This window comes from Choloepus didactylus, chromosome 1 (genome assembly GCF_015220235.1).
Source record: "Choloepus didactylus isolate mChoDid1 chromosome 1, mChoDid1.pri, whole genome shotgun sequence".
Classification (NCBI taxonomy): Eukaryota; Metazoa; Chordata; class Mammalia; order Pilosa; family Megalonychidae; genus Choloepus; species Choloepus didactylus.
The window spans coordinates 123659881-123804059 of NC_051307.1; the positions used below are offsets into that span (position 1 = coordinate 123659881).

The 144179-nt window shown below is 38.3% G+C and overlaps 2 protein-coding genes and 3 pseudogenes across 3 annotated transcripts; 1 reads left to right on the forward strand and 4 right to left on the reverse strand.

Annotated features, from left to right (window-relative positions):
- Window positions 1-2312: 2312 nt before the first annotated feature.
- On the reverse strand, window positions 2313-2674 carry LOC119522588 (annotated as a pseudogene).
- Window positions 2675-10302: 7628 nt separating this feature from the next.
- On the reverse strand, window positions 10303-62915 carry SEC62 (SEC62 homolog, preprotein translocation factor). Of its 2 annotated transcripts, none has more exons than XM_037841079.1 (8): window positions 62714-62915; window positions 35819-35927; window positions 31197-31302; window positions 25478-25682; window positions 25173-25265; window positions 15544-15604; window positions 13176-13295; window positions 10303-12089 (listed from the first exon to the last, which is right to left on the reverse strand). In XM_037841079.1, the coding sequence occupies exons 2-8, from the start codon at window positions 35847-35849 to the stop codon at window positions 11617-11619; spliced, it is 1089 nt and encodes a 362-aa protein (XP_037697007.1). In that variant the 5' UTR covers window positions 35850-35927; window positions 62714-62915; the 3' UTR covers window positions 10303-11616. The 2 variants fall into 2 exon arrangements, with proteins under 2 accessions (XP_037697007.1, XP_037696998.1); XM_037841070.1 differs by lacking the exon at window positions 62714-62915 and adding an exon at window positions 46513-46605.
- A 13005-nt stretch (window positions 62916-75920) lies between these two features.
- SAMD7 (sterile alpha motif domain containing 7) lies at window positions 75921-93547 on the reverse strand. Its single transcript, XM_037841061.1, has 7 exons — window positions 93447-93547; window positions 91809-91933; window positions 87946-88024; window positions 86439-87052; window positions 85325-85446; window positions 79152-79262; window positions 75921-76127 (listed from the first exon to the last, which is right to left on the reverse strand). The coding sequence occupies exons 1-7, from the start codon at window positions 93545-93547 to the stop codon at window positions 75924-75926; spliced, it is 1356 nt and encodes a 451-aa protein (XP_037696989.1). The 3' UTR covers window positions 75921-75923.
- A 7423-nt stretch (window positions 93548-100970) lies between these two features.
- LOC119522641 lies at window positions 100971-106333 on the reverse strand (annotated as a pseudogene).
- Window positions 106334-112169: 5836 nt separating this feature from the next.
- On the forward strand, window positions 112170-112937 carry LOC119522694 (annotated as a pseudogene).
- The last annotated feature ends 31242 nt before the right edge of the window (window positions 112938-144179 follow it).

The following is a 144179-nucleotide window of genomic DNA, read 5'->3' on the forward strand; positions in this document are numbered from 1 at the left end:
GTCCCCACACTTTCCTCACTTTGACATTTAAGGTCTTCTGCATATGATATCCTTTCTGGCCTTCTAGACTTAATTTCCAATACACAAATAAGACAACTCACAGCACTTACTATTTCCACAAAATGCCCTCTTCTGTTTTGTTTGTGTTTTCGGATTCATGATACAGCTTTGGCCTTCAATATTTCCAGAAATCATCCTGTTTATCCCACAAGTCCTCCAAGGCTCAAATACTATTTTGAAACTTTTTTCTAATCCCACAAGTGGTTGTGATCTCCTCCGACTTTAAAATTCCCAAAATCCTTTGTATCTCTCTTATCATCTTTAATCAGATGCTTTGAATTATATTTATTTGCCTACCGTCTTATCTTTCTTTTTAATGTGAGCTCCTTGAAGATAAGGACTCTTTACCCTACAGCACTCAGCACAATGATTTACACACAGGAGGTGATCAGCAAATAGTAGTTGCATTCACAGTGAAGGGAAAAGAAAAAAATCTTAGTCAGGATTGAGTACAATGGTCAGAATGTTGGAAAATTCTGCTTCACATATTGGCCTTCCACAAAGAGCACTTTAGGCAAGCCATTTTTGCGCAAAACTTCCTGGTGGCCAGAATAACACACTACGGTCACTGCATCCTGCCCCAAAGCCCCCTTTCCCAACTATATACATTTCAGTCCTTAAAAGGGCATAAAACCCACTACTCACTTCTCCATTGGCTCAACACTATTCCTTCCCAAATCCCTGGGACCAATCACCACTTGCCCCATCAGTGAAACCCCTGTCCATCTTTACCGTCACCACCCCGGAAAGCAAAGCATAAATACAGCTCTCCCTTTGTCTCAGGAGGCCTGAAGCTTTACTTCAGACCCCTGCCATGCCGATGGTGCCTTTCTTTCCGACAACAACCATGCTGCTGCGTGAATAAAGCCTGAAAGTTGACTGGACTCCAAGCCCTCTGTGACCTTGCACCCCGAAATTTCTAACACAGAAGAGTTCTCTAGAAATTATTCTTCTAACCAGGAATTGCCCTCAGCAGACAATGGCGGCTCTGTTCATCCAATGTTAGACTGAGGAGATGAGGAAATGGAGTTCCATCTGTGGGTCATCTCTTGCTCATCTGTGTAGTTCTCTCCCCAATCCAGTTTGTGATTAATCATTTGTACAAAGAAAATGAACTGCTGCTATACACAACATGGGATCTCCCAATGTTGAGAGAAAGAAGTCAGACACCAAAGAGTACATAATGTGATTCCATTTACATGAAGTTCAAAACCAGCAAAACTAATCTGTGGTGTGACAAGTGAGGACAGTGGGGAGGGGAGAGGGCAGGTGACTGGGAGGGGCCCCGGAGGAGCTTCTAGGCACTGATGTTCTACTTCTCAGTCTGAGGGATGGTTACATGGGTATGTACACTTTGTGAAAATTCACTGAGCCAAATACTTGTGATTTGTGAACCTTTTTTGCCAGTATGTTGCACTTTATTAAAAAGTTGATTTTAAAAAATTAGCTGTGCGTATGTCATGCCCTAAACAGATTGTGGTGGAAGATAGAAATCAATTAGGTGTTTCATGTTCTTCACTTTGATGAAACAAAATCAGCACCACTTATATTTCTAATTATCCAATCAAGCTGTACTTGTAGCACAACATTAAAAGGCAACAGGAAGTTGTCAGGCACAATATTAAAGCAAACACTGGCTGCTGTGTTTGCACAGGCAACCTTACTATTGCTACAGGAGTGACTGAGCTTTATAGCACAGGTCTGTTTGAAATTAAGGAAAACATTCCCATAATTACATGTTGTATCAAGAAAAGACAGCCAATAGGAAGGAAATGGGTTTGTTCTCAGCAGCATGGAACAATGTCTTGCTGATTCCTCTTTGTAATGTGGGGGTAGGGAAAATAAAATGAGCCCTGGTGAATTTTATTTTAAGCAGGTTTAACTTTAACCATGCTAAGCATAAGACATATTAAAAGATAAATGGATTACTGATCTGATATTGTTTCAGATGTTAGAAGTTCTGTGTTGGAAGCCTTTAAACCAGAGAGGCCCAAAGAGTTATTCTTTTGTTCTGTTCCTTTCCACTCCAACAGTTAGGGGTTATTTGTAGACTCCTGGGGGGCAATATTCCTAGTTATGAAAAGCATCTGTCAATGACAAAAAGGACACGTGGGAAATATGGAGTGATGATGGCTGTAAAAAGCTTGCTTGTTGGGCAGAGCTAACTCATCAGTTTTTTCTTTTTTTGATAGGAACAAACATATTTATACAAATTTACATCCCAGAATACCAGAGTAAACAGGAGATATTAGTCAAAGATGAACAAGAAAGTTCCATTCTTTTTTGGCATCTGTGTGACCAGGTTGCAAAGGACATGCTTTTCTCTTTGCTTTTTCTAAGCCACTGCTTCCTGCCTCTTCAAGAATCTGATTCTCTTTTTTTGGAATCTTTAGGGGACAGCCTAAAGAATTCTCCAATTCCTTTTTGCCATTTGGGGGTTGGGCACACACAAACTGGATTCCCTCCGGCATATTTATTTGTTTTTGGCTTTCCGCAACAAAAGTGACGTGGAGTTAGTGGCAGAGGTGGAGGAACAAAGCACCTTCCAGGGGGCTCGAGAAGCCACCACTTTGCGATAGGCACCTGGGACATTGTCTGCTTTAGTCCGCACCATGTTCAAACCAGAGATGAAACCAATGAACTGACTTCCCAGCCGTTGGTATTTCACAGGACAAGGCCCTGTCATTGTCTCTCTTTTTTTTTTAAACCTTCATTTTATTGAGATATATTCACATACCACGCAGTCATACAAAACAAATCGTACATTCAATTGTTCACAGTACCATTACATAGTTGTACATTCATCACCTAAATCAATCCCTGACACCTTCATTAGCACACACCCCAAAAAATAACAAGAATAATAATTAAAGTGAAAAAGAGCAATTAAAGTAAAAAAGAACACTGGGTACCTTTGTTTGTTTGTTTCCTTCCCCTATTTTTCTACTCATCCATCCATAAACTAGGCAAAGTGGAGTGTGGTCCTTATGGCTTCCCAATCCCATTGTCATCCCTCATAAACTACATTTTTATACAATTGTCTTCGAGATTCATGGGTTCTGGGTTGTAGTTTGATAGTTTCAGGTATCCACCACCAGCTACCCCAATTCTTTAGAACCTAAAAAGGGTTGTCTAAATTGTGTGTAAGAGTGCCCACCAGAGTGAACTCTCAGCTCCTTTTGGAATCTCTCTGCCACTGAAGCTTATTTCATTTCCTTTCACATCCCCCTTTTGGTCAGGAAGATGTTCTCCGTCCCACGATGCCATGTCTACATTCCTTCCCGGGAGTCATATTCCACGTTGCCAGGGAGGTTCACTCCCCTGGGTGTTCATCAGTCTTCTTTTGCCTTTCCAATCCCTCCTTCGATATCTCTTTCTCAAAGCCTTACAGCTCTTTGTTTCCATCTTTATCTCGTGTTCTGCTTTGTACTTGTCTTATCCCCTGCCAGGCTGGAAGCTTTTAGATGACAGAGATTACATCCCTTAGGGTAGAAAGATCTTCTCCTGCTTCATGTTTAGCAAGAGCAGATGGTGGTTGCTTGCTCCTTCCCTGGGCTGTGAGCTGCTGAGGGCAGGACTAGGTTCTTCATCTTTGTAGTCTCATTGTATGGCACATAGTAGGGGCTCAGTAAATGTTGGGTTGAGTGAAGGAAGGAAGGGAAGGTGGATCCAGTCTCCCAGTTTCAAGATGCTTCAGGTGGTCCACCTCCTTAATGGCTGCAGAAAAATGTAACTGCATCCTGAAAAAGTAGTCCGTGGTCTATATTGGGAGTCTAAACAGCATTCCTCCTGCCTTAAAGGAAGAATAAAGAATATTAGGTGGCAATGAGGCTGAAAAGTTGAGCTTATTTCCCAGGCATTAGTTCCCCTGCTATAGGAAAATTATCTGTATATACTTGTGGCTTGGCATTCCATGCTCTCCTCCAATACTGTAACTTTGGCTAGAGGCTAAGGGAAGCACTAGATGCCTTCAGATTCCTTGCAGATGTTTGTTATTAATAAATAAATTTGCAATCAGTCCTTTGGAAGGAGACTAAGTTGAAGCTGGGGTGGAAGGGGAAATAGAAGAAAGTGTATGGGAATTTGAGAAGTGGAGAAGAGATGAAAGCCTTGAGGGATTCTTTTATTGAAGGTCAATGCGAAAAAAAAGGTTAAGAGTAAAGGTTTCAGCTTTGTAAACCCTGCAGAGGATATGCAACTAGAGAGCAGGGATGTTGACACCCTTTATCTTCCTTATTTTGTATGGCACACAACAGGTCTTTATTGTAGACTTGGAGAATAACTCTGAGTATAATATGTGAATCCAAACAATCTTGTTGTTCAGTGGGTGACTTAAGGCCTGTGTTCCTGAATCTTCGGGACTCCTCAAGTTCTCTTTCTCAGAGTAGGGTGGGGCATACTGTGAATGATTTCCACGGAAGTATGCCTCAAATTTCTGTAAGGTGCTGAGAGAACAGAAGCAAATATTAACGATTACAGACCTGTGGACGTGTTCCTACTCTCCCTCTATGCAAGCAAGTCTATCTTGCTTCAGGGTACATTTTATATACTTTACGAAACTTATTGTGACCATTTAAACTCACAGAATACTGCTTATACCACTCACTCGAGGCATAATCAAATACTATTTGGTGACAGCCTTTGCATTTTTGCATGCTATTGATATTTAAATTTTTCATTGTGCTTAGCTAGTAAATTCATATTGTAAAATACCTCTTTGGTGTCAACCACAAGCAAAATTTTGGTCTTACAGAGACTCTATATAAATGCAGACCTGTTTCTACATACTTCATTGTTCTTGTCCTCTGTTGTAGACTAATTTGCTTGTTACTGAACTTTACTTTTTCTTTGCAAAGTGCCAATAGTTCTGTTTGAAGATACAGAAAAGTTAATCATGGTATCTTCCTCTTCCCCCCCCTTATGTTGATACATCGAACACATTATAATGTAAAATACGTGGTGGGCAACATGAATTTGGCATACATTTAGTCTATGAGAACATGAGTTATCATTTCAAACCCTGAAGTTGGGCAGAAATACAACTTAAAATCATGAGATGGTTTCACAACATGTTCCTTTTTCAGATCATCAATTTCTGCACAGTCTACGTGCAAAGTACATATGTACGAGTCCGTTTATTTAAAACCTGTTCCCACCTCTGTTAACACATGTAAAAGCTTGAAACATGTATGTTTTAACAGTGGTTGTCTCTGGAGGATAGGTTTGAGGGATGTATTATTTAGAGTACTCCAGAGATAGAGAACCAACATATTTAATAGGAATTGACTCTCATGACTGGGGCTGGCAAACCTCTACTCTGTAGGGCAGGTCGTAAGCTGGAAACACTGATAAAATTGATGTTGAAATCTTTAGTCCAAATTCCCCAGAGGAGACTGGCTGGCTGGAAATTCCAGCAAGAGGCACGGTTGAAGTTGAGGCAGAAATTTTATTTCTGACCTCTGAAATCCTCAGTTCTGGCTTTTAAACTTCCAACTGATTGGGTGAGGAAACCCCACACTGCAAGGGTAATCTTTGCTGATTGTAAATGCAATCAACTTATTACAGATGCAAATCCCATCTATGAAATACTGTTGCAGTAACAAGCAGGCCAGTGTTTGACCCAACAATTGGATGCCATAACCTAGCCAAGTTAACACATGAAAATTAATCATCACACCCAAACAACGTTAAGTATGCTTATTTTCTTACTTTGGCTTTTTAAGTATTTTCTGATTTTTCTGTAATAAGAAAATAATTTAGTTATTTTAAAAACAAGGGTGGAGTTGCGGTTATTAAGCGTAAATCTATTAGAAATATTCAGAAAAATTTGGTGATTACTCCCATAGCCAGATCATTCTCACTCCCTCTAGATTTGCCCTTCACCAACTCATTTTCCATGTAGCTAGTATGGTCTAAGATTGATTTTCACTTCCCTGATTTATGTTAATATCCTCCATAAGTAATTCAGTGCCACTGTTCACATTTTTTGGTGTGTGCAAGTCAGTCATATTTCATTCCAAGTGACAAAACCTACTCAAGATAACTTAAGCAAAAATAAGGAATTTGTTGGCTCATGTAACTTAAAAATCCAGGGGTAGCTTCAGGTTTCCTGATCTGTTGGGGACAATTAAGGTAGCATATATAATATTCATCTTCAGCGATACCGGTAACATGCAACATGGCCGCCAGGGCTGATGCAAGAACAGCCTAAGCTATAATTAGCCTTCTTCAAGGAAGTAACGGTAGTTCCCGCCTAAGCAGTAGCTAGTTTGCGCCTAAACAGTAGCCGCCCATTGGCCATCCACTCCAGCAACAGCTAAATATAAAAAACTCAGTTTAAAATATTTAGAAAAATTAAAAAAGGCAGAAGTACGGTTAGAGCTTTTGGCGTGAACTACCGTTACTTCCTTGAAGAAGGCTAATTATAGCTTAGGTTGTTCTTGCATCAGCCCTGGCGGCCATGTTGCATGTTACCGGTATCGCTGAAGGTGAATATTATATATGCTACCTTAATTGTCCCCAACACTGATCCACCCCCTTGGCTCTGCTTTCTTCCTGTTGTCTTTATCTGTAGGCAGGTTCTGTCCATGTGGCGGCAACATAGCCATCAGCACCCCCACACCCACATGGTCCTTAGAACTCTAGATCCCTAAGGAAGTGAGAGGACTTCTATTGGCCTGAACTGGGTCATGTGCCCTTCCTAGGGCCTAGAAAGGAATGAAGAGTAGGAATGAAGAGTACTGCAGAAGGGGAAGTGGTATTTCCCAAAGGAAAGGATTCTAGGCAAACACTGCCCTGCCTCTTGCATTCCTTTCCAGAGTCATCTGTTTAAGCTGTACCTGAACTATTTTCAGTTTCAAAAACATTACATGCTCACTCTACTGTCTCTTATTTTGCACATCTTACTCCATTGGCTCAGAATAGCCTTCATTATTCTTTGCCTAATTAATGCCAACCCATCCTTCAAGATCTATCTAGTTCCTGATACTTACACAGTATGCCTTTCCTGACCCTTCCAATCTAGGCTGGGTATTCATTTCTGTAACCCCAGAAGTACATCACAGATACTTTTGACATCATACTTAACACACTGTTGCAAATGTTTGCACAATTAACTTGTCTCTCCCTCACTATACTATAGCTCCCTGAGTTCATTTATTGTACAATGATTGGCACATAGTAATCAACCACAAATATTTGTTGAATGACTGAACGGTAAACCTCAATATGCATAAGATCCCTCTCTTCTCCCATTTAAAAAGTTGCTACAAAAAGTTCTGGATTTTTGTAGGACTAATATATAAACTATCTTAAATAAAGCCTCAAGCAATAAATGCAACTTGCTAAATTTGTGCTAATGAAGTAGACTTGAGATGTAACTACAAAACTAAAAGATGTCCTCACTCAGGTTTAAAATGTCATCAAATGGAAAAGTCATGTAATTAAAATTTCAACGGGTTGCTGGGGGTAGGTTGGAAAACTGTAGTGAATGCATTTGGACCTACTCAAAAACTCACAACTAAATGCTGCAGACAATGTAAAAGGGCTTGCCAAAGAAAAATCTAAATTCATCTTGTGTAGTTACTTGCATATATATCCACTAGAATGGGATTTTGGTTATCAAAACTCTTAGGACATGTTTTGTAAGATTGTAGGATCCTTTCTAATGTTTGGTGACAAGGAACCGTCAAAGGAACGGGTTAAGATCCTCATTGGAATACTGTTATAGAGGAATTTCTCCTTGGTTTATCAGTCTGGGTTCCAACAGGAAACAGATGGTTCTTAAATTAAGATATTTTGAGGAGATACTATACAAAGGTGTGGGTGCAGAGGAACCACAAAAGGAAGCATGGTAGATTAAGTAACTCGAGGCTAGTAGCAGCAGAGCAGACATCACCCCTTGGCCAGCAGCAAAGAAAGGAAGGAGTAGTAAATTCGAAAGAGTGGTGAAGGGCAGTTTGGGAAAAGTGATAACCTTTGGCTGCTAAGGCAACCTCACTGGGAGATAGCCAAGAGAATAAATACCCTGAGTGTCCCCAGATTTCTGGCCAGGGTACTCCTTGGCCACGCCCACCCAGAAACAAAGAGACATGAGCCCACTGCTATTGTCCATTCAAGTCAGTCTTGTAAAGCAGAGAGCAGAATGGAGAGTGCAGCTGGAGGGGTAAATGAGAGATATTTAGCACGTTTGGCAAATTCCTATCACAGCAATTATCATACAATATATTTGATGCTCTAAAAGGGTAGAACTGTTCATTTATGGCTAACCTTAGTAAAATTTTGGCACGTTTTAGTTTCCTTGTTGTTAAAGCAAAGGGTTAGCTTAAACAATATGAATTTATCGACTCACGGTTTTGAGGCTAGGAGAAATCCGTATCAAGGAGAATCATCATTGAGGTGCTATTTTCTTTCCGAAGACTGGCGTTCTGGGGCTAGTTGCTGGTGCTCCGTTGACTTTCAGCTTCTGGTTGCTCCCTGTCTTTTTCTCTCCCTATGACCTTCCTTTAAAAAGGCCCTTAGCAATAGGATTGAGACCCATCCTGGGCCACACCTTATCTGAAGTAACCTCATCAAAAGGTCTTATTCACAAGGGTTCACACCCAGAAGAATGGATTATGTTTAAGAACAAGGTTTTCTAAGCACGTATTTCCAAGCCACCAAGTACATGTTAAGTGCTCAGTATTAATGAATGAATGAACAAAGAGCTGAAATACTGCCAAAGCAAAGTAAAAGCAAATTATCTAGCATACACAGTTAGGAACTAAGTATTTATTTTCAGACAGGCAGTGACGATATTTAAAATGTTACTCAAATACTGGAGCATCATTCAGCAATTCTATTCTATAGATAGGGTAGATACAGTATGATAGCTTTGTAATATAAGTTAAGTACTTGCTGTTTCCATTTCCTAATAATGATTCAAAAAGCAAAGTTCAAAATTTATAAAAGACACAAGATAATTTTTTCTATAATCACCAGTTAATTAATTCTCAGTGTTAAATTAGAAAGAGGAAAACACTAAAACCCATTACTACTGCACAATTCCAACGTAATTCTGTTTAAACTTGTAACTGAGAAATATTCTACTAAATCTGAATTATTTCAATTAAAGTTGTCTAGAGAAGGCCTTGACGTCTGAAACTTAAAGTAAAAATTCAGTGGGCAAGAAAAGGAAAAAAAAAACACATCTATTTAATACATTTTAAAGAACAATCACATGTGCATTATTTTTATGATCTGGACTCAGCCTCTGGTTGAATTCAGTCTTGCTCAGTAGGCCAATTTATACGCACTCCGCAGTAAATCCTACATTGTCCAAAAGCTTCAGGCTTCTCACAAGCAGCAGGGCAAAACTGAAGTTCCTTTTTTTTTAAAAAAAATTACCATTCCATTGACTAATGTAAACAATTTTCCATGCTCTGGCACAAGAATATTTAATGTTAGTGAACCAGGATAACCATCTATTCTCTTGAGGGCTGTAATGGTGGTAGACTTTTGATTTTTATATATTTGTACACAATCTTGAATAATAAAGTAGACACTGAGCTTAAATTTCTAACTCCTACTTTCTAACCATAGTAAGAAATAACATTTCCCACCAAGGGATCACCAAATATTTATAAAAATTGGTACCAACATTCTATAAGAATCCACAAACATCAATAAGAAGCTGTCTTTCCTGACTACCATGCTCCAAATAGCTTTTGAAGACTAGACAGTACACATAAAAAGCAGTAGGAGAAATAGTAAGTGCCTGGGTATTATCATAGTAGTCAAGGTTAATCAAGTAATTTTTATTTCTGAAAAGTACTTTTGTCACCATTTTCATACCCTAGAATAGGTCTTAATGTGGCTGATGATTAAGAAGCTTATAAGCTATAATTATATGTGTTCTTAGTGTGAAAACAAGCAGCAGAGCTCTGCAAATGAGGGGAAAATACCCAGGCACTTAAATCAATAGACATTTGCTAAATGGAAATTCTTAAAATGGTTGATTGCAGCCTTGACAGAGTTGTATTAACATCAGCCATATTTCTGTCCACTTATAAGGAGTACTATCAAGAAGTAATCAAGCCACATTTAACAAAACATCTGTCAATATACAGAAAATGTATTTTTTTTTTCACAACTAGAAAAACTTAACATCTTTAGTCAAAACACTTCATGGGAAATTGCCTAAGAAAAATAAAGACCTATACATACCACTTATTTCAACTAAAAGCAATATGTTCTCACTGTGACTGATGGAAGAAAATAATTTAATATTTATTATATCAGTTCCTAAGAGTATTAACTCCAAGGAATGATTTTAAAATTCTCATAAGTAAACACAAAAATTTTCCAACAGAATTGTAACTGAGGTATGCAAGGCTTAAGATCAAACTGCACTAGTTCAAAGCAATTAGAGCCCAATGGTTCCTCTTAATTTTTCTTTTATGTTCTTTATTTTAAATTGATATTGTAGGACAGTAAATTATCTTTCACAGCAGTGCCTTCTAGTCTAATACAGTACTTCATTTCTCAATGTAGAGATTTAAAATAAATCAAAATGAACATTAAGGCGTACAAACAGCTACAGCAAGTCTGCTTTTATTTGATAAGGATTAGTTTTTACTCATATTCAACTACATGGAATATTGGCACAAAACTGAAGCTGCTGTAGAAAGATCAATCACAGATGTTCTGTGGATTACTGAAACTTGCATTTCTCTGAAAACACCCTTAAATGGTCTTAATTTTACAAATTTAAGTTTTGAGAAAATGTCTAAATAATAAGTAACAATTAAAATAAAATGTTTTATTTGTAAATTATGTACAGAATACATTTTATGTTATGAGAAGGAACTGGGGAGGAATGAGAAGAGGCATCCCCTTTCAACCAATGCCGTTTGTTTTTTTTTGTTGGAGATGAACATCTTTCTATTGAATCAGATGTACAAACCAGTTTGGATTTCCTTAGTTGGAAAAGGAGAATTTGTAGCTAAACTAGAAGTGTTGCTGCATTATTACTAGTTGACATGTTTTCACAAAATGCTTTTGAACCCCATTAACTGAGAATCTTAAAAAAGAAATGTCCTGGTATAATTTTATAAAATTAAAAAGAAAAGCTTAACTATCAAAAGAACAAGTTTAAGCATTTCATCTTAAAGAAACTTAGAGATGGCTACATAACTATGCATAATCGGAAACGTTGGTCTTTCTCTTTTAATCCCTTTTATTCTGATTAGTCTAACAGTAAAAAGCCATATAACTATCAAAAATGCCATTAATCTAAATGTTACTGTGGAAAGTGCATCTTTGATAACTATCAAAAGGAATGAAATCTATTTATTGTAAAATTATTATCAATGGATAAAACTTAAGTGTTAAATGGCTTTACACTGTACCAATAATATTAGTCTATAAAATGAAGGACTGATTGTAACTAATTTGATGTCAAATACATTTCAGCAAATGGATTTAAAGAATGCTACAAATGCCATGTGTACATTTTGATGATTGGCCAACATAGAAAATCCAACCTCTTGCACTTATTCAGTCCCAGAATTAGTCAGTTTATGATTTTTCATGTGAAGGTTTAGTTTTTTCTCCATCATTTTCTACCTCTTCCTCCTCTTCCTCACAATCCCCATCTGTTTGCTGCTCCAGTTCCTCTTTTGTGATCATTTCAAAATCATTCCCATTTCCACTACTGTGTTGGGATCGGTCATCTTCCCTCCTGTCACTGTCTGTGTCTGAATGTCGTTCTCCACCGGAACCTTCTGTTCCATTATTTCCTGGTCCTACTTTTCCCTCTTCATCTTCTTTTTTCTCACTGTCTGATTTTTCCTCACTGTCAGACTTCTGCTGCTTTTTGGCTTCAGCTTTCTCATCTTTCTTTAAATCTGCTTTTGGTCCTTTGTATTCATGTGTGTACAGAGGCCTGAAGGAGTCAATGAAGCCCACGTCAGCAGTCAGATTTGGCAGGAACCAAAAGTGATGCCTTCCTCCAGTTATGAGCCAAATGATGAGAAACAGAATGCAACGAGCTGTGGGGAGAAAAATTTCTCTAAATGAATAATTCAAGCATTGGTCCAGATAGCTGGGAATAATCATTAATCAAAAATACTGGGAAGACATTTAAACAGTTTTATACTTACAAATTATATGCACATTAAACTAACATTTAAATCTTGTCTAGTTTAGCAGGTATCCCACTATTCTAGGTGCAGAGTAACCTGCTCTGAACTTGAGGGCACAATGCTATAATGCCACTCTCAAAAAAAATTACCCTTACATACTACTAATTTTTTTTTTTTTTAATTGACCTGGGTGCACCCAGGAGATAATTCTGAAAGACTCTTCTTGTACTCTCTACTAGAATTTTTTGTAGTAGAATACAGAAAAGGCAAGTATATTTAAAATTATGATTTAAGAATAATCTCCATCAAATTTATTAGCCTATTTGTTATCATTTACATTGCCTTTTAGCTATGAAAGACCTCAATATCTAGAAAGGTGAGAAAACATTCACTTCTTTTTTTGTTTGAGTTTTAAAAAACTTAAAACTCCTTAATCAATCTAGAATTTATTTTGGTACATGGGCACAAATTATTGATTTTTACCCCAAATGGCAAATCAATGTGTTCAGAAACATTTTTGAATATATACATAGCATTTAAATATTTAATACAAGGTTCATTAGCCTCAAGTCAAAATGTAAAGATGTTTCACTAAAACTATTATATATAATAAGTGACTAACCACTGAAAAAATATTTAGGGTTACCTTAAGTGACAACTTCTAAAAAAGCAACACAGCCAATGTTTTTAAGTCCTTGTCATAAATGAATTTTAAAGTACATTTATGTGCATCAGATTAATATAAATTAGATAGATCCTTTCCTCTCAGATTTGGTCAAATCAAATCAAGCATAGCACACTCTTTCAGTCTGGGTCAGTTTTGGGATTTGTCCAAAAAACAAGGCCCCTATACTTAGCATAACTTCTTGATTTGCCTACAATAATTTTGCTATCAAGTTTTACTGAAGCTCCAGATTACAATCTGAATTTAAGAATTCTAAACTGCTCAATACCTACCTTACTGAGGTCAATTTTACTAATAACAATACTTACCAACAGCAAGGAGGAGAATGCTGGCTACAAAACAGCCTGCGCCAACACTGAGGTAATAAACACCTACTCTCATTTCTGCTGGCCAAAGTGGGAAAAGGGTTGCTGCTATCACTGCAATCACTGGAACAACAAATGAGAAGGTTACATAGATAACTTTTAAATTGCTTGGTTATAATACCATCCAACATATTCCCAGGGCAAAAATTTTTAATTAGATTAAATCATATAAAATTGCCATTTTTATAGGTTAAAAAATGGTCAATTAGTGTTTTATAGTTCAATCTAATATTTTAAATACTGTTTTTAAATTAGGTTAGGATTTTGTGCTATAAATTACATATAGTTAGGAAAAAGTGCTGTCTATAATATCACCTGAAATTGTTAGCTGCTTAAATTACCAACTGCTACCATTTTTAACTATAGCTCTAACTTATTTTTTGAATATTAAGACATCTGATATTAATTGATTCAAAAGAGGGAACAGGGATTAAGGTAATTTCCTTTCATTCCAAAATTATATATTTTCTGTATTACTCAGGCTGCCACACATTACCCCAGGACATAGCAATGTCCTAATGTAAAAGCCAAACTATAAATACAACCAGTTAAACAAATTACTTATTAAAAGAACAGAACCAAAATATCAGAATGACAAATTACAAATACAGAAGAAAAAAGAACTTTTATTTTTTGATCAAAGACAGTCTTATGTCTTAAGATTCTTCCAATGTCTGAAGAATTAACTATAGAACTTTGAAATCAGAAAGAGACCTGAGACCATATTTTGTACACAGATCTAAATGAGTAAAGAAGAATTATAACTAGAATGCCTCAATGGTAATAAGTGGGGAAACTGTATATAAATATCCTCCAGTTTTTTCCAAACAAGGTGAGGCACATGTTAGGGTAACTATTGCCAACAATTCATAAAAAGGAGAAAAAATGCACAGAAATTATAAGCCTGGTTATTAGGTCTTTGGAGTAAAAGACCAGGAGTCAAATTCTAGCTTTATCATTTAAAAGGTGAGTAATGCTGGGCAAGTTACTTAACTCTTTGAGGCCAAGTTACCTTTTATTTAGTAAGTAGGTAATAAAAATACCTGTTTCTATTTTTTTAAAGGTTGTTATGAAAATGAAATGAGACAATTCATGTAAAATACTTAATTAGCAAAGTGACAATACATAGTAAGTGATCAAAAGATTAGCTATTTGGATTGGGTAGTTTCAGCTCAGAGTTATTTTGAATCCTGTAACATCATATGACTCAAGCTTATTTAACAGCTATCTGTTTTTTTCTATTTGTTAAATCAATCCCAACCAATTCTTGGTCTATTCCTAGATGTCAACTACTGTTAAGTTTCTTATTTGTACCAACAGAGACTGCCTACATATAATTATAACTAGCTACAAAGGATTTTTTCTCTATGTAAATAAGGTCATGATATTCTTATTCTTTTGCAACTTTTTAATTTATTCTAGATATCTTTTCATCAGTACATACTAATTCTTTAAAACCTGCATGGTGTTCCACTGTATGGTTACACTGTAATCATTTCAACATTCTCCTATTGAGGGACTTGACTTGTTTCCAGTTTTATCCTAGATAATACTGCAACAAACATTCCAGTACTGGTACATTTGTCTATGTGATTTGTCTAACTATGTGATTACAGCACAGAATAAATTACTTGAAATGGAATTATTAGGTCAAAGGGTAAGGGCTTTTAAAATTTGGAAGATATTTGCTAAAGTACCCTCCTAAATACAGCCTACTGAGGGATATGGATTCTTTCCAACCAATTTTACTGTAGACAAAGTATCAATGCATACTCCTTAAAAGACACTTTGTGCAACTGTATGTGTATGAGAAAAAACATGGGATAAATTCCTAGATGCAGAATTGCTGTATCAAAAAGCATATGCATTTGAAATTTGAAAGACACTGCCAAACTGCCCTCCATTAACCAAACAATGGATGTACATATAAATTGTTAGTGAGTGTTGGTTTTTCCTAAGACTTTCACTAAGCCTGGTTACTATCAAACTTTGTAATGCTCTTAACCATTATTGTTTTAATTTGGATTTATTATGAGTGAGATTAGATATCATTCATAATTTTGGTGATTGTATTTCTTTACCTGTGAGCTACCTTTATCATCTTTCTACCAGGTTGTTAAGTTCTTTGTTTTAATGTATTACAAATATTTTCCTCAGTCTGTTATTTATCTCCTGGCTTTATTTATGGTCAGAAACCATCAGTATTTTGTATCAAATTTTTCAAGATTTTCCATTGTGACTTCTGATTTTTTATTTTCTTTTCTAAATTTTAGAGACTGTAGTTTAAAGTTATTCACATCCTGTTACTTACCAAGAATCAAACCCATGACAAACGTTTTAAAGTGAACTGGGTCATAGATCCACACAAATACCTAGAAGAATCAAGAAATCTTAGTGCTTAAAAGTTCTAAGATAAAATTAGAAAGCTAAGCTTTATTTTGTATTTTGTATCTTCAAACCAGTCACTTTCAACTTCTTAAAGTACAAAAACCTTTTTCTAAAGTAAACAAATTCCAGAGACCTTTCCTTCAGTAGTAGTGGTTCTTTTGGTATCCATTCAGTTAGAAAATTCAAAATTAAAAGAACACTATAAATTTTGTAATACATTTAATAAGTAAATTTGTATGCAGTTCCATGCATTTAAAAATTTGTTCATGCACACACATCATTATTTATTCAATCTAAAGACCAGCAATAATCAACTTTTTTGTCCAAATTCTGTAAACTGTCAAGAGCAGAACGAGAATACAGATAACGCAGATTTCAGCAAGGTCCTATTACAGCTCTACCAGCTCTTAACTCCAACTTTTTCTTTCCCTATATTTAAGATAATGCTTGGTAAATATAAAAATTCTAGGACCCCTTGCAATAATTTCATCGCATACTTCCCCAACCTGAGGGTCTGTAACCCCTAAGCTGGGAATTACTGCTTAAAAGTTCACTTTAATTTTACCAGTCAACTCTTTTACTTCATCACTGAGAGCAATCAGAATTCTGTGCTCAATCATGATTCTTTTCTTACTTCCTTAAAATTTGTAGTTTCCATAAATAAAAGGACCTTTACATTTCCTGGTTCTATTTTTACCACAACACTATTTTATTGTGCTTATAATCTAGTTCTTCTGTTTCTAAACCCCTGGGTTCCACTTCAACCCTATTTTTTCTCCTTTTCCACTGGACATTTTCCCTGGGAATCAGATCCACAGACATCATTTCTGCCAGTTAGCATTCTTAAAAACAGACATGATCCTGAAATTTTCCACCTTTAAAAGTACTGAAAAGGAGACTTCAGCGGATGATGGCAGAGTAGGGAGCTCCAGGGCTCAATCCTTCCAACAAAACAGCTACTAAATAGGCAGGAACTGTCTGAAACAACTATTTTGAAATTCCAGAGGCCAGAATAATACTGTACAGCATCCAGGGAAGAGTGGGAGAAAGAGGCTGATAAATTATGGTAAAGAACTATAAAATGCTGTCTTCATGTGGCAGCTACTGGCACTCATCTCCAACTCTTGTGGCAGGCTGGCACACGGCCCAGTCTCTGGTTAGCTGCTGGTGACAGCAAGGGACATAAAAATCCTCTTCCCAAAGAACAGAGGTGTGCATGGGCAGATCACTGATCACGGCTTTTGATTAGCAAATTTGGGATCCGAGCTCTGAGAGCAGCTATTGTTTCAACCTGCTCCAGACAAAGGCAGCAGCAGCCTTTGTTTCAACTCTCCCTGGACAGGTGCAGAGGCGGTAGAGATTTAAAGATGCAGGGCTTCCTCAGGGCTGTGGGGGAAAGTTAGCTGAAGGGGTGCATTTCTTGGGCAAGCCAGAAAAGCTCAGCTTTAGGGAACCATCAGAAATTTTTTGGTGCCCTTCCTGACCCCGATCCACAAGGCATTTTGGAACTGGTCTGCAAGCCCTTTGTGGGTCCCCAGTTCTGTTTTGGCTGGGAAAGACTGAATTGGGAAAGTCCCCCCCAGGGTGACCCTCTTCCCAGAATTTGCACTCCAGGCAAAAGCAGCACGAGACAATGAAAAGAGTGTAAAAAACTACAGAGGCAGGCAGTCTGGGACAAAGTACTGCTGGCTTCAGATAATTGGAAGGGGTAGGTTTGTCTCTGGGAAACAGAAGGGACAACCAAATTCCTGTAAACAGGGGAACTCCAAAATAACTAACAAGCAAAAGCCCAAGACAAGACCAAAAGACACTGATCAACAGAATTGAACTGAGAGTTCAGAAATATACCCTCACATCTAAGGTCAAATGATTTTTGACAAGGCTGCCAAGCCCACTCAACTGGGACAGAACACACTCTTCAGCAAATGGAGAACTAGATACCCAGAAGAATGAACGAGGACCCCAATCTTGCACCTTATACAAAAATTAACTCCAAATGGACCAAAGACCTAAAAATAAGAGCTAGGACCATAAAATTCCTGCGAAAAAAATGTAGGGAACTATCTTCTAGATCTTGTGGTAGCAATGTTCCTAGAACTTACACCCAAAGCACAAGCAACACAAGAAAAAATTGATGAGACCTCTTCAATACTGAATACTTTCTGTCAAGGAGGTGAAAAGGCAGCCTACCCAATGGGAGAAAATATTTGGAAACCATATATCCAATAGGATTTAATATCAAGAATATATAATGAAATACTGACCCAACAATAAAAAGACAAACCACCCAATTTAAAAATGGGCAGAAATCATGAACAGACATTTTTTCAAAGAAATACAAACGGCTAAAAAGCACATGAAAAGATGCTCATCTTCACTAGCTATTAAGGAAATGCAAATCAAAACCACAATGAGATATCACTTCACAACTATTAGAATGGCTACTATTAAACAAACAGAACACCTACTGCTGGTGGGAATGTAAAATGCTGCGGCTGCTGTGGACAGTTTCTAAGGTTCCTTAGGAAGTTAAGTATAGAACTACCATATGATATGGCAATCTCGCTACAACGTATATACTAAGAAGGACTGAAACCAGGAATACAAACAGACATTTGCACACTGATGTTCATAGAGACATTATTCACAATTGCCAAAAGATGGAAGCAACCCAAGTGTTCATCAACGGATGAATGAACAGACAAAATGTGGTACATACATATGATGGAAGGAATGAAGTCCTGATGTATGGAACAACATGGATGAACCTTGAGGACAGCAGGTTAAGTAAAGTAAGCCAGACAAAAGGACAAATATGGTTATGATCTCACGAATATGAACTAAATATAATGAGCAAACTCATGGAGTTCATGTGTGTAAATAACAGTGCTAATTGGGTGTGCGATTGTGGTGGAAAGGGGAAGTTTAGAGTTGTGTGTGTCACTAGAAGGAAAACTAGAGGATGAAACAAGAGACTGAATAACATAGTGAACCTTGTTTTAGATGACGAAGGTGGTTAATTATACAAACGTTAAGAATGTCTTTCAAGAATTAGAACAAACGTATGTCACGATTACAAGGTAATAATAGGGAGGTAGAGGGGAAAAAATAAAACTAATGCAAACTATGGATTATAGTTAACAGAAATATCTTAATGTTCCTCCATCAATTGTAACAAAAGTATCACACCAAAGCTAAGCATCTGTAACAGGGGGTATAAGGAACATGGGATTTTCCTTTTTGGAGCTACGAAAATGTTCTAAAATTGACTGTGGTGATGAAAGCACAGCTCTGTGATAATACTGAGAGACACTGATTGCACATTTTGGATGGATTGTACAATGTGTTAATAAAACTGTTTTGGTGGGAAAAAACCACAGGCAGCTGTGATGGCAATAAACCAGATGGAGTCAATAATAATAATAAAAAAGAAGTTAAATGACTCTCATGACAGTTTTGCATCCCAGGAATGTCTTTCTTGGAGGCCCTAAAGCCATCTCTTTGAAATGCACAAGTCAAGGAGGATTGTACCGTGTTTCTCTGTCTAGACAGAAGTTTTATTTTTCCTTTAGATAAAGGCAATTAAATGCATGCAATGGGTTGTATTTGCTGGCTATATAAAAGGGTCCAATTTATTTCTCTCTTTACAAACTGCCTGTGGTGCATACTGCAGTCTGGGTTAATGATTAATCAATAATAAAACTCTTTTCTTCCTCTCAGTAAAAAACAAACAAACAAAAAAAAACTATACAATGAGAGAAAGTATTTGGAAACTACATATCTGATAAAGGATTAATATCCAGTATATATAAAGAAAACCTTCAACTTAACAACAAAGAAGACAAACAATCCAATTAAAAAATGGGCAAAAGAACTGAACAGACATCTCTCCAAAGAAGATACACAAATGGCTAGAAAGCACATGAAAAGATGCTCAACATCATTAACCATCAGGGAAATGCGTATCAAAACCACAATGAGATACCATTTCACACCCATTAGAATGGTTGCTACTAAAAAAATGGAAAATAACAAGTGTAGGAGAGGATGTGGAGAAATAGGAACACTCATTCATTGCCGGTGGCAATGTAAAATGGTGCAGCCACTGTGGAAGACAATTTGGCGGTTCCTCAAAAAGCTAACTATAGAACTACCATATGACCTGGCAATCCCACTACTCAGTATATACCCAGAAGAAGTGAAAGCAGGTGCTCAAACAGATGCAAGGCACACTGATGTTCATAGCAGCATTATTTACAATTGCCAAAAGATGGAAGCCACCCAAGTGTCCAACTGATGAATGGATAAATAAAATGTGATATACACATAAAATAGAGTATTATTCAGTCATAAACAGGAATGAAGTCCTGATATATGCGAGAAATAGGTGAAACTTAAAGACATCACGTTGAGTGAAATAAGTGAGACACAAAAGGACAAATATTGTATGTTGTCACTGATTTCAAACAATTAGAATAAGCAAACTCAAAGAGTCAGAATCTAGAATACAGGATACCAGGAGATGGGGTGGAGATAGGAAATGAAAAATTAAGGCTTAAAATGTACAAGGGTCCTAATGGAATGATGGAAATGTTTTGGTTCTGGATGGTAGTGATGGCAGAACAATACTCTGAATGCAATTAATAGCACTGAAATATGTATCTGAATATGATTAAAAGGGGGGACAGTTTGTATACACAGCAACAGAATAAAAAAAAATCCATGGAACTACACTACACAAAAACTGAACCCTATGGTAAACCATGGAGCTTAATTAACAGTACATTTTTATAATATTTTTATAATATGCTATCATCAATTGTAATGAATGTTCCATACCAATGCAAGGTATTGGTGGTGGTGTGATATATGGGAATCCTGTATTTTATGCATGATTGTTCTGTAAATCCACAAGTTCTCTAATAAAGCCGGGAGAAGTATTGAAGAGCAGGGCTGCTTTGTACAGAATAAAATAGAGCCTTTTAAGGATGGCAAAAAAAAATACCATGAAATGTCAAGCCTCTATATACAATTGTTCCAGTTGCTTCCTTTGTTTTTCTAAGTTCTTCCTGGTATACCAAGCATTCTGCCAGTCATCCTTAAAGGCTCAGCTCGAGTGTCCAGGGGTCTCCAGCTTCACCTTATCCTTCCATGATTAAATTAATTAGTGAAGTGGCATTCTCATACCATGGCATCCATCACACTGTAATACTGTAACATGTATAAATGCCTGTATCTTTGCTAGACAGTAAGAGCTACCAAGCAGAGAATTTCATCTCATTTATCATGCTATTCCTAGCATCTATAAAAATGTCTGGCCTACAGCTGATGCTCAATGGTTAACCGAAGGTATTTGAACTTTCATGTTATGAAAGAGCTGTTGTCTTTTATTATAGTGGTTCTTTTTTTTTTCCTTTTTCTTATTTTATTTTATTTTGAAATAAATTCAAAGTTATAGTAACAGTTGCAAAAACAATACTAACCCCACACACAGAATTCCATCATACCCTGACCCCCCTCCCCCGATAGCTCAATCCACAAACTTTAACATGCTGTCACATCGCTATTTCTTTCCCTCCCTCCCTCTCTCCCTCCCTATCTATCATCCATCATCTATTGCTCTGTCTTCTGAACATATGAGAGCTAGCTGCATACACCCTTAAACAAACACTATAATTCACATATACACTTCCCATGAGTAAGAACATTCTTTTATGCAATCCCATTAAGCACAGCTAAGAAGTACACGAGATTCAACAATGATACAAAGCTTACATTCTATTATTTCCTTTTCCTTATGTCTCAACTGTGTCCATTTGAGACTCCTGAACTCCATCCTCCAATCCCACCCAGGTTCATCCTTGCCATTCAATTGTCATCTATTTAGACTTTTTTTTTCTTTTTCAATTGTGGAAACATATATACAGCCTAAATCTTCACATTCCACCCCCTCCCTAGCCTTCCATTAGTGGGATTAATCGTATTTAGAGTGTTGTAATGCTCTTTCCCACCATCCATTACTAGAAATTTCCCTTCACCTCAAACAGCAACCCTACACTCATTTCTTAACTCCCCATTGCCCCTTCCCCCATTTCTCTTAACCCATACTCTACTTTTTATCTCTATGGTTATATTCTCTGATAATTTCTTTGTGTTTACTGTGGGGCTTAAAATTAACCTCTTAAAGCCATAACAATCTTGTTTTTCTTTGATACCACCTTCATTTCAATAGGACACATAAACTATGTTCCTATACTCCTCCATTCCCCCCCACCTTTACAGTTGTCTAAAATTACATATTTTACGTTGAGTTCAAAACCACTGATTTGTCATTAGAGTTTGTATATTCTCTATCATGTAGGAAGGAAATAGTGGAGTTACAGTTCAAAAATTATTGACTTCTATTTGTATTCCACTGTGGTTGGAGAATGTGCTTTGAGTATATTCAATTTTTTTTTTTTTTTTTTTTTTTAATTTATTGAGGCTTGTTTTATGTCCCAGCTTATGGTCCCTTCTGGAGAAAGATCCATGATCACTAGAGAAAAATGAGTGTCCTGGTGATTTGGGATGTAAGGTTCTATATATGTCTGTTAAAATTCTCTATATCTCTTTCTCCTTTCTTTGTTTCTCTGTTGGTAGGGCTCCCTTTAGAATCTGAAGTAGGGCAGGTCTTTTATTGGCAAAGTCTCTCAGCATTTGTTTGTCTGTGAAAAATTTAAGCTCTCCCTCAAATTTGAAAGAGAGTTTTGCTGGATAAAGTATTCTTGGTTGGAAATTTTTCTCTCTCAGAATTTTAAGTATGTCATGCCACTGCCTTCTCGCCTCCATGGTGGCCACCGAGTAGTCACAACTTAGTCTTATGCTGTTTCCTTTGTATGTGGTGAATTTCTTTTCTCTTGCTGCTTTCAGAACTTGCTCCTTCTCTTCAGTATTTGAGAGTCTGATCAGAATATGTCTTGGAGTGGGTTTATTTGGATTTATTCTATTTGGAGTTTGCTGGGCATTTATGCTTTGTGTATTTATATTGTGTAGAAGGTTGGGGAAGTTTTCCCCAACAATTTCTTTGAATACTCTTTCTAGACCTTTACCCTTCTCTTCCCCTTCTGGGACACCAATGAGTCTTAAGTTTGGACGTTTTATTTTATCTATCATATCCCTGAGATCCATTTCGATTTTTTTCTTCATTCTTTCTTTTGTTCTTTCATTTTCTGTTCTGTGGACTTCTGGAACACTGAGACGTTGTTCAACTTCCTCTGATCTTGTATTGTGAATATCCAGAGTCTTTTTAATTTGGCCAACAGTTTCTTTTATTTCCATAAGATCTTCTATTTTTTTATTTACTCTTGCAATGTCTTCTTTATGCTCTTCTAGGGTCTTCTTTATGTCGTTTATATCCTGGGCCATGGTCTTCTTGATGTCCTTTAAATCCTTTGCCATGTTTTCATTCCTCGATTGTAGTTCTTTGATTAACTCTGCCAAGTACTGAGTCTCTTCTGATATCTTGATTTGTGTGTTTGGAGTTGGATTCTCCATATCGTCTGGTTTTATCACATGCATTAAGATTGTCTGTTGTTTTTGGCCTCTTGGCATTTGCTTTGCTTGGTAGGGTTCTTTCAAGTTGTAAAAAAAAAAAAAAAAAGATACCAATCTAATTTTTCAGAAACACAGTTTGGTGATGTACACTTTCTCTAACTAACCAGCAGATGGCATCTGTGAGTCACCTATACTCCTCAAGTCAGTTGTCAACCTTGTTCCCGCAGTGTGTGGGGAAATGATTCTTGTGGGGTTCAGCTGGAGAACTCAGTTTGGGTGTGTTGCTGGAGCCGTCTGCCCTGAATGTGGGGTGTGTGTACGGGTGGCCAGGGAAGAAGGGCAGTTTTAATATTCAAATCCCCCAGGTTCCTGGAGATTCAAGGCCGCCGCAAGAGTCTAAGCCTTCATTTCATTTCAGCCCCAGACCCTCTCTCTCGCTGTCCCACAAACCACCAGACTTGGCGTAGTGTCCCTGGGTTCTCCGAGCAGGTCCCCCCTCCCAGCTGCGATCTGTGCTATGTCACAAGTACGCACCGTCCCTTAAGGGAAGCCCCGGGCCCCCGGGCTGTGCAGCGGAGCTCTCAGCCTGATGCAAAGATGGCCAAACGCGGGTCTCAACACCCCCCTCCTTGCACAGTTCCTCCTTCCCAGCTCCAGGACAACTGGCAGGGCTCTGGGCTGTAGGCACGGCCTCGGGCAGGAGTTTATCCAGCCCTCCGGGGAGCCAGCTGTGAGCCGCGGGGTTTCTTTCAGCTCCCAGCTCTCCCCTCCGTTCCCCCGGCCCCGAGGTATCTGCAGCAGACTATCCTCCAGGCCAGACACTGAGAGGCCGGCCCAGCCCCCTCTTGCTGTGTTTTACTGTGTGGTTCCCACTCCCGCAACTGCAGCCGCTCCTGGGTTTTTCCCTTTTTTTTTTTTTTTTAAAAGAGCTAGTCGGTCTCCAAACACCAAGTCCTGGCTTCCCCACAACGCCGCGCAGCTGTGGGTCTTCCAGCCAGCTTACTCACTCGTTTCAGAATGCAGACTCCCAGTTTCACCAAGTATACAGCCCCTGTGATACTAGCAGACCTCATCCAGCTGGCACATTGCTGTAACCAGTATCCTGGGTCACTTTCTGGTTTTTATCTAGTGTTTTTCACGGAGGTGTTTTTTTTTGCCCTGTCTCACCTAGCCGCCATCTTAGTTTCTCCTTATAGTGGTTCTTAAAGAGGGGATCAACCAGAATCATCTGAGGAAACTTCACACACACACACACACACACACACACACACACACACACACACACACCTAGATTCCACCCTAGAGATTCTCAATCAAGTATGCCTGGAATGAGCCTAGAGCACATTTCTTTCCCAACTTTTAAACATATAACCCTAAGAACCACAAGTTTATTTATGCTACTTAAGTATCAGGTATAGCAAGAAGTCTTGAAATTCACAACAATTCAAAGGTCAGTACCTAATTACTTTTTTTATTGTTTAAGTGACTGAATTAAGCAGTCCTCACTTAAGGCTATGACAACACAACTCTCCTGTTACAAAAGAAATAATAAAACTACTGAGCGCAGCATCAAGTAATGTTGAAAATTTTAGGCTCCTTGGGTAAGTATGTTTAACTATCCATTGTTCAAGAAGCAGAGATTGGTAAATGTTCCTCATCAACCATTCTGCCCTTGTTTTTCTTCGATTCACAGAATCTCTGTATTTCAGCTGGGAGACTAACCAGTATAACTTCATTGGTGAGAGAAATAAGTATTTTGTTTACACCATTGCTTCTGCAGGTTTCCTATCCCTTACAGTTGAGTCTATTTCTGACCAATGCAGAATTATATTTAAAAAATAAAAAAATAAAAAAAATCTAAATTTAGACATTGCATTTAAAAAGAGTAGCTTCTACATATTTAAGGGCATAATTAGATGTATCTAAATTAATTCTTATTTTCTCAGTGAAAGCATCAAACATAATCTTTAAGTCTCCTATTGAAAACAGAATTTATAATTATAAGCTAGATAATCTCACCTCATTTCCATCCAGAAAAATCTGATCATCATGTGGTTCAAGTTTAAATTTTTTCTTCGTTTCCTTCTTTTTGGGAGTTCCTGGAGTTTCATCCTATGAAAACACAAGGTTGAATAGAAGGGAAAACATTTATAAAAATCAAACAATATGACATTCAAACACTCAAAAAAGTTTCACTATTTGTGAAACAGAAATCAAAATCCTTAAGTGGTTGTTAGAAAATATTTTCAAATGTGCTCATATGCCAATAGTGCTCAGATGCACATAATGATTTTTTATTTTTACTTAATTTTAGTTGAACTCACCTTTTTGGAGTCTTCCTTTTCACCATCTTTTTTTTTCTCTTTTTCCTTCTTTATCTTTTCATCCTTTATATTTTCTTTCTTGCTCTTTTTATCGTCTTCTTTTCCACTTTCAGCTTTTCCTTTCTCTTTTTCTTTCTTTATGTCTTTATCATATTTCACTTTCATTACTTTTAGTGCTCGGTGAAAGAACTGCTTCTTTAAAAGCCTATGAAACAAAAAGTATATGACCTTAGATTCCCTGTCAATTGTACAGATAATTGGAAAATACTGAGATAAAATGAGAGCTAAGGAGGACACGAATTTGGCAACTCACAAGAGAAACTATAATTAGTAAACCCATGGAAAAACAGTCATTCTCACTAATAATCAAAAAACTTCTATATAAGGCCATATACTTTCTCCCTGAAAAAAAGTAAAACACACACACACTAACCAATTGCTAATTAAGTTGGCATGAAAATGACTCTTCTATACATTGCTGCTACCAACATACATATGTCACTTCCTTACGGGAAAGCAATTTGGCAACATGCTTAAGGCTTAAAAACGTTTACAGTTAACTTTACTTAACTCTAGTTTTGTAAATCTATTAGAAGGAAAAAATTCAAAATACAAGAAAAATTCTATGTATGAACATGCCATTTATAACAGCATATGACTAAAGATAATGAATGTCTAAAAATAGGGAATAGTTAACTAAATGATGGTTCTCAATTCAGCTATTAAAATTAACAGTTGTTTAAAATAAACTAACAAAAATTATTATTAAATGTTGGTTTAAAGGATATGAAATTACAGGAACATGAACAATTAAAACTATATTAAAATATGCTTAAGAAAAGAATGGAAGGAAATTTTAAGAGTGATTATATAGTAGGAAATCAGCATCAAATCTGTTAGGGTAATGGCATATAGATTCTTTTCTCTGCATTCAAACAATTTGCATAATAGTTATATTTATTTTATAAATTGAAAAATAAGTTAAAACACAAACCTATAATCTAAACTATAAAATTTAATACACAATTTATTTACCCATATTTATACTAACTCCTGGCTTTCAGAAGTATTTTGAATTTATTTCCAATTTTTATAGAAATATTATTTCACAGTATACAATGGGGCTTTTGTCAATATCAATATGTATAAATTATATTTCCAGATTCTTTCATCATCACCTCTCAAATTTAGTTTCATCAGATTTAACAAAGAATAGGGGATGGAGAAGAGATCAAGCTTCTTACTACTCAAATTTCAAAGCTCGTATCATATGTCTTATTCTTTCCTTCTGCTTCTTTCAGAGGTAGAAAAAGCAACATTTCATCATCATAAGCATCCTCAAGACCTGTGTCCCCTTGTCCTTCAGTTTCACCCTGTCTTATACTTTGGGAGAATGGGGTAGAGGCAGTCCATGATCCCTGGAGAAGGTACAATCTCAGCTGGGTTTTGAAAGACAAATAGAAGACACCAAACAAGAGAAGAAGGCAGGAGATGACAGAGTAGTAAATTCATGACATGATAGTACTGAGGCGTAATTAGCGTATGGTATTGTTAAATTAGGAGACAGTGGTATTATTAAAGCCAAAGGAATAGTATTTTAAGTAGGAAACAGTCTATTATGGTGCCTGGTTTGTGGTAGGTATAAAATACAAGATTAAATAAAAAGTAAAAGTCTGAGCACATGAATGGAAGTTGAGAATAGCCTACTAACTAGTCACTGAACATAACACAAGACATAAGCAAAGGCAGACTCAAAACTTTCCCAAACCCTCTAAAAGCTTATCATACAGAGAGTAGTCAGGTGTTCAGGGTGCTAACAGTTCTCTCTTTACAGACATCTAGGACCATGAAGTGAGGATGCAAAGAAATGCATCTTGCCATCTCTGTCACTTAAAAAGATGTTACTTCCTCTTCTTTTAAAGGCACCTTTAAAGCCAATTTGCTTATATAAAAGTTTCTCAACTACTGATATTCAATGTGTCATTGTTAACTACATAATTTAGGTCCATATCAAGCTTCTCTTTCTGTTCATTAAGAATAATCAAGATTTAGCTTGATTTACTGTTAAGTCTCAAATGCAAGAGCAAACAACTAAAATAAAAAGGAAAATAAATATAACAGTTTAAAAAATGTTAGCTGACTAGAAGTATGTCCATGATTTGACTGATTCAAATAATTTCTTTTTAGCTCTTTTTCTATGTTATCTTTCTTCTGGATGTATTTTACCATCCAGCCTATCACTATCACGAAAATATCTTCTTCCATTAAATAATGAATAATTAAATATGCAAAGGTGAAATTTCTGGATTCTGTAAAGGACTCTCACAGGATCAACCTGGAAAACATACATTATATTTGACAAGAGAAACACTATGTATTACTCATTTCACCAATTTCTCCCTAAATACACTGTTCTTATCCATTTAGCAATAAGCTGATTTTACATTCCCACTTCAGGGCTTTCACACTGGCTGTTCCCTTTACCTGTAATGCTGTTCCCCCAGACAAGCATATCTCCTTTTGGTTCACTCCCTCTTCTGCTTCAAGTCTCCCCTCAAATGTACATTCTTAACAAGCCTACCCTGTTTAAAGCTGCAAATCCACCTCCAATCCTCTCTCCTGTTTTCTGTTAAACCATATAGTACTTATTTTCTAACTTCCTATACAATTTACTTATCATTTCTGATGAGTTTAGAAGCTCAGCCATTCCAAAATCAAGTTAACCTTGTTGCTGTATCCTCTCTAGAATTTAATCCTATTCAGACTGGGTAACCCTTACTTTGTCACCTAAAAATCACCTTTTCAAATCTCATGTTCTAGTTTTAGAGCCCCTGACTTGTTTCTTCATTACTGCCTTGATAAAGTCCAACTACCAAAATACAACCAGGAAGCTAGGTCTCAGTACCATCATCTATGCCAACTAATGGTGACCCACCTTTCTACTTAGGTCTCCACTAGTGCCTGCTCCAGCACATCATGCCACTTGTTAACTAGCTGCTGCTTTCCTGCCTGGAGACCACTTATTTCTGGTCACTATACTGTGCCCTTTGTAGCCTGTGTTCCACCTGCCTGTCTGGGCTTCTTTCTGCTGCCCAATCAGGTCCACCCTATGAGCATTTGCACAAAGCTAATTTGTAGGTCTCTCCATTTGGACCCATTCTATTTATGCAAAGCTATTAACATATAATCAAGCAACTGTCCAAACTGCCCTAAAAAGAATGTACCATTAGTATTTGCTACAAGTACATATACATATATAAACACATAAAAATATGAAAAGAGACCTTAATTATTAACTACCTATGAATAGGAAGTGGGATTTAACAGTAGTGGTGGGATGTTGAAATAAGAAAGAGGATTTTTTATTTTTCACTTTACTCTAGAATGCTTTGAAAATTTGTTTTATAATAAACATATATTCTAATTATTTTTCTTTTTCCTTTCTTTCTTTTTTTATCCATGTACTATTGTAACCTCCATAATTTTATTCAGGACATTTATTACCACTGCAATATGAAAACAAAAATACATTCTGTTCATTGTAGATTAACTGAAAACCAATACTTCACACTATATTTCATACTATATACATATCTATATATAAAAAGTACTTGTGTACAGATGAAGATACTTGAAATGTATAGTCTCAATTGGTAATCTGGTTATCTATGAGAAAACATTATTAGTAGTTTGGATTTTCTCGTATCATTTCCTACATTTTCAAAGTTTTCTCTAGACTACTCTAGTGGAAAAAAGATTGTTTATCTTTTTGTTTTTACTAAAGAAATGAATAATTTAAAAAATAAATCACAGAACTTTTTAGAGAGGACTGTATCTTTCCCCTTATGAGTAGACTGAGATACAGAATGGCCAGGAACCAACCAGAAGGACCATCTGCTTCTGTTATCTCTTGCACAACAGCCCCACTCTCATGAAAAGGTAGACTATTAATTATCTAGTCAAATGGATATTGAAAATAATGTCACATTCAGATAGACAGGTTCAAATACCATCTCTACTACTTAACCAGTTGTGTGATGCTGGGTATGTTATTTAATTTTAGTTTATTTCTAAAATGGGGTTAACTAAAAGTATTTTATTTCATAGGGGTTGTTTCTAGGATTAAATGAGAAACATGTAAAGCTGTTTAACATAGTTCCTAGTATGTAGGTACTCAATAAATGTTAGCCATTATTACTATTGCTATATGCCAAAATCTTCTGAATTTCATTGAATAGTTGCAGAATTTAGACACAAATGCAACTGATTTCATAAATCATTACATTAAAGCATCAATCCATTCTGGTAGTAAACAGAATTACTGGTTTACTCCTGGGTCTTTAGAGACTCTAATGTCTAGTTTGCCTCACTCTATGTCTACAAAAGTGAGATTGGCATTATTTAATAGTTGTAATAAAATCAGAGCCTCCATTTATTTGACATTTAATATCCGAAAAACAGTATTGGCAAACAAACCTATCATCTCAATTTTAATTTTTATCTCCATTAAAATCATGTGCTATGGAGCCAGACTGCTGGATTTAGTGTACTGGCTATTCCATTTATTAGATGTGACCCTGGGCAAGTTACCTAACTTCTCTGAATCCTAGTTTCTGCATTTGTAGCCAACTCTTAATTTTTACATCACCCATAAAAATAACTGTATTTTAAGGCAGGCAAGGACTAGGAGGAAATCTGCACTTTAAAATTAATTCTAATAATACAATTGCAGTCATTGAAAGGTAAAACAGACCGCAACACTCTTAGCTCAACAATGAAATGTTTCTGAAAGGTCCGTTAGTGACTTTAGTCTTTGGCAACTAAGAATTTTATGAAATATTTGATAATTGTTTAACTTCAGACCTTAAGAAACTAGGTTGTAAAATAGTGGTTTTCAGTGGGTTCTGTAAGTCTCCAGAGGCCAGGGAGGTTGGGCTGATATGATATTTCTCAAAGCCTCAACCCCCTAACCACATGGTTGGTCTTTCTGGGGTGGCCAGTGCCCTACCCTAAGACTACAGATGTGGCTGGCCCCACCCTGACCATCTGGTTCCAGGCTCACTATGAATAAAAAACATACCCAACAGGGAATTCCAAGGATTAGATGTTAGCCCCCTCCAAAAAGAACATCTTTTGGAGGACAAATTCATTGCTATAGATACTGAAGTACATATATTTCATCTTGGAGTATTCAAGAGAAATAGATGTTGCAGATATCTTGATTTTACAAAGAGGTACTGCATTAGCAACCACTAAACAAAGCAAATAGAGAAAGATATCTGGCTTATGATGCAGAGTGTGGGTACTAAAAAATCAGGGACAATGGGGTTAGTAGGAATCCCTGCCAAAGTTTTGGGAAAAACACACCCCAACCATCTACTCCAGAAAATAAAGAACTTTTTGTTCACTGTAGGCACTGGTATATGATTTTTATTGCTGACTCTTCAGTTCAGAGTTTTGATCGTGAGCCTGGCAAATACATAAATGTAATAGAAGACAAAAATAAGAATTATATACAGTTAAAAAATGCAATATTCTTAACACCCAAATAAAAACACATCCAGAGGTTTCAAAGAAATCCAAGTTACATGTAAAGTCAAGTTTGAACTATGTTACAATACCATTGTACTTAATGATGAAAATAGTTAAGTTTCAGGAATATGGAAAATGCACTTTAAAATTACTACTAGTCACATTATTCTTAAGAAATAAACACTACCTGTTGCAATAGTCAACCACAGACTCCCTGGTTGTAAATAAAGCTTCTTCTCCTTTCTTGGCCCTTGCCCACTTCGAATCCAAAAGGCAATCCACTGCTTTTGAAGCTAAAAGAAGAAAATTATTATTTTTAGCTTAGTATACATGGTACTTCATGTCTATCAAATTTAAGTTTAATAAAGCAAATTTCAACATTCTGGCAACAGAAAACAAAACTAATCCAACTTCATATAACAAAGATAACATTACTAAAGCAAAAGCTTTTTAATGGAATGAGCTTATAAACAAAGTCGAAAATTGACAAACCTTTAGCTAGGCTGATGAATAAAAGAGAAAAAATGCAAATCATGAAAATCAGAAAGGAAAATGATCCTATCACTACTGACCTCCCAGAAATAAAAAGAATTGTAAGAGAATACTTTGAACAATTGTACACCAACAAATTAGGTAATCTAGAAGAAATGGAAAAATTCCCATAAATTCACAAATTACCTAAATTGACTCAAGAAGGAATTAAAAAAAAACAAAACTATTACAAGTATTACAAGTACCAAGTCCTAGATTGAATCAACAATCAAAACCCTTCCACCAAAGAAAACTCCAGGACCAGATGGATTTACTGGTGAATTCTACCAAATATTTAAAGAAGGATCAACACCAATCCTTCTCAAACACTTTGAAGAATTCACGAGGAGGGAACGCTTCCTAATTCAGTTTATGAAGCCAGCATTATTCTGATTCCAAAGCCTGGTAAAGATATCACAAGAAAATTATAGACCAATTTCCATTATGACTATTGATTCAAAAATCCTTAATAAAATTCAGCAAACCAAATCCAACAGCATTATTAAAAAGATTATATACCATGAGCCAAGTGAAATTTACCCCAGGAATATAAGGGTGGTTTAACATATGAAAATCAATCAATGTAATACACTACATAAATAGACTGAAAGGAAAAAAACACATCATTATCTCAACAGATGAAGAAAAAGCATTTAACAAATCCAGCACCCTTTCCTTGATAGCACTGAGAAACAGGAATACAGAGGAAGTTTCTCAACATAATAAGGGTATTTATGAAAAACCACAGCTCATATCATACTCAATAATGAAAGACTTAAAGCTTTCCCCCTAAGATCAAGAACAAGATGCCCACTTTCACCACTGCTATTCAATACTGGACTAGAAGATCTAGCCAGAGCAATTAAGCAAGAAAAAAGAAATAAAAGACATCCAAGTCAAAAAAGAAGTAAAACTGTATTTATTTGTAGATGACATGATCTCATATATAGAAAATCCAAAGGAATTAATAAGAAAACTATCAGAGCCAATAAATGAGTTCAGCAAATGGCAGCATACAAAATCAACATACAAAAATTGGTTGTTTTCCTAAACACTAGCAAGGAACAATCTGAAAAGGAAATTAAGAAAACAATTCTATTTATAAGAGAATCTAAAAAACTAAAATATCTAGTAATACATTTAACCAAGGCTATAAAAGACAGTGTACACTGCAAACTATAAAATATTGCTGAAGAAAATTAAAGAAGACATAAATAAGTGGCAAGATATCCCATGCTCATGGACTGGAAGAACACTATTAGGACATCAATATTACCTATAGCAATATACAAATTCAAAGCAATCCCTATCAAAATTACAGCAGTCTTTTTTTTGCAGAAATGAAAAAACAAATCCTCAAAGTCATATGGAATTGCAAGAGGCCCCAAATAGCTAAAACAATTTGAAAATGATGAACAAAGGTGGAGGACTCATACTTACCAATTTCAAATTGAACTACAAAGTTACAGTGAACAAAAAAGTGTGTTACTGGCATAAAGATAGACAAATGAATCAATGGAACAGAACTGAAAGGCCAGAAATAGACCCACACACCTACAGCTAACTGATTTTTGACAAGGGTGCTAAGTACATGCAATGGGGAGAAAACAGTCTCTTCAACAAATGGTGCTGGGAAAACTGGATGTCCACATGCAGAAGAATAAAGTTAGACCCCTACGTCACACTATATACAAAATCATCTCAAAATGGGCCTAAATTTAAGAGCTAAAACTACAAAACTCTCAGAAGATAACACAGGGTTAAATCTTCATTACCCAGGATTCAGTAACAGATTCATAGATATGACACCAAAAGAAACAATACATAAATTTGATTTCAAAAAAATTAAAAACTTTTGTGCAAATGATATTATCAAGAAAGTTAAAAGACAACCTATAGAATGGGAGAAAAGAGTGGCAAAACATTTATCAGATAATAGCTTAACATCCAGAATATATAAAGAACTTTCACAATGCAACAAGAAAAAGACAACCCAATTGAAAAAAAATGGACAAAGGACATACATAGACATTTCTCCAAAGATAGAGATATTATACCCCCCAGAAAAGCCACGTTCTTTAATGCAATCTTGTGGGGGCAGACCTATTAGTCTTTTGATTAGGTTGGAACATTTTGATTGAATATTTCCATGGAGATGTTTCCCACTCAACTGTGGATGAGAATTCTGATTAAATTATTTCCATGGAGGTGTGGCCCTGTCCATTCAGGGTAGGTCTTGATTAGTTCACTGGAGTATTTAAGAGAGCTAAGAGCCGACACAGACACTGATGCTTAGAGATGCGTAAAGAATATTTGGAGATGCTAAGCTAAGAGATGAAGCCCACAGTTTGCTCCAGAGAAGTTAAGAGATGACTCCCAGATGTGTAAGGAGAAATGTCCTGGGAGAAAGAAGCAAGGATGCACAGGGGCTAAGAGAGAGAGGGGCTAAGACAGAAGCCCAGAGACATTTTAGAGAAAGCCATTTTGAAACACAACCCAGGAACAAAGGACCAGCAGAAGTCAGCCAGGTGCCTTCCCAGCTAAGTGTTCCCGATGCCATCAGCCTTTTCACTGAAGGTATCTTCTTGTTGATGCTTTAGTTTGGATACTTTTACAGCCTTAGGACTGTAAATTTGTAACCAAATTAACCCCCTTTATAAAAGCCAATCCATTTCTGGTATTTTGCATAATGGCAGCATTAGCAAACTGGAACAATGACCAATAAGCATATGAAAAGATGCTCAACATTAGGGAAAGGCAAATCAAAACCATAATGAGATATCACTTCACACAAGGATAGGTATTATGACAATAATGGAAAATAACAAGTGTTAAAGAGAATGCAGAGAAACTGGAACTCTAACGCACTGTTGGTGATAATGCAAATCGGTGCTGCTACTGTGGAAAACCATACGGCAGTTCCTCAGAAAGTTGATTACAGAATTATCATATGACCAGGCAATTCCACTTCTAAGTATACAGCCTGAGAAAGTGAAAATAGGGTCTCAAATAGATACTTGTACACCAATGTTTATAGCAGGATTATTCACTATAGCCAAGAGGTGGAAAGAACAACAAAGTGTCTATCAACAAATGAATGGATAAACAAAAAATGGTACATAAACACAATGGAATATTACTCAGCCATAAGAAAGAATGAAGTTATGAGACATGCTCCAATATGGAAGAACCTTGAAAACATGATGCTCAGTGAAATAAGCAAGGCACATAAGGACTTAAGATTATATGATATAACTTATAAATGAGACGACTATAAATAGCAAATTTGCAGATAGAAAGATTAGAATTTACTGGGGAGAGGGAACAGGGGAATGAGGAGAGTGTCTGGAAAAACAAACAAAAAAACAATGCAGAAATTAAGTCTGACGTGATCATGACAAATAGTTCCTCAAAACCTCAATATTGTGACATACTGAAAAACATCTTTTTAAAGTAATGTTGGGAAATAAATGGCACTGAGAAATATTAAATAAAGCAAGATAAACTACTCTAATGAGAGAAATGCTCTAAACAGAAAAAAATTCAAAACACTTTTATGTAAGTATCACTCTTTCAACTAATCACAATCAAACATAGGGTAAACAAACAAAAAACCCTTTTCACCCCCCACCCCCACAGTAATGAAAATTCTGTCATCACGTTTTATAGTAACCCACTAAAGAATAAGCTCTGTGAACAATCTACTGCTGTTGCTAGAGGAAACTAAATATATTAGATCTGAAGAGACTGTTAGGTCTATTTTTGCCTAAAGTTTTAATGAATATCAAAATCATTAAAAAGAACACCAAGGAAAGAGAAGATAAGGGAATTTCTTCTCTGTAATGGGAATTCAATTTTAAGTGATGAGACAGACACAATCAACCACTACTTATAAGCTATGGGACTATATTACAGATGACATAATATTAAGAACCAAAGCTCCTAAATTGTTTCACACTGAGTTCTCCTCGAGTCTGAAGAAAAGATTAACCTTAAGACAATACATAACCTGAATAAAAGGTAGGATTAATAACACTGAAAATAAAATCTACTTTAAAAATTTCCAACAAATGCTAGTTATCAGAAAGAACTTTATATATATATATGTATTTTAGTAGACATTTTCAATCACAAAAGGAAAGAATAGGACAATGAACCTCAATATGCCCATTACTCAGCTTCATCAACCACACTTACAGAGAGCTTTAAAAAGGGCTATAAATCTGGGTATTTTCTTAAATTATGTACACTAAAATGATTTTACTGCAATAATCCTACCAATAAAATAATCAACACGGTGACCCATCATATTGGTGGACTTCGTTGGACAGTTGAATCGAAGATATTTGGCTACAGCCTTTTCTTCTTTAGATGGTTCACCAACTTCCTGCAAAGAAAGAATATAAATTTAGTGTAATTTTTTATTTAAGAAATTCATGCTCTAGAGAATAATTTACAGAGACCTGTTCTGTAAATTTTTTCAACTGGAATACAGGCCTTGCTTTCGAGCTTTCTCTGGAGCAGGTATGGTTAATGTACACAAAAGACAGAATGTAGATTTTTAAAATCACAGTTTTTTCAAGTACAAGTTAATAGGGTTGAAGCCTTGCCTGCCTCTTGGCCTCAGTTATAAGGCATTTATTTTGAATTGTGCCAGCATGATAACTAACTAAAGTTATCTCTTCCATATTGTGACTTTTCCCATTGCAGTTTTGATATATCGTGGGTTGGCATAAGAAATTAAACAGAAATGTGGGGGGAGCTTTGCAGAAGCCACAGCTGACATGTGAAGGCCAGTAGATGACACACAAAGGCTAGAAATGTGCAGGATTGTTATTAAAAAGGCATTCTGGTAGACTATGGCATCATATAAGAAAAGGCTAAGTCTTTATTTGATTCCCTAAAATTAAATGAAGGTGAAGAGTCTATCCCTAAGGATTTTCAGACCAGCAAAGGCTGGTTTGAAAAATTTCAAAAAAGGTTTAGCCTACACAATATTAAAGTAACGGGAGAGGCAGCTAGGGAGTTTCCTGAAACCCTGGAAAAAAAATTTTATGCAGATTTTCCAGATTGAGTGTGTGAGGTGTGTGTGTGTGTGTGTGCGCACGCATGCGCAGCCCTAACCACGGAGATGTGGGAGGGATAACTGTACTTTGTACAAATTCACCCTACTCTTGCCTGGTCTCTCTTTATAAACCACAAAGCAATAATTAAAATGACAAGAAGTTGCCAATGGTGAGTGTTCAAATGTCAAATTAAGAACAAACAAGTGCCGTAAGCGTTAAATAACAACAAAGCTTGACATTCTTAACAATGGAAAACACACCATAGGAGGAGTTCTCAAATTAACCAAAGACAACTATCCTAGTGTAGCAGCTATAAGAACTAGAATCTTAGATGCTGAAGATTTTTATTTCCTTTCCTTTCCCCTTGTGGTTGCAGATCCCAAATACTGTCTGGGACTCCTTTCTCACCTTACCTTTTTTTTTTCTTTCTGAGTGGCTGGTATGGCAAAAAGAAAAAAAGCAACAGGCACAGAAATTATAATCCCATTTGAAGAACTGACTGACATAACAGTATTTTTGGAAAGTCTATCACTTCTCCAATCTTCCTTCTTTTCTTTACCTTCATTTACTCCCTTTCATTCTGAACTTTGTAACCTGGTAATTCCTCCTGTGTACTTATTCTACTTACCCACATACTGAAAAAAATGAAATCCTCTATACATATACACTTTCAAGCTGTCTTACTGCTGTAAGATACTGAAACAAAAGTACTGTCTTTAATTACATGTTTTAGAACAATACATAGCAGAGCACTCAAAAAACATTTTCTAAATGTGAATGATTTCAGGAAGGCCTTTTTCTTTAAAAAACAAAGTGCCAAATAATAGCAAGGGATGATCTACCAAGAATCTAGTATACTGGGAACAATTAACAGTAAAGAAGACAGTTACGTTTCAAGCAAGACATTCTAGTAACTCAAGACAGAGAAAATAATCTAAGGAATTCATCTGTCTTTTTCACCTCCTCCTGCCCCCACCGATTTAATGGCAATAAAAAGGATTAGATTTCAGAAGAGATTTTGTGAAATAAGCAATTGAGAGCTTTATTTGTTAGCACATTTGTTTGGTTGGGAAGATTACAGATCTATGAGCCCCAGTAGGGCTGTCAGCTTTTCCATGCTTATAGATCCCAGTCTAAATCAATCAGCTATCTCCCTAAAGCATAAAGTTTGTTATACTACTTTACCTTCTTTTATCCATTAAATGTTGGGAACAAATTAGAGACAGTAGAGTCTTCCACAAAGGAATCAGCAGTCTTGGAAAAGTCTTGGAAATGCATTTCCTTGTAGGATATTTATGTATAGAGATAGAGTGGAGTTGGAAATTACACCAGAAGTCCCAGTCTTATGAAAGGAAAATGGAGTGTTCATTCTAACTGCATCTCATTTAACTTATTCATCACTACAAAGAGGAAAACCTCTTCCTTTGTGGATTAGGAAAGCAAGTGGAAAATGGCCTTTCACATAAACTGTGGAGCTTGTACTCCCAAAATATGGAGGGGGAGACTTCTTAGAGGTCTCCTCAAGGGCTTCCTTCCCCCAGTCAGGTTTAGTTTATTTTTGTTGCTCTAAATAAGTTTTCACAAGTTAATCTTTTCCCTTGTACCCTGCAACCCCCCATCAATTATATTCCACCTAATGGACAAGGATCATATTTATATTGTTAACTCTTTCAGTGTTCCTTACATTGTTTTTAAGCTGGAAATAACATAGAAAAAAATTGGAATTTAATCACAGTGAGGGAAAGAGCTAAAAGAGGACTCTTTTTCTAAGAATTTGCAGTCTTTCCATTTTTTCTAATATCCCCAAATGAAGGGTTCTTAATTCCATAAAAACTTATAGAATTCAAAAAGTAAGTCTTATCTTAAGCCCCAACATGAGTGCCCCAATTTCTCGAAGCATTTCCAATTTCCCTAAGCAAAAGATTCTTCTCTCTCCTTTGAGCCTACAGACATTTAAATATCCTATACCTACGTGGATCATTTGCATTTTGCACTGAACCAGAGTATTCTTGCTCCAACACTTCCAGTGCCAGAAAACTCAAATTTGAGGCAGTCTACTCCTTTGAGGGACAATTCCAAGTATTGGGAATTCTTCCTTATATGATAAAGAGTTGAAACACATCTCCTTATAACTTTCAAACAATGGTTCTAATTCTGTTCTTTGAAACACAAAAATAAATTTATTCCTTCTTCCAAATACAAACCCTTAAATATTTCAAGACAGCCTCCCCCCCTTACCTTTTTCTATAGTAGGCTAAATTTTCAGGTCCCTTATACTTTCCTAACTTAACATGGTTTCCAGTCCCCCATCATTCTGAACATGTTCCTCTGGGTACTCTCTTTGTCAAGCATCTTTTAAATAATAGTGCCTGTACCTGGATACCAAATACAGAGAGCATAAAGTACCTCCCTTGATCTAGCCAATATGCATATTTATGAATGCACTCTACAAGTACTTTTTTACACTGAGTCTTTTGCCAGCATTTTTCTTGTAAAAATCATGAAACTAGGATATATTGCTTTCTGTTAACATCAATTTCAATCTGTATACCACAGTTAAATACTTATCCTTTTTTCCTGAATACCCTCAAAAAATAAAAATAAAAACTGAAGCTGGCTCGATAGGGGAGATCTCCTTTGAAATCTTATCTTGCATGTCTCTACAAACTCAGATATATGTAATATCTTCTAAAGATCCTAAATGTGCTATGGGCTGATTTATATATTCAAAGATATGACTGCTGTCATTTAAGAACTCACATTTTATCAAAACAAGAAAGCCAGATAAATCTGGATTCAGTTATGTTTAATGAAAATAAGGAAAATTTCAGTGTTAACTTTATCCTGAAAGAGTAATTTGTTACATGAAGTGAAAGCTTGTGCCTTGGGTGAAGTACCTAGCAGTCGGTTCTCATATTTCCCCCTTAGCCTTTTTCCATTTCTTCTACTTTAGCCCAATTAACATCCGGCAGTGTATGATTCATTAAGTACTCTGCTGCTTCCTCATTTGTGGGCTATTATTTGTGGCAATAAAAATCAAAAGCTCAAACCACTCAACCCAAATGAAGGCTATAGTCTTCAAAAAATGCAGAAGGCAGGGAAACTAATTAGAAGACTACTCTAGTAGTTAAGAAGTGATATGCTAATGGACTAGGGTGTTAGTAACAGGAATGGGATGGAAATGTGGGCATTTCAAAGGTGAAAAGGATAGGTCTCAACGACAACGGATGAATGAAATGGATGAGAAAAGATGTCATATTTCTAATTTCACTGACTGACAGAATGTTTTTTTCAATAACAGAAAGGAAATGTGGGAGGAAGGTGACACTGGGAGGAAAAATCGTATCAACTTTAGGAATAACAATTCTACACTCATATTAACAATCAAACCATTTACTGTCTCCAGGCAAAAATGTACTAATCTACTGAGGTATCACATGCAAAATCTGATTAAATATTAGAATACATAAAAACCTGAAAGTGGATTCTATATCATACAATAGGGAATCTGATACCATATGAATCCAAAAGCTTTTAAAAAAATGATTTTAACAATCAACTTCAAACTCTTCACCACAACTGCAAAATAGACTCAAGTAATCGATTTTTATTTCTTTCCCTTCTTTGCTAAAGGTACTCCTACGCACCAAGGAACAGAAGAGACCCAGAAAACATGGACTTGGCTAATCTCTTTCAAATAGATAAAGATTTACTTATAGACTGGTACTTCCCAAAATTCCTTGTTCCTTCTTGAAATACAAATCCTTTAAAAAATTCATATTTTCCTTTGTGAAATATCAAGAAATATTCATTGTACCATATAAAATTAATATATAATTATCCATATTGTAGATGCTCTTGATGAAAATTACATAATTTGTGCCACCTGTTGGGGCTTTGGTGTCAGAAAGAAAGATTGCTGTAGAGTAGCAAGAGAAGATGACCACGGGAAGATGGTTATATAGGAAATTCTGCCACGGTGTCTGCACTCTTACTGCTCCACTTACAGATCAAGATGGTATGAAAGTCTTAACTTCATCCTGTTTATGTAACAGACCTCCCCTCTTCGTTCCCTTTTAATGCGTAGAAGTCTACAGGATATTTTCATAACTTTCAAAAATCTTTTAAATAGGAAATGAAGGTCTTCTGGGAATAGTAGCACCCACTAATAAAAGGGAAACCAGTTAATTAACCCTTAAACAAATGAAGATAACTTTTTAGCTCAATGAATGAGCCTAACTATCTCAGAAAGAGGAAACTTTAGAGTCAGTAAGTTTTGAGGCCTTTCTTTGCACCCAAATACTAAGATTCTGGATGCTTCAATTCACAATCCAAAATTATTTATAATGAATGTTCACTTATAAGACTCTTTTTAAAAATTGTTTAAAAATATTATTTTTACTCTAGAATATATTAACACTCACCTACTGTAATGAAATAGGGGTTATCATTTCTAACTACATATCATTTGAGCCAGTATTTTTTAAGCAGTTTTGAGATATACACACATACCATACAATCCATCCAAAGTGCACAATCAATGACTTTTAGTATAATCACAGAGTTGTATATTCATTATGATAGATTTTAGAACATTTTCATTACTACATAAAGAAAAACCCCATAATCCTCAGCAGTCACCTCTCAATCTCTCTATCCTTCCCCATCCATACAAAACCACTAATCTACTTCTATCTCTGTAGATTTACTTATATTTACATTTTATGTAAATGGAGTCATACAGTATGTAGTACTTTGTGTCTGGTTTCTTTCACCTGGCATAATTTTTTTGAAATCTTTTTTTTTTTAATTAGAGAATCTGCAGGTTTACAGAAGAGTCATGTAAAAAAAATAACATTCCCATAAACCCTTCTATTGTTGACACTTTTCATTAGTATGTCTTTGTTACAACTGATGAAAGAATATTGAAATAGTACTATTAACTATAGTCCATGATTTACATTAGGTGTATTTTTTTGAGCCAATATTTTAACCTTTTTGAGGAAAAATATTAGATCAAGAGTAAGGAAGCCATGGGCTTAAATCTACAGAATTTCTGATTTAGAAGAACTTTTTAAAATTACTTAAAGTAATCCCTTCATTTGCTCAATAACGCACAGCATGTAGTAAGTGTTACAAGAGTCTCTATTACCTTTTGTAATACCCTCCTGCTTCACTTCTACCACTTTCCCTTTCAATGGGTAAGCTAGGTAACCGTGAAGATCTCCATTTACCCTCTGAGGGAAATTCTCAGACTTAAGGACTGGCTTCTTAGGTTCCTTCTCTCTTCTTCAGAAGGTCCCAGAGTCAGGCCTGTATAGTCTGGCTGCATAATCCTAAACTTTCTCTTTTCTTCCCTTTCCTGAAATTAAGTATATAGGCCTATCATATACCAGAGTTTTATTGACAGGGAGACAGATGGGTACAACAAAAATAACTGAGATGAGATGATCAATATCATTAGGCATTAGAGAAATGCAAATCAAAACCAAAATGAGATACTACCTCATGCCCACAAGAATAGCTATTATTTTAAAAAATGGAAAATAACAAAGGAGATGAAGAGAAATAGGAACCCTCCTGCATTATTGGTGGGAATGTGAATCTGGTACAGCTATTGTGGAAAATAGTTTGGTGATTCCTAAGAAAGTTAAGTTTAGAATTACCATATGACCTGGCAATCTCAATTCTAGGTATATACCTAAAGAACTGCAAGCAGGGACTTGGACAAATATCTGTATATATTGTTCATAGTGACATTACTCACAAAAGCCAATAGATGGAAGTAACCAAAGTGTCTACCAATGGATGAATATATAAACAAGATGTGGAATATATATACAATGGAATATTATTCAGCCATAAAAAGGAGTGAAAATCTGAAACATGCTACGATATGGATGAACCTTGAAAACACCATGTTGAGGGAAATAAGTCAGACACAAAAGGATAAATATTGTATGATCTCAATTATATTAAAAAAAATACCACCACCACCACCACCAGAATATACAAATTGAGAGACAAAAAGAAGATTACATCTTACCATGGGTAGGGGTGGGGAGAGCGGATTGGGGATTCAGAGTTGCTGTTTGGAGTGAGGGAAACGTTTTGGTAATCGATAGTGGTAACAATAGCACAATACTGTGAATGTAAGTAACACCACTGAATGGGATACTTGAAAGTGGCTAAAATGGGAAATGTTATGTTGTTAAAAAATTAAAATTAAAAAAATAATAACTGAGATGGAGGTAATAAAAGTTCTAAAACCTAGTAAGCCATTTAAATGTCCCAAAACTCAACTGGATATTTTACACATAAGCAGAATACTAAATGGATGAGACTCTTTACCTGGAACAAGTCATGATTAAGTTATTTCCTTATGTTATACAAATATAGAGATTTCAGGGTTCAAGTATTTCAGAACTTATTTATATTTTATCAATTGTGATGTGGAAAGACCATTGAACAAGGAATTAGAAAACCTGTACTAAATATGGTTTCTTTCTTGAGTAATTCTGGCCAAGTCACATAACCACACTGTACCTCAGTTTCTTTATGTGTAAAATAAGGGTGTTAGATAACCCAGCAAATTTTACACATAGTAATACCTTATCATTCAACGTTCTAACAGTAGCTTAAAAGATCATGGTGGGGTTTGGGGATGTTGGTACAGAGTTTTAAGGAGGTGATGACAGGGCTCTGGGCCCACCACTCATTTACAGAAGGCTGCATTTGTGAAAAAGAATTACAAACAAATCCACTAGATTAGATATCTGAAGATCCTTTTCAATTCTAAAACTTCATGATACTAAATCAGAATGTCTGATTAACATGTTTGTTAACCTATATATAGTTACTGTATGTCCTTAAAAGTTACATAACTGCATTATTTAAATTAACTTAAAATTCTTTATTTTCAATACTTTAGATTGCGATTACTTTCATTTGAGAATCTCAACCATTAAAATTTTACAACATAATGTCAGTGAACATGTAGTTCACATCTGGTTTTCAGTGACCAACACAGTGAGTCCAAGATGGAAATGTGACAAAACATTCCTCTTGCTTTCAACTTTGATAGAATATCAGAATCAAAATTATGCTGCACTACAAAAAGCAAATGCATTATCTACTTTTTTTTTTTTTTTTACCCTGAACTTGTTTAGTTCAAACGTTTCCCCTCCCAATTCCAGGTCACAGAATCTAATAAACATAATCTTTTCTAATCATGAAACATCAAGTAATGACAGGAAATTCAGCGGATTTTTGCAGACGTTTCTGCCTAAAAGACAACAGAATCTTTTCTGTAACGTAAGAAACTCCTAACTTTGTCACAACATTTTATCTTTTTGTCTAAAGTGATGCCAATATTAGAGTTTCTGATTCTTGGGGGGAGAGGGAGAAAAGAGGACTTTTGTTGGACAGGTTTTGTTTTTTTTTTTCAATATATAAATTTGTTAGATAGCATGGAAGTAGAGTAAAAAGCTCTAGTTTTATTAATTCTCCAAGCGTTATATAACAAATTTGAAAATACTCACTACAACAGTAATTAATGTTTACTTCTCTCATTGAGCTCTTCTGATTTTCATAAATTTATAGGCATTATTCCTCAAAACTGCAATTGTGTACATTTGATTTTGTTTCTTTGCTTTTTACCCTTATTATGACTCCATCTTTAAAAACAGAAAATAGGCCCAGCACAATTAAAACTGTGCTCCAAATTCTCCAAAAACATTATTCTACATAGCTATGTAGAAAACGTCAAGGATGGGAAAATAAATGCCATACTTATTTTCATTTATTTAGCAGGGTGCCAAGCTTATTTTAAACAATCAGGTCCTCACACATTTATATTATCCTCAAATATCAGGAAATAATAGTAAATAGCTACACTTTACATAACACACACACAATCTAATGGTTTACTCACTGGACAGCTATTAATCTTCCAGCATTATCAGAGCATTGAAAACAACAATCCATCCTAAATCCCTCATTTTGGGGGGAGGCAGGGGGACAGATACAAAAGCATTATGCTAGAACCACAAACTTCTATCAATAATAACATAAAATGTTTAATAAATACTGCTAATGCAAAATGAGGCAATCCACTTAAGTTTTAGACTGTTTATTCAATAATTGATATTCACTAAGTACTACATGCCAAGCACTCTTCAGAGCTTTACATATCATTGAGTCAGATGTGGAAATGGGGTAAAAATTAAGCAATTTTCTCAAAGTTACACTGCTAATAATTGGTGGAGCTGGGATACAAACTGGTGCAGTCTGGCTAAAGTTTTAGCTCTCAGCCACTAACAGTACAGTACAATACAACCTCTTAATCTATCTTTCTGTTTACTGTAAAAGATCCCAACAGAAATAAAAGCAGCCAAAAAGTGAATTAATAATCCTAATTTTACAATAATATTAAAGAATGATTACAGTAGAAATTGGAAAACCATGAGTATTCAAGGGCACAAAATTGTACAGTAAGTGTAAATACAACTAGTACAGTAAGTACCAATTTGACAATTCAATACAAATTCAAATAATATTGTACATACATGTCTGACCTATATCACTAAGTTTGGAAATACTAGGAATAATATAATTAACTTCCTCCCATACTGACTTTAAACCCTGGCTTTATGACCTGGGAAAAACTTGGAGAAATCTGTTTCTTTCTGAATCCCTTCTATACTTTGTTGCAAAACTGGTTATTTCTCCCAAATTCCAAATTAACTGGTCATTGACATCTTTCTTTCAGTACTTCAAAGTTTTACACCGACAATTTTAACTTGCATAGCTCAAATCATCTGTGCTTTAAGCCAATAAATTAATAAACAAACTGAAAAATGGAGGAATAAGTTGTTAGAAAAAGTCATTCTAAGCAGTGAAACATTAAGGAACAGAAAAGCAATGATGAGCTTATCAAATAATTTATGATTGGTATATTATCAATTTACAAAATGCTATAAATTTATGCCATATGAAGGCTTCTAAAGCACATGAGCTGATGAGACGACTAATAAACACACTGAGTCTAAGTTGTTCCACATATTTAACCCTCTTGGTAAAGAACAATGACAAGAGGGGGGAAATTGCAGGGAGGAAATGCACAGATGACATGCATTTGGAACGAGGAAGGGATATTATGTAGGTTATGAGGATGACAGACTGCCATATGAGAGGTTTCTGGGTGCCACCAGTTCGTTGCAGCAACAACATGGTTGTGTTTATTTACACTGCGACGCCCGGAAGAAAGCCGGCAAGCTTAAAGTGTACTATTAAGTTAATACTGAGGAGAAAGGAGGCCAAACACAGCTGAACATCTGGATAGTCAGATCGACGCCAGGACCCCAGAGGCAGCTGACCAAGTCAGACCACTCCCACTTCCTACGGTCCGTTTTCAATTTACGTACAAAGGACAGGCAGTTTTAGGTCAGTCCTTTGCCTCCTCCTATCCCAATTACCTTGGCCTTAATTTAGGGCCAGCTAAGATAAGAGAATGGGATGGAAGGGAATTGAGGGAGCCTCAGCGTCTGCGCTTCCGAAGGGGCTGACCTCCCAGCGCAGGCCCCAGCCGGCGCGGCCACAAGAACCAGGGGACCAGGCGCCAAGCAGCCGCGCCTCCGAGGCCGGATTCCGAGCCCTGCTGCGCCTCCTTCCTTTCCCCGCTGCCCTACCACCATCTGTGCTAAGGTCTCCACGGCGCCAACATCGCCCCCCCCATCCCCCGCCGCTCTCAGGCCCCTCACAACGACGCATCCGTGAGCCGGCGGCCTTGCGGCGGAATCCCACCCCGACTCGCCCTCAGTTTCGCTCGCCGTCCCAAGGGGTTTTCCATGCCTCTTCCACTTCTGAACGCCCCGAAGCCCCCTACCCAGGGCTCGGCTTTGCTACCTGGACCCGCTTCTTGTGTCTCCTACGTTCCGCCATGTTGGCCGCTCCGCCCGGTCCCCTATGACGTGGAGCGAGGAGGGGGCGGTGTAAACCTCGCGAGAGCGCGCCTCACGGCCCGTTATGTAACTCCCAGGGACGCGGCAAGGCCGGGAGAGAGGCTGGGGTCAGGCTCCTCTTGTGTTTCTTGGTGGCAGTCTTCTCTCCCCTACTCTTTTGGCTTCTGTTGTTGGCAGGAACTGGGGAATACCTGGGACGGGAGATGGGGTGTATATGTGCGTGTGTGCGCGCAGAGAGGGAGTCGAGAAGTGAATCAGAGAACAAGACTACTGGAAGGAGTCCTGGTTCTCCACCTACTGAGCATCAGTCACCTGGGAAGCTACTAAAATACAGATAACCAGGCCCCACCCCCTTAGCCTTTAGAGTGGTGCCCATGGCAGTTTCTATGATTTTTTCAACGAGCCCCGCCCCACGCCCCACTCCCCACATGTAAATTTTTTTAATCTCATATTAAAGACCACTGAAGGCAGAGATATGAGCTGACTTGAACTCCACAGCTGGTAAGTGGTAGAGCCAAGCCCTAAGTCAGTTCTCTTTTCCCCTAGGAAGTACCGGTAGTAGTGTGGCTCATTTAAAACTAATTGGATTCTCCATTCCATTCCCCATTTTGCTTGTTAAAATTCACTTTAGAAACCAGGGAAGAACAAGTAAGACAAATAGGAGAAAGATTCTAAGAAGTTGGGAATGAACTGGCTGCAGGCTACTTCAAGTCGGGCAAACTGCTATTATAACTAATGTTATTTTAGAACCACTTAGGCCAAAGAGTTTAAATTAAATTCCCCGTAACTTTTATGGTGATTTTTAAAGGCATTTTTTAATTGTAGAAAACTGGGAGAATACAGAAAAGTAAGATGAAGAAAAGTAAAATTCATAGTTGTTCCTCCCAGCGATAATTAGCTACTGTTAATACTTCAGTTTTTCTTCTAGTATTTATTCCTACATATATATTTTATATTTATATATTTTCATCTTCCTCAAATTGAGATCATATTATATATGCAATATGTAGCTTGCTTTTTCTCACTTGTTATATTGTAAGCATTTCTTAAGTCATTCTTCTTTCCCATATATATTTAGCCTAAGAGCAATTAAATATGCAGCTAGGGCAACCAGTAGCATCTTGGTTCTTGATCTTTTATAGCCTAAGGTAGCTAATCTTCTTTCTTTGACTATGTAATTCCTGCCTCAGGGGACAAAATCAGCAAACCATTTGGTTCTTTTCCCCTCTACAATATAATTAGGTTGTGTGGGGGAGGGAAGGAGAGTAAAAAAGAAATGAAGATTCCTACCAATTAACCCCAAAAATAACCTTATCTTCTAATTTAGACACAAAATATCTTTATTTCCTTCAGTCTCTCTCCCCACCCAAAACGATAGTTTGTCTGTCTTGTGCTGTTTTATTTAGAGAACACTGGGCTGTTCTCAAGGGAAGCCGATCTATAAATAAAAATATTATTGCACATAATAGATATTGAATGCTTACAAGATGTAAAATGTTAGACAAGACTATGATGGGAAATGAAAATCCTTGTGGACAATGCCTCTCTCTTAAGCTACTTCCTTACGACCTTACTATCACCTCCAAATTTCTGGAGAAGAGTTTAAATTACTTCCCCCGTGATCTCACTGCCATTCACTCCTTAGCCTACAACTATTTGATTTATACCTCCACCATCTGCTGATAATTCTCTTGTCAAATCCAATGGCTTCTTTTCAGCTAGCATCTTATTTGACGTTTGGACAGCGTATTGACCATTCACTTCTTGACTTACCCTCCTTCTTTTGTTTTTATAAGAGGTTCTTCCTTCTGATTTGGCTCTTTGGCTCCTTTCCCTTTACCCCGCTCTTAAATTCTTCTAGCCTTCATGCTTCCATGCTGTTTCTTCTCTCTAGGGAATTTCATATATGTCCGTAGCTTGATTCATAAAATACTGCATAAATGTTTATTTACAGCTGTCTTCTGAAAGGATGTTTCTAATGGATGTCCAACTAGAAATCATCATATTCCCCAGAAAATCTGCCCATTTTCCTATACTTTTAAGTGCTGATAACTGCATCGTTCTTCACCCAGTTACTCACGGTACATACCTTGCAGAAACCTCAAATATGTCTCTCTGCCAATCAGTCAGCAAATCCTATCGATTGTACATTGAGATGTTTGGAATTTTTCCCTTCCTCATCATTCCTACTGCTATTCCCTTGATCAGGCCTTTATAATTACCTACCTGAGCTATTATTGCAAGTCTCTTGATTGTTCTCCCCAACTTGACACTTTCCACACTCCAAACCATCTTCCACTCCCTTTTTTAAAAATCCCAAATGACTAGCCATTGTGTATAGCACCATGAATGATGAGTAATGTTCCCAAGTCTAACCCAAGTGTCAGTGTCCCCCATCCATTTAATGTTTATATCAAAATAGCTCAAATCTTCTAAGCCCCCATTTATATAACTGATGGTCATAAGGGGGTGTTCTTCCAGTGATTTCTTTGTTTTAATTTCACATTGCATTTGCAAATTCACATATGACTGTTATCTTTTTCCAAATGAGGTACACTTTCCATCTTTCTTTCCTTTCCAAAAGCAAAACTTTTACAAATGAGAGACTTGACTGGAAGTTTTCGGGAAACAGAGGAGAATTATATTTATTCATTAATTAAACAAATAGTTATTGAAGGTGTACTGTGTGTGCCAGTTTGAAAGTATTGTGTCCCCCAAATGCCATTATCTTTGATGTAGTCTTGAGGGGCAGACTTTTTGGTGCTGATTAGATTTGCTTGGAATGTGCCCCACCCAACTGTGGGTGATGATTCTGATGAGATATTCCCATGGAGGCATGGCCCCACCTTTTCAGGGTGGGCCTTGATCAGTGGAGCCATATAAATGAGCCGACTCAAAGAGAAGGAACTCAGTGCAGCTGTGAGTGACGTTTTGAAGAGGAGCACGCTTGCTAGAGAGGAACATCTTGGGAGAAAGCCATTTTGAAACCAGAATTTTGGAGCAGATGCCAGCCACATGCCTTCCCAGCTAACAGAGGTTTTCCAGATGCCATTGGCCATCCTCCAGTGAAGGTACCCGATTACTGATGTGTTACCTTGGACACTTTATGGCCTTAAGACTGTAACTGTGTAGCCAAATAACCCCCCTTTTTATAAAAGCCAATCCATCTCTGGTGTTTTGCATTCCGCAGCATTAGCAAACTAGAACACTGTGTGCCAGTCCCTGTTCTAGGAACTGGGGATATGCGAGTGAGCAAGAGGCAAAATCCCTGACCTCGTGAAGCTTATATAAGGATAAACTCTAACATAGTGGAATTTAGGAGAAAAACAAAGCAAGTAAAGGGGTCCCTGGGGGTGAGAATGAGGGTTTAATTGTACATTAGATGGTGAGAATAGGCCTTTTTGTTTTGAAGAGAAATTGTTGTAGGTTTACAGAAAAATCGTACATAAAATACAGAGTTCTCATGTAACCCCCTATTATTAACACCTTGCATTAGTGTGGTGTACTTGTTACAATTCATGAAAGAACATTTTTAAATTGTACTATTAACTGTAGTCCATCACTAACAATAGAGTTCATTGTTCGTGTCATACAATCCTATGGTTTTTTTAAAATTGTATTCTAGTAATATATATACAACCTAAAATTTCCCCCTTTCAACCACATTCAAATATAAAATTCAGTGCTGTTAATTATGTTCATAATGTTGTGCTACCGTCACCACCATCCATTTCCAAAACCTCACTATCAACCCAAATAGAAACTCTGTACAATTTAAGCATTAAATCTTTCTTCCCCATCCGCACTCCATCCCCTGGTAACCTATATTCTAAATTCTGACTCTATGAATTTGCCTGTTCTAATTATTTTATATCAGTGAGGTCAAAGAATATTTGTCCTCTTGTGTCTGGCTTATTTCACTCAACCTGATGTCTTCAGGGTTCATCCATATTGTCACATGTATCAGAACTTCACTCCTTTTTATGGCTGAATAATATTCCATTGCATATATATACACCACATTTTGTTTATCTATTCATTGACTGATGAACACGTTGGTTGCTGCCATCTTTGGGCAATTGTGAATAGCACTGCTATGAACGTTGGTGTGCAAATAACTGTTCAAGTGCAAATAACTGTTCAAGTCTCTGCTTTCAGATCTTTTGGGTATATACCTAGAAGTTGTATTGCCAGGTGCTATGTTAACTCTATACTTAACTTTCTGAAGAACTGCAAATTCCACGGCATTTGCACCATTTTACATTCCCACCAACAATGAATGGGTGTTCCTATTTCTCTGCATCCTCTTCAACACTTAATAGTTTTCTATTTCTTTAATTCTGGTAGGTGTGAAATGGGATCACGTTGTGGTTTTGATTTGTATTTCCCTAATAGCTAGTGATATGGAATATTTTTTCATGTGCTTTTTGGCCATTTGTGTATCTTCTTTGGTGAGATGTCTGTTCAAATATTTTTCCCATTTTAAAATTGGGTTCTTAGTCTTATTATTGTCAAATTGTAGCTTTTTAAAAAATATGTTCTGGATATTAAACCATTTTTGGATATGTGGTCCCCAAATATTTTCTCCTATTGAGTAGGTTATCTTTTTACTTTCTTGTTAAAGTCCTTTGATGCACAAAAATTTGTAATTTTGATGAAGTCCCATTTATGTTCTTTTTTTCCTTTTGTTGCCTGTGCTTTGGATGTAAAGTCTAAGAAACCATTGCCTAACATAAGGTCCTGAAATGCATCCCTATGTTTTCTTCCAGGAATTTGATAGGACTATACTCCATTTGTCTCTCATAACATCCTTGCATTTAAAGTCTATTTTATCTGAGATTAATATTGCTACTCCTGCTTTGTTTTGGCTGTAGCTTGAATGAAATATTTTTTTCTATCATTTCACTTTCAATTTCTTTATGTCCCTGCGTCTAAGATGAGTCTCTTGTATACAACATATTGATGGTTCATTTTTTTTTTACCCATTCTGCAAATCTTTATCTTTTAATTGGGGAGTTTAATCCATTTACATTCAACATTATAACTGTGAAGGCATTTCTTCAATCAGCCATTTTATCCTTTGGTTTATGTTTGTAATATATATTTTTTCCCTCTCTCTATTAATATCCTTTAATGTACCCATACTGAATCTCTTTAGTACTGAACCTTTCTCCATGTCTCTCTCTCCTTTCTTTGTTTCTCTGTTGGTATGGCTCCCTTTACTATCTCCAGTAGGGCAGGTTTCTTGTTAGCAAATTCTCTCAGCATTTGTTTGTCTGTGAAAAATTTAAACCCTTCCCTCAAATTTGAAGGAGAGCTTTGCTGGATAAAGAATTCTTGGTTGGAAATTTTTCTCCCTCAGAATTTTAAACATGTCATTCCACTGCCTTCTCACCTCCATGGTGGCTGCTGAGTAGTCACTAAGTCTTGTGCTGTTTCCTTTGTATGTGGTGAATTGCTTTTCTCTTGCTGCTTTCAGAACTTGCTCCTTCTCTTCAGTATTTGACAGTGTGATCAGAATATGTCTCAGAGTGGGTTTATTTGGATTTATTCTATTTGGAGTTCACTGGGCATTTATGATTTGTCTATTTATGATGTTTAGAAGATTTGGGAAGTTTTCCCCAACAGTTTCTTTGAATACTCTTCCTAGACCTTTACCCTTCTCTTCCCCTTCTGGAACACCAATGAATCTTATATTTGGATGTTTTACATTATCTCTCATATCCCTGAGGTCCGTTTTGATTTTTTTAAATTTTTTTCCCCATTCTTTCTTTTGTTCTTTCATTTTCCGTTCTGTCATCTTCCAGGTCACTGATTCATTGTTCAGCTTCCTATAGTCTTGTACTATGAGTATCCAGAATCTTTTTAATTTGGTCAACAGTCTCTTTAATTTCCATAAGATCGTCTATTTTTTTTATTTACTCTTGCAATTTCTTCTTTATTGCTCTTCTAGGGTCTTCTTGATGTCAGTTATATCCTGTGCCATGGTCTTGTTGTTCATCTTTAGTTTTTTGATTAATTGCTTCAAGTACTGTGTCTCCTCTGATCTTTTGATTTGGGTGCTTGGGCTTGGGTTATCCATATTGTCTGTTTTTTTCATATGCTTTAAAATTTTCTGTTGTTTTTGGCCTCTTGGCATTTGCTTAACTTGATAGGGTTCTTTTAGGATTTGTAGACCAATTAAAACACTTATCTCTAATTTGTCAGATCTACAGCTTCTTGGAGTACACTTTCTCTAACTAACCAGCAGGTGGCATCCATGAGCCACCTATTCCCCTCAAGCCAGTTCCCCCACTCTTTGTCTTTGTGGTGAGTGGGGGTGTGAGTCTTGTGGGGTCCAACTGGTATACCAAGCTTGTGTGTGTAGTTGGTGTTGCCCGCCCTGTATATGGGGCGTGTGGCTGGGCGGTCAGGGAGTGGGGGCAGCTCTAACAATCAAATTTCCCTGGTGTTCCTGGAGATTTAAAGCTGCTGCAATAGTCTAATCCTTCAGTTCAGTCCTACCACAGTTTGTCTCTGCCACTGACCCACAAGTCCTTGGTATTGGTGTATGGCCCCTGAGACTTGCGAGTGGGACCCTCTTCAAGGCCGTACACCCCCAGGTCCTCTGTTGAAGGATGACTCTGCTCTGTCACAGGTGAGCGCCATCCCCTCAGGGCAGTTCTGGGCTGCAGGGCTGTGTAGGGAGGCTCCCTATGTTCTGTTTGGAGTTAATTGTTATATATGTTGTGAAGTCAGGGTCTACCTTTATTCTTTTGCAAATGGACATGCAGTTTTCCCAGCATCCTTTCTTGAGGAGAGTGTTCTTTCCCCAGTGAGTGGATTTGGCACCCTTGTCAAAAATCAATTGACCATAAATAGGAGGAATGATTTCTGAACTCTCAATTTGATTCCATTGATTTATATGTCTGTGCCAGTACCATGCTGTTTTGATTACTATGGCTTTGTAATAAGTTTTAAGATCAAGAAGTGTGATTCCTCAAACTTTGTTATTCTTTTTCAAGATGGCTTTAGTTATTCGGGGCCCCTTACTCTTCTATATAAAGTTGATGATTGGCTTTTCCATTTCTGCAAAGAGGGCTGTGGGAATTTTGATGGGAATTGTGTTGAATCTGTAAATTCATCTTAACAATATTAGTCTTCCACCATGAACATGAAATGTCTTTCCATTTATTTAAGTCTTCTTTGATTTCTTTTAGTAATGTTTGTAGTTTTATATGTACAAGTCCTTTACATCCTTGATTGGATTTATTCCTAAATATTTGATGGTTTTACTATCACAAATGGATTTTTTCCTTGATTTCTTCTTCAGATTGCTCATTACTAGTATATAGAAATACTACTAATTTTTGTGTGTTGATCTTGGACCCCACCACTTTGCTGACTTCATTTATTAGTTCCAGTAGCTTTGTTGTGATTTCTAGGATTTTCTGTGTATATGATGATGTCATCTGCAAAAAGGGAAAGTTTTACTTCTGCCTTTACAATTTGGATGGCTTTTATTTCTTTTTCTTACCTAATTTCTCTGGCAAGAACTTCCAGGACAATGTTGAATAACAGTGGTGATGGTGGGCATCCTTATCTTGTTCCTGATCTCAGAGGGAAGCTGTTAGTCTTTCACCATTAAGTATGATGTTAGCTGTGGGTATTTCATAGATGCCCTTTATCATGTTGAGTAAGTTTCCTTTTATTCCTAGTTTTGTGTTTTTATCAAAGAAGGGGTGCTGGATTTTGTCAAATGCTTTTTCTGCATCAATTGAGATGATCATGTGGTTTCTTTTTTCCTTTGTCTGTTAACGTGGTATATTACATTAATTGATTTCCTTATGTTGAACCACTCTTACATAACTGGGATGAATCCCACTTGATCATGATGAATAATTCTTTTGATGTGCTGTTGGATTTTGTTTGCTAGTACTTTACAGAGAAATTTTGCATCTATTAATAAGGGACATTGGCCTGTAATTTTCTTTACTTGTGTTATCTTTTTCTGACTTTGGTATGAGAGTGATGTTGGCTTCATAGAATGAGTAGTGAGTGTTCCCTCCTCTTCAATTTTTGGGAAGACTTTGAGCAAGACAGGTGTCAATTCTTCTTGGAATGTTTGGTATAATTCATTTGTGAAGATATTTGGTCCTAGGCTTTTCTTTTTTGGTGGTTTTTGATTACTGATTCAATCTCTTTACTAATTATTGTAATTAACTAGTATTGTTGACATCTTCTATTTCTTCTTGAGTCAGTGTGGGTGGTTTGTGTGTTTCTAGGAATTTGTCCATTTCAACTAGGTTATCCAATTAGTTGGCATACAGTTGTTCATAGTAACCTCTTATAGTCCTGTTTGTTTCTGTGGGGTGGGTAGTAATAGGACAAGCCTTTTTGAGATTCTCTTTGAGCCAAAATTTTTAAAAAAGGCTTGGAAGAGGGGAGGGAGTAGGCTTTGTGGCTATCTCAGGGAATAGTACTTTTAGTGGAATGAACACTAAATACAAAGATCCAGAGGTAGGAACTTGGCAGGTATGTTTGAGAAATAGTAAGAAGGTCAATGACTGAAGGATTAAAAAAGAGGGAGGGTAGCAGGAGATAAGGTCAGAGAGAAAATGGAGTTAGGTTGCTGTTCCGGTTTGCTAAAACTGCAGTAATGCAGTATACCAGAAATGGATTGGCTTTTACAATGAGGGGTTATTAGTTCACAAACTTACATGAAAATGTCCCAATTAAGGCATCAAGAGGTAGATACCTTCTCTGAGGAAAGGCCGATGGCCTCTGGGGTTCCTCTGTCACATGGGAAGGCACATGACCGGAGTCTGCTGCCCCTCTCCCAGGTTTAGCTTCTGTTTTCTGTGGCTTTCTCCAAAATGTCTCTGGGCTTCTGTCTTAGCTTGTCTCGGCTCCTGCGGGTCATTCTTGCTTCTCCTGGGGGCAGACTCTGCATTGCGTATCTGAGCTTCTTTCAAAATGTCTCTGCCTTTTACCCTCTTATAGAGGACTCCAGCAAGGGGACCAAGACCCACCTTTAATAGACAGGGTCACATCTCCATAGAAACAACCTTATCAAAAGGTCCCACCCACCGTAGGTCTGCCCCCAGAAGATTGGATTAAAAGAACATAATCTTTTCTAGGGTACATCAGCACAGTTGCATAGGGCTTTTGTAGGCCATTGTAAAAAGACTTTGGCCTTTGCTCCAAGTAAATAGGGCTATTGGAGGATGTATCAGGCAGGATTAAGGATGGCTTGATATAATTTCTATTTTAAAAGGGTCATTCTGTTTGCTATGTTGGAAATAGAATGTGGGAAGAGAGTATATGGAAAGAAATGGGGGAAGGGAGGATTAGTTAGTAGGTTTTTGCAGCTACCTGGTGAGAGATGAAGGAGGCTTGGACTCGGGTATTTGCTATAAAAGTGGTGGGAAATGCTTGGGTTCTGGATATGTTTTGAAGGTGGAGTCAATGGACTTCTAAATAAGAAGGAAAGATAGGAATAAAGGGTGACTCCACAATTTTTTGGCTTAACTAACTGCAAGTATAAAGATGACATTTACTAAAGTGGGGATGAAAAGAGATGAAGAGGTCGGTACGGGAGGATTAAGAATATGGTTTTTGGCATGTTTAATTTGAGAGGCCTAATTGATATCCAAATGGTGATGTGATAGATATATTAAAACTAGAGTTCAGGGGAGAGGTCCAGTTTGGAGATACAAATTTGGGAATCATAAGGATAAGAAAATGGCATTTAAGCCCAAGGATCTGAGGGATCGCATGGTCCCCAGGACACTTCACAACCTGCTGCTTTCCTTTGTACCTCTCTAACTCTTTCTTCTCAATCTCATATGCTGGAATCCCCTCTTTCACCCCTCCTACCACCGTTGAAGCTCCCCAAGCTTCTTTGGATTCTCTTTATATACTTTAAACCACAACATAGCAGAGTCCACAACTTAAAGAGTATCAGGCATTGCCATCCATGAATTTGCTGGCCATCTTCCATGCCCTTTTCCACTGCCTCTGCCTACCTGCCTACTTCCCATCACTTTCTCCAGAACATACCCTATCCTGCTGGATATCTTCTCTTTGTCCTTGGGCTTTGTCACTTCTTCTCCTTGGGCTACTCTAAAACTCAGACTTCCCTTGCTTTATGGAGAAGAGCAGTTCCGCTCTTTATTCTTTACTGGATTCCTTCAGGCCTCATTACCATGCACTACTAAACAAAGGGTTTTTCAATCTGGGTCCCCTCTTTTGAGCGTTGATGAATTGGTAGAAGCTTTGAAAATTCAGTTTTTCTGATCTACAACTTCAGTAAGTGGGAGGAAATAGTATGGAAATGTATTCCTATTGATCTGAATTATACAAACTGGAAACTGGTAAATGTTTTTGTTTTAAATGATGCTTTCCATGCCCTTGGGAAGTCAGGAGGCCACTGTGACAACAACTAAGTTTAGGCAACTAAGAGGGCAGCTGTGATCCAGTTGTCAGGAAGCTGTTGCCTACAGTGCAGCAACTTCCTCTTAACTCCCAAGAACCCAGAGACAGGACACTGGAACACTGTTGTAGAAAAAAATCCTGTCTCCATGACCTTGCTTGCCTGATGAGATACAGCCAACAGTAGCAGCAGGATGATGGTCTCCTCATCTCTTTTGTCCTTCAGATATCCTAGTAGTGCATGTAATTAGATCTAGAAAGCTGGCTGCCAGGGATTGTAGAAATGAAGGTTTTCGCTTTCCAGTCTCTGCTGAGTCCAGTTTACATAGCCAAAATATTTATCTTCTTTTTTAAAGTAACCTTGTCTACCCTTTCTGCCTTTATCGTTTACCACTCTCCTAAGGAACCATATGCTTTAGCACTGTGAGACCGCACTTTATCTCCATCTGCCTCCATCCACACCTCCCTCCCACCTGCAATTTAATACCCATAGCCTTTGCTTGCTATTTCCTCTTCTCTTCCTTCCTGTTGTATCCACCCTGAATAAACAGGAGGGAGCCCTATACAAAATGTGGTTCTGATGACGCCACATATAGCCCAAAAATGTATGAAAGGTTTGTTACTTACATGATGGAGGCTGCCTAGGGAGAGCAGGGCAGGCCTCTCAAGCAGGTTCAGAATAGCTTGAGAGAGCCAAGAAAGGAGAATGGCTTGGGTTTTTTATTGTGGTTATGGTTGGAACCAGAGTGAGGTTTCCTGTGCATGAGTAATAAGGGATTGCATAATTTACATCTCCCACTGGTGCCAAAGGAGGGAGCCACCTGGGCTTTTGTACTAGCTTGCCCAGATGTGGGGCACAAGGGAAAGAGTGAGGGGTGAGGCTTAAAAGCTGTCATCACTCAAATATCACAAAATGAAGCCAGAATCCTTACTATACTTCCCTTTTCCACCTGGCTTACCCTTTAAGTCTTAGGTAACATGTCACCTTCCCTGAATTCTTCCCTAAGCACACTCAATTGTTCTCTCTTCTGGGCTCCTATAACATTTTGTACAAATCATCATTGCTATAGTATATATAATTTCCATTATAGTTGTATTTCTATCAGTTGTTACCTTTCAAGGGAAGGTACTATGTCTTATTCTCTGTGCTCAGTAGCTAATCCAGTGCCTGGCTCAGAATAGATATTCCATAAATGGATTTTGACTGAGTGAATAATGAAGATGAGATGGCATAGTCCCTATCTTCTGAACTTTGGTAAGTGACAGAAATATACTTAAAACATAAGGGAGACAACCTTCAGTTAGAAAGCCTTCATTGCAGCTCAAGGCCTCTGTTATCTACCTAGTCCTCTATAAAATTTAGAGGAAACCAATTTAATAGCAGTTCCCCTAGATTTCGTTGAGAAAGAATTTCTCTATGCTAAGAAAGAGATTCTAGGAATCAATCATTTTGCCTGGTTTCCTGTAAGTGCCACCTTACTTAGGAATAGAGATGTATAAGAAGAATCTACCCTCTCAACCTACCTCCATCCCAGCAATTTGAGAGGAAATACAGAGTTTGACAAAGCTACATCTCCAAAATTCAAACCTCTTGGGCAAGGAAAAACAAATCTCATTGGTTATTAATATACTGAGAATTTGTTTTCTGTGCAAACCCAACATCTATTAAGATGGAAAATGGGTGGTGTCGGTGGGGGTGGTAGAGGTAGGGGTAAAGAATGAAGGCTAGATGGCACAGAATTCATGGAACTGAAGTCACAAGAGCCAAGGAAACCAGGGTTTCTAGACCTGTACTTCACATGAAAGTTGGAAGAAAAATCCTAACATTCTTTCCTTCTTACATTGGCTGAGATAATTTTCTGGCGGTTCTTATGCTCATGTATAGTTCAATAATGTGGATCCTCTGAAATGAAAAGAACAATAAACCAGTATACCTTATATATTAGATTATTTTAAGTTATATTTAAGTTATAGATAGTTGTCTAAATAATTTGTTGGCCACTGTAATTTTGGATTTATCCCTAAGTTAAAGCTGCTAGTATTCAATTATTTTTTCCCTGTATAGATATACATTCATATGTGAGATGTAAAATGTTCTGCTTCCCATGGCTTCAATTATTATGTTTTGCTGATATTTATTTTGCTGGGTTTTTTTCCTATGGTAAATGAACTTACTTCAGTCAAGATAGCATATTTCAGAGCAAACAGCAAAAAAGTATCAGGCTCCTCTCCTAAACTGTACTCACTAAGGAAGGGAATTTTGGAGTCCTTATTTTTCATCTGTCAAATGGAAAAATTTCCTCATTTATGCACATTTCACCAAGGACTTAATGATCTGAAGTTTTTAGTGCTCAACTATCATAATAAAAGGGTTCCCAGTAGAGGTCTATTCAAAGTGCTGCAAGAATAGACCAGGATTACTAAAGTATTTTCATATGCAATTGATATTTTGACCTTCAGCTTTGGGTAATAAAATAAAGGCTAAAAACTTAATGTGTGCTTTTAAGAAATGCTTGAATAATCCTTCACATGGCTAATCAAAGGAGAACTTCACTTGTCTAGGCTTATTGAAGAATAAAGACACTTCTTTTAATTAATATGTATTTTTACTCTCTCCACAAAACAATGTTGTAGTGAGTGAATTATTCTTAGGCACTATTTCTTGTTTGTTTTGTTTTGTTTTTGGCTTTTAACAATGGGGATTTATTAAATTACAAGTTTACAATTCTAAGGCCATGAAAATGTCCAAATTAAGGCATCAACAAGAGGATAACTTCTCTGAAGAAAGGCTGCTGGCATCTGGGGTTCCTCTGTCAGATAGTAGGGCACATGGTCAGCATCTGCTGGTCCTTTTCTCCTGGGGTTCATTGCTTTCAGCTTCTGATTCCAGTGGCTTTCTCTCTGAGCATCTGTGTGTTCTCTCCTAGCATCTTTGGGGCATTTTTCTCTCTAAGCCCTCTCCAAATGCCTCTGCCTTTCATTCTCTCATAAAAATAACCCCCCTTGAATGGACACTTGAATGGACTGGGTCACATCTCAGATGAAACAACCTAATCAAAAGGTTCCAGCCACAATAGGTCTGCACCCATAGGGATGAATTAAAAGAACATTAGCTGTTTTGTTTTTTTTAAACTTATCTTTACATTTTTGAACTTTTTATCTTGAAATATTTTCAGACTAATGAAAAAGTTGAAAAAAAATAGTACCCAAAATTCCCATGTACTCTTCACCCAGCTTCTACAAATATTAACATCTTATATAACTACCATGCAATGATCAAACCAGGAAATTAACATCAACACAGTACCATCAATCTATAGAATTTATTCAAACTTTGCTAATTGTCCTATTAATGTTCTTTTTCTGCCCATGATACATATAATCTATGATTACAACTTGCACTGTTTTCATGTTTCTTTAATCTCCTTGAATCTGGTACAGTTCCTCAGTTTTTCTGTGTCTTTCATGACTTTGATTCTTTGAAGAATACTAGCTTGCTATTTTGTAGAAAGTTGCTTAATTTGGGGTTGTCTGCTGTTTCTCACAATCAATTTAGTCTGTGCATTTTTGGCAAGCATATCACAGAGATGAGATTTTGCCCTCCTAACTGCATCTGTGGTATCTGCCAGGTTTCACCGCCATAAAATTACTATGTTTCCTTTGAAATTATTAAGTATCTTGTGGAGGAATACTTTGGAACTATGTAAATATTCTGTTTTTCATCATACTTTTGCCCACTAATTTTAGCATTCATTAATGATCCCTGCCTGATAAAATTATTAGTGTGGTGTTTGCCAAATGGTGGATTTCTATTTCCATCATTTCTTATACATTTATTAATTGCAATACTACTGTAGGAAGAGTTTATTTATTTTTATTTTTCTAAACAAACATATTCCCTTCCCCCTTTTATTTATAAATAAAGTTTATTTATTTATTCAATCATTTATTTAAATTAGTATCAACTCAGGGAATTTAAAAAATTCTGTGTGTTACAATTCATTACTATCATTACTCATTTGTTTAGCTGCATTTTTGAGTTCTTTAGCCTTAAGGACATTTATTGTCTTCAAGGCAATTTGGCACAGAGTAAGTAGTATTCCCATGCGATTTAGTGAAGTGTGCTAATTATTGATGCTATCCTGACATCAACATATTAGTTTGGCTTGACCCTCTAGGGACTGTCACTCAGGAATGGTTTCAGAATGAGAGTCAACATGGTGATTTCAGGATACTGCCTTCTCCACCCCATTTCACAAGAACTCTTTTGTGATGCCTGTGCAATGGAGTTTTTGTTGTTTCTGCTTTTTTGGGTCTAAATAGGAGCTTCTGTGGTTTTGTGGAGAGAACTGAGAATGTCTCTCCACTATGAATCTCTTTGCATCTCTGCTTTATACTGGGGCTGAACACTTTTCCAAGAAAAAGACTTATACAACATATCTGATGGACTGGAGTGATCCTCATGGAGGCCAGAGTTTTGGAAGGAACAATATGGGACTCAAGAGCAATGGGAGTACCTTTTAAGGGAAGAAAGAACCTGGCATAGCAAGTCAGACCTAGAAAGACAGACCCAGAAGCACAAACTTCAGAGGGAATGGAATTTTTAGATGGCTTATCTCAACACAGACCTCTGACAGTAGCTAACTCTTGGCAAAAGTTGCTTAGTAATTAATTAAAAGTGCTGCGAAACTAAATGCGCTAATATTTTGGGGCCAAACAGCCTTGTTGTGGGATGCTGTACTAATATCCACAAGGAGTTTCCTCATGGTCACTTTGAAAGATTGAATTTTTGGACCTGTAGTGTCAAGGACATTTCAATTCCATCTCCACCATCACAGCTGCATGGCTATAGCTCGGTGACTCTGGATGTACATTAGGTATTGCTCCCACTCCACCAGTACCCGGGACACAATCATAGGCTCAGGAACAGTTTCAGTTCTGAGCAATCCTGCTGCAGAACTATCAGCAGATGAAGCTTTGAAAGCCTAGTCCAGCTTACCAGAATGGCAAATAATGACATAACTGTCACATGTAAGATCCCTGAGAATTCTAGCAAATTTCTGTAAATGAGGATACTGTTAAAAACTGGACCAATTAAATACAGTGGAGCAAGTAAAAGTGAGTATTATTGAGAATTATTAATTTTTAAATTAACAAATGTTAATATCTCTGGAGTTTCATTTGTACCTGTTGTCTTGAGATAGTGAGATATCAGGTGTTTAAAGGTAAAACAATAATTCATCTTAGCCTACTTGTTCTCCAGAACACACACTTTAGCTATTTTCTACTTATAAAACAACCAGATCCTCATGTAACATTTTCTTCCTGTTGCAAATGAATAATAATGCCTCTTCCTTATTCAGGAATTTTTCTTCCACACAGTTCTAACTGTGCTAGTAGACTGTATTCAAGATCCAGATGATAAACTTTAAAAAATTTATAAGGAACCCAGAGGCAGTTGTGGCTATTATGCAGCTGAGTGCCCATCTACCAGAAAAATCTGGTAGATCTGTGAGGGGAAGCTTGGGTCGTCATGCCTGAAAACCTTAGGGTCCTTAGTCCAAGTCTTCTGGAAGCTTGGGAAATTCAAGATGCAAAGTTAAGAAGCTAAAGGAACAAGGGTCCAAAGGAACATGGTATTCACCATTCTGTGGGCAAGCCGAGATCTTCTTTCTGCCCTTCCATATCCCCTCTCCACCCTTCTCCACCTGCTTTCTCATTTGGAGGCTTACCTGTTGGGAACTGCATCAGTGAACTCCCTCACCCTCTGGTTTCTGGTTAGGTTCAGCCAATGGAGAGCCCTGGCAGGAGATTGGAGAGGGGGAGGAGAGGTCTGGTTATTCAGTCCACTTCCTTGCCCCTGCTGGGCCACAGTGGTCTCCTGAGTCCCTGGCTGAAGGTCACAACTCTTGCTAGGTGGCCCTCTCCACTCAGCTCCCTCTGTTAGGACCTGGAAATATTTCCATCTCCTGGCCCATTCAGACTCCAGCTGCTGTTAGTTTGGGGTTTCTCATCTTCAAACCTCTGTGTGTTCCAGCAGTAAACCCTCTTCCTGTTTTCTGCAGGGAAGAGGGATGACAAAGGAGGGGAAGTGGCAGATGTGGGGAGGGACACAGGCAAAGAGCTTTCTAGTAAGATGATCATGAGAAGCTGGTTGGGGTGTGCAGACACATTTAGTTTCTCAGATTTAGAGAGATTCCTAGCCAAACCCTTTGACAATGTGAGGTCCAAGGACTGCCTGTCTCATGAGGCAATGCTGGATGCCTGTGGGCAGGGCTGGCTTAATGAGGGAAACACTTTGGCATCAGTTCTCCCCTCTACCAGAGGTAAAGAATGAACAGGTAAATTGAGCAGACATTTTTGCTGCTTCCTACAGGGGGAATATTACAAATTAAAACTATACTGATACTATTTTCCCCCTAAGAGACTAGGAAAGATAAAAAGTTTTGATAAACTGTGCTGGGGAGAGTGAGGGGGTACCAGGTACTCACTCATATCACTGGTGAGTGTAAAGTGGTGCAATCTCTAAGGAATGCAATTTTGTAATGTCTGTTAAAATTAAAATTACCCAAGGCCTTTCGCCCAGAATTTCACTTCCAAGAATTTGTTCTGTAGGTATGCTTGTTGGTAGATATGCCCACACTTGTATGAATTTGTGTGTGTGTGTGTGTGTATATATATATTGTGCTGCATTTGTTTATAATACCAAAAAAATTGGCAATAGCCTGAAAAACTACCAGCAGGGGACTGGTTAAATAAACCACCATGGATACATACAATGGAATACCATACAGTTTTAAAAAGGAGCGATGACACTGTAGGTATTGCTGTGAAATAATCTCTAGACATTTGTTGTGTTAAAAAAAAAAAGCAAATGTAGTGTGGTACTATTTGCATAAAAAAAGAAAAAACTATACATTTTTTGCTTATTACAGAAGGGCAATTAATGACTGGAGGACATGGTTGCACAGAGGTTTTTCACTATATCCCCTTTTGAGCCATGTGACCATATTGCCTAATGCTTTTCTACTATAAAATTTAAATTTAAACAACAACAACAAAGCAAAGAGGAAGAGGAGCAGCAGCAACCTCTGCTGCTGAAGATGAGAGGATCCTTTCTGGCCTAGGAGAAAGCAGCAGTCACTCTCCACGGGTGCAGACCCAGAAGGGCCCAGGTGTGAAGGGCACATTCCTTCTGGCAGCCACAGCCGTGATAGCAGGGTTGGCAAGGCCTGGTCTAGACCCCAGGGGCGGAAGACAACACTTCCTGCAAGGCCAGCGCCATGGAAATGAGTAGGAATTGGGTGTGTTTCACCTGTATTTGGAATGAACAAACCTCCCCTGATTGATCATTTGGAAAAAAGCAGACACTGTAGGGGTGGTGAGGTCCAAAAGCCAGGGTGCACGGGAGTGGGAAACACTTCCTGGGAGCAGGCTTTTCAAAGCATGACTCTGTGCTCCCTTTCCACCCTTGGCTTAGGCAGAGTGAAGAAACAAGTGTGCAGGAAAGACACCTCAGCATAACCCAGATCATATTGGAAACATCCTCATTTCCCAAATGCTCTCAAGGAATTGGGCGTGGGGTGAAGAAATGGCTCCAAGCTTGATGGGAGAGGACGAGTAGGCAGTGATAGTTAATACTCCCTTTCCACCCAGGCACTTGTGTTACTAATTTTCCTTTTCTCAACCTGTTTTTATATTAGTATTTCTTTCCTTCGCTTGTTAAGTTCCCTTACCCAGCAAACTCATTGTTCACAGATGAGCAAAGAGCTGTTCTCTGCTTGTAACATTGGAAACAGGAGAGGGGGGCGGTATTTAGGAAATGACACACAAAAGTGTAAAGCCATGAACAAGAAATTCAGACAGAATTACAACAATCATCTGAGAATCTGATTGAGAACTAATACAAACCACACATACAAGAGTGTTTTCAATTATTTTCCTGTTGTTCGTTGCTGTGATTCCTGCTTTCAATTTTCCCAACTTGGCTGCAGAAAGTGTTTATATGGATGAAAAACATATTGGCTGGATTTCTTACAAGACTTTCAGTTTCTAGAAATCAAACAAAACCATTTTGTCATACCAGTGCCTCCAGGCATAATTCCTGACTCCTTTCTTCACTGTTAAAATGTATGTAATGTATGTGTATAGATTGACAGAGATATCACAGAATATTAACAGCTAGAGATCTTATAGGTCATGGGTCAGTGCCTTCATTTTACAGATTAGAAAATGGAGGCTTAGAGAAGTAAAATAACCCAGTTGGTATTCAAAGCTAGGCTTTCTAGCTCCAAGTTAAGGAGTCTTTTGCTTATGGAACTCTGCCAAAGGGCTTGTGAGGGCCAGCTCCTTTTAAGGAGGGGTTTTCCTGTGGAGTTAGTTAAGATACTGTGGTTTCTTCATGGTAGCAGATAAGTCCCTGAAAACTGAGTGATGCAGCAGTTGCTACATAGCAGATAAGTCCCTGAAAACTGAGTGATGCAGCAGTTGCTACATTATCTCATAAGCACATGAAACAAACAGACAAACTGGGTTGATATTCAACTATTCATCCTTTTCCTGAACACTACTCCATGCAGGATTGTGTTAGGTTCAGTGAGAAACAAAAGCTGGATAAAGTGTATGATGTGCAAAGTATGTACAATATGTTGAGAGAGAGAGGGAGGGAGAAGGAGGAGGAGGAGGAGGAGGAGGGAGCTTCAAAGATTATGCACCAAAATGTTAGCCATAGTCATTTTTTTTTTTTTAATACTAGGTTGCTTTTAATGTATTTGAAATAGGAAAACAAGCAGTCAACCACAGAAGGAAAGTTGAAACAACATTGAAAAGAAGATTAAATTTAAAATCAGAAAAGAAATAGGCTTAACTTTCTTTTCCATTGCTAACTTGCATTAACTTTTTTGAGTATGGGTTCTCTTACTTTTTTTTTTTTTTAATTCAGTTTTATTGAGATATATTCACATACCATACAATCATTCATGGTGTACAATCAGCTGTTCACAGTACCATCTTATAGTTGTGCCTTCATCACCCCAATCCAGTTTTGAACATTTTCTTTACACCAGAAAGAATAAAAATAAGAGTGAAAAACAAAAGTAAAAAAGATCATCCCCCCTATCCCACCCCAATCTTCATTTAGTCCCTGTCGCCATAGTCATTTTTAACTGGTGGAATTAAGGGCTCTTCTGTCTGCCCTTTTTGTTTCTGTTGTTAATCTTAAATTTCTATATTCTGCACAGTAAACATGTATTACTTTGGAATAAGAAAAAATATACTTTTGATTTTAAGAATTGCCTAAGATACTCTGTATTGGTTTGTTAGAGAGCCAGGTGGGCTGTGCTCAGGCATTCTCAAACTGGTGGCCCAACTGTTCTTGGTGGTCTCTGGTCTCCTCCAAAATTGTGGTTTACAGGAATCCTTGCTGGATGGGAGTATGTCCTTCAAGGGAATTGTTCCTATATTCACATGGCCCTATCTTATCCATCTACCACCTCTTGGCAACAGATGCTTTCACTAATTTCATGGTTGTACCATTCTTCTTGTTATACCCATTGTGCTGGTTTGTATATATTATGTCCCACAGAAAAAGCCATATTCTTTAATGCAATCTTTTAGGGGCAGAGATATTAGTGTTGATTAGGTTGGAAACTTCTGACTGAGTGTTTCCATGGAGATATGACCCACCCAACTGAGTGAGGGACACCTTTGATTAGGGTGTGACCTGCTGATTGAATGTTTCCATGGAAATGTGGCCCCACCCATTCAGAGTGGGTCTTGATTAGTTCACTGAAGTCCTATAAAAAGAGCTCACAAACAGAGAGACCTCAGAGCAACTGAGAGTGACATTTTGGAGAGGGGCTGCAACTTACAGAGAAATTCTGAAGATGGCCATTGAAAGCAGTTTTGCTGATGCTTTGGAGGTACTAGCCCAGAGTTTGCCCCTAGAAGCTGACACAGAGATATTTTGGAGAACACCATTTTGAAACACAACGTGGGAGCAAGCAGACGCTAGCCATGTGTTTTCCCAGCTAGCAGAGGTTTTCCAGATGCCAATGGCCTTTCTCCAGTGCAGGTACCCTATTGTTGATGCCTTACCTTGGACACTTTATGGCCTTAAGACTGTAACTCTGTAACCAAATAAACCCTCTTTATAAAAGCCAATCCATTACTGGTATTTTGCAAAATGGCAGCATTAGCAAACTGGAACACCTGTCCATGGTAAAATGAGGGACAAACTGCTCTCATTGGCCTTGCATGGAACAACAGAGATAAGCTCATCGGTTACCTAAAGAAAAGTGAGAGTGTCAAATACATTTAAAAATCTTTTTCTAACTTACAGAGTGTAAAAGAGAAATTTCTTTTTAGGGAAGGTCAGCTGTGTTTTAAATTGAATAAAGTATTTCAGGTTAATGGGGCAATTTGTCCATTGTTCACAGGGGAAAACAACTCAAAGTAACTGAAACAATGGAAAAATTTTAACCATTCATCATGTCACCTTGTTCTTTAACTGTGGCATTCTAGTGTCAATACAAACATTGTGTATATAGTAAATGTCTTTTAATTTAAAATAATTAAAACTGGTGTAGGTTTTCCTGTTCATGGTAACTGTAAATCACTTACTGCTGCTCCTTTGTCTTCTTCAGCCTTTCCATTTTACAAATTCAGCAATAGGAGCCAGCAAGCAGATGGGAACAGAGAGGGAGAACAGTTGCTATCTCATATCTAGTATCATATGAAAGAAAAGGGCTAATTTGGACTTTCCATCATCTATCCATTTACTGTGAACCTAACCTGTGTAGGACTGTACTAGGTATTGTGAGGAATAAAAGGTGAATAAAATTAATGATGTGTAAAGATGTAGATGATTAATGAATTATTTATTTTCTCCTTTACATTCCATATATTCCTGTGGAATTAGTTTTTGCTTTTTGCCTCTGAAATTTCTCGTTTATTTATTTCAAATATTTGCAGAGTGCTGAGTTAGAATTCTGGCACAACTGGGCCAGAAAACTACATTCCTCATTCTTTAGTGTTCTCACCTGCCAAATGGAGGCAAGAAAACTTTTCCATCCCCTCTTCACATGGGTTTGGTATTTATATTCGAGATAACAATTTGATTAACAACACCCCTTACAGTTCTAATAGCCTTGATGGTATCATTTGAGCCGTTGCACTTAGTGTGGCCTCAAGCCATCTATACTTTTCAGTTACATAATTCAGTAAATTCCATTTATGATTTAAGACACTTTGAGTTGGGTTTTCAAATAGTCTGTGTTTATGGGTCAAGGTCCAGGCAGGACACAAATAGGTCAAGGACACAAAAAGTATTTGAAGAAGGACCATTTACACAGGTGTGGGTAGGATTAAGGGAAACCAGTAAGAACTAGCAATAGCAGAGAGCCTTTATCATCCTTGGGCCTGGAACAGCAAGAGGAGAAACTGGCTTCCCAGAACCCAGAACCTGGGAAGAGCTATAACTGAGAGCTATAACTATAGCTGTAGGAGAGAACTGCCCAAAAGGAGCTGTGGCCTTAGTGAGGAAGGCAGCCTTGCAGGGAAGAAACTGGAGAAGTAAATACTCTGACCTCTTTCTTTCCACTCCTGCTCACTTTTGGTGGCTCCCACTGGTTGAAACCAAGCAGAAGCTAGAGGGAAAGGAGCCTGTTCAAAGCAGTCTATTGAAGTCAGCCTCTTGGGACACTGAGCAAGATGGAGAGGGATGAAGAGCAGATCTGGAAAGGCAGAGAGAGAATACTCATCATCCTATGATTCTTATGTACTGTGCCAGTTTGAATGTATTATGTCCCCCCAAATGCCATTATCTTTGATGCAGCCTTGTGGGGCAGACATATTAGTGGGGATTAAGTTGGAATGTTTGGATTAGGTTGTTTGCATGGAAATGTGCCCCACCCAACTGTGGGTGATAACTCTGATGAGATATTTCCATGGAGGCGTGGCCCCACCCATTCAGGGTGGGCCTGGATCAGTGGAGCCATATAAATGAGCTGATGGGCAGAGGGAACTCAGTGCAGCTGTGAGTGACATTTTGAAAAGGCGCTACAGCCAAGAGGGACACTTTGAAGAAAGCACAGAAGCTGCAGATGAGAAACATTTTGAAGATAGCCATTGAAAGCAGACTTGCTCCAGAGAAGCTAAGAGAGGACAAACACCCCAAGTGCAACTAAGAGTGACATTTTTGAGGAACTGCAGCCTAGAGAGTAACATCCTGGGAGAAAGCCATTTTGAAACCAAAACTTGGGAGCAGACACCAGTCATGTGCCTTCCCAGCTAACAGAGGTTTTCCGGATACCATTGGCCATCCTCCAGTGAAGGTACCCAATTGCTGATGTGTTACCTTGGACACTTTATGGCCTTAAGACTGTAACTGTGTAACCAAATAAACCCCTTTTATAAAAGCCAATCCATCTCTGGTGTTTTGCATTCCAGCAGCATTAGCAAACTAGAACATGTACTTTTTACAAAGTACCTTGGGATACTAGAGAATAATCCATAGATGAAAGAATGATTATTATGACCATCACAACATATAACAATTACCTTAAATTATTCAATCACTCAACCCTATTTGTTGAACATTCATTGTTTTGGGTGTTTTGAAGTTAAAATTCATAGTTGCTGCTCCCATGGATGAGATGAGATATTACAAATGAAAAGCAAAATTATGGTGCTAAAAAAAAAAGATGGAAAGTTCATGCTTCACTCGTGGGCCAGTCAGTCCCACCCTCATGGTCACAGAGATTGGGTCCATGAACCAAAGGAGCCAATGAGACAGAATGACTCCCGAGTCTGTCTGAATCTGTTAGAAGGTCTCTTTGTTTATACTCTTTGTTTTTAACCTGTTCTTTGAGAAATAAGATCTGGATTGCTACAATCATTTTACTGCCATATGAAGAGAGCTTGGAGCTGCTTGGAAGCCACTTCTATACAGCATGAAAATGAAGTCAAAAGAAGGCAGCACAGGAGACAGAGAGAAACTGGACCCTTGATAACATCATTTGAATGACTTGATTAAGCCTTGTCTGAAGCCAGACATCTAGACTTTTTATTTACAGGATCCAATAAGTTCCCTTTTTGGTTTAAACCAGTTTGAATTGCGTATTCTGTCCTGTGCATCACAGAGTGTCCTAATTAACACATTTCAAAACAAGATAAGGAAAACAAACTACTGTTTTTAAGTAAAAGATTTTAATGTTCATGAAAAGTGTTTGAATTTACTCAAGAATTCTTGCATTTCATAACATTGACCCAACCTCCATCAACACTTTCATATACTAATACTTGCACATATATCTTTAAAAAAGTTTTCATTGATTGTTATCCTTTATCCTGTATTTTAAAAACAAAGCCCTGATTTATGAATTAACAAATATTTCTGTGATAGTGATCATCAGAAGAAATAACCCAATTAAGACAATTCACTTTGGAAAGCTCTTTGAACAGGAAGTGGTACTTGGAATCCATACTGTGGATGTCATTTGCCTAAAGAATTAGTGAGTGTAGACAAAGGTTGATGAATAATACTTTTTTATACATCTGGCATGAGAATAGTCATCATGCCTGGAATAAGGATGTTTTTTCATATGCTGCCAACCTTGTATGGAAGTGTCCTTTGAAGTTGCTGATATTCCTCTCACGTCTATACAACCTATACAATCAGATGTTGGCTGATTCATTCTGATTCCTGTAGTGTGAATATTTATTTATTTCCTACTCAGTTAAATGAGTGGGTTTAGTGACAAACCATTGTTGTTCATACAAAGCACAACGAACCAAGTTGATTCAGTAAAAGCTGAATGTTAAAGGATTCCAAACTAACTGTTAGATTAGGGCATCAATTCCAATCTCATATAACAATTAACCACCTGATCATTACCTAATTCATAAAAACAATTAACATGGGGAAAAGCTCTTTCTGCTGTTTTGAATGAAGCCATTTCTATTTATTCGGTGTTTGGGGACCAAAATTGTCTGAAAAGAAAATGGTGCTACAGTAGAGAACTATGATTGAAGTTTTGAAAATATCAGGAAACTGTTTTCAACTATTATTTATCAAATTGTACCAATGCTTTCTGTAAACACTTGTAATCTTTGTTTTGCAGGTGAAGGAAAACTACAGCAGAGTTCTGCTATCAGTGCAAAGCACAGCACTGTATTTGAAATAATGCCAGCAAATATTGTACTTCCTGCACAGAACTGGTTAGATTACTCATGCAAATGTCAAAAGAACAGGTTGACAGTTTAGCAGATTATCCTCCCTGCCCATATAGAAAGCATTGAAATTTCTACAGTTTCCTCAGAACACTTTGCAGTGTTCAGGGAGGATTTGAATAGCATTTCCAGTCTATGATCCATGGCAGCTGGTGTCACAGCCTACCTTAGTAGAGAAACAGGTTTTTGATTTGTAATATAGACCTAAACCTTGTTATGTAAATACTGTGCTCAGTGGACTTCAAACTCATTAAATAGCTTTAAATCGATATGGAATGAAGATTTATAAATGCCTTCAGCAGAATTTGAGGAACAATATAAGTCAGAAAGCTGAGGCAGGATGGATTGCAAATGTAGGAGAAAGGCTCTTTCAATGCCATATTATAAATGTAGTTCACAGATCGTGCATCCTAGTGTGTGTGTCTGAAGAGGCCTGTGCCCTTGAGTAAAGGGAAGATTGTGACCCTGTCTCCCAGGGGTCATTTGCATAAATCTCCTCTCCCCAGACCTTGTGGCAGCGATGGGAGAGACTGGTTGTGATAACCACTATAGGAGAATTGAACAATTTAGAAGAAAAAACAGATGTTCCTAAATATTTAAGTATTTAGGAGACGAGGCACTCTGAATTTAGCATGGATTGGTTGGTGGCCTAAAGAATTTGGAGCCAAGAGGCAGGATTAAAGATTCATCTGCTTTCAAGCTGGTCACTAGGACAGGGAGGAGCTTCCCTCCACAGGGTGAGATGGGTGAGAGTTCTGGAAGAGAAAGATGGTCACGGTGGGCAAAACCCTTGGGAGGGACTGTGGTTGTTTGGGAAAGGCAGAATGAGAACTCAGAGCCGTAATTTAGACCTCCCAGATGGTTTCAGCAGGAGGAAGAGGCTGAGAAAGGGGAGGGGCCATCAGCAAAGGATGGACAACCATCTGCCAGGCACCTTCCTGAGGCCTCCATCCTCCTTAGTGGTGTGACTATAAAGAGTGAATCCAAGGTCCATTGTACTCCTCCTGTGCATACGACAAAAATGTTCTCTCCTGTGAACCAGGGTAGAGGGTCTGGCTAAAAATGGATTATATGGTTGAAGGGTGAATCAGAGGTATTTTCCCTCAGGTTGTTGGAATTAGTTTAAAAGATAGATGCCTCAGGATGGTAGGTAAAATGTCCCCAGCTCTGTTACTGTCACAGGTGATCAGAAGCTGGACAGCAGGCTGGGATCGTATCTTCTCACTTGATTCCCCTCCTCTGCATCCTCCTTCCTTTCTCTTTCACAGCTCTCTCCCCTGAGTACATGTTGATGTTTAACATGTTGCTCTTTCATTTGTATTTCCTGTAAATTGGTTGCTGGATCTGGAGGTTTAATTAGATTCAGGTTAGGTGTTTTGGTAAGACTACTTCATAGAGGGTTTCATGGACTTACATCAGGAGGCACATAATGTCTGTTTCACTTTTTGTGATGTTTGCAGCCAGTTACATCATTGTCTAGACCTTTTATTTTTTAGTGATGCAAAATGGTGATATTTGGGTTCTATTATTGCTTCTTAGTAGCTGTACTTCCATGGTGGAAACAGTTGCCTAGTATTTCACTGTATGGATGTTTATTTAATCAGAATTATTTCATAAGTCACAGAGTTTGACACATATTTCACAGACTGGTTTTCATATAGATGACAGGGTTTTGTTGCTGTTTGATTTTCTTTTTATTCTCACAAAGAGTAGAGTATGTTCAAGTCCACAGTAGCATTTGAAGAAAAGTTAAAAAACATTTCTATATGAAAACATAAGTAAAATTTTCACCCTCCAAAATAATTTCTGTTACTAAAGTGGTCCTTTTGTTAAAAGGAATTCAGGAAAGGTAATCTGGAAAGAAAGGGATCTTGGCATGGAGAAGCAATCTCAGTCTCGTTTTCTCCCAATGAAGAGGACTGAGAGCTGGGGAGAGCCTCCTTTACATGTGTCTCTGCTTCTTTTTTTAATGCATTGATCTAAAACTAGTTACAGTGCTTTTTTTGGTGACTACATGCCAGGGTGGCATATAAAAACATTTTCCTTTAAGCAACATTAAGATACATCTGTTCAAATGTGAATTATTCATTTAGCAGGAAAAATAAATTCAAAAGACATCATATGGTTGAACCACATGATCCTTTTGCCACTACACATACTAGGTAAGCTTTTCTCCCTCCCCCCCCCCACCCCCTGCCATAGCATGTGTTAACTCACACTGGGCATTTTGTGAAATTTCTGTATGCTGGGAATTAGAGCAGATAAAAGGTCATGTGACCTAGTTCTTCAGTACAGTGGGGATCAGAGAATAAAAAGAGGGAAAGAGAAGGTGAGGTATTTTTCAACTTATCAAAATATCTTATTTTTAATAAAACCCTGACAAATTATTCACTAGCCTATTGCCATCTTAAGTATCATATGCAAAATTAAAATTCTCTCTTGCGCTCTCTCTCACTCTCTCACTCTCTCACTGTCTCACTCTCTCGCTCTCAGAAAAGGGACCAAGAGAATAAATTAGCAATTCACAAGCATATTTGATAGTATAATACAATTCCATTTAGAACACCTGTTGTTTTCTTGGTAAAATTAAAGAGAGTAAACCTCAACTAAATTAGCATGACTGGTAGGAAAATGACTCCAAAAGCCCATCTGCCAAATCAAAAAGGAAATGTGGGTAGCATACCACTTATATTTATCAAAAGCAATTTATCTGTTTGTGCTAGTTATCTATTGCTGAAAACAATTTAGTCTAATACTTAGTTGCTAAAAGCAACACACATTTATTATCTCACAGTTTCTGAGGTTCAGAAATCCAGGAGTGGCTTAGCCGGGTGCCTCTGGCTCAAGGTCTGATATGAGGCTTCCATTAGAGAGGGAGGGAGAGATAGGGATAGGGATAGGGAAAGGGATAGGGATAGGGATAGGGATAGGTATAGGGATAGGGATAGGGATAGAAGGGGGAGATGAGTAGAACACCAGACAGAAGCCACAGAAGTAATATCCAATAGCGTCTTCCATATTCTATTCACTAGAAGAGTCAATATGTTCAGCCCAGCCCCAAGGTGAGGGGGTGACAAGAGCATGAATAACAGGAAATGGGGTTATTGGGGGCTGTTTTAGTTTCCCAGGCTGTTTTAAGCAAATACTGTGAAATGGGTTGGCTTAAACAATGGGAAGTTTTGAGGCCAGGAAAATGTCCAAATCAAGGCATCATCAAGGTGATGTTTTCTTCTCAAAGACTAGCTGCCAGCGATCCTTGGCTCCTCTGCCACATAGCAAGGCACATGGCAGCATCTGCTGGTCTCTCCATTCTCTTCCAAGTTTTGTTATTTGCCAAGATTTCTTGCTTCTGTGGTTTTCTCTGTCTCCATCTGAAGTTCATTCTCTTATAAAAGACTCCAGTTAATAGGACTAAAACCCATCCTGATTGAGGTGGGTCACACCTTAACTGAAGTAATCTCATCAAAATGTTCTACTTACAATGGGTTCACACCCACAGGAATGGATTACATTTAAGAACATGTTTTTCTGGGGTACATACAGCTTCAAACTATCACAGGAGCCATCTAAGAAGCTGCCAATTATAGTCTGTTTATGTGAAATGTAAAGTTTTTGAATAGAAAATACACCTTCATGGCTTAAAATTCAAAATGTACAGGAGGGTACAGAGTAAGAAGTCTCCCTCACACCCCGTCACTGAGTCCCCTCCTTGAGCACACTGTGTTACCAGTTTCTTGTGAAACCTTTCAGAGACATTCTGTTCAATGTCAAGTTGAAAGACTCCATAAGGTGGACTCAGAAAGCCACTTTAATCTCTCCTTCATCTTGCCAGTTCAAACCTGCTTTGTGGAGATAATTCTTTTCCGTATCGTGGATGAAACCTGAAGTATGTTCTGTCTTTTCATTTCCCTCTCAGATATTAAGGAATCCTTCTGTCACTTTTAGTCATAAATCCGTTCCATTTCAGAAGTAAAATGTCTAGTCCTGAGTAATATTCAAACTCTGAACTTAAAGGTTAAAGCTTCTCCCTTTCCCAGTTGGGGCTGTTTCAGGCTGGAAGCCTGTAATGAGAAAAGGTAACGGACTTGTGATCAATTTTTCTATTTCCCTACTTTATACCTCTCCTTTCTCTGCCTCTTTCCAACCCCACTGGGCTACCTTTGTCTCTTTCAGGGTTGGGAGATGGGAAATAAATAGATAAATATGGAGCTCTTTTTATCAGAATGGGCTCTTTTGGCTTCCTCAGATATTTTCCTCATGGAAACATCCACTTTCTTTTTTCTTTCTTTTAATGAGAAATACAGGAAATGAATTTGTTGATACAGTTGTATCAGAATGATATTTTTTGTAATATAAATCTTAAATTAGAGATGTAGGTTTATAGAAAAGTCATGAAGAAAATATAGAATTTCCATATAATACCCTTATTAATGCCTTGCATTAGTGTGCTCCAGTCATAGCTTTCTTGATGTTCACAAATTCTTCCCTTCCTTTAGCATTTGTCTCCAAGAATACACCTCCAGCTGCTTTGTGCTGAGGTCACTTCAGCTCTGACAGAAAGCCTCTTGGGCAAGGTCCCCTCCAAGTTAGCTCCAGGATTGCCTTCTCTTCCACACAGCTGCCATCTGGTCCTAGAAAACTCTCACACATCCTTTGGAAGATCCTTTACTTTTTGGAAAACTGATTAAGGCTGTTCTTGCTCCTTGGAGGTTTTTAATTTTTCAATTTATCTTGTTCAATTCCTTTAGGAATTCTTATATCCTGGGAACAAGGAAAGCCCAATGTATCACCCCATGAATTAAAATCCAAAAGAGGGGATGTATCTGCTGGTTGATCAAATGCCTGTCTTGTAGAATACGTATGGGTAGGAAGCAAAAGACTTTTCTTGTGTAACACACTTCCCACTTGCCGTGATACCTTTGAAGACAAAATAATTACAGTTGTTAAGTCTGTGAATTCTTTCAATAACTCAGCATACCCTGCCTAAACACAGATGGCCAAGAGGTGGACATAATTTCAGCCATGGAGCATCTATATAGTCATGGGGTCATGATTCTAGGATGTGATGGGTGTTTTCTTTCTCTCAGAGTCATACAGTGTTTACAGCTGTAAAAATGGGTATCAAGATGGGAATAACTTTCCAACTGTCCTTCCTGGTTCTGCTATGGTCCATCTGCACATGAAATTTTTCACTCTAAATTATTCCCACCTCTCCCCTCTCCAATGATCCCACAAGAGGCCCAAGCACTCCTACCTTACCTCACCAATAGTCAGTCCAGTCCTTCTTCTAGCTGAGGCAAAAGTTCTTTACGTAACCTCAGCACACAGCTGGCCTTCCATGGGCTTAGCGCTAAGACATAAATGAGGCTGCTCTGGGACTTGGTGCTCTTGCACTAACCACTGGCCTCCCACACTGGGCTCCAGTTGCTTCTGCTCCAAACAGGACTTTGGATGGGACTCAGAGACTTCTGTGTTGTCCACACTGTCACAGCTCAAACCCCAAGCTGCCTCTCTATTCTGAAAATATCTGAATTCCTTAGAGCCTTTTCTTCCTCTCTTCTCCTACCCCTTTTCTTATGTCCCCAGTTCACTGGACCATCTTCTAAGCTTCTGCTTTGGAGGATGGATTTCTTTTTTCTTTTCCTTTTTTTTTGAGAGTATTGGCTATAATGGGATTTTGCCTTTGCACCCCACTTTGGAAGTGGGACCTATGTTATCTGCTGATGAACAACTGCCTGCTCATCTTCTGGGACTTCCAGGTGTTACTCAGGGCCTTCCCTAGCTAATTCCTTTCTACGTTCTTATAGTATTCCTTAGTGTGCCTTTCCCACAGTGGCAAGGTGCCAGTTTATATTTAAGTAAAATCTCCTTTAGGGTGAGTGTTTCAGCTAATTCTCAATTATTATGCTAAAATATATTAGGACTAAATATTTTAAATGTGATTTTTTTAAACAGTAGAATCCAGGGTGAAAGTTTGAAAAAAAATGGAAATTCGGATTTGACAGAAGATGGTACAATGTCATTGTAGGTATGCTAAGAGATTAGTATCCTCAGTAAAGAAAACTGTATAATTTAAAAATAAATACTGTATCATTGAAAACAAATACTGTATTATACTGATGTTAATTTTTTGGTTTTCACAAATGAACCATTGTTATATAAGATTCTAACATCAGGGGACACTGGATAAAGGGTATATGGAAACTTGCTGTACTAATTTTGCAAATTTTCTGTAAATCTAAAATTATTCCAAAATAAAATTTTTTTAAAAAAGAATATCAATGGAAACATTAAAGTATTTACATTAGAAATAAAATAATGTCTTTACCATAAACATTTGAGGCAACTAAAAATAGTTTTGAAGGAGATTCTGAAATCTCATCTCCTGGTATAAACATTTATGGTAAATAACTTAAGTGCAGTGCAGTCCTATATAAATCCTGAGAAAAATTAGTGACTGCTTCTCAGTTTCACTTTTAGCGTTGCTGTTAGGAAGGTCATTCTTTCAACAAACGTGTATTGACCTATTAGAGGTCTCTCATGTTCTAAAGATACATCCGTCAAGAAATCAGATAAAGATCACTGCTCTCATGGAGCTTACATTCTAGTGGGGATAAGGGGAAGTCAATAATAAAAATGAATGTAACAGTAAGTAAATTATATTGTATGATTGAAGGTGAAAAGTGCCATGGGAAAAAAAAAGAGATTAGGAAAAGGGATATCAGGAGTGAGTATGGGGCTGGGCAGTGTGCCATCTTAAATGGGGTGATCAGAGTCAGCTTCATTGAGAAGGCACAGTAGAAGCAGAGCATGAGGATGTCTGGGGGGAGAGCATCCCAGGCAGAGGGAACAGCCAGTTGCACACGCTAGATGGAGCATGTCTAGCGTGCTCAAGGAGCAGCCTGGGGAAAAGTAAAAGACGAGATCAGAGAGGTAAGTGTGGTGTGGCCCAGGATGGGTATAAATGATAAAGGGCTTTGGCTCTTAGACTGGAGGATTAAATGAGAAGCCATTGCAGAGTTTTGAGCAGAAGAGTGGCATGATCTGACTTATGCAATAAAAGGACCACTTTTTACTGTTTTTTAAAAAATAGACTGTGGGTGGGTGGGCAAGGGAAGTGGTAGGGAGAATAGTTAGAAGGCTAATACAGTAATCCAATGAGAGATAACAGTGCCTTGGACCAGGATGAAGCAGTAGACTTGATGAAAAGTAGTTGGTTTCTGGATAACTATAGATATAGATGTGAACACACACACACACACACACACAAACACAGTGGTGTGCTGGAGCTGACTTGTACCAGTTTCTGAGAGCCGACTGTTAAATTTGTAGGAAGTGTGCAAGCCAGTAGTTAAATATGCCATTATTGAAAATTAAATTTTATAAACTTATGATTAAATAAATTATATAGAAAATGAAGGTAATACTCAAAATTCATCTCTTCTTAATTACTTTCACCTAATTATTTTACTATTGTTATTTGCCATTATCTCTGCTCTTGAGATTATTTATATCTACTTATCTGTATGGTGAAAATACTCTACTATGGGGTACTGCTGTGAATCTCTTCCCAATTCTGTGTCTCATGACATCACGTTAGGAGCTTGACATCAGCCCTGGTGGGAGCATTTACACCACAGAAACTGGCAAATGTTATAAATCAGGGCGTGTTTTTTTTTTTTTTTAAAAAGAGAGCTGGTCGTTAAACATTTACCAGCATACCACTACTTACAGCCTCCTCAACTACACCTAGGAAAGTGTACCTCCAACCCATCCAATGTTTTCAGGTTTTCTCGCTTCTATCACATCCCCAGTCATAGAGGGGGAAAGCCTATAAAAGGGGTAAATGGGAATTATTTACATTACACCAGGATAAAAGTAACACATTCATCTGACGCGTCATACCATTAATACATATTTAGCTATGTAAAATCACCATACCTGTGATTGAATTTTTAGTGCCGGGCCCAGTTTTAATCCCATAGTGTCTCGAAGGTGCTCCTCTGTGAGCAATGGCAAAATTTCTCCATCAATTGCATGATCTTTAAATACCTTATTAAACACAAAAGGTATTAACTCTGTCCAAGTGATCTTTAAAAAAAAAAACTTGTTTTATAGATAGATATGTTAGTTTTGAGTGAAACATTAAGACTGCTCGAGAATGACAGTAAAAATTATTATCTTATTTTTGGTTGTTCTCTCATCTGTGCTCTAGTAGCATGTTGTTTGTGTTCTTTCATAACCCTCAGGGTGCATTCAAGTTCTCTGTTTATAGAACTCAGTTCCAGCCTGGAACAGTTATTATTTGTGGGCAGAGCCCATGTCTTATTTACCAATATAGCCCTAAAGTGGTGGCTGGCAAATGGTAGAGGATGTGCAATAAATGTTGCTGGATAAATCAATGAATGGATGAATGGATAAATACTCTGAGTAAAGGGTTGTGGGTAAAAGCACCACAGAGAAACGTCATTTCTCACATTTAAAGGTGCAGTGGCTTCTGTCCAAGATGTATGTGAAGGGAGGAGAGGGAAATGCAGGCGAGAGCTGTCACCACTGACAGTGTAGTGGATGTGACCATGTTTTCCTTTCTTCCAGAAGCTAGGAAGCCTGCTAGTGGACAGAGGTTCCAAGCAGATAGAGTTGTATACAAAAAACTGGGTGGATTGGTAGTACTGTAATTTCCTGATCTCCAATTTCAACCTGCCTGGCAATTTTTCTATTTCCTAGTGAGCTTTCTCTCCTTCTATTTCAAGCTTTCTCTACCTTCTTCAAACTTGAGAACCCTCAGAATCATCCCTCATTTTCAGCGCATCATACAGCTTCTTAATTAAAAAAAGAAAGAAATCAATAGATAAGAAGTCCCTCTAATTCAGACCAGTGAACCAAAAACTTGCATCTTCTTCCTCTCTTTGGATACAATGTAAGAGAGGCCCCTCTGCTGCTTAAAGACAATCTCTCCACCCATGCTGAAGGTCCCCACCCTTCCCACCTTGGGGGCTCACTCAATAGATCACCCCCTCTTTTGCCTTCAATCTCTCCTCTTCTGCTGGCTCTTTCCCACTGGCATTGAAGCAAGTCTCTGTCACCATTAAGCAAATAATAGTGAAAATACATATAACTTTCCTCATCCCATCTTCTTTACTTCACTGTCTCTGATTCCTTCACAGTCAAATTTCTCAAAAGAGTTTTGATGCTCACTGTTTCCATATTCTCACTTGCCAGTCATTTTTCAGCCTCATGGAATCTGACTTCTGCCCCCACTCTTCCATTAAATCTGCTGTCCTCCAATTCCTGGTGACTCTGTTGTTACCAAAATAGTCCTCAGATTTGTTAAGTTCCTGGTGGCATGTGACATTGCTGGCTACCCTTTCAAGAAAAATGCTGTTCCCCTGCCTTCACAAGGCTACTCCCTCCTGGGTGCCGCTCTGCTCTCTCCTTTGCAGTCACCTTTTGCTGGTTCCTGTTTCTTTGTCTGTCCTTATGCATTCGGGTTCCTCAGGCTTCTGACCCAGGTCCTCTTTGATCTCTTTGATTCCTCTCAGTTTCTCCCTTGGCTTCAGAAACTCTATTGCTGAAGGCTCCCTAAAGTAATCTGGAACTTAGAAGCTAAATCACGCCAATTCTGCCTCTTAAATAGTGTACTTACCTGTCCACCCCAACTGCTCCTACCGTAGATCGAATTCGATTACTGCTTGTCTGAGGAGGCTTCCCCGTTGATCTTGCCTCCTTCAACGTATTTTCACAAAACCAACCTGAGTGATCTTTCTGAAATATAAAGCTAATCATGCCACTCCTGCATAAAACCTCAATTGCCTCCAGGATAAAGTCACAATCCTTCACTGGATCTTCAAGGTGCTTTGTGACCTGACCCCTTTTATCTCTCCAGTCTCCTATCTTGCCATTCACACTTCCACACTAAGACCTACTCTCAAAACCCCAACTTTGCCAAGTTGTCTCTGGCTTATAGTCCTCCACCTGGAGATTCCTTCTTTACTGTCCTTCTGCTGCACGTCCCCTCTAATTTGGTAAACTTATCTTCAGGTCTCACATAGGCCATCTCTTCCTTTAAGGAGCCATGAGCCCCTCCTATGTGTTTTCACCATGCCCAGATCGTCCCTCTCATAACATGTTTACAGTGATGTGGAATTGTTTACTACTGTCTCTCTTCTGGGCTATAAGCTATATGAGAAGAGGGAAGTTATTTGTCTTGTTTCCACTGTGTGTTCCATACCTCAGCAGGTGTGCTTCAGAACCAGCTGAAAAAGAAAATCTTGGAAAGCTTCTGTTCCTGCAACCTTGAGTTCTAGTTTTTTTTCATTTTTTAAAAACTATATTTATTAAGTAATTATTAATTTTCCTATTTTAATTAAGCAAATGTAGTAGATTGAATTTAGACATGTTCTTAATCTTAATCTGCGTTCCTGTGGTGTGAAGCCAATTGTAAATACGACCTCTATTTAGTTAAAGTGTGGTCCAACTGAATGAGGTTGGTACTTACTTGGAATTACTACAGTCCTTTATAAACTAAAGAAATTCAAACATAGTCAGAGAAAGCAAGCCATGGAGAGGACCCAGAAGCCGGAAGTTAGTGGAACCAGAGGAGAAATAAGAGGATATTGCCATGTGATACAAGGTAGGGATACAAGCCAAAGAACCCCAAGGATCTCTGGCAGCCAGCACCAGAATGTTACTGACTTTGGGGAGAAAGTGTCACCTTGCTGACACCTTGAGTTTGGACTTCTCCCAGCCTCAATAACATGAGCCAATGAACTCCCATTGTTTAAGCCAACCCATTGGTTAGTATTTGATATAGCAGTTCAGGAAAACGACAAGCAAATCATAGAATGGCTATTATGAATTAACTTTTTTCAGGCCAATGCAAAGAAATTGGCAGTTTGGGTTACCCTGTGTAGCCTTATCTTGGAGAAATACATGCTTTCCCTTAGTTTGTTTGTTTTTAAACATTGAAAACAACTTCAGGATCCCTTTTACCAAACTTTGAGAACCCTTATGGGCCCAGGGACCCTTGGCTGGAAGACATATGACCCAATATCCTCAACGTAGAGTAGTTATAATAGAAAAAGCTAGATTTGCAATCACAGACATATTTTTTAAGCACTTGCTCTTCAGCCAACTTAATGCTCGCTTTTACTCATCTGCAAAATAAGGTTAATATCTTCTTTGAGGAATTATGTTATATATTGATAAAAAGATAATCTAAATGAAGTGCCTGCTACAGTGCCTGGCACGTGGTATTATTATTATTATTATTAGCATTTATAAACAAGAGAACCAAGGTAGAAAATGTTAAGTAAGTTGTCCAAGACAACTCGCAAATTAGAGAACTTGTAAAATAACATTTATTTCATGATTCTGATCCATGATTTTCCCTGCTACATCCACTGCCATTCAGAAAAAGAAATGCTGATGAAAATTTAGTTAACTAGTTAAGTATAATTACCTACATTTAATTGCTGGAATTTTAACCTCATTTCTCTTTCCTTAGTAGGGATTCAGGTGAGCAGAAAAAGAGCATGCGTAAGCACCAAAGAAAGAGAAACCACAAAGGTCATGGCTAATTTTTCAGAGTGGGCAACCATGCCTGGAAAGCTTGAGGGTCTAAAAGAGCTGAGAAGACATGAGGATGCACTTGGGCCAGAGGCAAAGGTACAGAATGTGCCACTGTTGGCAGAAGATGTGCCCCCTTCATTCTCAGAAGAGCAGTTTGAGCCAAGTGCTTGATATAAATGTGCACTTATTTTCAGTAATTTCAGGGACAGGATATTTTATCTGCTGAGTTCTTTGAATTTGACATTTACTTAGTACAGAAAGACAGACAAGCAGGGTCTCTGGGATGTCCCTAAACACCTAAGCCATCCACTCTCTCTCCATCTATTTGAAGGAGTTTATTTGCATAGGGGCTTTGGGTTTTAGTTGTGGTTATGCTTTTCTGAATTTCTTTTTCTGCCTACAGGAAGCAGGTTGGAAGCTGACGAGTAGGCACCTAAGGCAGAGGTGAGGGAGAAGACAGAGGGAAGGCCAGTTGGTGTAAATCTGCCTAGTCGCAGAGGCTTGATCAGACTGGTTTAGAGAGGGGGCGGTGAGTACAAGCTGATAAAAATTTTAAACAAAGGCCTTAGTGAGAGCTGCGCACCAGCAGTGCTGCCTCCGGGCTGGCTGCACCCAGCCTGGGGGTGGGGCGGGGTGCCCTCTCCATTTCTAAATGGAACATAGTCATAGGACACCACAGGGAGTGTGCACCACCCAGCAGCAGTGTTTTTGCAGTGGATGTCACCAGCAGTCACTAGTAGGGAGTAGAATTTAACAAAGAAACAAGAGCAGGACCTGATCCTGAACACGTCTGAAAAACTAGCTAGAAAGAATTTTTACCACTTCTTGGGACTGGGGAAGGGTGAACTGAGACTCTGTAGGTGAGAGATAGCAAATGAACACAGTTTGGGGTATTCATGTTTATGTGACTTCAGTGTACCCACAAGGGGACATTTGGAATAATAAAGTCTAAAATGCATGAACCATAATTTATTGCAAGAATAGTTATTATGAACTGTACTTCTGTGACTCAGGATCATTGACTGATTAACCAGAGTTCAAACAAATTCAACCAACTAGAAGTGAGTGATCACATCCACGGCACTGCTTGTTTCTGGCTGTTATCAGAACTTGGTAACTTCATTATTCTAGTGGTTGATGTGGCACTTGATAAGTAGCATTGATGAATTTAAAAAGTGACTTACCCAATGTTAATGGCTAATAAGTAAGTAATAAGATTCTATCCATTAATTAGGAAAGAATATAACAATTTTTTTTATCAGGTTATGCAAAAAGACCGAAGTGGGTGACTTGAGGAACACCACTTGTCTCATATGTAACTTTTACTTGAGGTTTTACTCTCTCGAGGAGCTTCTGATATAATGATGAAATTAACACTTACTGAATGCTTACAACGTGCCAGGCACTTTTTAATGCTTACAACAATCCTTTGAAAAAGATATTATTACTATTATCCCATTTTACAGTTGAAAAATCTGAAGCAATAGAAGAGAAATAACTTGCTCTAGGCATACATCCAGAAAGTAGAAAGCCAGTATTTGAACTTGTACTTTCTGGCTTCAGAACTTATACTCTAATTACTATGTTACATAGTTTTCCTATAAACCCCAAAATCAGAACCAAATAGGAAAAAAAAAAAAAAAAAGCGAAAGAAAAAGAATCAACAGTTCTACACTGAAGGAAAACATTATCATAAAACCAAAATCTGAGAAAAATCACAGCTAATGTCAGTTAATTGTGACGCCAAGTATAATGTCCTTTTCCTTGCTCTCTTTTCCTTTAACACATAAACCAAAGATAATGATACCAGATTTAGTGGGCACATTGGTGCTTGGAATTGTATTATTAAATCTCTCCAAAAAATATACACTATGTGCATGAAAATGCAGCCCTGATATAAATTTCAAAAACTTACCAGCTCACCATTTTTGTCACCATTCCAGTAAAGCTAGTTTTCTTTCCAACTGTCCTGCAGTTCATTATAATTTAAAACATTGTTTCTATCTACAAGTTTGAATTATATGTGTATGTGCATTTTTAGATATTATTCAGGTACAAATACAGGATTTAAAAATTGCTAGTTTCCTCTTTTTCAGGTCTATTGCCTTCTTGTCCTTTTTAGAATGAAGTATTTATTTCCATATCTATGGTGAAGAGCCTAAAACTTCTTCTGACACAGGAGTATATGCTCAAAAAATGTTTGCTATGTAGATGAGCAGGGAATATAGTAGACATTTCTCATTCTTTTTGGATATTTAGCCTCTGAACCTCCTTCCAACTTCAGGAGAATTCTCACACCTCAGGAATCTCAATGGGATACAGAGCCTGCTTCAGACAGAAACTGAAGCCAGATACTGGCTCTCCCAGCCTCCCCTGCAGCTAGGGAGTGGGCACCTAACCCAGGGGAGGCGATCTCATAAAAAAGGGAGAGATTATTAGGAATCCTTTCTGGGGGCAAAATGAAAGTTTGACAGAACTCATTATGAAGGAAATGTATTTCAATGACTTACTTCTATGATAATACTCAAATGCTCTTTAATTACCTGAGCATAACCTGAACAACCTGGAAGGCCACTAATGAAGTCGTGCACATCATCCACAGTCCATTTTTGAATATTTTCATCCAAAGAAAGATGTCCCTCAATTGGAACCAATCCATGTGTTCCTTTAAAAAGGAAATGACATGATTTTGTGTTATAAGTTTTCCAGGGAAAAGCGAACGCTAAGAGCATAGTTTTTTGTATAGTTACTGTATTTTCCTCTTACTCTATCCACACAGAATGGGCCTTTTATATAGATCTACGTAAGAGATAGTAAGAGATACTGGGAGATGTTTTAGCTGCCTCCTTTCTTTTTCTTACTCTGAAAAGACCCTTAATGACAGCGTTTTTTAAGTAAATAAAGAAGTTCCAGATCTGCTCCAGCTTTTCTCTTGGATTCTAATGGAAATGCCCTGCTGGATTTCATTCTTCAGATTAATGCTACCAGGTTCTATGATATTCCGTGGTTTATCATGCTCTCCAGGTGAAGCAAAAATTGAGTCATGCGGTCATCAAAATGGCAAATTAACACTTTATAGGGGAGCAGTTGGTATGATTGCTAGATTACCCAGAACCAAAAATCTCTGTATTTAAAAAATATTTGTATCTAAAGAATTCCTAAAAACCTATTCACTGAGTTAATTTTGGGGGTAGTGTGTTAATACTTTTAGATTAGAAGATACATAGCAGTAATGGGTAGTGAAAGTTAATGCTGCTGTTTAATTACCTGTTTTTTCCTACACTTAGATACAGGAGAGAGAAAATTCACACATTCAAGCATGAAGCCGTTTCATTGTGTGTTGACAGAATTAACAGTAAATTATATTTTTAATAATAAATTCTGGTAAGTGTCCCCATAATTCTTCATACTGTATCTTCTTAGACTTTGCTGATGATTCTCTATGTAGCAACTTAAAAAAAGAGACTAATTTCATCGACATGACTCGTAGGAACTAACTCAATAAACTGACTTCAAGAAGAGGTCATTATAAAACAGGATTAAGAAAAAGTAGGATAAAAAGAGGCATGACAGTTACAGTTCACTGCGTAATAACTTAAGGACTTGATGACCTGTGATTAACGAGAACCTGCCATTGGCCCCTGGACGCACACCCACCTGGTAGAGCTGATGGAGGACCTGGAGGGCAAACCTCATTTTCACTGCAGGCTGCAAAAAAGGCCTTCTCCTTCCCACCATCCCAGGCCTTTGGTTCCAGGGAAGCGCCGTGAGCTGCCCAGGTGTTTCTACGGGTGGGCTCTAGCTCTCCGTAGGTGTTGGTAGGAGCTGTAATTGGTTTGTCATTGATTTCTCTTGGCTTCTGAGTATTGAGTGTTTCCATTTCAGGGTCTTTTGCATTCTCATCCTCTTCAGAGGGATTTGCATGAGTCTGGCCTAGGATTTTTATTTCTGCTTGACTTTTGGAACTATAAGTATCACTGTCTACAACTTTCTGATTCCCTGTACTTCTCCTGAGACGACATTTCTGACCCCAGCTCTCCGGAAAGCATGGGTCAGTTGCCACTAGCGTGGGGTTTCCCTGAAGGTTTCTCCAGGCTCTTCTGTGAAAATGCAAGTCACTGGCAGGGAGCAAGCTTCTGCCATGGTGGGCGGCTGGACCTGCTGGGATCCTGGAGCCGTAGAGGAATGGTATCCCCAAGCCCACCAGCCCCTGGGGATTAACTTTTTCCACTCTCCTTTGCTGGTAAATGGCATGCATTTCCATTTCTGTCCTAAAAAATAATATATTTTATACATGCATACAACCATTAGAAATATAATTTTAATGGTTTTCTGCCCTCCTGAATACAACACCTCTGCTTTTCCTGTAAGTCCTCACACTACTTATCTGAAGTTTGTTAGGTGGAAGCATGAGTCCCCCAAAAAGCCATTGGAAAGGAGAGTTTGGACTAAGATCTGAGGGGGAAGGGTTTGGCTGAATCTCATAATGGAAGTCCAAGGCCAGGAGTTAAAGCTTCACCTCTAGTAGAATATGGCAAATTTGGCAGGGATGGGGATCATGCAGCACAGGGTCATTTCTTGGCAAAGACTAATATTCCAAGAAACCAAAGTTCTGGGAAGGAGTTTTTTAAACCCTGCAATACAATCTTCGTGGGACTCAAGAGAGGCAATAAGTCAATGTGAGTCTCAATTGCTTACAGCAGGCAGGGGGTAGGATGTGGAGTTTTGCTCACTTCCCTTTGCTTAGCGGTCATCATCTGGACCCTGGGGGTTCAGAGATGAGAAGCTGACCCTGATGCCTTCTCTCACCCTTAGGGCACATGCAGTTGGCAAACCTGGCGTCCTATCTTTGGGCAGATTAGGAGTTATTTCAGACAGAAATGCCAGTATGAATTTGCAAGGAATCACAACTAAACATTTTAATTAAGGGACACTGATGAACTATGTACAATCTGTAGGCTAATACCTCTGTAAGCTTTACTATGTGATTTATGACCTTTCTTTTTATCCTTAACCAAACTGTGTACATGTGCGTTTGTTTCTTTTTGTAATCTGCCTGAAATAGTTTTTGAAAATAATTCAGAGAATGTATTATAAATATACAATAAATGAATATATGAACAAGTAAATGAGTAGGAGAATAAGCAAAATAACATTAAGTTACCTGGCAGTATTATGCCTTTGAAACATTTCATTCCTTCTAGCCATTGCTCTTATGGATTCAGGTGGTAAAATGCCCCAACCTTGAAAAAGAAAACCACCACCCATCCCACAAACAAATTAATAACATGCATATGGAAATAATAAAATAAAACATAATGATCTAAAACAGTATCTGCAAAGGAAAAAAAAAAAGCCACCAGTTGAGCACTATGTTGGAAATGGTGTCCGACGTTTACTATTTGGTATCTTAGAGACATGTTGGTGATGGTATGATAAACACTGGTTAATCATTGTTGGCAACATTTTCCTGCTATACTTCAAAAGGAAAAAAGATGAAATAAGTGGTGATTCTCTTGCTTATGAAGTAAAAATTGATGGCTTTTGGCTTTGCTTTGTTTTGTATAGGAGGAATTAGTCGACTTTTTTTTTTTTTTTTTTTTTTTTTTTTTGGGAACAAAGTGTTTCTCGATGCACAGAATTCCCTAGAAATAAATGCAATGAGGATTTAAGTGGATAAAAAGTAAAGTTCTCTTTTAGACTTATGGATTTATCTGAGGTAAATACTTTGTCCAGAACTAGTTCAATGAAATTGTGAAGCAATAACAATCTTTTGTTTATGCCACCCTTCCCAAATATCTTGAAATAATATCAACATTGCCATAGGTGAAGGCTCTGTTCTTGCCTGATAACATCATGTTCTTTTCAGCTTTCCTTTCTCTGGCCTCCTAATGTGTTTATACTCTATTTGGATGCTTCTCAAAGTATGTATGATGAAAGACCAATTTTTTCTTTGTAAATCATGGAACAATGCTTTTGTGAAATACAATGAAAATAAATTTCTAGAAAAATGAAATGAAAACAAAGATAGCATAGAAGCAAAATTTTAAAAAATTATTAGATTAACAATCATAAAATTACCCTGTCAAATTGCTGTAAAGGTTTAAGCTCTTACTCTCAAATTATGCACTTATTTGTACAAACGGTTCACAGAACAGCACAGGTCTACAGATCACACTCTAAGAGTGATCTACATATATAATTTGTGCTTAATATACACATAGTATGTTTAGTGACAGTTTTATATCTGTGTAAATCTATTCTCCCTATTTATTAGTCAGGGTTCTCCAGAGAAACAGAACTGACAGAATGTGTGTGTGTGTGCATGTGTGTGTGTACATTCAGAGATTTATTATAGGAATTGGCTCCCATGATCTTGGGGGCTGGTATGACCGAATTCCGTAGGGCAGCCCACAAACTGGTAACTCTGATAAAGGTGAAACAGAATTCCCCAGGGGAAGCTGGTTGGCTGAAGTAGAGGCAAAAATACTTTCTGATTTCTGAAATCCTCAATTCTGGCTTTTAAGACCTCTAACTGATTAAAGAGACTCCCCACATTGCTGAGAACAATTTCCTTTGTTGCTGTAGATGCAGTCAGCATAGATGCAACCAACTATTCTGGTTGCAAATCCATCTATGTAAAATCAGGCCAGAGGTTGCTTAACCAAATAACTGGACACCATAACCAGAAAAGATGACAGGTGAGAGTAACCATCACACCCTAACAAGAAGGTATCATGGAGGCAAAAACTGTTTCTTATACTTCTTTGCCCTAATCCAGCAGAGCTCATTAAACTTCTATTAATAAACTGTTTTGAAATAAACCCTACTACATCTTTTTTTTAATGAAGTTTTTCATCATTTGTAAGATTCAGGAGGTAGTTAAGGTGACTTCTCTGAATCCTTCCAGCCCTAAAGCTCTACATAACCATAGTTCAATGGCATCAAGGTATTCTCTTACAGACAACTGGCATGCATGAAACTATCAATCCACGTCACATTGCCTAAGGATGCAGAGAAAATTTGCATGAGAAATTGAGTGTACAGGGCACAGTTCTTATTACTTGAATTTTAGGACTCTCTAAAATTTGGACTCATCAAATCTATTCCAATGTTCTTTCTCTTTCCCAATCAGGTGACATAAAATCTAAGGCTAGTCTGGCTGTAATAATCCACTCCCTACCTAATATCCCCATTCTTGGAATAGATCCCTAACTTCGTTTTATTTTGCTATCTTTCTTAGTAGTCCAGTTCCTGTAGGACCAGGGCCCTACCTTGCCCTTGCTATTCTCCTGCACTTCGGCCTTGGAGGCCAGGGACCTAGCCTACATCCCTGGAACAGGTGGTCTGCCTGCCTTCTTGTATATCCAACTATCGGTGGTTTAGGGATTCCTTATCAACATGGGGGGCTGAGTCAGTGATATGACTGTTTCTTGGGTCTGTTGACCTTTTGCCTATAACTGTGGGCTACGGATAGCTGGGTTCTTGCTGCTGGATGGGGTTTGCACCCAGGATCTGTTGTTGGGATTGTACCCTTTCATTCTCGGACCACTCTATTGGTTAGGTCTAGTTTCAGATCTGGCTGTTGTTTGGATGCCCAATCTTGCTTCAGTTAAACGGATTCACGTTCTGTGCTTATACCCAGGCAGGCCAGTCTCTTCACCGACCCTGGCACCGGTCATACTCCTTTTGGTTTCAGGCTTTTCACTTGCGTTGTTAATAGCTGTTAAGAGTTGTTGGATTTGGGAAACAGAGTCAAACAGAGATTGATGGATACATTTTTTTGGGAGATAAGATGGGAAATTTCACTTTCCAATCTCTCTTGAGCCCTTACTGGTCATATTTTCACTAACACCTCTCTCCTAAAATTGCTCTTATCAAGATCACCAATCACCTCCACCTAGCTAAATCCAATGTTACCTTCTCAGGCCTCAACTTACGTGATCTGTGGACGGTATAGTTGACAGAATTGCTCACTCTCTCCTTAAAACACTTTCTTCTCTTGGCTTCCAGGTCACCACACTCCCCTGGGTTTCCTTTTACTTCACTGACTGCTCATTCTCTTTCTCCCTTGCTTATTCTTTCTCATCTTCTGAACCTCTAAATGCTGTTTTTTCCCAGGGTTCACTCTTTTAACACTTCTATCCACATTCACTCCTTAGAAATCTCATTTGTCTTCCAAAATTATATCTCTAGGCTGGATGCCCTCCCTTCCTGACATTTCCCATGGATGTCTACTAGGCAGCTCAAATGTAATACGAGCAAAACTGATCCTCTGATGGCTCCCTCGCTGAGAAACTGTTCTTCTCACATTCTTCCTTAGCTCAGCGAATAGCAACTCCACTTTCCTACCTGCTTATACCAAAATATTTAATGTCATCCCTAACACCTCTCTCTCACTCACTTTCCATATTCAAACTGTCAAAAAATCCTGTTGGTTCTACCTTCAAAATAGTTACAGAATCCAACCCCTTTTTACTATTCCCACTGCCACCCCCCAGATCCAAGTCACAAGAATCTTTTAACTCTTCCAGGAGTCAATTAACTGTAACTTTGATACATTTAGCTTATTCCCAAAACAGCAGCCAGAATGAGCCTCTTAAAGTGTAAGCCAGACCATGACCTCCTTTGCACAAATTCCTCAAAGGCATACCCTCTTACTCAGAATACAAGCTAAAGTCCTCACTGTAACCTGTCAGGCCATATATAAACTGTCCTAAGCCCCATTAACTCTTAGATTTCATCTCCTCCTGACCTCATCAGTTCCTCATGTGTAAGATACACATATAGTGATATTGAGATTTCTTGCGTTATGCGTGTGTAAATTGATGCTTAAAGGGGTTCAACAACTTACCTGTGGCCACACAGTGGTGGATCTGAACTCAACAAGCAGCTGCAGACACTACAACCATAACCACCATACAGATCTGCCTCCAAAATTTAGCAGTAAATTTGTTGGCAAGCTCATTACAGCCATCCAGTTCACAGTGGTACCACACACAAAAGGCAAACATGTATTGCTCATACCTGAGTAGACACGATTGGACAGCATGTTCTGCACATTTGCATTTGGCAGAACAGGGAATCCAAATTGTGAAGGAACATTAAACTGTCTTGAGTCCATTGGAGCTAGAGTGGAAGGCAAAAAGTCTCTAGGAAAAAAGAGGATATAAAATTGATAAAATGAGGACAGAGTTGTACAAAATTTCTATTGCTTAAGCAAGTGAGTTTATTTTATTGCTATATGGGATTCTATCATCTCTTCCCAAAATGAATTACAAAAGTCCTGCAGACTCTATTAATTTAAGTAGAAGCATGATAAGAAAGATTTAGGAGGAAGGACCTTACTAAAGAAGGTTTGATCCAGCTGACACTACAACAAAGCAGGAAAGTTTCAGGGATAGATCTTGGGGAAATGAATCTAATCATATCAATCCCATGTTCAGATTTTCCATGACCCATATACTGTTCTGATTGCAACATTCTTTTCTCATTTGATGGTTGTACTTTGGGTTGGGTTTGCTATCTGGGATCAGCATTTGACATCTGGGCAGATGTGCTGGTTTGGATGTATTGTGTCCCCCAAAATGCCATGTTCTTTAATGCAATCTGTGGTGGCAGATTGATTAATCTTTCTGATTAGGGTGTGACTCACTTGATTGAATGTTTCCATGGAGATGTGACTCAATCAACTATGGACAAGACCTTTGATTAAATCATCTCCATGGACATATGGACCCTGCCCATTCAGCATGGGTATTGATTAAATCACTGGAGTCCTATAAGAGCCCACAGGCAGAAGGAGCTGGGAGCAGCTAAGACAGACATTTTGAAGACAGCCATTGAAAGCAGACTTTGCTGACGCTTTGGAGATGCTAGCCCAGAGTTTGCTCTGGAGAAGCTAAGAGAGGACAAAACACCTCAAGAGCAACATTTTCAAGAATGCACAGGAGCTAAGACAGGAGCTAAGAGAGGAGCTAGAACACAACCTTGGATCAGCAGACACCAGCCGTGTGCCTTCCCAACTCATAGAGGTTTTCTAGATGCCATTGGCCTTCCTTAAGGCCAACTCATGTTGATGCCTTAATCTGGACATTTTCATGGCCTTCAGACTGTAAATTTAATAAACTACCTTTATAAAAGCCAATCCATTTCTGGTATTTTGCATAATAGCAGCATTAGCAAACCAGAACAGCAGAATATTTTGCCGAACTTCAGTCGTCTCTAGAAGTCCAACTTTATTGTTCACACTCAGTAAACAAGAATAAATAAGGGATCTTACTTTCTCCTCAGAAAGTCAAAATATTCTAAAGAATAGAAGGCAGGGGACTGCCAGAGTGTATAGCCAAAGTGCTTATAATTTCACCTTTATTGCAAAGAAAGAATTGTTCTATCCCAGGATGTTTAGGGTGCACTCAATATCTGCACCACGCAGGGCATGTCACATAGCACTTGCTCATTGGCTATTTTCTGAGGGCCCTACAAGGAAAGGATGTGAGGTGTGTTGAAGGTATAGCCAGCAGAGCACGTAGATGTGAATTTCTGCACTGCAGTTCAACTGAAATAATGTTAGGTAATAAAACAACACTGGGGTTAACATCATTCCAAAACTTATTGATTACCCATTTTCTCCTCTGACTGGAGTATTATGTTGGAGAGAAATACCTGTCCACAGTTTGGGGTTCAAATGGAGAGGGAAGCAGTGGGATCCTCTGCTGCCCTGTTGCTGTCAATAAAGGGTTGACTGCCGTCGTTGGATTTATCATCAACATCTCTTGCCACTGATGGAATTCTAAAAAAAGCAGATAGATATGTTAGCAAGTAACTCCACTTTTGGTGAACTAATTGAATTTTTTGGAACACAATGAAAGCCTTTTGTATTTTCCCAGACTAGCTACACAAGCTTCTAGTTATCCAAATCTCCTCCATGGTAAGCACCCAGGTGCACCGTAGAATTCAGTGTTTTATAAATGTGCCCTTGGAATTTGTTGCAGAATCCACAGGTGACACCATACCACACTACAAGCAATAATAAAATTAAGCCAGCCTTGCAAGATTCTAGAAACACCAACTTCTGTCCTTATAATTTATTTGGTTCTTTTATTTCCAGAGGTACAAACAGATAAATTCTCCCATATGTTCAATCTTTGGAAAAATATTGCTATTTATTGATAAGATTAAAACAGAAAATAAGGGGAGAAAATCTTCATGCCTAAAAATATATCTAATTAGAGTAGATACAGAATGACTGCATGAGAGTATATTTAATAGGAACAAGTACCCAAGTTATATCCAAACATACATAAATGTAAGTATTCATATGCATTATCTTCAGAGCTCAGTGATCAGAAAACGGGACATTGTTAAAAAGATAACATTTTGCCTTACATTTTCTTGTTAGTTATTAATGTCCTTCAAATAATTATAAATATTAAAGTACTAGTCAAAAAGGTCATTTTAGTTTCTCCTTCATCTCCAATTGTTTTTTTCATTTGACATAAAAAATAAATGTGTTTTTAAAATCTGTTTGAAATAAAGGAAATTAGGAAGTGTTCTGCTTTTCAAAGTAGTGGTCTTCCTTCTTTCCCTTCCTCCTTCCTTTCTTCCTTTCTTATTTCTTTCCTTCCTCTCTTCTTTCCTTTCTTCCTTTCTTTCTTGTGTGTGTGTATTTGATTTAATTTTTTATATAGTCAATATTCATGTTTCAAAAAACTAAAAATGTAATGCTATTTAAATAAGCAACCACTTCTTTACTGTTTTTCCCCCAGACTTTAACCTATTGACCAAATTAGAAAGTCAAGTCTATGGGTCACCTAACATTGGCTTTTGCCATTCACATACTTTTTTAAAAAGTTGATTATATGCATTTATTTCAGTGCATTTCTGTGATGTCGATAGAATTTCCTCTCTGATAATGGCTGCAGACAGTTTAGTGCCTATGGCACAGTCAGGATTAAAATAAAAGTAACTGCCAGGTGACTGCAAGCCATAGTGAGAAGGCTGATGGAGATCACAGGCCAGGTAGGTTTAAATCAGCTGTGGGCTTGCATCTCTGGCTGCACAAAGATCAGTGGCTTAAAATTGTAAGTTTCCTACGTGAGACTCAGCTCACAGCCACCTTCTTCCCCATGGTCCATTACACAACAGAACAATGTGGGACACATGTTGGTGTTTCATTTTAAAAAACTGCTGAAGTCTGATTTATGTCAGGAATTGACAGTCTCTAACAGAAATTTGAACTCATCACCTGTGAGTGAGATAGAATCTTTGAAGTTATAAAAAACAGTACTCACCTTGCATTTTATGTGATGTTTGAAAAAATCAAGGGGAAAGAGAAGGAAAAGGAGAAGGAAGACAGAAAGGGAGAGATGTGGAATCCCACCAGAGCAAGGATTGCCTAGAGCTGACCCTCCTTCCTCCTTACCCAGGTAACCCTAGGGAAATGCCATGGAGATTTGTTACCAAAAGTGGATAAGACATCGTACTTCGGGATCCCCTAAAGCAGACCCCTAGACAAGGACTTGAGTGCAGGTAGTTTATTTGGGAGTTGATCCCAGGAAGCCAAAGTGAGAGAGTGGGGAAGTGAAACCATGAAGGGAAAAAGCAATAAAGGGGAGTTAATGTGTCGGTTAGCACTGTGGACAACTGGGGCTCAATCCTGCTGGGGACCCTCTAAAGAAACTTTGTTGTACATGCCTCAGAATCATTCTATAGGAGAACAAACAATTAGCCATTTACCCACCGATCCTTGTCCCCCATTGGTTAAGCTTGAGCTAGACCCAACAAGCTCCTGTGGTGTGGGAGAAAGCCTTCAGGCTGAGAAGCAAGAGGTAAGCTCCTTGAGAAGGGAAATGACCTCCGTAGCTTCAGGGGAACTCAGAAGGAGTCAAGGGGATGTGGCATGGGTCAGCAACAGGTATCTAGTGCTCTTAAGCCAATGTGGTTACCTTCTAGTGTCATTCCACTTGATAACTGGTACAAATGCCTAGCTTCTGAAGTTCGGGGCTCGCTGAGCCTGGGCGTGTTTCTATGAGGTTCTGTAGGGTTCATTGTCTACAACAACACAGCAAGATTATTTTTATGTTAGTTACAAGTTCAGGGAAATAAGTAGGGTACTCAAGTCTCCTAAGCCAATGGGGATGATGAAAGCAGGCATCACAGACAAGTCTCATCTAATTTACAGGTAAACCTTCCCTGATACCATGGCTGTTCTTGGTTCCATAGCTCTAGAGCATGTTATTTCTGCAATTTCAGGGGATTGAACCTTATCTATAAATTTTTGCTATGTTTCTGACATGAAGAGTTATCTTTTTGAAATCAATCCACCAAAATTTTACTGAAAATGCAAATGATTCTCAAAATTTGGGGGACATTCCTAAGTCATAAGGGTCCCTAGGAAGGAGAGAGTTATAAGCATCTGTAATGCCTGTGTGGTCAGGTTCTGGGCTCCACCTTGTGTTGCTAGTTTCTTTTCATCTTCACATTTATGATTATCATTTCTATTCATGCCCAAATTTTTGTGAAAAAAAGCCCTTACCTTACTTCATAATGAATGTCCCTTACCATTCGTATGTCCCAAATTGTATTTTCAAGCAAATGCAATTTCTAAGGAGAAATTTTTGACCAGCTCTTCCCCTTTGTCAGCCAGGTAGATATTGGAAGCTCCAAATATGTGTGTCTACAAACCCACCATTTTTGGGATACTGAATCATATGTTCAACCAGTGAGTCTTTAAATACTAGCTTTCAAATTTTTCAAGGTATCCTCCTCTATATTCAGAAGATGTAGAGAAATTGTGAACAAAGGTCACTTTGCTACAGTAGATGAAATGCAGTGGAGTAAAAGTGCAGACTGGGATATCAGTTTTAAATGCTGTGTCTGGCAAAACCAAATACAGGAGAGCTGGGGTGCTTAGGTCTGCATTCAGGACGGATTTCTCTGACCCCAGGCTCTAATCCTGGATGCCCGGCACATAAGGAGGATGAGGACTCCTTAATCTCTGTCTTCAGACTCTTACCCTCCACAAACACCCCAGGCAGCACACAGACGACTTAGCCAGTGCTAATTCTGTCTCAAGTTATTAGGGCAGTAGTAGTAAGACATGAACTGCATGAACTGCAGTACTTGCCAAATCAGCAGGTATGTTTTGAACACTTGCCTGGTGCTCAGTGGCCAGGTGCCAATTTGATTCTATTTTAGTCTTTTATTGGCTGAACCATGACCATTCATTAAAATCAGTGCAATTTAAGTTTGGTGAACCCCGAATAGGAACAATTACATATAGAGTATTTGTTGCATGTATGTATTCTGGGATCACATACATGGAAATGAATTAATTTAAAAATAACTGATGCATTAGGTAAGTTTTTACATTTGAAAGATAGATCAGTAGATTTATATGTTTCCACAATTTTGAGAAAACTAAAGAGAAATTCTTAAATTAAAACTAGAGGGAGATGTCCCTTAGGGCCTTTTATTTAAGATATTTAAATTGTTTTCCTAAAACAATCCTCAGTGTTTTCATGTATCCACTATTCTAACTGCTCTGTATGAATGTGAGTTCTGAAAAGCATACTAAAGTGCAATTCACACTTCCTAGAGTACATCTGCAGATTTTAAAACTCAATGGGAAATCTTATTTAAAAATAGGAAAACCAAGAGAGTTACCTAACAGCATGTCATTATCAAATACTTCTAGCAGAAAAATTACTTTTCTTTTTAACTTTATCTATGAGAATGAAGATAATGCTAATTTCTCATACCTGGAATAGAAGTGTGGAAAGTCTATTTTTATATCCAATAAGAAAAAGTGTTTTTTAAATGATGTCCCATATTTAAAATACCCTTTTTAGTCAAAATAAAGTTCAGGTAAGACTAGATGAATAAATTGGCATAAAATGTAAGTACATATATTGCCTGAGAAGATTACAAGGGAATTCTAAATTTAGAACACGCACTAATTTCAGCTGGAAGAAATGATTGCATTTATAATATCTTCAACCCAAATGTACATTATGGTCACTTTTAATAGAAAAAATTTACATTGTTCCTTAAATGTGTATACATGTAAACCAGATGTCACCTTCAGCTCCTATCCAACCTCTTCTCTACAATGTCTGTCTGTTCCTGGGGTTTCCATCCTCATGGACACTTCTGGTTCTGAGTTTATGCATTTATGGGACTCCCAACTTACCCAATGACTCACTGCCTTAGCTATTTCCTTCTCTCTGCTCTACTCTGACGCAGAATGGACTCCATTTTCTTTGATGTCCGAGAAAAACAATCACACAAGGCAATATGTGTGTGTAACCAAGATCTTGGCAGATGAGGGAAGTGGGGGCTGTCAAAACAACTTAAAATTGAACATTAGACTTCTCCATTGTTAAACGTTCCTATAGACGGTTTTGACAATTCAGGCTCTGGCTTCTTGTCATTTTTCTTGACCTTCTCTTAGCTGATCCCCCAATTCCAAAACAATTCTTCCCACTTGGTTTGGCAGAATGCCTCTCTCACCCCTCTCCCCAGACTCTTCTCTGAGCCTCTCCTGGACAGGCTTTTTCTCTGGGTCTCTCCATATCTCCCTCTCTCCACATCTCTGTTAGGGATAGGGGAGAAGTTTAGAGATTTATTTTCTACTGGTTTGAATTATGCCACCAACACTCCCACTTTGTAAGGCAGCTTGATTTACTTTGATTTTTAAATAATAATAAGCATTTTCTCCATTACATTAGCATGGTATAAATGGTTGTCAGGAAAGGTTATCAGATAGTGGTGAGGAGTGCTACCAACCAACAGTTAATACCAAAGCACTTGGCACTGGCCCTAAAGTATATTTCATTTTTATTAAAAGCATATTCTTTAGCACTTTTCTAAATTCATCACATTGCAGCACATACCCTGGAAAATGCTATTGAAGACAGTGGCTATGTGCATCCTTCTCCTCACCTCTTATTTCTTTTTACTCTGGATGCTCATTGTCATTAGATCCATTCATGCCTTTTTGAAATGTGAAGTTCTAGGCACAATCATGAATATTGTAATGAAAAAGGATAAACCTTTGTCATCATTAAGCAAACAGAAACCACGTAATTTTTCTCTACTTCACATTACTGCTTGGATTCAATGAAAAGGGACAAAACTTTGTCATCATTAAGCAAAGAGAAACTACATAATTTTTTTTCTACTTCATACTCCTGCTTGGATTCAACGTAATTTTTGTGCTACTACAGTTTGCATAAATTATGTTGTCTTTCTTCAAAAGGGAATTCTGTCTTCAAAGAATTCTAGTAGTATCATGCAATTGAACTGAATTTTAAGTATTTTAGTTAGATAGTTTTAGTTTAGGTTAGTTAGAACATGTTAAGAAATACAACATAATTTTTTTCCATGATTATCATTGCTTGCTTCTCAGTGTTTCTGAAATTTTCTCTGTGCATCCAACATTTCAAGGTCCATAAATCATGACAATTTTGGGAATACAGTTGTGTATGTAGTAATGGGAGGCCACTGAAATAGTAATGTGTAGTAAATCATAGCAGTAGCACACAGAAGAAGGTACTTAATCTATTTGAAGATGATAAAACACTCAACAATATATTTGTATATATGTTTGAACTGGTTTCATCTTAGATAAACTTCTTTTTACTTTCACATTAACAAAACCAGACAAAACAAAACCCCGAAGACCACTGATAGAAGTGGTATATCATCTTTACTCCTAGTAATGGAGTAACGGAGACAATGAAATTTATAGGTGAAACTAATCATTTCTGTATAAAAACTTGTATTTCAAAAAGATATTGTTTTTTATTTTTATAATCTACTCAGTGATCTTAGGAGGAATGCCATGGATGGCATTTACACACGAGTATTTCCTCATTTCTCCATTTTTCACTTGACCCATATGGAACAATTTTCCTTGTAAGCCAAAATTATCCTTTTATTTTATATGTGCAAACATTTTACTGAGTAACCACCCTCAATTTTGGACTAATGAACATATGGAGTTGTATACTTACATATTTTATGAAGACTTCTTGATTTGACTTTGCAGATGGAAACCATCAAAGACTTTCTGTCTTTCAACTGCAGAAGCTTCTCTGATTGCAGGTTGAAAAACACAGCTGACAACTGTTTCAGAAACCGTCTTAAGGTTAACCTTACTTTTTTTACAAATTCGACTAATTTGATTAGTTCTGTTTCATGACAAAACACTTTGCCCTCTGATATCCTTTATAGATAGGCTAAAAGACTTTAAGCCTTAGGAAAGTACACTATAGTGTACATAAAACTGTCTCAGAGTTTAGCCTTTAGTTTAATCCTTCCTTAGCCTTTAAGATGCTTTGGGGCATTCGCTTAATGCCACTGTTCAATTTGACACAAAGGGAAAATACTATACTAATAAGCCATAAGCTTTTCTTTGATGGATATGTAATCTATTTTGTATTTCCAATGGATTTTAAGTGCAAAAGTTTCTTTTGTGAGTAGGAAAAAAGCTATTTTTCACAGAGCTGCAAAATTGAATTAAAAAACAGCAGTATAAGGAAGTCTTCTAGAATTGACAACTGTACTTTAATTCTCAGAGTCAGTGAAGAAATACTTCACAGTCTGTGTGAAAGCTGCAATTTATATGAGAGAAACACGAAATTTTGAAAGTGTGACCTATTTTCTTTACAAGAGGAACATTTATGGCCTTGAAAAAGAACTTCCATTTTTGCAATTACTAGTAATTTACTACAGAAAAGCCAAAAATAAGAACTTAAGATAAAAAAAGTTAAAGTTGTGAAAAAAGGGTTCCAGTTTGAAGATAACCTGTTCCTTTGTTGACAAATTTTTATCATTGGCTATTGAGTGTGTTATAAAAAATAGCCATATGGAACTTTGTGCATTCACTTCAGAGTTATTGTTCATTAAGCCGTGATCTTCTCTGTACCCTTGATGCTGGCCTATTTTTCCCCCAGCCTTAGTGACCCACCCTAGCAAGCTTCCCAGAGTCTTTGCTATTTTTATATTGCCCAAGGGGTCACGGGGACTTCTGCATCCCTTCCACACCACTCAGAGTCACTCAGGAAAGCTAACTACGGCCCTCTCTCTGCCTGGCCTCTTGGCCAGCTTGGGTTGTTACAGGGCATCCTGTGGGGAGATCTTCCAGGAAAACACCTGGCACGTCCAGCAAGAGCACCTCTGCACTTAGCTTTCCCTCAACTCATCATCTAACACAGCTCCCCTCTCCGGGACTCTGGAGTAGCCGGGTGCTCCTGGATTCAAAGAGGAGGCAATCTTCTTCCTGACTTGGCCATCTTCCTCCTGACTTTCTGGGACTTCTGGTTGTACAACGACCATCGAGTCCTCTAGTCCTGGCTCTTGATATGTAAACCAACAGGGGTGATCTGGAATTAAGTTATCTATTCTCTCTCTCTTCAGGACCAGTGTCTCAACCAAGTAGGTGCAAAAAGAAAGCTTGAGGCTCAAAGCCAGTCTACTCCAGCCTCTTTGGTGATGGGCATTCTCACCCTGCCCCACCCCTGGGGCTATCAGCCTCATGACTTGGAGCCATCTTAAGAAGAGGCTTAAGATGTCTTTCTATCTTCACATCTTTACATCCTCTCCATCTATTTAAAGATTATAAAATTATGTTTCCTGCCAAAGTTCTTACTGACTTAACAGTAGTGACTGCTCTAAATGTGGTAAGGATATACTGAAAGAAAAAAAAAAAGATTGCTTTAGAACTATTTTATATCATTATTTGTTTCAACTCTGATACACTTTTGACCCTCCATGTACTTTAAATTGTTTTTTCTCATAGTATTGAGAACTTCTTTTCTAGAAATAAGCAAGTAAATAAAGAAACAGAATGTAACTGAATTTATTCAAAAGATACTTTTTTATATACAAAAAAGACTTCCAAAGAAAAAATAGGAAATATTCCTTTTTCATCTGCACTTCTTTCTTTGCCCAGAATGTAGATACTGGTTATTTTGTGATCTAAGTAAATGGTGAAAAATTAAGATCTCTAGCTCAACGCGATTATGATTAATTTTTTAAAAACATGGTAGCATTAAATAAGATATTCAGAAATTTTTATATGCTTTTTTTATAATGCTTCTAACAGTTAAAACCATATTTGTTATAATCTTTGTACAAATAAAAACATTTGTAAAAACAAATAAATGACTTAGGAATAATGAACTACTTCATATCAATTTGCATATTGTCATATCCAATGAAGTATATTATTGTAATAATGGCAATTCCATTGAATCAGTGAATTTTGGTTCATCTCCTGCTCATATAGACTGTACAAGTGAATGCATAATTTGGAAATGAGAGGTAAGAAAGACAATAAATATAGAGGTTTTCATTTCTTTAGCTATTAATTTTAATTGTCCAAATTCCCATTTTTCCTAATAAACAATTTCTAAGATTTGGAAAGCCATGGTTCCAGAGTAATAAAGTACAAAGTATTTCCTATTAACACTACTGAATTATATATGTGAATGTGGTTAAAAGGGAAAGTGTTAGGTTGTATATATGGTACTAGAATAACATTCTTTTTCAAATCCATGAAACTTAGGGTTCAACACAGTGAACCCTAAGTTAAATCATAGACTATAGTTAATAGTAAAATTACAAAAATGTGCTTTCATCAAGTGTAACAAATGTACCACAGAGATGCAAGGTGTTAATAACAGGAAGTATATGAGAATCCTGTATTTTATGCATGATTGTTCTGTAAACCTACAACTTCTCTAACAAAAAAAATTACTTAGTGCCAGAATTATCTTCTGTGGTAAAATAATACAAGTCTGAGGTTAAAACAGCTTACAAGAAAATAAGACAAAAAATTTGTCCTCATGAAAACTTACCATCAAGCTGATGAAATAGACATTAAAAAACACATACACAAACAGAGTTTGAAGAAAGGTTCAGGGGACTGTGAAAAGATAGGACAAGGAAACCAAAATTAGTCTAGGAGTTGAAAGGAGGCTTGACTCTTTTGAGCTGATGAGTAAAATTAACCAAGTGACAAACAGAGTACAAGTGTTTCAGGCAAAGGGCATAGCACCTGCAAAGACACTGGACTGAGTTGAAGCTTGGTGCACTCCGGAAGCTGAAAGGCCACTGAGGCTAGAACACAAGGGTAAGACAGGGAATAGCTTAAGATGAAACTGGAGAAGTAGGCAGGGATATGTATATATTTTCAGCATGGCAAAGTGTTTAAAAAACACCACTGGCATCTTCAATTAAGTTTTTAAATGGTCCTGAAATGCCAAGCACCATGAGAGCTGCATGATGAAGACATGGTTCTGGCTTCTAGCTTAGAACCTATGTCTTTTTATGCAAAGCACCCCCATTTCTGCTACTATGGCCCCCCTGTTCCTCCTTCTTCACTACTGAGTGAACTAAACATACAAAATAAAGTATAGAAAAGAAAGTAGATTACGGAACAGGAAGAAATGCCGTTTTCTGCATCCTCAAACAGGTAAACTAATTTAAAAGGAACATTAAAGACAATTGCCCTTGTAAATTGGTTGTTGATGATGAGGATTTCTTCGGTACCAAGATCGCGGGATAAAAACTGCTCCAGGGAATTTGAATCTAGGCTACATGGCCACATCACAAAAACTTCTGGAATTGAACACATTTTTGTTTTGTGGATATTAACTGTAATGGAATTTATTGCAAAAAAAATTGATTTGCTTTTCTCCAAATAATAAAATTATTCCCAAACATGGATGATCATGGAAAATAGGAACTAAGCACTTTCACTGAGTGTCATTATGATTCATGGGTAACATATTTTTACTGACATTAAACTTGCAAAATTAAGCTAGAATTACCTCAGATGACTGCTATTAGCCAAAGTTCCAGGATCCAGTGCCAAAAACAAATCCTTTTGATGACAGACTTCAACAGTTGTACAAAGCAGGCTTTTAGAGATTGGTTTCTGGGAACAAATATTACTTGCTGTAACAAAGGTCCTATCATTAATAAGTATCTAGTCCAGACTAGTTAAATATATGAATTTTCTTTTAACAGTGTAGCATTGTTTACAGAAGTAGCATAAAGACACTAAGGATAATATTTTTTTTCTTGAGTCTTCTTTTTGGTAAAGAGCCTCAGTAGTTTTCAAATATTTCCCCAGTCATACCTAAAACACCCAGTTTTCTAGAAGGGAGTGATATCATTTGATCAAATCCTGGAAAGGTACAATAATTGCATTTCCCAAAGGTGTTTTTTGATTAAATCAAAAGTGGCCTCCAGGTTCACTCCTCCAGCTCAGTGTTCTAACTTCTAGCATGAGCAGTATCCTTTTCCAAAGCATTCTTGGATGTCAATTTTTATAACTAAATAATGAATCACTTTTATGAGTACCACATGGTATGAAATAACTTTTTAATTTTTTTCATGGTGTCTGTCAAATCAGGGTAATGTTTGGAAATTTGGATCAGAAACATGAAGTCTTCTTAGTGTAAGAGCCTGGAGAGAAAGCATCTAGAATCTCAAGTCATTTTCTTTACTGGCTCCAGTAGCCAAGGAGCTCTAGTAGCAAAGTCCATAAAATAAAAATAGGATAAAAGCTCCTCACTCCTTCATGAAGACCCCTGTCATGAAGCCATACCAATGAGTGTTATGAAGAAATCCATGACTTTAGGGGTGAAAAACAATTGGAGAATATTAGATGTGGGGGAAATATATACTGACCTTTCTGTTAATGCATTATATACCTTCTTCATGTAGTTATTTTCTGCAGGGGATGCAAAATTTTAAGTAAGAAAAAAAGGCAATCACTTGTACATTGAAAACTGTAGGTTAAGAAATTGGGAATTTAGGATGAAAATTATATTCCACTAAAGATATATTTCATTCTTTCATTCTGTAATCATCTAAACATTGATATGATAAAGGGAATAATACCTGACAGAACTGTTGCTGGGTTCCTGCTCCAAGTGTGTTACTGAAGGTGCTGGTAGGTTTGAAGAAGGAACTCGAAGACAATGAGACACACTGACAGGTATTAGAATCCTATTTGGCCGGTTGTCTCTGATAAAAGTTTAATTCCGATGCACCAGGCTGAACCACAGACCCGAGTCTAGGATGGGCAGTGCTGGATGAGCTGTCAGCAGAGAAGCACCTAGGTTCTGACATTCCTTTCATCCGAGGGGATGGTGGTAAACCAGTCTTCCTTGAGAGACATTGCTCTGCCTGATCAAAAGACGTAATGAAGTTGATGATGCCTGTTGCAAGGGTATCTATCCATCACCAATCCAAAATGAGCTGGGTGGGTTGGGCCTGAAGAAGTTGCCCATGTTTGGTTTTGGCATGGTGTACCATGTTGGAGTTGATGAAAAGGCTGGTAGGTATAAGGGACTGACTTTGAGAAGCATGAGGCTGGGCCATGGACAATGAATAATACTACTCCCAGTGCTGCTTGATGCTTGATTTTCTTGTATTCTGTTCACAATGTTCACAGATAAATGTGAACCTACTTGTAAGTTGGGGTAAGCTTGCAGATGCAAAAAGGATCCTTTGTTGTATATGGTGTTGCTGTATTCCCAAATTGTACACACTTTATGTATTTTGCTGACCCATCTGGCTGGGCTGTGGCTAGATATTAATCGGGACTTTATTTGAATTTTGTGCAAAACCTCTTTGTATGATGATGTTAAACTCAAGTAAAGATGTTTGGAAATTTGTGCTGTTAAATGGACTGGTAACAGGGTGTGCTACTGACTGGAGCTGTGGTTCCCAAGCAAGGAGTTGCCATTAGGAGTCTGTCAAGGAGCCAGAAGCCTCCACTAACATTTTTTTTTCTGTGCTTGCTACCCACTGCCCTTTAATGTGATTTGAGATACATCTAGGTCTTAATAGTCATCACAGAAGGTGGATTTCCAAATGAACCAGTTAGTTGTATTTGACCAGAACCACTATTCTGACTGCTATTAGACAAAAGCTGGCTGGGAACACTGATTTCTACATGTTGCATAAAGCCATGTTGCACACCCACTGTACTGCTTGCAAAGGATGTTCCAACAGACATGTGAGTCACCCCTATAGGCAGCAACATCTGACCTGGGTAATTAGAAACATTAGAAGCTTGAGTAAAGGATGCTGATAAAGAAGGGTGAAGCTAAGCTTGTGAAAACCATTGGCTTAAGTTTAAGCTGGCATCCAAATATGTCTCTCTGCCAATGTCTATTAAGTGATATTGGCCTTCTGTAAGAATTTCTAAAGGATGTCAAAAGTTTGGTTCTCAATGAGATCAGGAAGAGCAGAAGACTCAAGTCCATCTTCAAGAACCTGAAGGCTACTTGAAAGTGGCAGTCCCTCATGGGGCTCTTTTTCAAGCTAGGGGCTTACACTATTGAAGGATGACTTAGGATCAGCATTACTAGAGCTGGCAAAATGGAATTTGCATTGGATGCAGATTATCCTACATTAGTCAAGTCATCAGTAAGATCAAGAAGACATAAGTCTTTATTGTCATCCATGAAAATATTTTCAGTGTTCTTCATTCCTTTCAGTAGATCAAGATTTTTATCGGGTGTCATTTTCTTCTCCTAAAGGGCTGCCTTTAATATTTCTTGTAATTCAGTTCTGCTGATAATGAATTCTTTCATCATTAGATGTTTAAAATGTCTTTGCTTTGCCTTCATTTTAGAAAAGTATTTTCACTGGGTATAGAACTATAAATTGAGAGATTTTTTTTCTTTTTGTTCTTTAAAGATATTGTCGTATTGTTTTTTGCTTGCATTGTTTCCAATGAGAAGTCTTCTCTCATTCTTTTCTTTGATCCTCTGTACATAATGTGTCTTTTTTTCCCTCTGGCTGCTTTTTAAGATCTTCCTTTTTACCACTGGTGTGAAGCAATTTGATTACAATATACTTGGGTATAGTTTTCTTCATGCTTTTTGTTCTTGCAATTTCAGAAACATTTTTCAGAAAAATATTACTCATTCAAATATTTTTCCCCCTCTCCTTCTTTCAAGGTCTCCAATCACACATATATTAGTCCTCTTGAAGTTGTGTCACAGCTTCATGATATTCTATTCTCCTTTTTTCACTTTTTTTCTCTCTTACATTGTTTTATATGTACATTTTTAAAGCACTGCTATCTTAAACATGATACCAGATATGTATAACAGAACATCACCTTTTTATCTGCTTTGGTGATTAGAAGAAAGCATTTGAGCTACAGCATAAGGTAGCTGTATCTAAGATGAGGCAGGGGAATGGTTAAAAAAACAGGCTCTGAAGGCAGGCCACATTGGTTCACATTCTGGTTTCTTTACTACTTTACTTTTGTAATTACCTTAGAAAAAAGCCCAGATTCACTGAACTAGTCTCTCTAGAGAAGCAGTCTGAAGATCTGGATTGTTAATAAGTTTCATAGCTGATTCTTATATTTATGCAACTTGACGATATACTGACCCAACCTATATCTCTAAAGATTGGATCATATAACTTAAAGAGCTCTCCTCTTTATAGAAGTCTTTCCCCCACTGCTCTGCAAGAAAAAAAAAACAAACAGCCTATTTTCCAAGAATGCATTAATTGTGCTACAACCTTATTCTGATGCATACAGGAAATAATTGTTGCTATTTTTTTTCTTTCTTTGAATGGAGTATAAAGAGTAACAAATTACCAGCAAACATTAAGTTCAATAGCAGATCTAGAAAATCACAAATGCACAAAGTACTTTCTTTAATCATGATTCCCTGAAAATAGCAGTTCTATGAATAATTATAGAAGAATATGACTAGAGAGCAGGTTCTGTAGGGCCCTCTTTCCCAGCCTAATATCCCAATGAGTCCTGGAAACATACAGCTAACATTCCTGTGACCAACAGATGCATGTTATCCTCACAATAATCCTCTGAGGTAGCCACTATTATTTGCCCCATTTTACAGATGGAAACTTAAGCTCAGAGGCCAAAATCCCAGTAGATGCAGAGCTGGGATTTGAGCCCAGGGCTATCTGGCCTGAAATTTAAGTGCATAAACACTATTATATTCTGCCACTTCCCAATTCTTAGTCCTAATGGTATGCTGGTAAATGGCATGCTGGTAAACAGACTATACAGAAAAAATATGTTTCTGTTCCTTATGAACATGAACCTTGTTGCACCTTCAGTTCAAGCCCTGCACACAGCCTTGCCTGTTCCTGACTTGGGGCTCTGCTTCCTCTCAGTCCTTCTGGAAAGTCTTCCTACTTTCCCAGCCAAGTCCAACCCTTTCTGCAGGGCCCATCTCCAATCCCCTTGGCTCTCTGAAACTTTTTTAGGGTACCTCAGTCATTTCCATTATTGATTTTTTTACATCTAGAGCCGTTACCATATAATGTACCTCTAAATGAAGTATTGTTTTCTACTGATTTTTTTATTGTTGTCACATACTACTCTCCTAATTTCCTAACTAGAATGTATTAGAAATGTATTACATTCTCAGTCCGAGTGTAAAGCGAAGACACACGTTTATGTTGCTCGAATATCCTTTCTATGTATATTCATGCATCCAAAAATACTTACTGAGAACCTACTATGTTTCAGGGGCTGTGTTAGGCATTAGGGATACATCTGTAAAAGTCATTGTAAAGGAAGAAGACACAAGGTCATCTTTGCCTACCTCAATGACAAGTCACATAATAGGCATTAAACATAATTAATTAGATCAAATTTGGGGGTGAAACGTATAAACATTGAACAACAGAATTTCAGAGCTAGGATAGACCTTAGACTAGGGGTTCTCACTAGGGATGGTGGTGCCTCTTCAGGGGCATTTTGGAACTCTATGGAAGGGCTTTGGTTCTCGAAATGTTCGGGTGAATGTTATGGCATTAGTTAGATAGGGGTTATCTCGCCATGCTCTAACAGTGCTGCTCAACGGAGAATCATTTTCCTCATACACAATTTGCATTTTGCTGGGAGTTCATGAAGATGAATTATAATTACCAGAGTTTAGAACTGAACTCCACTTTACATGAAACACAAAGTGTTTTCTTGTGTGGCTTCGATATACACTGAATTTTCCAGGTATTCAACTATGATATAAATTAAAGGAAGATTGCTCTTTTTTTTCTAAACTTTATTAAGAGTTGTTCACCATTGCAATGAAATCACATCATGAACAGCAATGCCATTCATGCTATTTGAGTCATCAATTTAGCACATTGTATCACTACATTCTTGGTGTGTATATCTCTATTTATCTATCTATCACCATCTATCTCTAGCTCTCTAAAATCTCAAAATATACTAATATGTACAATATATAAATTTCATTCTTATTTCAAAATGTCAAATATTTTTAAAGTGTAAAATAAGATGGAATTGAATATAAATAATAAATTATGCCTTAAATACAATTTAAATATATTTATATGTAATACATTGAAATATTAAGGTAATATACATGCATATAAAATTAAACAAAACCTTTTCAATATACGTAGGTACAAAGCAGCTGACTTTTTATGTCATTGCAACTGTGTTTTAGCATCTGCTCATTAAAATACATATTATTTATTTTAGATTACTTTCCTTGTATTTCTCCTTTGTGTTCCAGTTAGGGCACTATATTGAATTTTTTGGAAGTGTGTTATGTCTCCATCTGGTTATAATACCTGCAAGGGTGTTAGGGAGGTGTCCCAAATATTTGTCATAAGACACAGGGTGTTGAGTCTGAAATGCTGGGAACGCTGTGTAGGATGAAGCCCTCTCTGAAATCATCCTGGGTGGTGATCTCTTATCTCTTTCTCTCTGGGCTGTGGACCACATTTTGTTTTGTTTTGTTTTGTTTAAATCTCAGTTACTGCCCTTATTTCATTGCTGTGGTTTTTTGGCTTATATTCCTGTCTTCCTTGAAAGACTTGAAGCCTCTGGGGCAGGGTCTGTGTTCTCCTCAACTTGAATTCCCTAGGACCAGCAGGCAGTACCTGGCACTCCGAAGTTAGTAAATGTTAGTTAATAAATATTAATAAATGTTAGATGAAATGAAGTCATCATCAGCATGGATGAAAAGCACAATAAAAATATTTGGCAAAATAAACTTAAAATACAGTTTAAAAGTATGCATAAGGACATCATTTGGAAAGGACAATAATGAGGAAAGAAAATGATGTCTTTGTTGTTGGATTTAGTCCTAGGAACTGGAGTCGCATCCCAGAGGATCAAGCTAAAATTTAGGGGCAGGAGTGGGAGTGGGGAACAGGGAGTTAATGCTTAATAAGTACAGAGTTTCTGTTTGGGGTGATGGAAAAGTTTCGGTAATAGATGGGAGTAAAGGTAGCACACTGTCTATGTAATTAACATGAATGGTATACTTGAAAGTGATTAAAATGAGCAATTTTATGTTGTATATATTACCACGATTTAAAAAAAAAATGTGCTAAAACCTAGTGTTTACTTGCTTTTCCATCTCATGTCAGAGTTATGTTTCCTATGACAGAATGGAGGCTTTTAAATGCATCACTGAAAGAAGGCTCTAAATACCTTGTGGTTTTGAGTCAAGTAATTGGTGAGAGACAAAATGCTTGAAAATATATCTGGGAATTCTTGAAGGAAAAACAGCTTGGTACTTTTTATTCAGCAAACACACACCACCACAGCCTCCCCATCTCCTGCCTCTGTCCACAAACACTTGAAGACATTAGTCACCATTTTGTACAAGTAGTGTTTTAGTCTCATTTCTTTGTAGCATCCTCCTCTTAGTTCCTGGTCAAAAATGCATCAGAGATTCACAAAAAACAATAATAAAAAGACCCAAACTTTTAAACAAATTACCTTGATGCAACAAGAACAAACCCCCAGCAACTCTGAAGTTGGTGCCACAAACTCAGGCGCTCTCAATTAGAAAAAGAAACAGCGTCAGAGGGAAAAACAAGCTGCAGCTGGCCACTGTGACGAGTACCCAGGGAGCGTGATTGCCTTCAGTTCACCACACAGGGAGAGCCGCAGGGGATCCTGGGGTCACCAGGCACCAGACATGTGAACTCAAACCAGCCGGTCAAGGAGACAAGAACGCAATGGAAAACACAAGCAACTACCATTATGTCAATTGATTGTCTGGGACGAATTATAAATTCTTTAGGTATCACGGACAATAAGCAATCTTTCACTTTTGTCTCCTAGAGTTACTGCATCTGACTTTCTTATCACTTGATTTTCCTGCTTTTTATTCACCTGCCACTGCCTTTTTAAAGATTCACTAAGAGAAGCAAGGGTGAGGTCTCATTTTTTTCCACTTAATAGTACAAAAATGATATTTCTGCCACTACTTTCGCCTCAGAAACCATGGTAACAGCCTTTCTACCTGGGCAGCTGCAGCTGCAGCTTAAGTTTCACCTTGTTATTCACTGAGGAAAAGGCTGCCCGTGTCACCATCCTCAATTAGAGAGAGTGCCTTCCAACCCCAGTCCCTCCAGTCATGCCTTTTGGGACACAATTCCAATTTTGTGCATATATTTATTTTTGTTTGGTCAAGTTGAGGAGCTAGCCATATGATATTGTATTATTGAACGTGTAAAGAGAGGGTGGTTATGAAATGTAACATTGGAAAATGCACTTCCATCTTACAACATGCCAAAAAAAATTAGGCAGGAGCCCTGATCTTTGGGAGAAAAGTGTCAGAATGTATTTCATAGGATAATGCCCACCTGAAGGTGCTATTTTGATTTTAAAGAGAAGAAACTCCATCCATAAATGCAGTCAGCGAGGACCTAAGGAATTCTTTGTCCTTCTAGCAGAACAGAGTCCAGGACACTGAGGCCACCTTGGAACTCATGACTATAACAGTGATAGCTAGCGTTTATTGAGTACTTACTTCCTATTAGGCCCTATGCCCTGTACCTGTTATACATTATCTCATATAGTCGTCACAACAGGCAGGTAAGAGTACTACTTTCATTTGACAGATCAGGATGCTGCGGCAAAGATACAGTTAAGCTCACAGAGCTAGGAAGACGCAGACCTGGGATTCAGACTCAAATCCATCGGCCTTCACCTGTTCCTCGCCACTCACACGTTGCCTTAGGCTGGAGTCAAGATTGGAGCAGAACTCACCATCTGGGGCCACCCCCACCCCCATCTTGGGGGCCTTTTCTTGGTTCTCCTGCCCCTGGCCCTGTCTCCCCGGGTGACTCACTTTTCCTTCCAACTGAGATTTCAGCCTGCAATTATTACTGTTTTTCCTATTGTCTGATGACCTGGAGTCTCCTCTTAGAAAATACAAGGTGAGCATACGTTTCTTAAAGTCCGATGCTAACGATGCCTGGCACTCTAGCAAAGGGAGCATAAATCCATAGCTGTCATCCTTCTGGTTCTAATTTTAGAAGCACCATAATTAAGACGGCATTCGGGGACTGAGGCTAACGGCGTCCACCAAACAGGCCATGGGGGCGCCGAAGGAAGCGCCTCAGGGAAGTAACAGCGAGTTCGGGAGTCTCCCTCATTTCCCCCGCTTCTTCCCTCCGGAGCAGAGACTCTGCCTTCTGCCCCTGAGCTGATTGACCGCTCTTCCCTTCCTCGAGTCCCGACAGGAGACGGATCCTGGGGCTGGACGTGGCTCTATACAAACACTTCCTTTCCCTTACATGATGGGGAGACCTGATCAGAGGGTGACATAGATACAGTCCTGGTGGAGCGAGCTGAAAAAGAATCCGCTTTTCCTGGTGCCTTGAGCATTATCACCCTGGACTTGATGAATCAAAGCCCCGGAGGTTCTCTTGAGTTCTTTCTTTAGCCAGTTGGGATGTTCAGGTTTTGACATTGGCTTCTGCATGTCAGTAACCATGTGGATTCCTCTGAACCATGGGGATCAGGGCATGTGGGAGTTCCTGTCCCGTCTTTCTTCTCTCCGCCACTACCTCCTTGTGGAGCCACAGCCCTGGAAGTGTTGCCCGGCAGCTGCAAGGCCACTCCCAGGGCTGGGCCCCCGTGATACTGACCACTGCCACTCCCTTGCCATCCGGTGTGATATGGGCAATCAGACTGTGCAGATCTTGACCCAGGACCATGGCATGGAGTTAGTGTGTTGCTTTGGCAACACCAGCTGGGACAGAAGCCTTCTGCTGTTCAGGGCAAAACAGACTCATCGGATCCCTGAATCACTGATAGAAGAGGAGAAAGAAAAGAACAGATTGAGATTCTGGAGGCAGTGAAATGGGAGGAAAGGAAGACCAAGAAAAGAGATAGTGAAAGGGTTTTACAGTGAGAATTAAGATTCCTGGGTTCATTCTCCTTAACTATTTAACAGTTGGGCAGCCTCAAAATCTGGCAGAAACTTTTGGCAAAATATCCAAGGCATTCCCTGTTGTTTTGTACCTCTGGGATTAAGCACAAGCTGTTCCTCTGCTCCCCTTCTCTCTCCCTTAACTCTTCTACCTTGCAATCTAGGTGAACTATTTGTCCTAAACAACGGCTCAAATGTTACATTTTCTTCGAAATCTTCTCTGACTCCTATAGCACTTTGCATTTGTTCACTACATTCTAGTGGGGACTTTGCGTATTATACTGTTTACCACATCATATCATAATTGTTTACACGCCTCTTTACCACAAGATCAAGCTCCTCAAGCCCAACTTATCTTTGTACACCTAGGCCTAGCACAGTGCCTAACACTTGGGAAGAAGCCGAGAATTGTTTGTTGAATGACTATATGAATGAACAATAGAGAAATCCACCTGAATTCAATTATTGAAAAGAAAAGGGAGACTATGATTGCGCAAAGTCTACCCAGGAAACCATGAGAACGAAGGAAACTGAGGAAGTTGAGAGGGAAATAAGCTTGGCCTTTGTCATGGAAGTTTGAGGTATGTTTTCTCAAACTTGTTTTTAAGACAAAATGTCCATACCAAAACCTTGATTCCTGGTGATCTGGAAGAGAGCAACAGATAAGACAAGATATAAAAATTTGCAAGTCATTCACATAGAGTGAGATTTAATGAGTAGTAAATTCCGAAAATAAGTGCGTTTGGTAGGAAAGGACCAATTCCTAGGTCTCAGGGCTGCTAATAGTTGCTGAATGAGGGCAAAAGGAGCAACCAAAAAAAGTCTGGTTAGAAACAGGAGAAAGAGAAAAAAAAAAAACAAAACAAAAAAGATAATAATACAGCATGATATGCCAGACAGTGTAACTTCATTTATCCTTGAAACAACCCTATGCAGTAGTTCTATTATTACCCCCATTTTGCAGATGTGGAAACTGAAGCATAGGGAAGTTAAGAGACTTTCCCAGGGTCACACAACTAGTAAGTGGCAGAGCTGGGCTTTGAACCCAGGCAGTGTGGTTACAGGGTCTGGACTTGAGCTGCCATGAGATGTCCAGAAATTGAGGTTGGGAAGAGAATCTAGAGACCCATGTAGTGGAGGCGATAGGAGCATGAGCTTCGGAGTTACCGTGCTTCCTCACTCTATGTGTTCAGACCTGGGAACAAGACACCAAGCCAGGCCACCCTTAGCTATTCCTAATATTCTTAGAATTCCACCCACAGGAGTCAGACCTAATCCTAGGTTGAATCCTGAATAGTGTCCCTGCTGTTGCCTACCAATTAAACAGTCTTGGCCCTCATGCTGCTGTGGAAAATTAGGAATTGGCAGCCACATATAGAGGACATAGGCACTCTTCAGTCTTCCTCCATCCCAACAACCCTCTCACTTTACCCTTGACTTGCCAGCAACTCTAACCTCCTGAATGCCTTAAATTTCCAATCTACCCTTAGCTTCGACCCCTGGGTAGGGGGTCAGTCTGTTTCATGCTCAGTACACAGGGATTCCAAGGACAACTCAAGGGTGGACTAAGATCCTGGGATCAGTTGGATTGGATCCTTCTCAACCTCCTGGGACTGAGTTTGGCCTGGGGTGGTACTGTGGAAAAACATCGTTCAGAAAGAAGATCTGCTAGTAACTCCTTGTATGGTCACCCTGTTCAAATCATTTAACCTCTCTGAGCCTCGGTTTGCTTATCTGTACAACTGAAATAACAAGCTCTTCCTTTTCCTATGCCCAAGTGGGCTAAAGGATATGAAGGCGTTTTGCAGAATTTAGTGTTAAATGAAAAGAAGCTGTCACGCCCTGCAAGCATGCCCGAGATCGTGTTCTGGCCGCCGCAGACTGCAACTATGCTTGGTAGATTGAAAAGGCTTATGAGAAAAGCATCTCATTTCTGTAGAAAACATGCATTTTACTATCTCTAACAGTTTGTTTTTTAGGATGGGGAAGTCATACGGAGTTCAGTTTCAGCTTTACAGAGCATTTTAAAGGAAGCAGTTTTGGGAGGGAGCAGTTGTTGCTGACAGAGATGAGGCCAGTTTATGATGGTCTCAGAGTAAACGCAGTGGTTACAGAGATAAATTTACCCATCTCTCTGCAGATGTTAATTTAAGAACACTTTGAAATCTTGTGACCCGGTTGTGGGCGCTCTCCCAACATCCTTCACCAAGACAGTTCAAAGGAGTGTATATGGGGTCATGGTGGGCTGAATAACGGCCCCCCAAATGACCCCCCAAATGGCCAGACCCTCATCCCTAGACTCTGTGAATGTTGCCACAGATGGCAAAAGGGACTTTGTGGGTGTGATTAAATTAATGATCTTGAGATTGGGAGATTAATATGGATTATGCAGAAGGGCCCCACATGTTGTCATAAGTGTCTTTATAAATGGTGGGAAGCAGAGAGGGAGATTTGAGCCCAACTGGAGATGTGATGACAGAAGAGGTTAGAATGAGGTGAGGAAGGGCCATGGGCTAAGGAAAGTAGGCAGCTTCTAGAAGTTGGAAAATGTAAGGCAAATGGATTTTCTCCTGAATCCTCCAATGGAACACCGGTCTGCCAATATTTTGATTTTAGATTTCTGATCTCTAGAACTATAAAAGGATACATTTGCATTGTTTTAAACTACTAACAACAAAAAAGGAAGCCAACCAAGCTGAAAGGCTACTTTACATATCTGAAAAGGAAAGGCTTTCTTTTTGTTTGCCTGCTCTAGGCAAAACTCTGAAGCATCAAGGGTGATGGTTGCGCGAAGTGCCTGTGATGGAATAGGAAGACACCTGGTTTGCATGTGGGCCGGGGGAATCTTGAGTATCATGGTAGGCTCCTAGGACTCAGTCTGAAGGCCATGAAAATGTCCAAATGAAGGCATCAACACAAGTATACCTTCACCGAAGGAAGACCAGTGGCATCCGGAAAACCTCTGTTAGCTGGGAAGGCATGTGGCTGGCATCTGCTAATCCCAGGTTGTGTTCCAGCTCCACTCTCAGCTCCTGTGCATTCTTTAAAGTGTCTCTCTTGGCTGCAGCATCTCCATCTGTCTGTGAACACTTTCACAGGACTCCAGTGATTCAATTAAGACCCACCCTAAAATGGGTGGTGTAACACCTCCACAGAACTTATCCAACCAAAGGTGTCGCCCAGTTGATTGAGTCACATCTCCATGGAAACACTCAATCAAAAGATTCCAACCTAATCAACACTAATACATCTGCCCCCACAAGATTGCATCAAAGAACATGGCGTTTTGGGAGACATAAGACATCCAAACTCTTACAGGAATATACTTGGACAAACCAAGAGTAGGGACATGAATGGACATTGCACACTGGTATTTATGGTGGCAGTATTCACGATTTGCAATAGATGGAGGTGACCTGAGGGTACATCGATCAATAAATGAAATGGTGAACTGTGGTGCATACATTCAATGGAATATTGAGCAGTAGCAAGAAGAAATGACATTGTGAGGTATGCAACTAGGTGAATGGAGCTTGAGGACTGTATGTTGAGTGAAATAAGCCAGAATCAAAACGATAAACATTATTATGCCTCACTAATATGGACTAACGATAATGTGCAAACTCTGAGAATTGAATCTGAGAGCATAGGTTATCAGGGAAAGGCTTATGGTAAAGGTTCCTAGATTGTAAGCTCTTACAGCAGTCACATATATTCATGAGTTGTAATGGTTATTTCTAAATTCTTAGATGATGAGCTGTTTGTGTATAACCTGGTTAGTCCCTGGAACTTCGGGTTTCTGTGTGACACCTGAGACTCAGAGCCAGAGTTCAGCAGCTATGAATGTCAGCATTATCCCATACAGCAAATGTTAAGGAGGCTGAAAAAGAGATCAGACTTTAATTAAAGATATAAACAAAATGGACTTGGTTAGGACTAAGATAAACCAGACTAAAGGGAAAAGGATGATATTGACTGTGTTTTAAAACTTCAGCTTCTATGTGAGACTAAAGGAATTAATGTTTATTTGGTGGAAAATCTGTATTTTCTGTAACACACTATATAATTTAACTTGTATGTGGAGTTTATTCAACCACCATAATTATATGGAACCTTGAATGTGGGGTGAGATCTGGTTGGTTTGTACAGGTTGGCGTGAAACCCCAATACATCACAGAGTAATTTCGGCAGAGAATAAAAATATATTTGCAAAGCCCCCTTGAGGGCCTGGGGAAAAATGTGGAAATATTAAACTTCCCCACGTGGGGAATTCCTGATATTCTTGCAAGCATTAGGGACTACCATTGTAGTAGGCCAAACCCTCAATCTTGGGGCTTGCATTTATGAAATTTGTTACTGCAAAGGAGAGGCTAAATCTACTTATAATTGTGCCTAAGAGTCACCCCCGGAGAATGTATTTCATTGCTCAAGTGTGGCCTCTTTCTCTAAGCCAACACTGTAGGTGAACTCACTGCCCTCCCCACTACATGGGACATGACTCCCAGAGGTGTAAATTTTCTGGCTACGTGGGACATGACTCCTGGAGATGAGCCTGGACCCAGTATTGTGGGATTGAGAAAGCCATCTTGACCAAAAAGTGGGAAGAGAAATGAAACAAAATAAAATTTCTGCGGATGAGAGATTTCAAACGGTGTTGAGAGGTCATTCTGGAGGTTATTCTTATGCATTTTATCAATATCCCTATTTAGTTATTAATGCATTAGAAAAGCTAGAAGGAAATACCTGAAACAATTGAACTGCAATCCAGTATCCTTGATTCTTGATGACAATTGTATAACTATATAGCTTATACAGTGTGACTGTGTGATTGCGAAAACACTGAGACTCACATTCTTTATCCAGTATATGGACAGATGAGTAGAAAAAGGGGACAAAAAGTAAATGAATAATAGCGAAAGGAGTGTGAGATGTTTTGGGTGTTCTTTCATACTTTTACGTTTATTTTGATTCTTATTTTCATTTTTATTTCTTGGAGTAATGAAAATATTCAAAAAATTGTGTGTGAAGAATACATAACTGTATGGTGATACTGTGAACAAACTGATTGTACACTTTGGATGATTGTATGGTATGTGAATATATCTCAGTAAAATTGCATTTAAAAAAGTAATAAAACATAACCATGATACCCTTACCATTCCTAAAACATTAACAACTTTAATATCATCTGTTATCCAAGGCAGTGTTCCAATTTTCCTGATTATCTCATAATCTTTTAAACAGATGTTTTGTTTGAATGAGAATCCAAAGAAGGTCCATACGTTGCATTTGGTTTATGTCTCTTAAGTTTCTTTTAAGCTAAAGGATCATCCTCCCCCTTCTTTTTCCTTGAAATGTATTTCTTTAAGAAAATATATTATTTTTCCTGTCAAGTCTCCCACAGTTTGATTTTGCTTACTGTTTTCCAATGGTGGTGTTAATATGTTCCCCAGGTCCCCATATTTCCTAAATCTGGTTATTAGGTTTAGGTACTTGATATCAGATTCAAGTTTTTTGCTTATTTGTTTGGCAGGACAACTTCATAGGTGTTATCGGGTTCTTCCGTTAGGAGACCTATCATATTCGGTTCTTGTGATGTTTGTGGCTATTGATAATCATTATTTGCAAAACAATGATATGCTAATTCTATTATTCCTGTGCATTTGTGTGTATGTATGTAGAGAGTGAGAGAGAAATTATCTGTCATCAAGTATTTGATACTTGGGGGCACAGTTCACACAGGAAAAGCAGGTTAAATGCTTAATTCTTTTCAGAATAATTAGTTGATTCACTAATATCCTCCAAAGATGACTGAGTTAATTTGTAAAATATCAGTATGAATTCATGAATTTTTAATAATCCATTGTTTATACTAATGTTCAAATTGTTCCATCTTTGGCTATTTGGAGCCATTTCATATTGGTTCTTATGTCTTAAACATAGCTTTTGAACTGCTTTTGGGAAAGAACATAGAGGATCTTTCCAGAAGTTTGACTCAGGGCAGAGGTGTCCAAACTTTTTGATTGTGAACCCCCATCAGAAAATATTTTCAAGCATGAATCATATATATATATATGTTTATTTATAAATTATATACATGTATTATTATCTAATATAATATGTTCGCAATAAAACACCGCCCCCCCCCAAAAAACCTAAAAAACATAAAAAAAAGAAACCAAAAAGAACTTTAAATGATGAGATAAACAAGAAATAAACAATGCTTTAAAAATGATAGCCACAAGTCATAGTATGGGAGAAAATAGTTGCAAAACATATATTTGATAAAAGATTTACATCCAAAATATATAAATAACTCATAGAACTCAACCATAAAAGAGAAATAACCCAGTTTAAAAATGGCAAAATATCTGAACAGACATCTTGCCAAAGAAGGTATACAGAGAACAATTAAGCATATGAAAAGATGCTCAACATAATCTGTCATTAGGGAATTGCAAATTAAAGCAACAAGATACCACTACACACCTAGTAGAATCGCTGGAATCCAGAAAGCAATCATTTGGAATGCTGGCCAGGATATGGAGCAACAGGAACTCTCATTTATTGCTGGTAGAAATACAAAATGGTACAGCCACTTTGGAAGACAGTTTGGCGGTTTCTTATAAAGCTAAACGTTGTCTTACCATACAATTCAGCAATCATGCTCTTAGGTATTTACCCAAATGAGTTGAAAATGTATATCCACACAAACACCTGCATACGAATGTTTATAGCAGCATAATTGCCCAAAACTGGGAGCAACCAAGATGTCCTTTGGATGGTGAATGGATAATTCACCATTGTAGTATATCCATAAAAATGGAATGATATTCAGCAATAAAAAGAAAATGTGCTATCAAACCATGAAAAGACACAAAAGAGGCGTAAATACACATTGCTAAGAGAAACAAACGAATCTGAAAAGGTTACATGTTGTATGTTTCAACTACAGCCCATTTCGGACAAGGCAAAATTATACAATCTGTAGTTGCCAGGCATTTAGAAGGTAGAGAGGTGGAATGAATAGGTGGAGCATGGAGAGTATTTAAGGTAGTGAAGCTATTCTGTATGATAATGTAATGGTGGATACATGACATTACACATGTGCCAAAACCCATAGAACTATACAACACAAAGAGTGAACAGTAATGCAAACTATGGACTTTAGTTAGTTTTTGGTTTCTTTTTTTTATGTTTTTTAGGTTTTTTTTTTAGGGGGGCGGTGTTTTATTGCGAACATATTATATTAGATAATAATACATGTATATAATTTATAAATAAACATATATATATATATAAGATTCATGCTTGAAAATATTTTCTGATGGGAGTTCACAATCAAAAAAGTTTGGACACCTCTGCCCTGAGTCAAACTTCTGGAAAGATCCTCTATGTTCTTCCCCAAAAGCAGTTCAAAAGCTATGTTTAAGACATAAGAACCAATATGAAATGGCTCCAAATAGCCAAAGATGGAACAATTTGAGCATTAGTATAAACAATGGATTATAAAAAATTAAGTTAAAAATTCATGAATTCATACTGATATTTTACAAATTAACTCAGTCATATTTGGAGGATATTAGTGAATTAATAATAATGTATCAATATTGTTTCATCAATTATAACAAATGTTCCACACTAATGCAAGATGTTAAAACACAGGAAACTGAAGTGGGGCTGGTGTATGAGGGCAACATTTTGAAGAACAGAACCTGGGAGCCAGCAGATGTGAGCCATGTGCCTTCCGAGCTAACAGAGGTTTTCCAGATGCCAATGGCCATCCTTCAGTGAAGGTACCCTATCGTAGATGCCTTACCTTGGACACTTTATAGCCTTAAGACTGTAACTGTGTAACCAAATAAACCCTCTTTATAAAAGCCAATCCATTTCTGGTATTTTGTGTAACGGTAGCATTAGCAAACAGGAACAGGAGGTCACTGGATATAGCTCTTTTAGCTAACTCGACAGAGCAGGGGGTGAGGATCTCTGCAAATGTGGAGAATTCCACCTGCGCATGGCAAGCGTCCAGGCGTAATAGAGACTATGCTGCCGGCTTCCAGCAGTGGGGCTTGGAGAGCTCAGCTCAGTCTTCTGCCAAGAGTTGGCCCTAAGCACCAGTGAAATTCTTAAAGTAACTTGGCCCTCACGGAGGTCCTTTTCACATCCAACAATCTGTTGAGTCGGTTTGATCTGTTGACCAACTGTTCAGAAGAGGAGAGACACATGGCTGCTTCATAGATGTGGAAAGCGAATCATACATATCCTGTCTCTGAGAAGGAGAAAATTCAAGTTGGAAAAGTGTGACTTTGTTTAAGAAGGGAATCCATATTAATTAAAGAGAATTGATAGAACAAATTACGGTGAAAGTACTTTTTTATTGGCTTCCTATGTTGATTATTGGGGATTGAATCATGTTCCCCCTCAAAAGGCATGTTCAAGTCCCAGCCTCAGGTCCTGTGGGTGTGAATCATTTGTAAGTAGGACGTTTGAAGATGTTATTAATTAAGGTGAGGCCAAACTGAATCAGGGTGGGCCTTAATCTATATGACAAGTCTTTATAAGCCAGGAAATTGGGAGACAGTCAGGAGAAGCCAGAGGAGACAGAAAGAGATTGGCATGTCATGGAGGATTGCCACCAAGTCAGCACCAGAATGCTACAGCTCCAAGGGAAAATCTGGCCTGTGGCTACCTTGATGTTGGACTTCTAGTCTCCAAAATTATAAGCCAATAAATTTCTGTTGTTTAAGCCAAACAATGTGTGGTATTTGTCATAGCAGTCCTGGCAAAGACTCTGATAAACAAAGCTAAAGGATAAAAAAAAATGTTTACGACTTGGGTTGCTAAACAAAGGATTTGTTTGTTAAGTAGTCTGGTTCAGACAGACTGTAAAGCAAAGCCTCAAGTAAACATTTTGCTCCATCACAAGTAGTGGGTTTTCTCTGTTGAATTTTTGATATTCTGTTTAAAATGTGAGACCTCTCTTACTGTCAAATTCTTCTCACATCTGTCTAAATTGCAAACCTTTCTGTTCGTCAATAGCTCTGAATTATGTTTAGAAAATTATGAAATTGAATATAAGGTTGGTGTCAGAAGTAATTGTCATTTATGTAAGGAACCTATTGTCATCTCTTCAGATGTATCTGAATTTAAAATTAACTCGATGTTGCCCACCAAAAAGCAGTCTTTTCTTTTCCAAAACCTTAAAAATGTCAGAATAGCATCTGGCTTTTGAAATGGTGGCCACAATTCCCTGCCTAACTTTTGAAAAAGTTTTAAAGCAAGCTTGAATAAAATAAAATTTCTCTTCTGACAACTTCTAAACCTAAACATAACAAGGAACTTTGCTCATAATTTGCAATTGTAGCAAAGAAAGTTAAGAGTGGAAAGGACCTTAGAGAGTATACTTCAGAGGAAGTAGAAACTTCCTATGATTAAGCCTCTGAAATTCCAGCCTGAAATAGACATTCCTATGGGTTAAGGATTGCTGACCCTGTAAGAACGCAATTGTGTTTAGGAAGAGTAACCTGATGTGCTAGCATTTTATGTGAACCAGTAGTGTTTTCCTGCCGGATTAGAGGGACTGGGCAAGGACACTTTGCAACTTTTAGATGACAGATTCTTCAACTGATGGGGAATCATTTAGCCTTCCAATTATTTTCTATATTAGAATTTAAGCTCTGTTTTTGTAATGCCAACCACTTTTACTAAAAAATAAAATTGGACCAATTTTAGATCCCTATTTGAGATTTATCCCAAAACTTCAGTCCTCTAACTGGAAACAAAAGGCCTTTGTTTCATCATAACCACCTTCAGCTGGTCTTTCCCTCGAACCTAAGAAATGAAAGGTGGGTGGGGTGAATAGATATTCAACGATGTGACATAAACTGACTACCTTTGTCGAATTTATAAAATATCTTGGGATTCTAAATGTTTTTTCTACAAGTACTCGACAACACTAGTTTATTGAGAGAGAGAGAGAAGGGGGAGGGTGGAGAAATAGATTTCACCATGGCAGAAAAACCTCCAATTTCATTTGATTTCCCACCTGGATTAAGTTCCTTAGAGACCCTAGCACTGGAAAAGATGACAGTGATATTTGTAAACAAGTAAAAACAACTCCAAACTACGAAATGCTAGCAGGAATCTGGCAAAGGATTTATATTTTCCATGATGACAACTTTGATGATTTTTTTCAAATATAAACTATCTAATTAAAAAAAAAAAAGGTGTGTGTGGGGGGATGGTGGTTCAGAATATATCTGGTTTTCCCTCTGGCTAATCCAGTCCCACATGTTTCCATGACAAAAGGCAACTCTCCTTAAGAAGTTGTCTCAGCTCTAGGACTTCTGTTCCTTGGGAACAGGCTTACCAATTAATAAACAAGTTTTTTGGTTTGTTTGTTTAGTTTTTTAACATTTGCTTGTGTCCACCACTGTGCTAAGTGCTGCAGGGAACTTATAAATATTATGGTGGTCATTTCAAAGAGTTTGTAATCTGGTAGAGAAAGATGAATTACACAGAAAATGAGGCAACAACCAAATGTCAGTTGTTGGGCAACGTGAATCTGGAGTTGAATATCTGGGAGGCACTTTGGAAAGAAGTTGAACTTGTGCTTTTTTTCATTTAAATTTTATTTTATATTTCAAGTAATAAATATATTCACAAATTTCAAAATTCCAAAGATCTTCCTTTCTCCCCTGCCCTTCAATTCTAACTCCTCTACTCAAAAGCAAAGTTACCAGCTTTTTGTATATTTTTGCAGAGATATTTGGTGCTACAGAAATAATTGTGAATTCACATTATTTCCCTCTGTGCCCTGCAACATGGAGACATAGGGTGAAATAGCTATTAAGTGCGGAGGTTCTAGAGTGTGGATTCAAATCATGGCTCTGTCATTTCCTACCAATGTGACCTTGGACAAGCCCCAAGCTCTAAAATGAACACAATACCCACTTCATAAGGTTGTTGTGAAGATTGTATTAATTGTTAGATGCTTAAAATAGTGCACATACAAATCACTGCAATATGTGTTAGGTATTATTATTTTCACTTAAAAATATATCCTGGAGATTGTTTCATATCAGCACAAATAGAGGAATCCTATTCTTTCTTCTAATATTTCATTGAAGGACATACTATACTGTGCTTGGCCTTGAGATTTAGGAATTAGAAAATTAGAAAAAGGGTAATGTTTAAGGGCTTTCAATAGGTAGAGCAAAAGGAAGAGGTGACTACTACATACCTTTAATTGGCTAAAATTAGAAAGACTGACCATATTGAGTGTTGGCAAGGACATTGGAACAACTGCAACTCTCTCAAATACTGCTTCTGAGAGTGTAAAAATGGTGCATTCACATTAGAAAACAGTTTGACAGTGTGACAACTTCTTATAAAATTAAACAAACATCTACTGTATGATTCAACCATTCCACTCCTAGGTATCCATCCAAAAGAAATAAGAAATATGTCCACACAAAGACTTGTGCACAAATGTTCATAACAGCTTTATCTTCAAAGCCAAATCCTAGAAACAACCTACATGTCCATCAACAAGTGAATGGATAAACAAGTTTTGGTAAATAATACAATGGAATGCTACTTCGCAATAAAAATGGGCAAATGATACATGCTACATGGAGGAATTTCAAAATAACGATGCAACAGAGTACATGCTGTATAACTTCATTTGTATAAAATTATAGAAAATACAAACTAATCTGTAGTGAACTGAAAGTAGATCAGTATTTGTTTGAGGAAAAGGTAGAGGTGAGGAGAGGGGCCACAGGGGCACCAGGAAACTCGTAATGGTTTTGTTTGCTATCTTGATTGTGGTGGTAGTTTCACAGGTATGTACATATATCAAAACTCATCAAACTGTGTACTCTAAATATATGTAGTTTATTATACTTAAATATATCTCAATAAGATTGGGGGATGAAAATAAAAATGACCATATGTATTCAAAGCAAAAAGCATCAAAGCACCCATAGTAAGCTAATAGAAAAACTAATATTTGTTGAATGCCCCAAAATAGTCAATTTGAATATGTATGCAAATATGGCATAACACCCAAATAATCTAAAAACATTTGTATTTTAGCTCTTATTTTGTGCTTTTCCTTCCCTGCTCCCATAAAACTAAGGATGTCTTTATTATTCAATTCGGGAATTTTTTTCTTTTGATTGCTTTGTTGAGTCTCTTATATTTATTTGTTGAGTTCAACTTTTTTTTTAGGTAGGAGATGAGAGAAAGCTAGATTGGTGTGTGCGTCTGTGTTACGTATGTGCTATGTGTGTTCTGTGCTCTTTAGGGTGTGTGGAGAGGCAACTAGGAAGTGGCAGTGCTGTGCTGTCTCAATACAAAGCCATTGTTTTTCTTACACCAGTAGTTCTCAAATATTTTGGTCTCAGGATCCATCTTTGTTCTAAAACTTGATTGAGTGCCTCAGTAAGCTTTTGTTTAAATGGGTTAAATATATCAATGTTTACCGTATTAGAAATTAAAACAGAATTCAAAAAATATTTATGAATTATTTTTAACAATAAATAACAATAAACTCATTACATGTTAATGTAAGTAACATATTTTTTACAACAGATATCTATATTTTTTAATATAAAATAATTTTAGTGAGAAGCATGGCATTGTTTTTTTTTTTCATTTTTGTTAATTTCTGTAATGTCTGGCTTAAAAGAAGCCAACTGGATTCTCAGATCTGCTTCTTCATTCAATCTGTAGCAAAATCACATGCCATGCAACCTCTTGGAAATTACACTGTACAGACATGAGAGAATAAGAGTGAAAAGTCAAATAACATCTTAGTATTGTTATGAAAATTGTTTTGACTCCAAGGACCTCAGTGAAAAGTTTTTGTGTGTGTGCCTGCCCCAGATCTCTTCTCTGAGAGAGACATTAAGTCCATGTCTTGTAAAACCACAGTTAAGTCACAACACACAGCTGAAAATCTGTTTGAAAAGAGTACGTTGAAAGACGGTCAGCTACTTTTTCAGTTTTATACACTGTTTACCAGATAAAGCAGCTAGATTCTCAGAAATGTTAGGCCGGAAAAAAATTGGCTATATTGGCAAACAACATATTAATATTTGTCCCCAGAACCTTAATGAATTAATCTAAAACTGGATCTTTAAAATCTTTATTGTAGCCATACTTTTCTGAAAATTGTCCCACTACAGTAAAACGCCTCAAGTTGCTGTAGCAATAGTCTCCTAACCATATTTTTCCTGAATGGCAACAGAGTTTCCAGTGTCTTTGGGAAAATAACAGTTAGTCATTAATGGTCCATTTTGAGCAGAACATGGTCTTCCTGGAGTGGATTAATTTAATGTAATTATGTAGCAGAAACCCAATATTGTGTATAAATTATACTGTTCCTTCCCACAGGACTAGGGCACTGGTAGTGATTGCGCCTCCAGAAAAGGCCTAAGTTCATTTAATGTACAAATTACATAAAGAGTATTTAAGGAGCAAAAAAGTCAGTAGGCTTTGATTATGTATTGGTTCTTGCGGTTAATTGCATCCTTTCTTAGAGGGGGAAAAAATAAAATGCCCTATGTTAAAAACTAGAGCAAAATCCTGATGGCAAAATCCCTCCTTTTCCACACCCCAGGAGTTCTTTTGGCTTGTTTTTGTTTCCGTTCAAATATGTTTAATTTCATCCCATCAGTGTACTGCAGAAGATATGTGATGAATAAGTGTAGAATGTTATTCCTGAGGGCTTTCCTGGAACTAGTGGTATGGAACTTTGGAACTACAGAATGTGGGGGAAGAAGGCATGTTTTCTAAATTTAGAACAAAGTAACTTAATATGCATGTAGGGATCAAATAAATAAATCTATGCAAAAGAAACCTACAAAAATACAAACTGTTTCATTATCAACAAATATTTATTCACCCCCGCAATACGTTGGGCTAGCAGTTATCAGCGTGTGCCGGGCTGGGCAACGTGCGGGATGTACTGAGGTCTGAGGTTCCCCCGCGCTTCCTACTCTTGGGAGTGTCACACTCCAGCTGCAGAGACAGGTACACAAGGTGATGTTACTGCAGGAACAGAGGCGAGGCGGATAGTGAGAGGTCTGAGCTGCCAGAGCCCGGGAGAGCCCTCCTTCTGCCTGCAAGTATCCCAGAAAGGGTTGTGGATGTGGAGTGACCTAAGTACACTAAGACTGGAAGAAAATAGACCACGAGAGTATGGGCCACGTGATAGTAACAGCACTGGCGTTATTATTCATGATTTCCCAGCCTGAAAAGAGATTTGTGGCAGTGTTAAATGCTTGAAACGCCTGGTATAAGCTTTACTATCCCCACCCCCACCCTACCCCCACCCCGGGTTTTAAAGAAGGAGAGTTAAACCAAAGAGTTTCCATTGTGAAATGTTTTAATGAGTTTAGTGTAAATGATTCAGAAACATAAGGATTCAATTTCCCTTCAAATAAACAGATATTTGGCCCAGTGCAGCTTGCTGTTTGCCCAGGAGGTGTGTTTGGGGCAGGGGGTGGCGGTGGGCAGGGAGTCATCTGGCCAGCCTGCTGGTATGCTCTTCTCTTTGCCACATGTGGAGCCTATTGCTACCAAGGACACTTACTGCTATTCAGGAAATTGATTATTGTTCCCATTTTGTTTGATTAAATTATTTTCTCAGAAGAGAAATTGGACGTTTTAATTAGATGTTTCCCTAGAAGAATCTAATGGATATATTCTTTTGTGGGTATACAGGCACATCTGCGTGTTCTGCAAAAATCCCTACCAGCTTAGCTTTTTTGCCTGAAGTCTATCAATCTTGGCCTAGCCTAGTAAAGTGCAGGCTAGGATAAGACTCCCATCTTTGTTCAGGAGAAAAGACATTAAAAGAAGATTAAGTGCAGTTTGAAGTGGAAAAGACATATACATACATAAAGATATCCACTGAAATATTTATCATAAGATGAAATAGAGAACTGATTATATAGATTATGATATTTCATGGAGTGGACAATTATATATTTATTTTAAAAATCAATGTGAAGCATTACTGTGAGAATAACTAACAGTGCTGAATGGTTGCAAGTGTGGTAGAAGGGGAAGTTTAGAGTCACGTATGTCACCAGAAGGGAAGTTGGAGGTTAAAACATAGAAATGTATAACACAGTGATGGACAATGTCCGTGATTAACTGTACAAGTATAAAAGTATTCTTTCATGAACTAGAGCAAATGTACATCACTATTACAAGCAGTTAATAATAGAAGGGTATATGGGAAAAAATATACCTATTGCAAACTATGAACTATAGTGAACAGTAATATTTTAATACTCTTTCATCAACAGTAACAAATGTACCACACCAATACTATGGGTCAATGATGGGGGGGTGGGTCGGGGTATGGGAGGATTTGGGTTTTCTTTTTTATATTTATTTCTTTTCTGGAGTAATGAAAATGTTCTAAATTTGATCGTGGGGATGTATGTACAACTATGTGATGATGCTGTGAGCCACTGATTATATACTTAAGGTGTTTTCTATGGTATGTGAATATATCTCAAAAAAATTGCACAAAAAATCAATGTGATGGTTAATTTCATGCGTAACCTTGGCTGGGATACGGTGTCCACTTGTTTGGTCAGGCAAATACTGGCCTCATTGTTACTGGGAGGGCATTTCATAAATGGAGTTATATCATTTATCAGTTGATTGCATCTACTGCTGATTGCATCTACAATCAACAAAAGTGATTGCCTTCAGTAACAAAGAGAGTATCTTCATCCCGTCAGTTGGAGGTCTTGAAGACAGAACTGAGAATTTCAGAGGTCAGAAAGAAGAATTTCTGTCTCTACTTCGGCCAGCCAACTTCTTCTGGAGATTTTAATGTCACCTTCATTGAGTTTCCAACTTGCAGCCTGCCTACAAAATTCAGACTTGCCAATCCCCAGGTCATGTGAACCAATTCCTATATCTCTCTCTCTCTCAAATAGTTTATTAAATTGTAAGAGCAATGTACAAAGAATTCACCTTTATTTTTTTCCTTCTCATTACTTAATTCTGCAGTAGAAGGGTAAGTGCTTTAATGAAAAAGTAAAGAAGTTTAAGCATTTTTCTTTGGGGTGATGTGTCCTAACTTTGGCACCAAGACAGGTAGCTTGTTTTGGGACTGGAAACAGTGAAACAGGAAAGAAGGAAAAGTCACTCCAAGGGTGTGTTAGGGAGGAGTTGCTGCTGTGGACAACAGTGGTGCACTCGCTTTGGGGAACCCCTGAGGAAACATGTAAACTGTACCTCAAAGAGGGGAGCATGCATCTGCTGGCCCCGCCCCTTATGGTCAAGGTCTACTCCAAGAGTGCTAACTGCCAGACACTTCCAGGCTTGCACCCAAGCCTGGCATCTGGGCGGTTCCCACAGGCAAGACCCAAGGCAGAGAGGAAGAGCTCCTAGGTGCAGCGAGGATGGTGCTGTGAGATCATACCTGCACATAGTGGTGGTCACAGCAATGGCCAGAATAAAATGTGGGCTGAAAGAAAATGAGAAGGGACATAAAAGATGTCTGATATGGAGTGGGATTCTGTTATTTATCCCAAAACTTGACTTTCTAGAAGAGGTCAAATTTCAGGAATCCCAGGCAGGATTAAGACAAGGGAAGACTTGACACTGGAATGGAGAAGACCAGACAAAGGGGAGGCCAAAAGTAGGCTGAATGTCATGCTTTCAACATTACTCACTTGTTGGTCCTCTCCGCAGCTGCTGGTAGGGGCTTGCTTGCTCTCTGCTCTGTCCCTGCTGCTCCGGTTCCTCCCTTAACCTCTCTCAGGCACTTGGGGGAGGAGTCTGGGCTTATGCAGCAGATTCAGCCTCCACCTGAGTCCTACCACCCCCAAGCCTTAATCATCTTCCACATCCTCCATTGACCCTGCCTACCTCACTGCATGCACAGAGCTTCCCACTTCTGAAATTTCTTCATTGTCTGACCACCAAACATACACGGCCGTATGTTTCGGTAATATTTAGGGGATTTACATTTTGTTTCCTCAGCTGGAGGCAAGAGCCATGAATTGTATCTCTTTGCATCCATCAATGGCTGGTAAAGGCATTGTGAATAATAGGTGTTCAATAAACATGTGATCGATTGCTGACGCAGGCCACATTCTGCAAAGCAGTAAGAACAGCTAATTTCAAGGTAAATGAATGAGAACAAGAGCACAGTGTCTTTCATGTGTAAACAGAGTGGGTAAATTTGCTTACTCTCATGAAGGCAATGGCTAGACTATGAGCCAGCTTGGGTAAGCAAATTCTACTACTGACCTAAAGCTCACTTTCACAGGGGCCTTTCTGGTAAAGCCCAGAGTTTAGACTGTCAAGATACAAATTTGCTTTAGCCATTAAAGAAATGACAATAGAAGTGACATGGGAAAAATACATCTTAGAGCAAAGAATACAATGGGTTTGCTTTAGGAGATAAAACAAAAGTCACCAGTTACTAGAATAGTGGGTACTTCCCCCTCTTCTGATCTTGATGTTTCAGCTTCCTGGGTAAGGGCTGCAGTAAACATTGCTATTGCATACCAGTATTTACCCCTCTCCCCCGTTCCTGGATCTATGCAAGGAAGATACTTTCTAAGCCTTTTGAATTCAGGCTGCCTTGTGAATTGCTTTGGCCAATGAAATGTTTGTGGTATTAATGCAGGTCACTTCCAGGGAGAAGTATTTAAAAGCCAGTGCCCAATTCCCCAAGCTCTCTAACATTTGCCGCAACAATTGTGGCAGCAGGTATTCAGATAGAGATGCAATAAAACTGGAGCAGGGAGATGAAGGAGTGCATTTACTCAAACGGTATTTATTGAGCACCAGCTGTGTGCATAGCACTGCTAGACACTGGGTATACGTTGGGGCACAAAGCAGACAAAGTGTCTGCTCTCATGGACTTCCCTGTCTGGTGTGCAGAAATTTATTTTTTAAGTTATACAAATCATTATAATAACATATTACAAAGGGAGGTAGAGCCTGTTGAGAGAGCACGTGACATGGGAATCCTAAGGTCTGAGGTTTGATGGGGCATTGGCTTAAGAGCACGTAGGAGTTACCAATTAAAGAACATTCCAGGTAGAGGTTCTGAGGCAGGGAAGGTGTAGAGAATCTGAAGAAAAAAAGAAGGCTGGTGTGGCTGGAATAAGAAAGTGGGAACAGTCTGTCAGGCTTGTGAAATGAATAGAAGCAGTTTGTGTAGGGCCTTGTGGACTCTGTTCTAAATAAGAAGATTCAGACTTTTTATTCCAAAATTTATCATGACTATTCTTGAAACAATTCTTGGTCGCTTGCTACCCTCCTATCATACTTTTCTTCACCCCAGCAGCCCTGTGGAGCGGCCCTGAGTGCCTCTTGGCTGGGAGAGAGTTAAGAAGTCTGAGAGACTGAGCAGTGCTCCTTTCTTGAGGTCGGTGAGTGATTCCCCCAATTCTCCATAGTCACTGCCACCCCAGGGCAGGGCTCCTTGGCCAAGACCATGATCTGCTCTGGCTAGATCAGATAGAAAGGGATTTGTTATGGGTATTAAATAGCTTACAGAATCATGGAGAATGCTGGAGAAATAGATTTTAAGTTCTATTTCAGGAAGAACTTCCCAAACTATGCCACAAAAGTAGTCTGTTGACATATAATACAGGACTTGGCTGGTCTTCAACCCTATTCCTGGGAAATGCCCTCTAAATCTTAGGAAATTTCCATATCTGAGCCTCTTTTGTTTGGACCCTCCAGACAGACCATACCTGATAGTTCATAGACTAACCAGATGACTCAGGGTGGGGCCAGCCACATCTGTAGTCTTAGGGTGGAGTCTGGACATGCCAGAAAGACCAACAATGTGATTGGGGGGTGAGGCTTGAGCCACATCACATCAGCCTGACTTCAGGCGAATAGAGGGAGGGCTGGAGATTGAGTTAAACCATGTGGGCACTGATTCAATCAGATTGATCCTGGTAATGAGACCCAATAAAAACTCTGGACACGGAATCTCAGGTGAGCTTCCCTGATTGGTAACACACATCGATGACCCCACAGAAAGAGGACTTGGAAGCTTTGTGTGGGACTTTCCCAGACCTCGCCCTCTGCATCTCTTCTTTTAGCTTCTTAATTGTATCCTTTTGCTATCATAAAACTGTAACCATAAGTATGGTGCTTTTCTGAGTTCTGTGAGTCATTGTAGTGAATTACCAAATCTGAGGGGTGATGAGAACTCCCAAATTTGTAGCCAGCTGGTCAGAAGTGCCGGTGGCCTGAGAACCCCCAAATCTGTGGCTTGTATCTGAAGGGCAATCTTGTAGAGGATTGTGCCATTAACCTATGGAGTCTGACCTACCTCTGGGTAGTTAAGAGTCAGAATTGCATTGTTGTTGCTGTCACCAAAAGAGCTGCAGCCCCTGACGTGGTGAGGACATGCCTATTGTAACTGGAAGTGCTGCCCCAGCTGCTGGCTCAAAACCACACGTCAGCAAATACGATGTCACATGACCTGCCTCTCCCCATATGACTCAGTTCCAAATTCAAGGCCTTCACAAAGACAAGGGATCAGCAGAACCTAAAGCATATCCAGAACCCAGTCTCAAGGAAAAATGGGAAAAATTTTTTAACTTTGTAGCCTCTGTAGTAGGGAGAATCCACTAGAAGATGGTTGAAAGAGAGGTTGAGTGTACAATTCACTCAATATGAATTGTTTGTCACACCACATATCAGAAGAATCAAGGCTGACAAGTGGGCTCTCTATTTTTGAAAATCTTCTGATTCTCAATTTCATATTTATTGTGAATGTAACTAATATCACTAAATTGTACAAAGGCAAGTGGCTAAAATGGGAAATTTTGTGCAGTATGTGTGTTACCGCAATAAAAATAAAAAGAAAAAAAGAATGAAATCACTGTAAAAGTGTACATTTCTCCACCTCATTTGCATATGGTTAAGGCATGTGCCTTTCTGTCTATTACTTGTTTTAGGAACATGAGAGGCTTTAAGAGGGCAAGTTCTTCATCACAGATGAGCTTTGTCAGAATCCAGCACCCACATAATATACATATTGTCTTATTATACCAATGCTACCTGTCTCATTGAGTGCCTCTATAATGTAGGTGCTCCGGACCTGTGAAAGGTTTAAAAGAGCATGTACACAGTGCAATTGGGATGAGCTACACTGAGCATTCAGTTTCAGTAACAGTGGTCAGTAGATGTTTCAGACCTCCCTGGGCCTATGTTCTTTTCCATGACTACTTGGAAGTACTTTTACAGCCCTCTATCTCTTCCCATTTCTTTTATATTAGGCTACTTTTGGGATCAGAATATGTTTAGATAGAACTTTGATTCTCAGGATTTTGTGTGAATTGGTATTTTCCTGGTGCTGGGTCTAGGGGAGGTGATACCCAGGTCAGGAAAATGTAGTGGAGCATCTAGATACACCTGGGGACTTTTCAAGCTCAAGTGGATGTGTTCTGTATGTTACGCCTTTCCGAAAAGGAGACAAGATCCCTGGAAGAGACATCTAAAGACCAACATCCACAGAAAAGGGGTGAAGATTGCATAGGCAAACTTGTTCTTACACACCTGCTGATAATTCTTCATAATAAGGGATGCATGGCTGCCATGGTGATGGCAGGGGACGAAGTGTGAGGGGTTGTGAGAAAATGTGGAGAAGGCCAGGAAGGACTTACATAAAACTTTGTCTAATTGTACTTATTTTATCTTGGATTAAGAGATGGCATTGACTGTACCTAACATCCTGCACTTGAGAATTGTCTCTCTCTTCTCTGTTACCTTGGGACCCCACAGAGTCCCACAGCCAAGAGAAAAATCATCATTCCTTCTCCCCCAGCAGTTATTTCTACAACTTCACATAAGCATCCAGTTAGCCCCACTGGTTGGAGATGTCAGAGTAAAGCCAGTTACCTTAAAGTCCTAACAAGGTGGTGGTCACGACGATGATGACGACAGTGGTGATGCTAAGATATCAGAATCTAGCATTTATTGAGTGTCTAGTACGGGTCAGACACTATAACAAGCACCTGGCATGCATTATCTCAATTAATCATCACAAAAACTCTTTGGCTTACTTATTATTATTATAAGAAGAAGATATTGAGGTGTGCAGATGTTCAGGGTCACACAAATAAGAAGTTGTTGTTTGAGGATATCCATGGTCAAATCCCTCTCCATCCTGAATGCCGCCATAACCTTTACCACATAATGAATTTTTTTGCCCTTTCTTGTGGAAAACAAATGAGATTAGGAAAGTATGACTCTTGCCTATTGTCTAATGTAAATCACACCAAGAGTCAAGTACACCTTTTCCAGAGTGAGAAATTTCATATAACACAACAAATGAAACAAATGATGATTGTGAAATTCCTCTGAGAAAGCTTCGAAAAAACTTACTCCTTAATATTGTTAGTAAAGACCTGAGAAGGAGCTTCCAATGACATTGAACCTATGGCAGATTAGACAATGGCCATATGAGTGAGTGTCATCCCTGGCAATCATTTCTGCCCCAAGGAGGATAATAAGAGGCAGAATCCCTGCTTTGTATTCAGCACCCGGATACGAGCAAAGCCTTATGTTCCACGCTCCCAAAAGCGGGGGGTTTGGAACTGCTTGGACTCCTGTAAAAGAGGAGACAGCCCTCTAGCAGCGATGTCTCCAATGTGGACAATGCCTGGGGCTGTTTAAAATTTGGGTAGAAACCATAGACATATTAGCAAACCCCTTTGTCCCTCTCTTGTGGTCCTGAAATCTCCACCTCATTGGCTTATTTGAAAAGAAACAAATTTAGCTTCCCCAGAAGATGGTGGTGCCCCTTATACCAGCAAGGTGGCCCAAGTGATGACTAAGCTCATCTCTTAACCACTCAATCTACAATAGACTCATTTATTGGGAAATCTCCTGGCCTGGTATGCCTGAGCCAAAGTGGTAGCCAAGTTGCCAGGGAGACTGGCTCTGCCCAGTGTCCCTGAGCAAACCTGCTACATTTCTGGCTTTGTGACTTTGATTAAATCATATCCTTCAGCTTGAATGCCTACCTCCCTCTATAATTTCTATTGTCTCTAATACCTGATGTTTATGTAATTGTAAGGAAGGAAAACAAGTGTTACTGAATACCTAGATGTGTTGGCAATTATGCTAGATATTTCCACATATTTTTTTTTCACTTATCCTCACAGTCTTTCCCTGTCCTATTCCACATTTGACAGATTATGAAATGAAGTTTTAAGAAGATCAAATAACTTGTCTAAGGTGCCCCAGTCAGTTGGTGATGCCAGAATTAGAACTCAGATCTGATTGACTCCAAAGCCATGCTCTTTTGGGGTATGACTATTTTGGCTTCTCATCTAGAATCAAGCTCCTGAAGAGCAGGAAACCTGTCTTATTCATAGCTATCCTCCCTGCCTCCTACCACCAAGATCCTGGAGTAGATCCTGCAGGTTCTCAGTAATTATATGTAGTTGCTTGAATATTTCCTATATAAAAGAGATTTTGAACCCGGATTTCTGAAACCTGAGACCCAACATGCTGAGGAATTATAAGGGTGCACTACAAAGACATGTTATACTAGAAGTGAGAGAGTCCAAATCAACTAGGAATAATGGTGGGCCTTAATCGAGAATCTTTGTCACCAGGCTTTGGAGAAAACACTGATTACCCAGGAAGTCATTTATAAATAAAATAGATTAAATCCCTGAAGCAATTCAGGCAATAAGAATGTCATTTCTCAAAAACTGCCCTGGGAAAGCCTGGATGTTATAGTCCTAGCCTGTAAAAGCCTTTAAATAATTTCCAATTTCTTAATTATCTGAATGGCAGCATATTTTCAAGAGAAAAGTATACATTTTCCCTAACTCCAAGTAAAATTTTATTTCTTTTACAACTCAGGAGAATTCTTTCTCTCTGTATTTGTTTTCACCAAAATTCTGAGGATCGCTCTAGCTAACCCAGCTCAGCAGAACGCACTGCCCTCCCTGCTACGTGGGACCTGACTCCCAGGGGTGTAAATCTCCCTGGCAATGCAGGCCATGACTCCCGGGGATGAATCTGGACCCGACATCGTGGGATTGACAACTTCTTCTTGACCAAAAGGGGGATGCAAAATGAAACGAAATAAAGCTTCAGTGGCTGAGAGATTCCAAATGGAGTCGAGAGATCACTCGGGTGGACATTCTTATGCACTATATAGATAACACTTTTTAGGTTTTAATGCATTAGAATAGCTAGAAGTAAATACCTGAAACTATCAAACTCCCTACCCAGTTGCCTTGACTCTTGACGATTGCATAACAATGTAGCTTACAAGGGGTGACAGTGTGATTGTGAAAACCTTGTGGATCGCACTCCCTTTATCCAGTGTTTGGATGGATGAGTAGAAAAATGGGGACAAAAGCTAAATGAAAAATAGGATGGGGGGGATGATTTGGGTGATCTTTTTTACTTTTATTTTTTATTCTTATTTTTACTTTTTCTAGTATGAGGAAAATGTTCAAAAAGTAGATTGGGGTGATGAATGCACAACTATATGATGGTACTGTGAACAGTTGGTTATACACCATGGATGACTGTATGATATGTGAATATATCTCAATAAAACTGAATTAAAAAAATTCTGAGGAATGCAACTAGGAAAGTATTCTATGTAAAGTGCAAATTCAAACAGGCAAAGAAAATACTAAATTGGTCTTTCCCACAAGCTACCTTTAACGACACTTTCAGGGATCTACCAGTCCCAATCCTGCTCTTCTCTTTGAACATATGTTTCCAGGAACAAATTGTGTCAGCAACATGGGAGAGCATCATGACTCCAAGGTGAGGAGACTTAGAAAGTTTCAGAGTGTGCCCTACCAAAATCTCTCCTATTTCTAGCCCCCAAATCTATGGAATGAGGAGTTCAGTGCTCAAACTCTTTCTTTTCCTTCTTTCTCAAGGGAACTTCTATCACTAATGTTTTAGTGGCACCATATCTCCGGACACCATGCTATTTTACCGTCTTGTCTTTAGATATGGCACCATCCTGAGGCAAAGCATGCAAATTCACACTAATTTCTACAGAAGATAATGGAAGTGCTTTGTTTGTTTTGGAAAAGATTCCATTTTGTCTCTTTTTGAAAGATAAAAGCTTAAATATGCAAAAGGTACAATTGAAATTGGAAAGGTATCCTAAATACCAAATGTATTATAGTGTAGGTGGAGCATTGTGAGTCTCTCAAGACTGGAAAGTTCTTTGCTTCAACTAACCTCCCCAGGCACACCAGTGGCCTCTGAAGTAGCGTTCTCTCACCTGCTCCACGCAGTAAATGAGTGGTGGTCCATAGCCCACCTCAGGTCTTGTGTCCTGGCTGCACTAAGGTGAGAAATAGAATTTAACAGATGCACTTCTTCCGAATTTTTAACTAATTATCCTGTTTTTAGTTCTGCCCATACCACACCACTTCCTTCAGAGTCTGGTAGCTTCAATGACTAAATCTTTGGGGATTCTGATCCTGAAATTCTAAAAGTTTGTTTCCCCAACCCTAGCAGGTACTTAACTTTAAAGTTAGTTAAACTCATCCATCTCCTCTTTGGATTCCAAAAGTTCATTGACGGTATCCAGTTTTCTATCCTAACAGATTTATGAAGTTTTTTTTTTTTTTTTTGTATCCCTTTAACTGTTGTTTAAATAGGGTTCCAGAAAGAGTGGAGTAAACATATGCTGACCTCTGCCTTCCTTTACATAAATTCCTTTTCTGTTTAAATTAACTGAGAATAGTAGTATTGAGTAAAGTGCTAGAAATATATCAACAGTGATGCCTTTCACAGCAAGCGTTCTGGATAGCGCTGATTTGAGCCCATTAGGCACTGCTTATAACTATCATGCTTTAGGCTGAGTGACTGAAGTAAGTTTTCTGGAGAAAGAAAACTGTGTCCCCCTTTGACAAACATTAAATGCATGTTTCACTCTGAAAAAAAAAGATAAAAAATTTTAGCTCTTTGAAAGCATTCCTCAAAAATTTTTAGTTTTTTTTTTTTAAATTAGAGCAGTGGTAAAAAAATCATGTAGACAGTACAGAATTCCCATATACCGCCCCCCCAACACACACACAAACAGTTTTCCCTATTATTAACAAGTTGCATTAGTGTGGTGCCTTTGTTACAACTATAATTATAACTATAACTATAGTCCATTTACATTAGGGTTCACTCTTTGTATTGTACAGTTCTATGTTTTAAAAATTTTTATTCTGGCAATACATATACAATCTAAAATTTCACATTTTATCCACTTTCAATTACAGAAGTCAGTGGTGTTAATTAAAAATTTTAAATATATGTATATATCTTAAGCCCAAACCTAAGAATGGAAAATAGAGGAAAGTTATTCTTCACTTTTGCAGAAGTAAATAAATAAAAACAGTTCAAGTGCCAGAGTAATCACAGATGCCAAATATGTATTCTTGTTGTGGTTTCATAGCAAATACCCTTACCTACTGTAGCATAGTAAATATCGGAAGTAACTACTCAATTAATGTTGTTAACTTGAATTGAAATGCCAGCCATTAGTTTTCCCAAACGGTTCTTAAACGAATGTTTTGGGAAAAGAGGCAAACCCACAGTTTTTAGCTACTGTGGTCTAGTTGTTTGTTATGTTACGATCTGCAAATTTCCCCCAATTCAGTTTCTGGGGTACTCTACTTCCCAAAGTACATTCCAATGCAGAGACAGAGAGGAAAATGGAAAGCCTGTTTAAGCAGGCTCTCAAAGCTTGAATTGGTGTGGGAAGCTCGAGAGTTTTCACTTAAAGAGGAATTTCCCAAATGCATCTTGAAGAAAAATTATTTTTCGGAAGCGTGAGCCAGAAATATGTGACGCCTTCTCCTTTTCCCTCACAAGTCTCCCTTCCTCTTCCTCATTCCTTTTTTGATTCCTTGTTAGGCTTCCAGTCGTCTCCTCTTTAGTTTATGTTCCTCCCTACCTTTCCTTTGGTCACGCTTCTGTCCGCTTGCGTTCCCGCGCTGATGTTTGCCTTCCCTGGCTCCCCACCCGCCTCCTCATTTCGCTCCTTGTATACTGAGCTGCACGGAGAACCCAGCCCAGCCGGGCGCAGACGCTGGGTGGGGCGTCTCTTGGGTAAATTAACGACATCCTGGAGAGCGGTCCAGCCAGTGTTTTCTTAAGTGTTAGGAGTTGGAGTTAGCTCATTTTGCGGGGGGAGGGGGGGGGCAGTGAAACCATTTACTGGAGTGGTTCCCCCAAAGAATGGCCCTGCATAGATAGGTCTCCCAAAAGGTGAAATCGGGTGAAAATGGCCATGGAGGTAGGTCGTGGATGGGAGCCTGAGGACCATGCAAAAGGAAGAAAGCCCAAGGGGTATGGGGGGTCCGGATGGGGCAGCTGGATTATGAGCTAAGGCCGTTTGTGGTCTTCCCTTCTTCTTCCCTGCCTAACTCCTTGAGGCTCTGAGCAGCTGTGGCGCTGCCGCCAGGGGCGACTGTCTGGTTCTATTGCTGTCTGTTCCTGGTACACTTTGGGTGGGCCCTGCTCCAATTTGAGAAGAGAATGAGATGCCCAATAGTGACTCCCAAAGCAGTGCTCCAGGTGCAGGGAACATTCCCCACCTAAGCCCTCCCCTGAAAAGTTCTCCGACGCCCTCAAGAGGCACGAAGGTGGGTACTGCAAGGTCATTTTTAGGAGCTCTGTGCAAAATTTCTTCAGCCACTTGGGAACATAATAGAATTCTTAATAGGCCCTGTCCCAAAGACATGCTATGATCTAAGTTCCATTTACAGTATCTGAAATTCCATTTGTAGTTTTATGCCTTTTGTTTAAGTCTTTAAACTAAATGAAATGTAAACAAATGTAAGCAAATCCCTGGAGGGATAGTAAATTGACCCTTATGAATCATTTTTAGCCTCAAATCACAACAGATTCTACCCCTAACCTCCATCTCCTACATCCCTTGCTCCTAACTAACCAGAATTCATGGCTGGAGCCAATTCTAGGTGTTAGGTCCGAGTGGTTCAGGAATCCACACAACACAGTGAGTCATGGTTTAAGTAGACAGTTTAAGGTGTATTAGAGGAAGAAAGCAGGTGGGAGTCAGCAGAAAGAAAGATAATAGCTCCAGCTTTCTATCTGAGAGCAGCATTTTTTAAAGGAAAAACCCACGTTGGGACGGGAGGGTGTTGGGAGGGAAGGGTGCCTGCTGAGTGTGTCCTGTGCCTCGATTGGGTGAGTGCCTATTAATTTTTGGGCTGATTGGTTGCTAGGGTTCTGACGCATTATTCTTCTTTGATATGTAGCTGTGTTATCTAGGGAGAGCAGACCTTTCTGGTGGTTCATCTTATGGATATATGTGACCCTGCCTTACCCACCTTTTGGGGGTTGGGGCGCCACTGTGGCTGGAACAGCCTTGAACAGCCTTCATTCTTTAGTTTATGGGGCACCTGGTTTCTGTGAGCTGCGGGGCCCCTCGGTCAGAAACTCCTACATGTTGGATTCTTTTTCTGGGATCTAACAGTAGGCTCTTTCAGGACTTCATGCCTCCAAGCCTTTGAGCCTGCGGTTTCTTCTGTCTAGGATGCTTATCCCTATCTTTACTATTTAGCTAGTACTTCAAAACCCAGGCAATGTCACTCACTCCTCAAAGGCTGTTCTCCAAGACAGGCTTAGTAGAGGGACTATAGCAACTTATTCTGGTGCAATTATTGGCAGATAGGTTCATCTTCCCAATGGCTTCTCAAAAAATATGTATGGAATCAATGAATTCTTGACTGTGAACATGTTTTTAATGGAGTGATGGTGCAGGGCTGACATAGAGAAAGTGTAAGAATGCCAAGAGAAAAAAACAGTGATATGCAAAAAAATCCCTGGGGTCACTGGGTGCAAACTCCTTCTGGTGACAGGAGGGATTCTAAATCTTTCTTTAGTAAAGTCTGTTAGAATGTAACTGTTGTACCCCAAGAGGGCCATGCCAGTCCAAAGGCCAAAGAAGACAATGAGCATTTTCTGATACATGAACTTTTTTTCTTTTAAATTCAGCTTTATTGAGATATATTCACATACCATACAATCATCCATGGTGTACAATCAACTGTTCACAGTACCTCATATAGTTGTGCATTCATTACCCCAATCTATTTTTTTAATAAATTTTATTTTGAAATAAATTCAAACTTACAGGAACAGTTGCAAAAACAGTACAAACCCCATACATAGAACTCCAGCATACCCCGACCCCCCTCCCCCGATACCCTGATCCACCACTTTTAACATCCTGTCACACCACCATTTCTTTCTTTCCCTCCCTCTCTCCCTCCCTTCCTATCATCCATCATCTATTGCTCTGTCCTCTGAACATATGAGAACAAGCTGTACATATCTTTGAACAAACACTATAATTCACATATACCTTTCCCATGGACAAGAACATTCTTTTATGCAATCCCATTAAGCGTAGCTAAGTTCAGGAAATTCAACCTTGATACAAAGCTTACATTCTATATTTCCTTTTTTTTCTTATGTCCCATGTGTCCCTTTCAGCTTCCTCTCCTCCATCCTCAGATACCAACCAAGATCATCCTTGGCATTTAATTGTCATCTATTTAGACTGTCTTTTTTTTTCAATTGTGGAAACATATATACAGCCTAAATCTTCCCACTCCGCTCCCTCCCTAGCATTCCATTAGTGCAATTAATCACATTTAGAATGTTGCAATGCTATCACCTTCCCACCATCCATTTCTAGAAGTTTCCCTTCATCCCAAACAGAAACCCTACACTCATTTCTTAACTCCCCATTGCCCCTTCCCCCACTTCTTGGAATCCCTGCTCTACTTCTCATCTCTATGGTCGTATTCTCTGATACTTTCTTTGTGTTTACCATGGGGCTTAAATTTAACATCTTAAATCTATAACAATCTTGTTTTTCTTTGATACCAACTTAACTTCAATAAGACACAAAAACTATGTTCCTATACTCCCTCATTCCCCCACCTTTATATAGTTCTTGTCAAAAATTACATATTTTACATTGAGTCCAAAACCACTGATTTATCATTACAGTTTATGTATTTTAAATCCTGTAGGAAGTAAATAGTGGAGGTACAAATCAAAAATACAGTAGTATTGGTATTTATATTTACCATGTGATCTTTACTGGAAATCATTTCTTCATGTAGTTTCAGTCAATTGTTTAGTGTTCCTGCCTTTCAACCTGCTCAACTCCCTTTAGCACTTCTTGTAGGACTGATCTACTGGTGATGAAGTCCGTCAGGTTTGATTATCCGGGAATGTTTTCATCTCCCCCTCATTTTTGCCCTCCAGATGTTTGTGAATTCTCCAAGTCTCTGATGGTTATTGACTTCTATTTGTACTCCATTGTGGTCAGAGAATCTGATAAATGAACTTTTATTCAGGGCTTACTTACATGGTGAGAAGTCGTGGAGAGATCATGACGGCTCTCTCAGGCTGGGCAGGCATCAAGTTCACAGGGAAGATGACCAAGTGATGCAAACACGACAGAAAGCCTTTTATAAGGGTTTAAGACAAAGGCCTTCCTAAGGGTGGGGGGAGCATAGATGCAGGAACAGGTCACTCTGTCCTGAGGGGTGGTGCAGGAAGGACTGGAATAACACTTGAACAATTACATTTTGCTCTTTTTGTGAGACTAAGAGCCTCTCACTTCCTGCCTCCTTCCCGTAAAGTTACATTTTAAGGTCAATTTACCCATTTTCTCTTTACTGGCTTAGAAAGACAATAGGTTAAACATTTAGCTGCCTAGGTCATGCAGACTGCTGTGCACCAAAGATGTGCAGGCCTGTTTTGCTCAGGCCATGGGTTGCCACAATCCACCCCTGTGCAACAGTTTGAATTGACCATAGGACAGTTTTGACATCTATAGTTCACAACAATACAATAAACAACATAGTAATAATACACTGATACAGAGAGATAATAAACTTATTAGCAAGTAGTGCTATGGCCAGGTTAATGAGTTTTACCATTTAGCACAAGTACTGCCTTGGCTAAAATAGCTAAAGGATAATACTACCAGGCATTCTGCTTTATTCTATATCTAGTTTTTACCATTTTTCAACCTTGACCACAGAAATAAATTTCCCTTTCCACCAACTTTCTGCAAGTTTCTATATTCATTCAGGTTTTGTTCCATATCCCCTATATTTTATTTTGATACAACCAGTCATTTAGGAAAAAACAACTTCCTTTTCCTTCAATTAAAAAAAAAGACATCCTTCATACCCTCTATATTTAAGTCATCAGAAGAATTCTGGAAATCGTTCTTAAGCATTTCACAACATATTATTACCAATAACATTACACTTGTTAGAAGGCTAAATACTGAAAACATTTTAGTCATTGCATTACTGAAATAGTAACTTTTTTTTGAACAAGAATTAACAACACAGGTAAGCATTAAATTGGACAGTTAAGTGGTTTAACACTATATATATATATAAACTGAGTCTTCATCATAGCTATAAGGGTTCCAGGTGAGGGGGTTTTAAATACCATGTTTCCTCCCCCTGCAGGGAGCCCCTCAGTTTCAGAACTACAGTTAGTTTCCTATGTAATTCTAATACCCATGGGTTTAGGATTTTCAACCAGTGTGGCTGCATGGGCCAGAACCAGAGCCAACTGACCTTATTTTCCCCAATTACTAGTGTTTGTGGCACAGGCAAGAGAGAGTTGTTATCATTGTCCCATTGTGGCCTGAAGGCAGCCAGCCCCTTTATCTGGAGTTAATGCTGATACAGTTCTCGAGTCCATTGTTTCTATCATCCTTTAAGTGTTTAGCCGTATCCACAGTGATGTAACATATTTTGTCCCTTTGGACAGAGGAAAGGGGCCAATATAGTTTACTTGCCACCAGGTGACAGGAATCTGGTGTCCTCAGTGCCCAGTCTTCCAGCACAGCCATTCAGCCACTTCATGCATTGTTGGTATTAGGCTGTGGAATTTTGCTAGGGCATCAGCTTCTATGTTACCTGGTAATGAATTGGTGTTATGGGCAGAGACATGAAAAATGGTTACATTTGTGGCAGGCAGTCTAGATGTCTTCTCACTAGATGATGTCAGTACTGGGCTGGACAGTCACGGCTGTCCAGGTAGCAGATTGTCCATGTGCCAATCCATGCAGAGTCAGGTGTATTTCCTTCTCCATTAA

Bases quoted from the DNA above. Each gene is read 5' to 3' on its own strand.
- SEC62 (XM_037841070.1), bottom strand. From the start codon at position 46,548: ATGGCGGAACGTAGGAGACACAAGAAGCGGGTCCAG. The intron at 25,683-31,196 runs GTAGTGTTTATT...TTTGTTTCATAG, and splicing joins GTGGTTGACTATTGCAACAG to GCTTTTAAAGAAGCAGTTCT. The intron at 12,090-13,175 runs GTAAGTATTGTT...TTCTCCCCACAG, and splicing joins CATTCTCCTCCTTGCTGTTG to CTCGTTGCATTCTGTTTCTC.
- SAMD7 (XM_037841061.1), bottom strand. From the start codon at position 93,547: ATGATAAATCCAACGACGGCAGTCAACCCTTTATTGACAGCAACAGGG. The intron at 91,934-93,446 runs GTATTTCTCTCC...CTTTTTTCCTAG, and splicing joins GAACCCCAAACTGTGGACAG to AGACTTTTTGCCTTCCACTC. The intron at 76,128-79,151 runs GTATGGTGATTT...TTGTCTTCAAAG, and splicing joins CACTAAAAATTCAATCACAG to GTATCACGGCAAGTGGGAAG.